Below are 140,263 nucleotides of genomic sequence, written 5' to 3'. Positions count from 1 at the left end.
CTGGCGTGTTAAACAGAGAAGCTGGTGGGGGCAGACCAGAAAAGGGGAATCAGCAGTAATAGGCCACAGTCACATAGAAGTGTGTAGAAGATAGAACCTCCATCTCCAACTCAGGTGAGATTAGTCAAACTTTCTTCATTTTCCAACATAGTTTAAAATCCCTTTTAAGTCTATTGCCACCGAGTGGTGAAAATTTAACCTTGGTCACTCTGTGGGGGGCCTCCGTCACTTTCCCTCGGACCGCTTTAATTCTTGGGGGCTTATGGACAGCCAAGAGGGGGGTGGCGTAAGAGGGGGGGCAGGGACATTTGCCACTGACGTTGCTGGACCTGAAGGCCCTGCTGGTTGGTGCAGACAGCCACAATCCCACGGCTGCCCTTGCGGCCTGAGGTTCCTCTGCTCCATTCATACGGGTCTGGGGAGGCTTGGGCGTCTGAGAACAGGAAGAGTTCTGGTTCCTGAAAACCCCATGCTCCAAAGGATGCCGGGCCCTCTCTGACATGGACTATCAGTGGTCTGGAACTAGGCCATCTGACAGCTCTGGTCCTCTGTTTCTCCTGTACTTATTAGTTAATAAGTACTTGTGGGGTGGGTAGGTGGAGAAAAAGATGGGAAGGCAGACTGCCCAAGGACAGCAAAGGGTGTTGGAGCTTAATGCTGGCCGGGACCTTGAGCCCCACACAAGGCATGGGCCTGGCTCTCTGGGCCCTCTGGGCCCTCTGGGCCCTCTGGGTGTGGTTTGGGAGGTCACGTCCCTGCCACACTGTGCTTAGCCAGACACCAGGGGTGAGGGTGGGCACTGGAGCCCCTCATCTCCTGCTTGGTGTCCTTCAGTTCCCAGGGCACCGGCCACTCTTGGGAGCAGGGAGGGGGTGCCCTGGCCCCTGTATGGGGCATTGGGGACCCCGAGGCCTCTCAGCAGGCATTCTAGAGGCTAGCGGCAGCCAGCCCTGCTGCTTTGAGACTCGAAAGAGGTGGGATTTATGTCTCTGGCTGGGGAGGACGGCTCATTTTTCACGGTGCCTCATGACTTTCCAGACTATATTTTCAGCCTTGGTTTGACGTCAGTCTCTCGCTCTGTCCCCGGGGATCTGCTTTGTACATTTCCAGGCCGACCAAGCCGGAGCCTCCCCATGCCCCTAGGGCCTCTCGTGGGTCCCTCCTGCCGCCTCGGTAGTGCTCCATGGCAACAGCTAGCGTGCATGTGTGTGCGTGCGTGCGTGCGTGCGTGCCGGGCTCCCGGGGAGGCCGGTGGATGCGGGGAGAGGGGTAGAGGGGGTCTGCCGGAGAGATGGCTAGGCGAGCTGGTCGAGCTGCGCTGGGAGGTCCTGTGTGGTGTGTAAGTGTGTGTGTTGCAGGGGGAGGAGTGGAGAGCCGGAGACCAGGAGGAGCGAGCCAGGCTGGCTGAGGCGGCACGTTTGTCCCTAAGCGGCTTATCTGCAGACATCCCTGCTTCTCTGTAACAGGCTAGGTCCCAAGGCCTGAAAGGAGGGGAGGGAAGATGAGGAAATGGGGGGGGGGGGGAGGAGGAAGATGAGGAGGACGCCAGGGGGAGGGGGCGGTGGCAGAGGCAGGAGAACGGACTACCGGCACAATGACAGATCACATGTGCACAGCACATGCTTTCCCATTTCTTTACCTGAGTCCTCCGCAGCTGTGCCGTGGGGATTGTTCTCTGTGTACAGGGGGAGAAAACCCATTTTGCAGAGAGACTGCTCTTGGTTCATGGTGCCCAAAACTCAGCCCAGCTCCGCCCTCTGCTTTGATTTCAGTTTGAGGGGGCATGACTGCGCTCCGAGCTGAGCTCGTAGACCCGCCAGAACCTGCTTCAAACAGTGGCCCCTAGACACAGACCACAACTTGTATTTGGGGGTGTCTCCCTTTACATCCCCTTAGAAAATTTTTTTAATGTTTATTTACTTTTGAAGGAGAGAGAGCGAGCACAAGTGGGGGGAAGGGAAGAGAGAGAAGGAGACACAGAATCTGAAGCAGGCTCCAGGCTCTGAGCTGTCAGCACAGAGCCTGACATGGGGCTCGAACCCACCAACCGTGAGATCACGACCCGAGGCAAAGTCGGACGCTTGACCGACTGAGCCACCCGGGCGCCCCATTTTCATCCCATTTTTGAACCTAGGCTAAGGCCCTGTCTGTGGCAGGCACCCCAGATACAGTTAACAGACTCCAGTTCCAGTTTGTGCCCTCACACCTACAGGCTGTGTGACTCCAGGATAGTCACTAAACCTCTCTGGGCCTTGATTGCCTCATTGCTTTGTACCTGATAAGTTTAGCATGTCCTAGACTGAAACACATCTTCCCTCCCACAGCCTGCACCTGGGGCCCAACCACCCCCGCCCCCCCCTGCTGCTCATCATCCCAAATGTTTTCTCTGGCTAATGTCACCCTCAGCCATCCCAAACCAGAGCCCTCCACGTCCAGTCAGCCACCATGCCCTCCTCATTAGGCCTCCTAAACACTTTGAGGACCCCTGACACCCTGCCTAGTGTTCGGTAGATTCTGAAGAAGTGCTAGTTTTTTGCTTATGAGCTCCTCCTTCTGCTCTGAAAAACATCGAGGGGTCTGAAAACACGAGTGCCGCTGTGATACATTGCGGTTCCCAAGCTCCCTCTCCTTTCCCTGCCGGTCACAGTGTCCCAACTCCCACCCAGGAGCTGTCACCCAGTTCCCACTGCATGGCCTGGGTTCAGGCTCTCCTGGCTCCCACGGGTGGCGGTACATTGCATCAGTTAAGAATGTGGGCTTTTGGGGGCTCCAACCCCAGCTCTGCCACCAGCTGTGTGACCTGGGCAAGTTTAACTAACGTCTCTGTGCTGTAGTCTCCTCGCCTGTCAAATGGGAACGATGCTAGATACTACACCTTGTGAGAATTAAATGCTTCCATACACACAAAATACTTAGAACAGTGCCAGCAAGGAATAAGTGTTGAACAAAACTTTTGTGATTATTGCCTGGAATATAATAGCCTCCGAAATGGTCTCCCTGCTTCAGGTTTTGTCCCCTCTAGTGCATTCTCCACTCAGTGGCCAAAGAGTGTTCTCTGTCACTCCCATGCAAGGTTGCCAAATAAAATACAGGATGCCCAGTTCAAATTTAAATAGATGTCTGGTATTTTTATTTGCTAAATCTGGCAATTCTACTCCCATGCTTAAACATTTCTCCTGGCTCTCCACTACCTTTAAAATAAAACCTAAATTTTTAGCATGACATTTAGTGTGACTCAGTCCCCTGCTCCCTCCGTTTAATCGGTCACCACCCTCAGCCCCCTCCTATGCTCCCGTCGTCTCCGACTGCCTTCTTGGAATCCTGGAAAATGCAGCTTAGCATTTTGGAGCTTGGAAGAACCATTGGCCACATTTTTAGAGGAGAAGATTGGGGCTCAGATAGGTTGAAGACTTGACCAAAGCCACACAGCAGTTAGTGAAGCCCACACACTTCCCAGGCCAGTGTTCTTGCCAGAACCTCAAACTTTAGCTCTGAAACACTGAGCTCAAATGTTTGGAGCGACAAACATACTAGATTTAAAATTCCTGACCTCCATGATCTCACGGTTCGTGAGTTCGAGCCCCACATCAGGCTCTGTACTGACAGTGAAGAGGCTGCTTGGCATTTTCTCTCCCTCTCTGCCTGTCTCTCTCTCTCTCTCTCTCTCTCTCTCTGTCTCAAAAAATAAACAGACATTAAAAAAAAAGAATGGCTTCCTTTAAAAAGATCAAAATAAGAAAGTAAAAATCCTGACCTTGGAGAACCAGCTGTGTGCTCTCTTAGGTTTAGGGGGTGAGGGAAAGCTGGACCTGCTGGCCCAGAGAAGTTCTCGGGGGACTGTAGGATGACCTGGAAGTGTTCTGGGCTCAGGTAAGGAGCCCCTTGGGGTGTGGAGACAGTGCTTCCGGGGCGGGGGAAGCAAGTCCCTGTTTGCAGCTCTGTACTTGGGGTTTGGCCCAGAATGGTCTTATTTTCCCAACTCCAGGTAGCTGACAGGGAGGGCATGTCAGCATCCCGGACAGAGTAATCATGGCCAGCCCAGCAGCCTTGGGGTGACCTCAGGGGCTAGCCCAGCGTGGAGGCCATCATGATGGCAGTAGGGACACTTCCCCTGGCACCCGGGGGGGCAGGTGCCACCACTCTGCAGTGACTCCGGCACCAGCCTCGACATGGACCAGCTTCCCGGCCAGATCCCCGGGAGGCTCTGGCTCCGTGACAGCCACGCGATGAAAATATCTCCGCTCAGTGCTGAGAACTCGGTCTCGATAATTGACTTGTATAATGTCCAAAGACTGTGCATATAACCAGCCCAAGTGATGCATCATCTTTAGCAAAAAGATTTATCATGGAATCTGCAGCAGCTTCCCATTTGTCTGGAACAGAAATGAGAGCGACTCTCCCTGCCAGGAGTCATCCTTTGTCTTCAAAGCAAATTCCTCCATGGTTGGAGGCTTCTTGGGCCCAGGCTGAGGCCTGTGGCCAACTTCCTGGCCAAGGTCCCAGGGCCCTGGTGTCTCCATCCCAAGAGTCTAAGCCACAGGCATCAGAGTGCAAATAAGAAAGTGGAGCACTGGGTTTAGGAGCCCTGCATTCTAGAACTGGCTCTGCCATCAACTGGCTTCGTACCTGGGCAAGTCACTTAGTATCCAGGCTTTTACTTCTCCGTCTGCAATATGGAATTTGTGATTCCTGCTTGAACTGTCTCACAGCAGAGATGGAAGAGGAATCACCGATCCCCTACCTTGCAGAGAGGCTCCATGGAATCACGGTTCAGAGCCCAGGCTTTGAGGTCAGATGGATCTGGGTCACATCCCAGCTCTGCTGCTTGGTTATGTCACGCCGGGCAAGTTTCTCACCCTCTTTAGGCTGTGGTTTTGTACAATGGAGGTGCTAAGAGTATCTTCTTTGTGGTTGCGGTGGTGCCAGGAGGAAAAAGAAAAGGTGCACAGGAGCCCGGAGAACGGTGCGGTGCAGGCTTATGCCCTCGAGTCCCATGCTCCACGCTCTTGAGGCAAACCCGGCCTCCCGGGAAGGCAGGGCGCGTGAGTGGTAACACTCCCTGTTGGGAGCAGGCCCACCGCTACATGTCACATCATCTCACAACTCTAGGTGAGGAAACACACGCAGAGGTCAAGGCCTTACGCAGGGTCCCTCAACTTGTCCGTGACAAAAGTGAGCTTTGCGCCCATTTCTAGCTGCCTCCAGGATCTGTGTGTTTTTCTGCCACACCACGATGGCTTATATTATAGTTGGAGAGTGTGAAGATGGTCAGTGAAGAGTATAATTAGCAGCAAGGCCGCAGAAGCTTTGGAACCAGGCCGACTTGAGTTTACCTTCCGTCTTTGCCACCTCGTAGCTGTGTGACCATGGCCAGGTCACTTACCCTCTCTGTCTCAGTATGGTAGGTTCCTAGCCGCAGTAAGTGGTGTTCTACACGATACCTCTTGTGACTGCTGAGGGACAATACGGTGGGACTGTGGCCAGTGGTGGTGCTGGCAACCCCCCTCCCCTGCCCCAAGGAAGCATCTGGTCTGCTGGAGGTGACCAGGCAAGCCAGCAGGGAGGCATGACGTTGAAATGGGGCTTTGAAGGACTGAGAGGCTTCTGATGAGTGGAGCCAAATGAGAGGCCGTTCTAGGAAAAAGGGTTGGTGCCTAGGAAGGTTTTAGAAGACTCAGGAGAATCCTAGGGTGAGAGAGCATGGCACCGGGAACCCATGAGGAAATGCTCCCTCCCCCCCCCGCCCCCCCAGTGCACCCGGCGACTGCCTTTTACAACCACTTTCCGCGTGCCGGGCACTGTGTATCCTTCATCTCTAGTTTCCACAACTGTTCTTCAAAGTAGGGGTCACTAACCCCTTTCACAGATAAGGAGCTGAGGCCCAGAGAGTCTGAACAAGCCCCCACGAAGGCGCACGAGTGAGTGACATGGCCAGGAAGGGCTCCCACTTGGGTCTGTGTGCAGAGCGTCCTCCATCTGCACCACCCAGCACTGAGTGAGCGTGTGCCTCCGTTCGGCGCCCCTGCTGTGCACCAGGGGAGGGTTTATAGATACAGGCTGGGTATGACCGTGACCGGAGTCCCTGGACTCCAGCAGCTGGGGGGCCCGGTGAAGGAAACACGCACAGTGTGGGTGTTCGGCGGGTTGGGAAGCCCAGAGGAAACGTGGCTTGTACTCAGGCAGCGTGGCCTCCTCATCAGAGTCCCTGCTCCTAGCATCTGAGGCTGGGGACAGGCTGCTGTGGTCAGCCCACTCTCAGGCTAGCTAACAGTCCGTGGCGGGGGGGGGGGGGCAGGTGGGTCGTGTGGGTGAAGAATAAGGGAGAGCCAGCTGGCCAGAAGCCATTTGGCCGCTCCCAGCCCCCATCCAGCACGGTGGATTTCAACCTCTTTGGGGCCTGCTGGACATCTGTCCCAAGGCCACGTGTTGACAGAGCCCACGGCTGATGTCTGCTTTCCTTCTCTGTCTCCTTCAGCAATATTTCAATGCAAGAATTTGTCTTTTCTGAGTCCATTTCCTCCGAGCCCCTCCACCGTTGGCTGGTAAGCCCATGTGACTGAGTCATGTGAATCAGCTCTGTGGTCGCCAGTGTCCTATCCCAAGACCTGGCCGGCATTTCCCCCTCGGCCCATCTCAGACAGAGCACTGTCTCTGACCCAGCCTCTGAGAAAGATCCTCCCATCTCCTCCCATCCACCTGCCAGGCTATGTCCCCATCTCCTCCTGGAAGCCTTCCCTAATGTCTGTGGCCCACCCTGCTTCTGACCTGAGGATGTCTCCGAATACAGCTGTTAACAAGATTCTCTTCTGTCCCAAGACCTGGCCAGCATTTCCCCTTCGGCCCATCTCAGGCAGAGCACTGTCTCTGACCCAGCCTCTGAGAAAGATTCTCCCATCTCCTCCCATCCACCTGCCAGGCTACGTCCTCCTCCCCACCTCCTCCTGGAAGCCTTCCCTAATTTCTGTGGCCCACCCTGCTTCTGACCCGAGAATGTCTCCGAATACAGCTGTTAACAAGATTCTCTTCTGTTTGCTTATCCATGTGTTCCTCAGCGTGGTCGCTCTGCAGGCGCAACGAGGGTTCCTTTCCTGCCTCTTTATCTCATCCCCAGCACTGAGCAAGGAGGGGCTCGGGACATGGTGATGTCTGAGGGATTCAGCCGGATAGGGGCAGATCTGGGACAGTCTCATCAAAAAAAGATTTCCATAGATTACTGAGGGTGACATCTGGCTTTGTTCAACGCTACAGGACTTTTCATGATTTATTAGCCATTCTCTCTATGTTTAGGAGCCAGGGGCCTGGGTCTTGGCACCGATTAAATGAGCTCTGTTTTCAGAGCTCTGTTTCAGACCTATGACTCTAGCCAGGTGGAGAACCTGGGAGCAAAGATACCTAAAGTCCCACTCACCAGAGTCACACTTGTATTTCTCACCGCAGCTTCCTCCCCGCCCAGAGCTGAGCACTGCTTAAATGGAGATGAGCCTGTTAATGACACACACCCTGTTCTTGCCCCAGTTTGGCAACTGACTTGCTGCCTGACCTTGGACCCCACCTTTCTGGGCCCGGTTTTCTTCCTCTGACAACAAGGGTAGTGGCCGAGAGGGCTGTTCAGGTGACTGCAGGCTCTGAACCTTTGCTTCTCAGACTCAAAGGCAAGGATGTCAATGGCTTCTCGAATATAAATGTTTCTTCCCTGACAGCCAGCCTGGGAGATCAATAATTCTGTCAGAGCATCCTTGCAGGAAGGCTAGAGCCTAGAGGCAAGACCGGACACTTTATTCGTGGCTCATCCCCATTCTCCAGCCCCCTTCACCACCCTGCCCCCAATCCAGGATGCGGCAACCTGCCATGAATGAAGAGTGGCTGGTCACATGGCCTGGTAACCATGGTGACGGATCCCCCGCAGCCGGTAGGCATCAAAGTCACATGAGAACCCCGGAAAACTGGCTGGGGTATTTATAGAAGCAGGCTGGTGCTTTTATGGAAATGGATCTATATTTGACTCTGGTACTAAAAGCTGCATGCTGGCCCCGGGGCCAGGCGGGTTTGCACCTGATTCTCCTTCCCCAAGCCTGTGGGGCACACGCCCCCCTCCTATGTCTCCTGCCACGTTCCCCTCCTCATCCCACTCCTAGAGGCTGCTGCTCCTATTCCAGCAGACACCCCCCCCCCAACCCCTTTCTGTGCACAAACAGTGCTTCCTTCTGGGCTGGGAGTTTGGGGTCCCAGGATGCAGGCATGTAGGCAATTTGGGATATCTTCCTTCACCATCCCCCCACCCCTTAAATATCAGAAGGTACTGTGACTCCTCCAAGTCTTTACCGCTTCTTTCTTCCTCAAAGTTTGGAGGTAGCTGATAAAAGGGAGGCAATACACTTCCAAGGACAAGACTTCAAAGGTTCAGCCACCTGGCCCTCCATGGGTGTTATAGCCATGTTCCAGAAAAGCAAAGTTCCCTTATGCTAATGGTAACTATTGTTTATTGCGCACTCCCTGGACGTATGTTATCTCATTTAATCCTCATACGCCCTATGATACACATAACTGCTCTTATCCCCATCTTCCGGACGAGGAGCTCCTAGTCAGACTGAAAACCTGGATGTGATCCGCAGTCCGTGCTCTCTTACTGTGTCCTGCTGCAGAGAGCAGCCATGTCCCCCTGAATGACAGGGACAGGAGCGAAAGTGGGGGGCCAGGAGACAGCAGTGGAAGGAGCAAGGAGAAACGCATTTTTGTTATTTTAATGAACAGATAATATATGCACATAGTCAAAGAAAAATTAAACCAAAGTAAGTCCAATACCAAGTTTCCCTTCCAAGGTCCTCCAGCCCCCAGGCCCCCCTCCATAGAGGAAGTGCCCGTGGCCATTTTCGGGTATCCTCTTTCTAGAGATCGCCTTTGCGTATAGAAGCAGATATAGATATACCAAATATTCGTGGTACAGATACAAGGCCTAAAATTCAAAAGGTATGTGGAAAATAACTCTTTCCTTCTTGCTTGCCCACAGCCATACAGTTCCTCGCCCTAGAGGCAAGCACCATCATCAGTTTCTTATGTCTCATTCCAGAAATATTTTATGCCCCGACAAGTACGTGAGACATACACAAATGGTCCCGCCCTCTCCACACTATTCTGCATCTTTTTTCATTTAACGATACATTTTGAAGATATTTCCAAATCAGAACATACAGAGCAGATTTGTTCGTTTTAATGGCTGCAAAGAATTTCAGTGCGTGGAGGTACCATAAATTATTTAAACAGTTTCTTGTTGAGAGACATCTAAATTGCTTTCTTTTCTTTCTTTCTTTTTTTTTTTTACAAACACGGCTGCAAGGACTATTTTTCAACAAATGTCTTTAAACAAACACATGTTCAGAATGAGTATGTGCCTTCAGAATTTTCATAAATGTGGTTTAATGGGCAATGGGTATGTGCCTTTGTCGTTTTGATAAATATGGTCTCGTTATCCTCTGCAGAGATTGTATAATTGAAGTCTTCTCCAGTTAGCAACTAGTGTGTTATCAGCCTTTTAAAGAAAATTTATTTACCAACATAATAGGTAAAAGATCATATCCCATTATTTTTCAGTTTGCCATTTCTTCTAATATGAATGAAATGGAACATCTCTTTATACGTGTAAAAGCCATTTGTATTTTATTTTCCATAAACTTTCTATTCATAGCCCTCTCACTCATTTCTTAAAAAGTTTATTTATTTTGAGAATGAGCAGGGGAGGGGCAGAGAGAGGAGGACAGAGGATCTGAAGCGGGCTCTGTGCCAACAGCAGAGAGCCTGATGTGGGGCTCGAACTCACGAACCGCAAGATCATGACCTGAGCTGAAGTCGGAGCCACTCTAACTGAGCCACTCAGGCGCCCTCTCACTCATTTTTAGGAACTCTATATATTAGAGAAATATCTCCCCCACTTTTAAAACAGTCACTTAATAGATATCTCTAAACACCTACTATATGGCAGGACTGTTCTAAGTGCTGGGGATATAGTGTTAATCTAGTTGGGGAGCAGACAACAAGCAAATGAAGAAGAAAGTGAGTCAAATGCCAGATGGTGATAAGTGATTTGGGGAACAATAAAGGAGGGAGAGGTAAAAGGACATCAGTGAAGACCTTAGAAAGGTCTTCCCCTCCCAATATTAGAATAACTTTTCCATGTCTTCTTTTCGTATTTTTATAATTTCATTTTCATTTCCATTTTAATTTCATTTCATTTCCTTTTCAAAGGAAAAACTTCTGATTTTGATTATCCTTTCTACTGTATGTTTACTTTCCTATTTCATTAATTTCTACATTGTCTTTATCGTTTTCTTCCTTCTGTTCCCTTTGAGTCTATTTTCCTAAGTTCTTGAGATGTTTGCTTGGCTCATTGATTTGTAATCTCTCTTCTAATATATCTATTTAAGTCCACAAATATCCCTCTAAGTACTGTTTTGGATGCATTCCTATGGCTTTTAATTTTTTTTAACATTTATTATCCCCGATACGAGTACAATTTGGTGTAAGGAGTAAGGAAGGCATTCACATTTACTTCTTTTCTGGTGGCTAAACCAATACCATTTATTTAAAAAATCCATCTTTCCCCTAGTCACTTGAAATATAATCTTTATCATAATCTAAATGACTAACTAAGTCCGAGTTTATTTCTGGACTCTGTGTTCTGCCTCATGTATTTCTCATACTAGGACCGCATGAATTTAAACTTACAACTTTATAATATGCTTCCTCACCTCATGGGCTACACCACACCTATTGTGCTCTCTTTTCATAATTCCCCTGGCTATTTTGTATTCCTTTGCTGCTGCTTAAATATTTTTTGTTTGTTTATTTGTGTTGTTTGTTTATCTGTTTGTTTTGCAGGGTGGCGGATCTCTCAGTAGCATTTGGGAGCTGCTCTCTCTATGCGGATTTTCTATACCTTTTTTCAAGTTTATTCCTAAGTACTTTTCTTTTCTTACTATTGTAAAGGAAGCGTTTCTTTTATCTTCTCACTGGCTGTGGGGTACCTGAATGTTCTAGATAATTTGCATGTTAATTTTTCATCCAATCATATTACCGAATTATACTGTTGTTTAACTTTTTCTCTTGTGAATTGTTTTTTGAAACGAAACTTTTAGCTTTTAAGGGGATAATGCACATTAATTTTAAAGTTCTCAGGGTAAGTGGCTATTTAATGATTCAGTGAATTAATAAGTGTAAGATGCTTACAGTAGTGCCTTATGAGCTACTGCTAATAGCAACAGCGATAATACTGCCTTGATTTATCTTTTTAATCCTCACAAGGACCTCATGAGATTAGAGAACTGAATATTATTTCCATTTTCCAGATAATATGAAGTTTAGGGCACCTCGGTGGCTCAGTTGGTTGAGGGTCCGACTTCGGCTCAGGTCATGAACTCGCAGTTCCTGAGTTCCAGCCCTGCATCGGGCTCTGTGCTGATGGCTCAGAGCCTGGAGCCTGTTTCAGATTCTGTGTATCTCTCTCTCTGCCCTTCCCCCACTAGCTCTCTGTCTTTCTCTTTCAAGAATAAATAAACATTAAAAAAAAAAGGATATGAAGTTCAAAGATATTAAGTGATTGTCAAAAGTTGGCTGGCAAGGCTGGATCAGAACCTGGGTTTATCTATGTCCATCAAGCTGTCTCAGAAAAGGAGAGCTAGGCGAGTCCTTGTGTAAAGTGAAGAGTCCCTTGAACTCACACACACTCATCCCAAAGGTCTGCTTTGATTTGTGCTCTGTATGCTCCTGCAGGGGTGTGTTCAGTTGGGGCACCTTATCCTGTTCCATAAGGACTCTGCAGAGTCAGATTCTCTGGGACAATTTTCCAGGCCACTGAGTTCCAAAAAGCAGAAGATCAGAGTTGCCTTGGGGCTGGGCAGTGGGGCTCGGCTTGAATTTGTGGGGTGCTTCCTATTCCTGTGAAGAGCTGTCCATTCCTCTCCTCCATTGCCGTGCTTGACTATCTCACATCGATTGGGAGATGAGGAACCAAGGGGTTCAAGGGCTTGCCTGAGTCACAGTGGAGGATGGGGAGGTGATGGGTGCAGGAAAGAAGTGGTCCCTTCCATGGTCCTCCAGGGCAGCTGATCTCTCACTGCCTCTCTCTTTCCTCACATTCCTCTCCAGTTCTGCCCCACCTCCATCGAATTGCTAACCACTGGGGTTCTCTCAGACCCTGAAGTGAGGCTTCCACTTTACAGACTGGGGAGTTGAGGTCAGGAATGAAGAGACTCTTAAAAAAAAAAGGTTTATTCATTTGTTTGTTTTGAGAGAGAGAGGGAGAACACAAACGGGGAAATCAAGAGTCAGATGCTTAATGGACTGAACCACCCAGGTGCCCCATGAAGAGACTCTTGAAGCTGCTATGAGTTAGAACTGGGAATCAAAATTGGGGTCTCCTCTCAGGGGGTAGGGATGCTTCTGAAGGGCTCTGGTGTTGTCACATCCCATTGAAGTGTTGCTGGGAAGCAACATGTGACTGTCACATGTGACATCATGTGACTGTCATGCTCTAAAACTTTCCATGGCTCCCTCTTACATTTCAATCTAAGTAGAGGTTTCCAGCCTAACACGTTAGGCTTCCACATTAGAGAATCCCACTCACCTTCTGGCTTTACCTCTCATTTGTCCCCGAAGCCACAGCCTCTGAATGACCTGGCTGGACCCAGACCTACGCCTTGGGGTTGGACATACGGTGAATTCACAAGCTCCTCCATGCTTGCCCTCTATTTCTTTACAGGGGTCCTCAAGCTCCAGAGGGGAAGCTAGATGGACTTGTGACATCCACCCCTTTGTTGGAAAACGAGAATTCCATTCGTGAAGCTCAAGCTTAAGTTAGCAGCCATTTCACATTGTTGCTTCATATTTACAGCTTGAACTCTACTAAAACTCCAGTTATTTTTCACATAAACTCTGATGGAACCAGGAATGATGGATTTGGAGGAACAGGAAACAAACATGTAAAAGGTGATGAACTCATCTGTGTTGTGTCTTCAAAGATCCTTACTTGGATTACTATATGTATTATATACACGTACATACATGCTACGCGCACGCCAGAGAATCTTGCTCTTTCTTCCGGGCCACATAATGCTCAGAGCAGAAACTGAACTGAACACAAACGCCCGGGTGCTAACAAAGTTCTTTGTCACTGTTTTAGGAAAACTTACTTTCTCTTAATGGGAATGAAGTCCGTCGTTGTCTTCTCACCGCTGGGGCTGCCTTGGGGCTTTTATTAGGCCCTGGCCAAGGCCGGGGAAATTGTTTAGCTCTTCAACATCTTCCATGCTGTCTGTCTTTGGCTGATGGTGTAAACCCTGCCTCTGAAGTGGGCCATGAGCCCCCCGTGCTTTCCCGAACTAGTATTTAGTTGGATTTGCAAAGAGACTCGCCGCACACAGACGGGAGCAGGTGGACCCGGAGCCGTAGGAAGGGCTGCTGCGCCCACGGCTGCACCAGATGGGCCGGGTGAGGGGGTGGCTGCCTGCTGTGTACTGACCCCGGGAAGTCCTGTCCCGCTCAGGTTCCCACCGCTCCCCCCTCGACACCCGGCTCGAGTTTGGACAGGTGACTTTTCGACAGCTGGGATTGCTGGCAGGCCTTCCTCCCTGGGCTCAGTCCTGTTCCATCTACACAGGACCCCAGGGCACAGGGCTCTGGCCTGAAGCACCTGCTCCCATGCTTCTGGCCCAGCTCTTTTTTTTTTTTTTAATTTTTTTATGTTTATTCATTTTTGAAAGAGAGAGAGAGACAGAGCACAAGCAGGGGTGGGGCGGAGAGAGAGGGGGACATAGAATCCGAAGTAGGCTCTAGGCTCTGGGCTGTCGGCACAGAGCCTGATGCGGGGCTCGAACTCACGAACGGTGAGATCATGACCTGAGCCAAAGTCGGATGCTCAACCGACTGAGACACCCAGGCGCCCCATGGCCCAGCTCTTTACTATGTCACTGTCATCATCACAGTTGTCATTGTCATCATTATCATAGCAGCCATTTACGTGTGTTGAGTCCTCGCTCTGTGCCAGGCCGCTGTTATACATACGTTCCTTTGAATGCTCAGCATCCTGTGAGGAGGGCACTCTCCTTATCCCCATCTCACAGATGAGAACACTAGGTCCCGAGAGGTCACAAGGTGAGACCATGAGTCCTGGCACTGGCCTGCTGGCTCGCTGTGCTCCTGCACCGCTCTGCTCCCGCGTCCCTGCGTCCCTGCGTCTGAAAGCTGACACTCACTTTCTCACTCACTTGCTAACTCAAGACGCCGCGTATGTGTGTCGTTCCTCCTGCTCGCTCCATCTAATTGGTGAGCTGATGAAGCCCGTGGGGTCTCCGTGGCAAAGCAGACTACGGTGTGTCAGGGATGGCAGCCACTGGCCAGGAAAAGGAAGGAAGCAGAAGTGCCACGAATCAGGGCAGCCCTGGAGGAAATCGGAGCTCCTGTTCCAGGGTCCAGCTTCCATTTCCCCCGGCTGGTTAAGCTGGCATTTGCCTCTTCATTCGGGTGAAACTCCACCTCCCACGGGGATTGGCTTGATCCTCAGAAGTCATAACAGGATAACCATCTTCAAGGAACTGCGATAGGCCTCTCATTTATTCTAAAGACACACAGGGGTGCCTGGGTGGCTCAGTCAGTTAAGCATCCGACTTCAGCTCGGGTCATGATCTCTCAGTTTATGAATTTGAGCCCCATGTCCGGCTCTGTGCTGACAGCTCAGAGCCTGGAGCCTGCTTCGGATTCTGTGTCTCCCTCTCTCTCTGCCCCTCCCCTGCTCATGCTCTCTGTGTGTGTGTGTGTGTGTGTGTGTGTGTGTGTGTGTGTGTGAAAAATAAATAAACATTAAAAAAAATAAAGACACACTTACACAGTAATGGTGGCACCTGGGGACTTTTATATCAGCTGTATTTTAGATTCTGAACCCTAATTGGGTGAACCCCAATTGCTCCTCTCCTTTGCTGATCTAACTCAGTTAATCTGGGAGGATGGGGTTCTGATGATGGCTGTGGAAGGAGGCCCATCTACTGCCTCTAAGTCAGGGGTGAGGGAGTTCTCCAAGGTGTGAAAGTAGCACATGGTCACTGACCATCCTGCGACTTCCCTACTTATCCAATAAATACATGGCTGTTCTGGTTATTTATTGCTGTGTAACAAAGCACCCTAAAATGTAGCGGCTTGGAGCAATAATTATTTTTCTCTATCTCGTAGTTTCTGTGGGTCAGGCACCTGGGAAGGACTCTGTGGGACAGTTTGTCTCTGCCCCATGCAACATCTGCTGGGGGCTTGAGTGGGCTGGGAGGGATTGCTTCCAAGATGATCCACTCACGTGGCTGGTGCCTGCTGTAGTTCAGGAACTCAGCCAGGGCTGGGGGTCGGTGGCCTCCTCCCCACATGGGCCTCTCTGTGGGCTGCTTGGGCTTTCTCACAGAATGGTAAGTTCTAAGAGCAGGCATCCCAAGAGAGAATGGAAGCTACCATTTCCTTATGGCCTGGGTCGAGATACACATGACTTCCTTCTCTTGTTCAGGCATCACAGATCGGATTCCGAGGGAGGAGATACAGGTATCACTTCTTGAAAAGAGCATTCAAAGAATGCTGGGACCATTTTTAAAAACATCCACCCTGGAAAAAACTCTAATAACTGCGCCGTTCAGAACAAAAGAGAGATCATAGTTTAGCATCTGTGTGTGTTTAAGATATTCAGAAACACAAACAATTGAAGTGAATTACAATTTGGGCTGTTTCTCTGTGTCCTGGAAAAGGCCACAGCCAACACTTCCTCCTACGTCTTACTACTTTACGATCCTGGGGGTAGTGTTCCTTGGATTCATGTAGTGAGAAATAAAAATTAAGGGCATTACTTCAGTGTCTTTCTTTTCAGGAAGACGCGCTTGGGTGGAAGAGGAAAATCTGGGGAGGGGAGCTTCGCCAGGAAAAGTATCTCCTTTTCTGTGCAGGACCAGTATTGAGAAGAGTGGGTTAGGTCTTGTGTTGGTCCCTGCCAGATTTGACAGGAATGCCCAGCCTGTAAGCTTTGACTGGGCACTTACTGTGTGTAAGTCCGGTGTGCGAGGGGGTGGTGGGGGAAGTGAGGCATGGAGAGTTGAAAAGGAAGAGGTCCCTGCCTTTTATGTAGCCACACTCCAATTTGAGAGGCCAGCATAGATACGTGAAGGGAAAACTACATTATATGGCCCTAAATGTCAAGATTGAGAGGGAGGATGGACCTCACCATTTGACTTGGACACCAAGGCTGAGTTTGTCTGTGAGTAAGCCGGGGATACTAATAGTCTCACCTGGTAATATAATACTAGGTACTTGAAATATCTTACTATAGGCCTGGCAAGGAAGAATCTGTTTTCTAGATGTTCAGAAGGGAGACAGTCACTGAGCGCTGGAGGGGTCAGGAAGACTTCCTGGTGGAAGCCTTCCTTCCCCTCTCCATGTTGTGGCCTTCAGTCAGGGACACCTTCCAGGCTTCATCTTCTTGCACTGCAAGGCAGATGTTGACAGTGTGGACTGCCTTTTCCTTCTGGAAACGCTTTCTTCTGTGACACACACAGTCCTCTCACCTCTTGAGTCTTCCTCTCTGTCTTCTCTCCTGACCATTCCTGCTCTTCCTGCCCCACGGAAGCAGGCCCGGCACCCCAAGTTCTGCTCTCCCGACTGTCTTCTACACACTTCTTCTGGGGGGGGGGGGCATCCTTCCCCTCTGCTTAGCACCCTCTTCTGCTCATGATTTCCAGGTCTGTGTCTCCAGCTCTCTCTCTCTCTCGGACTTTACACCCATATTTCTAGCCACACTTTATTCTTTCAGCCAATCTTTATGGACAGTCCGTTCTGTGGTAAAGACGGACGTGGTCTCTCCCCTCGTGGAGCTCACCCATCATCCAGGGAGACCATTCCCCGGCATCCAGTCACACCATTGAGCAGCTAATTACAAATCATGACAGGGCTACAAAGGAGAAGAAATGTCCACCTGGGAGGTTGACTGAATTCTTCATGGTCAGGAGAGCCATGAAGAATTAGGGTTTGAGGTGAATTGGGTGGGCGAGCAGGGAGCGAAGGAAGAGGAGGAGGGACTGAGAGGCTCTCTGGCAGAGAGGGCATATGGCTGAAGTCCAAGTTCGGAAGGAGTGGGTGCGCATAGGAGGGCCAAGAGAAGGTCAGAGCAGGCAGTGGGTTGCAGGGAAGGCCATGGGGGAGGGTGTGAAACAAGGCTAGGGCTGAGGAAGGGCCTGAAAGAATGTGTTGAAGGTGTGGGCCAAACGCTGCAAGCTTGAGAAGGTTGTGATCATATCTGGACTTCTAAAAGATCACGGTGGTGCTGCTGTTGTACGGAGAAAGGCAGCAAGACTGCAGTCGGAATCAGGAGTTGACGGTGAGGGTCCAGGCGAGTGATTATTCTGGTGTGGATAAGCATGATGGCAGCAGAATGAAAGAGAAGTGGCCAGATTCTAGAGGTACTTAGGAGATGAAATCTCCAGGATTTAATGACAGATTTCACGAAACAGTGATAAAGAGGTCTCAAGGGTGATTGTTGGGTTTCTGGCTGGCTCAACTATTCACGGAGCCAGGGAGCACTGGAGGAGGAGCGAGAAGCAAATTATGGAATGTTTACAGGGTAGAACTTCAAATGTTGAATTTATTTCTTGCAATCTGTGCTGGAAGTGACTCCAAGGGGGTCAAGTAGAAAGATAGAGTAGGAGGTTGCGTATATGGAGCTCAGAAGGGTGTCCGGAAAGGAGATGTAAAGGTGGGAGCCAGTGGTCTGGGAGATGGTCTCAGAGAGACGTACAGAGGGTGAAAAGGCTAGAGCTCTGGGAGGTCCAGCATTTAAAGGTCAGCAGGGAAAACCAAGCGGTGACCAGAAGGGTAAGAGGAAAACCAGGGAGTGTGGCACCTGTGAAGAGGGTTCTAGAAAGAAGTCTTGAGAGGGCAACCAAGACACATATCACAGAGAGGTCAGGGAGATGAGGACTGGAGACTGCTCCGTGGATTTAGTGACATAGAGGTCACTTGTGACCCTAGCGAGAGAGAGCCCCCTAGGCAGCATGATGAACAGAGGTGGGTTGAGGAGCGAGTGGGGAGTGAAGGAATGGAAGCAGGGTGTGTGGAAGAAAATGAGAAGGTGAGGATGAGAGCTTTAGTGACTTTGTGAAAGGAAGATGCCTGCTAAGAAGGATCCAGTAGAAAGGAAATGATTGATAAGACAGGAGAGAAGGAATAACTCACAGTGATTGAGGTTCTCAAGGAGGCTGGGGCCAGGGGACCCAGTGGACTGGGGACTGATCGCAGGGAACAGGAGGGACTCTCCCCTGCTATGTCAGAAAGGAGGAGGAGAGAGCAGGTGCAAATGTAGGTGCAGATGGGGGCAGGTCTACTTATCCTCAGTGGAAAACCCAGAGGGCTTCCAACTGGCTGGGGGTGGGGGGGGGGGCAGCAGGGTGGGTGTTTAGGAGAGCGGAGAAGGTGGGAGTGGCGTCCATCAGACCTGAGAAGTAAGTTGACCGGAGAATCATAGGAAGCTTGTTGTACTGCATGAGAGCCCATTTGAGGTTGGTAACCATGAAAGCAGAGGGACACTCATGTGCCCTATGGTGTTTTTCTCTAGAGAACTTTGCATAGAGAAACCAAGTATTGCGTTTATTCAAGGTTGGGGTTTTACTGGGTAAATGTGATACAAGGGCAGAGGAGCAAGGACATCTCCTGGTTATTGTCTTGATATCCCGCAGACACTTTATTTTCATATATCCCAAATCCATGATCTCGTTACCTTCTTCCTACTGCTCCCCAGATCTGTCCCTCTTTTGAGATCCCCATCCTGGTTAATAATAATACAATTATCTAATAATACCACTAATAGCAATCATTTATAAAGCACACGTATCAGATATAATACCAGATATTTTTAAAAATCCTCTCACCTGGTCAGCATAACAACCTTATGGGATATGTATTATTCATTTTACAGATGTGGAAACTGAGGCTCAGAGACATTATGTCACTTGCTCAAGGTCTCTAGTAAACGGCAATCAGAATGAAAGAAAACAGGTCTATAAGGCTCCAAAGTCCTACCCTTTCCCATGAGCACACCACCGGCGAGCTCCCCTACCCTAAAACCACCCATCTCTGACCCCGTCCTTTTCTCACATCCCCCACCAGGTCAGCCATCACATTCTGTTTGTTCACCTCTGGCATGGCTCCTGTATCATTTGCTACTTCCTGCCATGCCCCTTCACCCCACTCCATGTTGCTGGATGGGTCCACCTCAATGTAAGCTCCATGAGGATAAGGATCATTATCTGTCCTGTTTTCTGTGGCGTCCTCAGGGCCTAGAACAGTGCCAGGTAAACACTATCTAACACTCAGTAGCTGTTGAGTGAAAAGATAGATGCCCATTGGGAGATAAATCTCCATGGGTGTCTCACATTTCTGCAAGTCTTGTGGGCAGAGGCACTGATGGCTTTTTGTTCCAGACTATCTTTTTGAGGATATTTGCATAGTGAAGAGCTTTGGAAGACAGTCTCCCTCAGTGGAGGACAGGTTTGTTTGCTGTCTAAGATAATAGTATCTCTCTCCAGGGCAAAGGTTGGCAAATTTGCGTGCAGTCCATTATAAAGGATTGGGGTTCCTAAACTTAGAATTCTTCAGTATGTGCAGGAGCACCCAGAATCAGCCCCACATCCTTCCCATGGGACTTGGGGATCAAGGGAAACTGATTTGAAAGTGCAGCTCGCACTGCCTGCTGCGCTATGGGTGATAAAATCCTTTGTCTCTGGCCCGGGAGTCTCATGTCTTCTGCCAGCATCCATGAAACCATGGCAGGCTCCCTCCTTACTCTGCAAGGGTAAAATCTCAGAGTCTTCACAGTTCATGGCACGGTGCTAATGCCTGTCAATAGGGCAACTGAGAAACAGCCCCCACCTCCGCCACCCCCTCCCAAACACTGCCTCTAATGCTAAGATCCCCTAGAGCAGAGAGAATTCATCCCAGACTCCCCACACAGCCCTCCAAGGCCCAGGAGGATAGCTCCCACCTCCCTAACCTCACCCCTGTTGCTCCACCCCTCCAGCTCAAGCAGTCACCGCCTGCACACTTCTCCACTCTCTGCTAGCTTTGCTCTTGTCGTGCTCTCCCGTCCACAAGAGCCAACCTTCTCCCCTTGCATCTGTTGAAGTCCTATCCACCCTCTGAGGCCAGGATCCCAGCTCACATCCTTAAGGCCTGCCCAGAACCCAGTCAGAATTTTCCTCTCCCTTCATAGCCCCCCACTTTCCCCATCTTGTAGAGTTCCTCAGTCCTTTGGGCTGGTATTGTGGCTATCAAGGTAAACCCCACTCTGCCGGTTCCAGAGGCGCGGCCCGCAGTTCCGCGATCTTCTCAACCCCTGCTGCCCACAGCATACAGTAGGAGCTCAACAGGGGAGTACTGTAGTGAAGTTGAACTGCACAGGGAATGGTCTTGCAGGATGGTAGGATGGAAGGACGGTGGCGTGGAAAAGGAATTGCAAGTAGGGGAAGAGTGAGCAAAGGCACAGGGGTGCGTGGAGGTGGCTACAGCAGGGGAGTAAGCACTTTGGGTGAAGCCGAATTCATGAAGGAGGGCCAAAGAGCTGCACCTGATAGGGTGACAAAATGGGGCCCAGGATTCCAGAGACCCTTGGTCATTGGGGCCCCATTCTTCTGATAATGGAAGCCCCCGTGATGAAGCCCCAGGGTCTGGGTGTCCTGGGGAGGGGCCTCAAGAGGCCGCTCCTGGGTTAGCCCCTCTCCCTCTCCCTGCCCACCCCCTCCGCCTGCGTCGTCGGCCATCAGAGCCTCGCTTGCGGCCCCAGAGCCTCGCACTGACGCGGGCCCGAGCGTGAGTCAAGCCTGCGTCACGGCGCCCCGCCGCCAGGGTGGCCTTTCGGAAAGCGAGGGAACAGTGCGCGCTGCGCTCCGCCCAGCTCCGTTCCGCTCCGCAGAGCCGGCGCGGCCGGGGCGCGGGGAGGGCGACACTCGGCGCTGGCGCCTGCAGCCCCCACGCGCTCCCTCCGCCACGGAACCTGGGTCCCAGGGCTGCTCCCCAGAGAGGCTCGAGCGCGCCGCGGGCGGGATCTGAGTCGGAACCGGCGGCGAGGGAGGGAGCGAGGAGAGAGCAGAGTCGCGTGCGCGGACGCGCGGCTCCGGGTCCCCTCCCAACCCCGGCCGGTGCCCGCCGCCGCCAGACTCGGGCTGCCCGCGGGAGGGGCTGTGAGCCGGCGACCCGTCGGGGACCGCAGCTGCTCGGCCGGAGTGCAGGGGGTCGAGTCCGCGCGACGGCTCACGCGGGACAGGTGAGTCTCGGGCCGCGCCCTGCCTGGCTGTACCCGGCCAGCCACCGCAACTTTAGCTGTTCTGGCCCCGCCCCAGCCTGGAAGGCCTAAGGACAGAGGTGCGAGGCGGCGCTGCCCGGTGCCCGCCCGGCCCTGCGCGGGCCCCGGGCTCCTCCCGCCGCTCCAGCCGCCGTTGCCTGGCGACGAAGCTCCGGGGCCCGCGCTCCTCGGGCGCATCGGGGGTGCCCAGCTCCGCGCTCATGGGTTCACCAACGGGCTCCAGCTTCCAGGGCTCAGGAGGGCCCAAGAACTCCGGAGGTAATCCGGCAGAGGTGCAGAGGCAAGCGCCCGCGGAGGACCGGGCGGGAGGCCCGGCCGGTTTGGCCGCCCGGAGCTGCGCGCCCAGAGCGCAGTTCCCGCGGGGAGGCTCTTGCGCGGCCGGAGACCCCAGCCTCAGCCGCTGGGCTTCAGGCCCATGACCTTGACAGTAACATTGGCAGGAGTAGCGGAGCGCTCACGCCCGAGATGAATATTTAATTCCGAGTCCGGGAGCTGGACCTCGCTGAATTCGGAGCTAGCGGGGAACCCATCTTCCCTCGAGGGAAGCGCATCTGGGAAGCGAATGGCTGAGATGGGGGACCTGCGCGGGGTGCAGGTCTGGAGAGGGCGCCGTCTCGGGAGAGGCCTCAGCCACATTTATACCTGTGCAACCAACGTCCTCCCAAGCTATGCTCACGGTAGTCCGGGGAGGGCCGCTCCCCCAGGGGCGCGGCTGCCGTGGAAGGAAGACTGGTGTTATCTTTTTAAAGGCCAGACAGCCCTTCGGAAATCCTGAGGCCAGTCACTTGAGGGGGCCCAGTGGCTGTCAAGTGGCGTTAAAAAAAAATGTTTTTGTTTTGTTTTTATTTATTTTTTAAAATTTCATTCCTCTTTCCTTCTTTGAGAAATTTGTAACGGATCCTTCAGATTAGGGAATTTCTAACCAGAAATACCTTTGGGGCAATTCAGCTGTGAAAGGGAGGCAGGTGGATCGGGCTGGGAAGACAGGGTCGTGGTATAGAGAAGGAAGATTTTTCTGAGGGCACTGCCCTTGTTAACAGGAACTTCCAGGAACTGAGAAAATCCTGTAACGGCTCAAAAAAAAAAAAAATATCAACCAAAACTTTAGTTCGAGCCTAACTGTAAGGCTGTCCTGTACATACTGATTGATGTCTGGAGAACAAGGTCAGAGTGTGTTGAGGTTCATGGTGAAGAATTGCTGTATTTCATGCTGTGCTTACATTACCCCATGGTCCAGCCAGGTGGACCCATCACCCAGGCAGGAGGAAGGGCTTCGAGGTCACACCCGATTGTCCTTGGCTGTGGCCCATCCGTTGGGACTGTCAGAGGTCTCAGCTCCCGTGCTGGCTTTTTCTCCAACCAAGCAGCTGTGGCTAAGTAGGTGGTGAGTCTCAGCAAATCCCTGCAGCTCAGCCTGGAGAGTGACTCAGTGCAGGAGGCAAATCGTGCCCACCAGCTCTGATTGGAGTGAGTTCGTTTGGCCTGAGTCACACAGAGTTGTGTGTCAGCTGTTTGTGAGCTGAATGGAGTTCTTTACCAGGGCTTGTAAGCAGCGATGGCCAGGGCTCCCAGAGTTTGGGGGCCACTGACTAGAGGTAGGCAGGTCCTCAGAGTGAGCCAAGCAAAACTCAGGCACTGGGCAGGTGTCCTAGAGCTCTGACCCCACAGGGAAGGCACACAGAGCCAGGTTGGGGTTGGGGGATTGGAGCAGTGGCCCAGGGGGAGGCTGTGTGCTTGTGGTCGGAAGTGGGCCCAGGGCTCTGCCAGGTGCCAGGGCGGGGTGACCTTGGGCAAGTCACTTTACATCCGGGGCCTTGGTTTCCTCGGTCATAGAAGAGGGATGCCTGTGGTGCCTTTTCCTCAAGCTTATTTTGAGCCCAGTGCTGGACACGTGGCAGATGCTCTAAAATGTTAATTCCCCACCTCTTTCTTTATGGGCCTTAACCAGAGGTGGTTCTTTCTCTCCCTGCCCTTGTGCCTTGGTGTGAGAGGGGGTGTGGAGACAAGTGAAAGTGTCAGGGCTTCACATGTGCTTGCGAAGGACCCCTAATTCAGCTTCACGTTGACCTCTTCCCAACCTTCAGGTCTCCCCAGGACACGCTGAGTAAGAGCAGGGTCGTGGACCATGAAAGACTCTTAAATACAGAGAACAAACTGAGGGTTGATGGCGGGGGGTGTGGGGAGAGGGGAAAATGGGAGATGGGCATCGAGGAGGGCGCTTGTTGGGATGGGCACTGGGTGTTGTATGTGAGCGAAGAATCGGAAGAATCACCCAGAATCTACTCCTGAAACCAAGAGCACACTGTATACGATGTATGTTAGCTAACTTGACAATAAATTATATCTAAAAAAAAAAAGAAGAGTTATGAAGGGTGGGGTGGAGGTGGTGGACAGAGCTGTGCTGGGTCTGATGGGTGCCCTCAGCTGTCTCTGCAACAGCTCCAGGGCAAGACTCCAGCACAGGCCCTGACTCCTTAGAATTGTCCATGACCATGGCCTGGTCTCAAGTTGTGGCACTTGCCCGGTGGACTTTGGGGGCCCCTGCCATACGGCCAGATCTTGCCATCCTCCTCCCTCTTGTCCTATCCATCATGGAGTTGGAAGCTGCATGACAACCATCCTGGGGAGGTGAGGCTGGCCTTTCCTGGAGAGGAAAGGAGTGTGTCGCTTGCCTTCCCTGAGGGATCCTGGCCCCTTGCTGTCTCTTTCTGTAAGATGTCTAGGCTTGGTGCTGAGCTAAGATGTGTGTGCCTCAAGAGTGAAAGGCAATAATGGTGCAGCCAGAGAGGCCGTGCTGACCTAGGGGAGTCCAGTCTACTACTGGCAGTGTGTGTGTGTGTGTGTGTGTGTGTGTGTGTGTGTGTGTGTGTGGTACATGCACCCTGGATTGATGCTCTCCCCACTGGACCTGGAAACAAATTTCAAAGATGATCGAGACAGAGATGAGAGGGTTCTTGAGAAGCAGGCTCCTACTGCCGGTGTGTCCCCCCTTCTCTCGAGCTCCTTTCCGATCTAAGTTTGCTGCGGCAGGACAATTCATCATGAATCCCTTTAAGGCTGTTAAGATAAGCAGCCACATAGTTTAAAGGGAAGGTGGATTTGGGCTTTTTTTCCTGGAAGCAGATCTGAGTTATCACTCACTCCTAGGCTGGGCTGCAAGAAGTTCTCACAGCCAAACATCTGGAGCACCAGGCAGGGAAAAGACTCTGTCACTCAGCCCCTACAAAGCCCTTGTGCATCACCCTCCCCCACCTAGCGTCCCAGACTGTGTTAGTGTGGGTCTGCGGATCTGTGTTAGTGTGCTACCCTAGAATCAGGCGGGTCAGTGACCTGTGGGGAAGCGCCTACTTTGTGTGCTTTTAGGAGGGGCCGGTGCAGTTCTGGATTCCAGGAGCTCATGCCATGCTTGGCAAACAGTGAGAATATCCAGGTTTTTACTGAGGCTTCTGTGTTGCACTAAGTGCTTTATTCGTATACCACCTCGTTTAATCTTTGCTACAATCCCAGGAGATGGATATTGCTCCCTGCAGTTTACGGATGTGGGACTTGAGGTTCAGAGAGGTTAAATCATTTGCTGAAGGTCACACCAGCAGTGAGTGGCAGTCTGAGAATTTGAACTCAGGTCTGGCAGATTCTTAACCACTTCACAGTAAGTTCTTAATAAATGTTTGCAGACCGCCTAGGCATTTATACCCAAATGAGGCTGTCTAAACCTGTGGGTCTAGTTATTTAAGCTAGTGCCCTGAGGAAGGGAGAAATGGGCCTCCACCAATGGGAATTTGGTGGAGAATGAACATACCTAAACTTCCAAGGTTTGGGAAATATGGTCTGTGGTGCCAGGGGAGCTAGGATCCAGCGGGAGATCCTAGGCTCCATCATGCTGCTTTACTGTCCTATCTTGTCTTGTCCCATCCCCACCCCTACCCCGACTCTACCACTCCTGACCTCATTCCTTAAAGTTTGTCCAAGTCAAGGGTTGGTGCTGGAAGCAGTGAGGGAAGAGTCAGAGCACAGTGGATGTCGCCCTGAGGATTTCCGCATCTGCAGAATCAAGGACGGTCAGTCGCTGGTGGGAGCTCTGGTGTGTCAGATTTCTCTGCTGGAGAGTGTGTGCCAGGGACTGGCAGCAGTTTCTGGTGAGGCCCCAGACTCCAGAGCAAAACTGCGAACACTCCAAGGTTATGCATGGCAGCCGCTGGCTGGCGTGGACTGCTCGGAAGGACGCCGCTTGCTTCCTCATCTTGTCCCGTGGAGAGCCCACTCTCCTCACCCTTGGGGTTCTGCCACTGGAGTCTGGGGCTGTGCTGGGAAACTTGGCATCAGATTCTTCCTGCTTCTTCATCTATTTATTCTCTGAGAAACCACCATCCCTGGCAGGACAGGCCCGTATTGTCCTAGCCTGCGTGGTATGTCCAAACGACCCTTGATCTTGGTGGGGAAGTTCTTGTAAGTGAGGGTGGATAACTGGAATGTAAGCATTGATGTTCCCCCACCCCCAGAGGACACAAAGGGTTTTCCCAGAAGCCCTGGCTCCACAGGCAGCCATTTTGTGGAGACAGAGTCCTTTGAAAAGTCCCCCCCTCCCCCACCCCCATGAGTTATTATTCAAGTTAAAACACTGTTCAACTATGGATACATCCAGTTGTTAAAAGAAATAGATATTCACCGTGCACAGAAAATTTACAGGTGAGCACATCAGCTCAGGTGCAAGATGGATTGCTGTACCCTATTGTTCTCATGTTCATGACCAGGTACATTTTGTTGGAGCATAATTCTGGGTCAGGGGAGTCCTGGGCAGCCTGAGTGTCTAACTTGGGAGTTGAGACTTAAAGCCCTATTTGCTCTGGGACCTCTTGTGGAGTGAGGGTGGGGCAGGCACGAACGGGAGGAAATAACGCCCCAGCTCCTGGGCCTTGGGGTCATCTCATCAGCTGCATTTGTGCCCCTGAGCTGCCTCTGTGCCTTCCAAGGCTACTCACAGTTCATTTGAAGATAACAAGTTGCCTCTCCCTGTACTCTGTCATTTCTAATTACTGGTTTAATGAGAATTTCCACTGGATTCTGTGCACCACTAATTTGCCACCTATTCTTTCACTTACAAATAGAATTCATTGGTCCACACCCCCAGATTCCTGCTGGTTGCATTTTCTCTTTAATTATAAGACTCCTGGGCTCCTGTGGTTTTAAATCCCACTCCAGGTCAGGAGTGCTGTTTGATAAAGCTACCTTTCAAGGGAAGCGAACAGTCACCTGCTGGAGCGGCTCCATCAGGTGCTGCCAGGTGAGTATCCAGTGGGGATGCGGACCTCCTCTTCCCTGGGGGGGTTGGAAGGGAAGGAGAGCAGGTGCAACCCAGCGCCGGCTTCCTGAATGGCCTGGTGGGCGCTGTCCACGGTCCTGGCACACCACCGAGACGACCTGCCTGCTAGTAATTTGGGGACTCCTCTAGAGCAGCTGGAAGGAACCTCCTTGACCAGTCCCCCAACTTGCATTGTGACATTGGCTTTGGGAAAGGACCTGGCCAAATGAAGAAGCTCCTAACCTCAGGGAGAAATGGTGGTAGATGGACTCACCTCACTGTTGACTTGCTGAATGAGATTCGGGTATATCACTTTGCACCGTGTCATGGTACATTGGAAAACTTCCTAACCAGTGCCGCAGATGGGTAGTGTGGGGCCCAGAAATAACGATGCCTCTATTCCTTGGAGTTGCCTGGAATGGCCTAGGGTGCCGGGACCACTTACCCCAGTGTGCCATATCAGTGTTCTCTTCTCCATGTGTCATGATGTACAAAAGATTGGAAAGCACTAGAATATCAGAAAGAAAATGGGCTACAGAGCTCAGGGGCCCACAGTTTGAATCTCCACTCTTTCACTTCATGGCAGGATAATTTTGTACCTGATAGTTTTCTTCCCTCAGCCTGGGTTTCTTTGTAAAATGAGAATTACATTTTTATCCCAAGTTGTTGGGGGTATAAATAACATATGTAAGCATAGCAGGTTTTCAAAAATACTTGCTCCCTTCACTGCGATCGGCTGTCCTGTGACCTGTTCCTAGTAGGGGCACTTTTCTGCCCACCTCTCCACAAAGCTACACTGAGGGTTGATGAGGAAAGAGCCACAAACCCTTCTCATTCCCAGGAAAGAGACATCATGTTAGGACTGTAATTAAGGGTTTCTGATCACTATTCCTTCAAGTGCCCTTCAGCAGTCTGGTGGGTAACACAGGTAATTGGACACCCTTGGTTCCCTCTGTCTCTCTTTCTGAGGCAAGACAAAGTAGTGGCTTTAAGAAAATCCAGGTCCAGGGCGCCTAGCTGGCTCAGTCCATTGAGCGTCCGACTTCAGCTCAGGTCATGGTCTCGAAGTTCGTGAGTTCAAGCCCCGCATCAGGCTCTGTGCTAACAAATAGCTCAGAGCCTGGAGCCTGCTTCAGATTCTGTATCTCTTTCTCTCTCTCTCCGCCTCCCCCGTACATGCTCTGCCTATCTCTGTCTCTCAAAAATAAATAAATGCTAAAAAAAATTTTTTAATAAAAAAAGTTTTTTTAATTAAAAAAAAAAAACAGAAAAAGGGGCGCCTGGGTGGCGCAGTCGGTTAAGCGTCCAACTTCAGCTCAGGTCACCATCTCGCAGTCCGTGAGTTCGAGCCCCGTGTCAGGCTCTGGGCTGATGGCTCAGAGCCTGGAGCCTGCTTCCGATTCTGTGTCTCCTTCTCTCTCTGCCCCTCCCCCCTTCATGCTCTGTCTCTCTCTGTCTCAAAAATAAATAAACATTAAAAAAAAAAAAAACAAAAACAGAAAAGAAAATCCAGGTCAGAGAATTTGGACAGATACTGTGAGGACCCATCTGTTACCACCATGGGCCTCTCATGAATGAGGAAAGTAGGTAGTGAGGCTTCCGCTCCTTGCTCCTGGAATTTTATTTTAACACGTGATTTTAAAAAAACTTTTGTCTTTTTCCAAATTGGGACAGTCCCATAGGTTGTCTACCTGTCGGGGACCTGGCATGCTCTCCAGCACTCTGGGGCTCTATGTTTCCCTCTGTCTCTAAAACCTAAACCTCACCCACCGCCCCGGGCTCAGGTCACCATCCCCTCTTACCTACCCTCCCTGTGTCTTCACTTGTCCTTCAGTCATCTTTTTAAAAACAGTTGAGTCACATCACTCTCCTGCTTGAAAACTTGAAACGGCTCCCTATTAGCCTTGAAAGGAAACCCAGTCCTTTCCATGCTCTGCAAGCCCTGCCTACTCTGGAGTCTAGCTATCCTCCTGAAGGCACTTCCCATTCTTCCCTTGCTTAGGATGCCCTAGGCCCAGGTCCTTCTTTCTAGCCCTCCTACTCACCAAACCGGCTGCCTCAGGGCCTTTGCACTTCCTGTTCGCTCTGCCCTGAATGCTTTCTCAGGATATTCACATGGCCCATTCTCACCCTCCATCAGGTCTTTATCAGAGTGTGCCCTCCTAGTCCCTCTACATATTGTAGCACCCCTGTCTCACTCCGTCCCCTCACATTCAATATTACATATTTATGTGATATGTTTATATATACTGGAGATATATGTCTATACATATGGCACTAATTATATATTTGTCTGTTTTTAAATTTATTTATCTATCCTGGGAGAGACAGAGAGAGTGTGAGTGGGGAAGAGGCAGAGAGAGACAGAGAGAGAGAGACAGAGAGAGAGACTGACTTTCAAGCAGGCTCCATGTCGCCAGCGCAGAGCCCAACACAGGTCTCGAACCCACGAAACCATGAGATCATGACCTGAGCCAAAACCAGGAGTTGGATGCTTAACCAACTGAGCCACTCAGGTGCCCCATATCTGTCTGATTTTTGTCACTTTACCCTAGAATATAAATCCCACAGGGGATGGGCACTGCTTGCTCTGTTCTCTGCTGTGCTAGAACAGGGTCTGACACATAGTTAGTGTTCAATAAATATTGGTTGAAGGAAGTAAAGGAAGCAGGAAATCAGTTGGAGCACCAGCACCCCCTCCAGCCCCCCGCGTCCTCGGGCACCCACATGCTTGTCGTACTCTGGTGCCAGGGCACCGCAGGACAGTGGGCAGCTGTGCCCCTAGGCTTGGCCACACCCACTTTCCCCATGTGCTCACGTGAAGGGGCAGCTGGTGTCAGCTCACGGTATGCCGCCTGCATCATCTCATCTTGTCCTCATGACCAAGAGGCCCTCACCTTTGGGGACTTCTCCATCTTTTCAGGTCCAGAAGCCAAGACCCTGAGATTCTGTGTTCTTTCCTGAAGACTCACAGCTAGTAAGTGGCAGCAGGACTCAAACCAGACCTCCCTGCCTCCAAAACCCATCTTTCTGTGATAGTGTTGTGGTTTAGAGTCAGATCCCAGAGTCAGACTGTGCTGGTGTGGACCCGGGGCCTCCAGTTTTTGACTTGTGCCTGTGGACCTGTCGCTTTGCTTCACCAGTTCCAAGATGCATTTTTTTTTTTTTTTTTTTTTTTTTTGCACACCATCACATCTTCAATTCAGGACACAATGTACAGTCAGTGGCATCTCAAAATGGCTGTTGATCAGGTGGCAGTGGTGACCTGGTTGGGTGAAAACCTTCCATTGAGCCTCTCCGGTAAGTTCAAGAAAGCACCAGCATCGCAGGGCCAGTGGTTCAATGAAATCAGCAACCAATCCCGCTGAGCCTCTCCTTCTTCATCTGTAAGATAGCAGTAAGTGTGGTGCCAAACTCATACGGTTATGGGCAGGGTTTAAGGAGATAATGACCGCTCCACACAGTGGCTGCTACAGAGCCAGCCCTCAAGAAGGATCCCTGTGTTGTTGTTTGTTGTTGCTGCTGCTGCTGCTGCTGCTGTTAATGATGACACCCCCCCCCCCCCACTGCCTTCAGAAGTTCCCTTAGCACCTAAGTTCTGGCACAAGGTTAATGCATCTGTGGGGTGGTCATGGCACTGCTCTTGCTTCCACAGCGACTAGGCATGCCTTTCCCCCTCCCATGAAATGGTAAAACTGAACCAAAAGATTTTGTTTGCACTGGCCCCACCCACGTATTCCAGTGCCAGTTCCTCCCCCTCTGGACCATCTGCCCCTTTTCCTGCTTCCCTTCCTCCTTGACTAAGAAAACAAAATACCAACTGCAGAGAGCACGCTCGGCAAATGTAACAGGAAGGTGAGACGGGCCACAGAAGGTTCTACTGGCTCCTCTGCCTGAGCTGCTGTTTGCAATGGTCCCACCAGCCTCGTGGAACACTCCGTGCCGAGACGGTGCCCATCCGGTGTGTACCTCTCTAAGGTGAAGGCAGACCCTGTCTACAAAGTGGAGAGAGTGAGGCACAAATAGTGGATCCTTTAGAAGAGGCAGAAAGTCAGCGAATGACGGCCAGACTTCTTAGCTTACCTTTGCTTTACACTGCCACGTGGGGCGTCTTTGGGACATCGTGTGTTTTGGGGATGGGAATATTGCACCAGAAAATAGGAAAGTTTTGAAGCTGGGGAATTATGTCAGGTTCTGGAAAATTGGGGGAATTCAGAATGCACCTGTCATTCATGCACTCATTCACTTCCTTCATATCACATTCACTGAGCACGTACAATAGTAATACATGAGGATTTGGTCTACAACAAATCTGTGAAATGGAGTCAGAAATTCCTGTTCTGTTTATTTGACTTCCCAAGAATCTTTTCTTTCTCTTGCTATCCATGTGGTAACCAGATGCAGTTGGTAGGTAAGCACTGTTCCCTATTGTACAGATGATTACAGAACAGAAAGCTGGATTCCGAGTCCCAGGGTCCTCCCCACATGGGCTTCTGGGCTGCACTTCATTCATACCCCCCCACCCACGCCCCCCCCCCCGCCCCCCGCTCCCATAGCTGGGGCACGCAGGCATCTAGTAGGTTTAAATGTGACTCAGTCAAGTGTGTTAGCTTTTTGCCCTTGCTGCTGTTTCAAAGGTGAAGGCAGTGGTTAGGATTTCAACATAGGAAGCAGGTTGCTCTTAGAGGGTGGGGTGGCAGGAGCCCTGGAACATCTGCAGGCGTCCTATTCCGCCCTGTGTGTGCCAGGCACCGGCTGGGCTGGGGGCAGTTGCGGGTGGACGCAAAGCTGGATATGCTTTGGTTCCTGCCTTCAGGGAGCTCCCTGTTTAGAGGATGCATCGGGGGTGTGCACAAGGAGTTATACTAGAAAGCCAAATAGTCAAAACGTGGAAGAGTATTACAAGTTGCGTGCCGAGAGGGGAAAGAAAGGAGCATTACTTTTCACTTACAGCATCACAGAACGTGCCACAGAGGCAAGGTGGATCTTGAGCTGCACCTTCAAGGTCATTCAGTGAAAGTATAGCTAACCCCTCTGAGCCTTTGGTTCTTCATCTGTAAAATGGGAATAAGTGTGGTTCCCTTCAAGGGAAGCTTCAGGAGGCAGACACTGGGGAGGGTTTTCTGCACAGGGGCCCGGCAGAGAAGTGGCAGCTGAGGCTGGGGAATGGAGAAGTGGCAAATGTCTCTGGCAAGGGCCGTGGGCTCTCTCCCGTGGAAGTGGGGCGACGTGGTATTTCAGGAAGCTATCTTTGAAGGCCTGGAGGACAGTGAGCCTGCTGCAGGCATCGAACTGAGAGAAGGGCTGAACCAGAGCACAGGGGGTGGGAGAGAGGACGGGCTCAAACATACTGACGGGGCTCTGTGCCCTCGGCATGGAGGGGGAGGGAAGGAGGGGTCCAAATGGTGCTGGCCAAGAAAAACCAGGAGAGCAGCCATCACCAAGGCCTGTCAGGAGCAGTTTGCCCCAGGTGACTGCCAGGAGGTTTCAATAAAACAATTAAAAATAATTTGTAGGACAATTTGTATCTCTGATAACAGTCGACCTGCTTTAGGCTCAGTTGAAGCCCAGAGGCTCCGAGGTAATTAGGAGAATTGTTTGGGCCACCACGGCTTGTCACATGGAAATCAGGAAGCTGTCTAGTTGTGTGAGAGTCAGAGAGACCCCGACCTTGCTTCCTTCTTACCTCTGATCAGCCTAGAGTTAGTTGGACCCTGGCTTTATGGCTGGGGCCACTGGGTGTCCTCCCACTGCTCCCCGCTCCTGGGGGCTCTTCCCAGCTCTCTGTTGTAGAGGTTTGCATTTAAGAATGTGCAGTACTGTCCCCAGAGCCGCGAGATCCAACAGTGGCAAAATACGGCGCTCCCCGTGGGGCTGAGGGAAGCAGGGCCCTGGGGTGGGGGGGGTCTGTCGTCATCTCTGCCGCCTGCTTTCCCAAAGATGGTGGCCTCACCACCCAGTTCCCCCGGGGGGGTCTGGCTTGGAAAAGAAGTGATTCCCTGGGGTTCGTCCCCGGAGTTACTGGTACAACCCTCCTGAACGAGAGAGACTGTGACCCCAAGAGGCGGGTGCTCAGGGGGCTGACTGGACACCGTGTTCCAGAAAGCCCCCACCTGGGGATGCTTGGAGCGGAGGGGCGGGGCCTGGCCACAGTCACAGGGTGAGCACCCTCCCCTCACCCCTGAGGTGATGGCCGAGTGCCAAGCTTTGAAACTTGTGGTGGAGCCGTCAGCCCTCCGGCAGGGGATATTTTTACCTGTCTGCCTCCTAGTCGCACAATTTTTTTTTTCTTTTTAAGGAGCTTCACTCCCTGGGTGCTGCTTTTCTCACGCGAGCTTCTGAGCTGCAGGCTGCATCGGTTGCTAAGTGACAGGTCTGGCCCCAAGGGCTCTCTCAACTCTCGAGCCCCCCCTGCATTGTGCTTTGAGTAATTGAGGCGGCCCTTCAGTGCCTCAGAGCTCCATCATCTGACGAGCTGCTCCTGGAATCAGCTTCACAGCCCACCCCAGCTCCCGAGCAGGGGCAAAATTGGAGTAAGGCTGGCTGGCTGTCACAGCGTCCCCACGACACCCCAGCGAGCTCTCAACTGGCAGAGGTGGTAAGACACACAGGCCGAAGGGCCAGTGTCAGCTGCTCTGGGCGGGTCACGCCTTCCTCGCACCCCTGTGCAGGAGGGATGCCCCCTGGATACAGACAGGCTGCGAAGGGCCTCGGAGATCATGAAGACCAACCCATTTTACACACGGGGAAACTGAGGCCTAGAGAGGTCAGGGCAATGGTGTCAGCTTGCATGGTTGGTTGGTGGGTGGTCGGGACCAGCACCTGGCCGGCCTCCTGGTACCTGGATCACGGCTGGCTCCAAGCCCCGTAAAGTCAGGGGTAGAGAGGAATCCGCCCCTCCTGGATCCTTCTCTGACCCTGGTGCTCGTCCCAGGTAATGCCTCAGGGTTGTTGGCTGGGTACACGCTGGGTTCCCACGCCCTGGTCTGCAAGCTGACCTTTCACCAGCCCAGGGCCTCCAAGGGAACTGGGGGTTGCGGGAAAGGATGATCCACACCACTGGTGCTGTGTCCTCTTTAAACCATGGAGGCAGCAGAGGTGCGAGGAGACTTGGGACTGCCAGCCATGTGATGTGAGTCAGGTGCTGTCCTGCCCTGGGGCGCAGCTGCCTCACCCGCTTCCCGGGCTGGCTGTGAATCCAGTGAGATGACAAGGAGAGGCAACATTTATGAGCACTTGCTGGGCTCCTGCGTGGTTCTGAGACCTGTGCGACCTGTTCTGTCCACAACGTTGTGAGGTGGGAAATGCTGTCCTCCTTTGATGGCTGAGGAGATGCAGCTCTGTGGCCTTAAGAAACCTGCGAGGCCAGGCAGCGGGTAAGCAGGGAGCTGGGATTCGAACCCGTGCAGCCTGGCTTCTGAGCAGTGTCACCACCCCATCCCGTGCCAGGAGACGGAGTGCAAAATGTTTGCAAGTGGTTTCAAACCATAACACATATGAGCTACAGCGCGACTAATAATATTGCTAGACTTTACTGCGAGGCCATGTTTTTTTATTAGTAATAATGTTGCTGATCTTTAGACCCAAGACCAGGCCTTTACCTGCTTCTCTTTGACACCAGGTGAGGTGGGTGGGCTGGGCTTTGTGGGGTGCTGTCCCAGCAGCCTCAGGGTGGTGCCAGCTCTTGGTGACAAAAACCGGCATTTCTGAGGTGGTGGTGTTGGAAAACGCTTCTCTCCATCTCCACCCCACTTCTGCCACAAACCGACTCTGGCTTTTGGCATTTATGTGACCAAACATAAATGGAGGGGGGGTTACATATTTTTAAATGAAAAACAAAAAACAAAAAAGCAAACAATGCAAGGCTTCCCAGGAGCAGGGTCCTTCCTGGTGCCAGGCCCTGTGCTGAGCACTTTGGATGTGTCTGCTCATTGAGTCCCCAGGGCAGCCCTCCCTTGGAGGGGACAGCTGTCATTATGTAGACCCTTTGCACCCCCCCGAGAGGCCCGACGCCTGCATAATTAAAGCGAAGTGGCTGCCCACCTCTCTCAGAGCACCAGCCAGAGTCCTTACAGTTGGTTGTAGTGGTGGAGGACAGGGGCTTTGAAGACAGGCAGGCCAGGGGTTGAGCGTTTCCATTTATTCATTCACTCACTCACTCGACATCTGTTTCCTGAGTGCCTCTGCTTGAATGTCCCCTCCTCAGGGATGCCTTTCTGGACCATAAAATAACAGCCCTTCAGTTTGCAACACCCCCTCCCCCACCCCATGTTATTTGCCTTTATGTCACGTATCACCACTGGCCTTTATATGTTTGTTTCTTTCTTTAGTATCTGGCCCTTCCACAGGAAATATAAACTCCACGAGGGGAAACATTTTGCTTATTTTGTTCACTGCTCTATCCCTGAAACCTAGAACAGAGCCTGGCACAGAGAAGGCACTCGGTAAATGGATGACAAGTGAGTGAGGGAATGAACGAATGAATGAAAGAAATGGGAGATCTCAGACCCAGGTCCATCTGATTGCGAAGCCCCTGCCCTCACCACCACTGTCTTCGTCCTGTTTCCCACCTCCCTGCTGAGTGTGACCCAGTGGCTTTGGGCAATTGGCTTCCTCTCTGGGCCTCAGTGTCCTCATACATGGAATGGGAATATTGCTAGGGCCCCTCAAGCTTTAATATTCTAAGTGTCAGACACTTTTGTCACCTGAGCGTGTTCCTGGGCACAGAAGGTTCTAGTCATGATTGCAGCCCAGGCCAGTGCCTCCGCTTGTAAATTTGCACTTTTCGTCCTGCAAACCTGACGGCACAGGGGGCCTTCTGGCACGCATCTTGGGAAGAAGGAAGAAGCTCCCATCATGCCTGTGGTTTCTGTGATGCTGCTGTGGCTTTACCAGAATGTGCCGGTTTTGTCCTTGAGTCCTCCTCGTCTGAATGACGCTCTTCCCTCCTGCAGAACTTTCTCCTGTTGGTGACGAGAGCTGCCACTCTCTAGGCTATTTTTGGGAAAGCATGTTCTCCAGTTGGTCAGCGTCAGGATAAATTCTGCATGCTTGCGGGAATCCCCTTTGGTTTTCTCCAGTTGTGGGATGATGAGCAGTAAATCGTACTTAATGCATCGCGGACTGTTCTCATCAAATTCCACGGCAGGCAGAGTACCTGGAGACAGGCTCTGAGCTGGCACCCTGGTAACTGCAGTTTCCAGACGGACCCCAACCCTTCTCCCCAGTTCTAGTTTTTACTTTTTAATTTTTTTAAGTGTTTATTTATTTTTGAGAGAGAGACAGCAAGTCGAGAGGGGGTGGGGGACAGAGGATCTGAAGCAGGCTCCGTGCTGACAGCAGAGAGCCCGATGTGGACTCAGACTCCTAAACCATGAGATTATGACCTGAGCTGAAATCCAGAGTTGGACGCTTAACCCACTGAGCCACCCAGGTGCCCCCCACCCGCCCTCCTGTTCTAGTTTTTAATAACAACTCTTGTTTAAGGGGCACCTGGATAGCTCCGTGGGTTAAGTGTCTGACTCTGGATTTTGGCTCAGGTCATGATCTCACAGTTTGTGAGTTCAAGCCCTGCATCGGGCTCCATGCTGGCAGTGTGGAGGCTGCTTGGGATTCTTTCTCTCTCTGCCTCTCTCTCTCTCTCTCTCTCTCTCTCTTTCTCTCTCTCTCTCTCAAACTGCCATTGCCTGTGCTTAGGTTTTCTCCATTTGAGTGCCCTGGGGACAGGGATCTGCTGACTGGGGAAGGGGAAAGGGCTCATCCTGGCAGTCCAGACAAGAACAAAAGCCTCCCCATTGCATAACTCCTAGGGGCACCATTCCCTTAGGTCGTGTGGGCAGGAGGAGGAGGGCTGAAAGGTCCCCAGACACACACTCCCTCCAGGACACAGTGGAATGTTTGGCTGGCCCAATGTGAAGTGGAGTCCCAACAGAGAGCTGTGTTTCTTATAGGGAATTCTGAGCTCTTTTTGGCAGGCTGGTTCTGTCTCGGTCACTGCAAAGCCCAACACCTCGACCGTTCCTGGAGTGGAAGGGGGAGTCACCAAAGACTCACGGTTTCCCTTCAGGGAGTTGTCACCTGCTGCTGTGGTCCATGGCCTGGCCCAGGGAGGACTGGCTAACCACACAGACCAGCGTGAACAGTCCCCATCTGTCGGGTGTCCTAGCTTCACTACACGTGTAACAGGATCCGGCTGGCCAGGTTCCCTTGAAGTTTGGGGCTTTACTGGAGTCAGCCAGGAGGTCCGTGTCAAGCTTCTGCTGCACGGTGCCGTTGCCCGCGCTGTTCCAATGGTGCAGACCAGGACAGACTTCCAGAGGCGGCTCCTTCCCCTAGTAAAGTGATTACCGAGCCGGGTAATTTACATCCCTAGAAAGACACAGGGCAACTGCAGGCCGGGGTGTACGTGTGTTTAATTTTAAATCCTCCAACCTCCCCTTAACGAGGAGGTGCTTTGAAACACAGCAGCATGTTGATATCCTTCAAAGGGCTCATTTCCTTGGTGCTTTATTTCTTTAAGGGAAAGCCTGAGAGACGGATGGGGAATGGCAGGAGCAGGGGAGGGTTTGCCTCCCCCGCTCGCATCGTGCAGACATTATCTGCTGTAAAACTGTCACCGGAGGATGGAGAACTGGCTCTTGGCTGCAGTGGCCCTCAGATAATGTCAGTGCTGAGCGATGACCCAGCATTTGTTGGCACTAAGCAAACACCTCTAGGGCTTTAGTGCCAGAATCCTTAGCAGAACCTGGTCAGCGCTCCTGCCTGGGGAATGAAGGTCCGGATGTGGGGCTGGTGTTCAGGGTCCCCATGGTGAGAGCTCTAACCTTTTGGGTTTTTTTGTTTTGTTTATGTTTTATTGTTTTCTTGTTTGTTTTCTGTTTTTGTTTTGCAAGCATTAATGTCCCTTTTAATCACTAAGGGTTCTGTAAAAATACAGAGAATGGTTTGGTAGGTCTGGGGTGGGCCTGGCATTCTGCATTTCTTTTCTTTTCTTTTTTTTTTTTTAAGTTTTCTTTTATTCATTTTTGAGAGAGAGAGAGAGCACACAAGGGAGAGGCAGCGAAGGAGGGTGAGAGAGAGAATCCCAAGCAGGTTCCACACCATCAGCACAGAGTCCAGCGCGGGGCTAGAACCCACGAACCATGAGGTCACAACCCGGGCAGAAACCCAGAGTCGGACGCTTAATTAGCTGAGCCACCCGGGTGCCCTCTGCATTTCTAACAAGCTCCCTGTGATTCTGCTGGCCCATGCGCTGTATTTTGAACAGAAAGACCCCAGAGAAGGCAGACACTGGTTTCCCAGGGTCCCACCAGATGGTTCGGTACATAGCTAGAGCTCAGGAGGGCTAGGACTTGGCCACAAACCTGCACCACCTGGGAGGAGAGGGCTGTGGGGGCCTCCGAAGGGCCTTGAACACTTCAGGATATGCGGTTACGAAACGGGGCAGTGGCATCATGGATGCCCCTTTATTTGGGTTTGGTGGGTGGGTTGGCCCCTCCTACCCCATTAGGTTTACCTTTCAGGCATGCTCAGGCAGGGCCTGTGAGAAAACGGAGTCTGCAGACTTTGAGCCCCTCGGTGGGTACCCCCTGACAGGGAGAAAGACAAACACAACATTCCAGGCCACTCACAGCCCAGCCTCCGAGTATGTGCCCAGAGTGATGGCGGATCTGGGTCCGCTCGGGCTCCCCACCTCTCTGGGGTGGTCAGCTGATCCTCCCCTGCTCACCTGGTCTCACAGGTCCCTGGATGAGAAGGAGCTGACAGCAGCTGAGCCCCACCTTCTCTGAGTGCCGGGGAGCGGGGCTGCGTGGCCCAGGCGTCACCAATGCCTAAGAACAGCAAGGTGACCCAGCGTGAGCACAGCAGTGAGCATGTCACGGAGTCGGTGGCCGACCTGCTGGCCCTCGAGGAGCCCGTGGACTACAAGCAGAGCATCCTGAATGTGGCAGGTGAGGCTGGCGGCAAGCAGAAGGCGGCAGAGGAGGAGCTGGACATGGAGGACCGGCCGGCCTGGAACAGCAAGCTGCAGTACATCCTGGCCCAGATCGGCTTCTCCGTGGGCCTGGGCAACATCTGGAGGTTCCCCTACCTGTGCCAGAAAAATGGAGGCGGTAAGAGGCAGCCCTGCCTACCCCAGGGGGGCCTTGCAAATGGGCCGGGCTGAGGGGTGGAAAGGGACGCCCCTTTGCTGATGCAGAATTGGAGCCCTCATAGGGTGGGGCTCGGGAGTCCAGGGGAAGGCTCCCCAGAAATAGCTAATGGTTAATAGCTACCAAGAGGCTGTCAGGCATGATGATGATAAGAACGTGGGCTCTGGCCCGGGACTGCCTGGGCACAAACCCCAGTGCAGCCAGCCGGCATTGCAGCCCTGTGCAAGTTGCTTGATCTCTCTGTGCCTCTCTGTCATCATCTGTAAAATGGGAATAATAGTAGATCCTGCCTTACAGCACAGTTGGGAAGATTCGGTGAGCCTTATGTGTGGAATGCTTAACACCGTTATCTGACGCATGGTAAAGAGCAACTGTTGGCCATGATACTTAAAGGCTTAGCAGGTGCCAGGCACTGCTTAGCACTTACTGGATATTAGGCCAAAATGCATGAAACTGCTGATATTTAAGTGTCTGGGACCAACCAAAGCACCAATTTCATACAGTTCAGCCATCGAATCCCCCTACTCCCTGTGTGAGGAAGGAGTTACTATCCTCATGGTAGAGACTGCAAAATTGAGGCACAGAGAGGTTAGGTATCTCGCTCAAGGTCACACAGCTAGTGATAAAGTAAAGATTCTAACCAGAACAGCTTGGCCCCCAGAGTCTGAGCATACCTGCTGCCTCCCAGGTAGGAGGGGGCCTCGCACTGCCCCCCAAGTTTTACTCCGCCTACAGGATCTTGCCCTTGGAATCAAACCCCTTCTACTAACCACTTCTAGCCACCCGGGTGGGTAGCAGCCCCTGGGCCCTTATCCTCTGGCCCATCTGAGGCAGGCTGGAATGTTTCAAAGGTAATTTGTTTTGAAACCAGGGGAAAACTAACAGAAAATAAACACAGAAAAACCTAGCAGGCTGAAAACAAGGACATTTACAAGCTCAGACATCTGGTCCTGGGAAAGTGATTGGAGCCAGCAGAGAGCCCTTGTGCCTCCTAGTCCCTGTGGCCTGGGACTGCCACACTCCAGCCTGATGGGTGGCCACAGCTTTGTAGGCATTCTCACCTGACTCCTTTTCTCTCTGCTCTGTGGGACTCTGGCCATGTAGCCTCTCCCAGAGATGCAGCCCCATTCAGGGATGCTCCCTCCTCTGCAGAACACTCTCTCGTCCAGAGGCCGAGCCTGGCTGGAGACTTCCCTTCTTTCCAATTTCTGTTGAAGGGTGGGAAGTGAGCATGCCCCCTCGAGTCGGTGTAACTGAGGCCAGAGGCTTTTATCTTGCCACTATGGCACCATTTATTCACTGTATGCTCTCCATGCTTTGAAAGGTCTTCCCCCCACCTCTAATAAATCAATAAATAGCTACGAATTAGAGCTTTTCGCCTATATGGTGTGGCCAGACTCAGGTCACTGAGTTGATATAACTCTCAGGATTTTGAGCTCCCCATGACTCATTCCTGCCCCATCCTTCCTCGCTCTCTGATTCCTAGAGTCCCTTTCTATCTCTGCCTTTGACTCCAGTATTCTACGGGGTTTATGATAAGTCATCTTAAATATTTTTTGGAAGGAGATAAATTATCATGTTTCACATACAGGAAAGAGACAACTATTCGGTCCAAGAGTGGAAGCTCTGTGGTTCCGAGCCGTGAAGGATCCAGTCCAACTTTGCTTAAATCTGGGTGGGAACTCTGGAACTCTGCTTAGCGCAACTAGATGCTGACCGTTTCTTTATTCTGTGTCCTCTTAGTTTGCTTTTTTTTTTTCCCTGTTTATCTTTATGAAAAGAGGCAAATGTTCATCAAGTGCTTACTAAGGGGTAAGGAAGTCACTGAATCCTTGAAACAGCCCTGTGCCATAGGGGTAGAGTTGAAGCATGTGAAATGACCATTTTTATAAGTCAAAAATGGTCAGAGATCAGCAGTTTCATGTGGTTCTACCTAATGTCATTATCCTTTTTTAGGCAGAGGACAAAACAGTGGTGTAGAGAGATCAAGTAATTGGTCCAGAGTCACACAGCTAGTAAGTGGCAGAGCCAGGATTCAAGCCCAGGGGGTCTGGCCCACCCCCAGATCTCAGCCCCTACTTAGTATGCATCTCAACAGGCTGAGACCAAGGTGGTGCTTCAAAGCCCAGAAATAACCTCAGGGTGTGCCGGAAGCAAGACCTAGAATATAGACCAGGACAGAGACTGGAGAGATCCAGGAGGCCTCAGAGATCACACAATCTACCTTCCTAGAGCCATGTTCTGTGAAACTTCTAACACCGTGCACAGCACTCCTGGCTGTTCAGGCTGACGACCTGAAGCTCCCGAACGTCCCTGAAACGTCAAAGGAGATCAATCTAGTTGTGCCTCCAGGTTGTATTTTCTAAGGTGGTAGAGGGTGCGTTTCCAAATGATCTCAGCAAAGGTTGATAAGAAAAGTACCTCTGCCTAACCAGCAATTCTCACCCAGCCCCCAGCCCCCGAGCGCTGCGCGTGGCTAGGCCGTGGCGTGGTCAGGAGAATTGCAGCCAAGTCAGTGCCCTGGGCCTGGCGCAGGCGACCGGCCCGAGGGACAGGTGGCGGGTTTCCAGGGACCGGTCTCTGCTGTGGGGCCGCTCTTTGGACAGCACGGATGTGGAGGCTTTCCCTGGTTCTTTGGGGCAGAGGAGAGAAGCATCCCCAGAGGATGCCAGCCTGCTCTTCTGATACCCTGAAACCCATCTTTCTGCACATCTTGCGCCACCCAAGGGTATGTGGGTGAAATACGAAACTAGGGAGGCTGTGTCCCTGTGCTTTTCTGCATGTCACTTCTCTCCTCTCTCATTTCCCCGAACCCCGGACCAGGAGACAGAACCGCGAGTCCTTCGGGCCCACCCTCTTTTCAGGCTGCTTGCTAGCGACACGTGGAATTTACGTGTACGTGTGACTGTATGCATGTGGATGTTTAATGAATCAGATGCTGTTGTGTAAGGTTTGGTGGGTAAGTCCTCCCCTGGAGGACTTTCCTGATGAGTTCTGTCTGACCCCTCCCTCAGCATGCGTGTGCTCGTTTGGCTCTGTGTGACTGGTCCGTGTGTGTGTGTGTGTGTGTGTGTGTGTGTGTGTACGCGTGCTGACATTGCTCGTGTGAACCTGAGGGTCTTGCCTTCCAGACTGTGAGCTCTCCTGGGATAGTGGCTGTGCCTTCTTTCACCCAAGTACCCACCCCCCGCACCCCGCACATGCCAAGTGCATGGTAGGCCTACAGTCAACAGCTGACTGTTGCCGAGCGCTGGGTCTTGTGCCCAAGAGACGCCTGATCCCCCCGGGTTCTTTGGCAGATCGCACACATACGGATGTCATGTTATGGGGGCCAGAGCCATGTGGCTGGGGGTCTTCTGGATGCTCCAAGCCGGCAAGGCTTGGTCTGGGGGTGCTGGGTGGCCCTCATGGCACTGGTGACGGGGGCTGTGTGACAGCATTGCTAACAGGACTGGGTTGCTGGCACATCTCTCAGCAGGGATCGCTCATCTGTGTCCAGACATGATTTTAATTCTCCTGCTAACTGCCCTGTCACTTGGAATTGAGATTGTGTCTGCAGTGAGGCCAGGGACAGTGAGTTTAATTTCTCATCTGGAATCTTTATCAAGATCCATCCTGTCTATCCATTATGATCCTCTCGGCTGTGCTTTTCTGAACTGCTAATTTCTCCCTCGTTCCTCCCAATTAGCTGTAGATTAATGGTGATGCTGGTCAGACCCTCTCTCCCTGGAGAGCTTCCAAAAGCTCCGCTTCCCTGGAGCTACCCGGTCTGCTGTGTCAGCATCTGCTTCAGATGCGGGGAGGGCTGTGCCCCAGGGCTGTGCCTCTGGGGGACGAGGAAGCAGGGTCCACTCCATCTGGGGCTGCTTCTCTGTGGGCAGGAGGGGGTGTGAACAGGTGTCCACAGAGTACGTCGGGAGGGGAGAGTGTGTCTATTTGTGATTTGACGTGTGGATTCCTGAGAGTGCGGCATCTGTCTGTCTGTCTGTCCATCTCTGAATCCAACCTTGTGAGCGAGAGGCATGGACCTACATCTAGATCCCCCCTTAGCATTTCAGGGCAGAGGAGTCAAGGGGGAGAAGGAGGGCCTGGGCGGCCAGTGGGTGGTGGGCCACACGTATGAGCCAGACCATTCCTGGAGGAGCACGGGACCGCTGGCACTTTGGGGGTGATCAGAGATGTGGGCAGGTCTGCAGGACATGGCTGTCCTCCTTTACCCTGGTGCTGTGCTCCAGACACCCCATGACGCTCCTCTCTCCTCCCCAGGTGCCTACCTGGTGCCCTACCTCGTGCTACTGATCATCATCGGGATCCCACTCTTCTTCCTGGAGCTGGCTGTGGGCCAGAGGATCCGCCGTGGCAGCATTGGTGTGTGGCACTACGTGTGCCCCCGCTTGGGGGGCATCGGCTTCTCCAGCTGCATAGTGAGTCGGAGGCAGACACTGGGCACTTAACCGGCAGGCAGAGGGGCTGCTCTGGGGTACGGGGTTTGTAGACCAGAGTCTTGGGCCAGGGCGAGGGCAGGAGGGAGACCCTCAGCATGAGAATTGTTTCCAGCCGGTGTCTCAGGGCCACACAGTGCCTAAATTACTGCCCGAGGCAGGATATAATATTGGGAATTGTTGCCAAGGAGGAGAGGCTGGGACATCGTCTCGAGGGGGTGCCTGGGACATCTCAGCCGAAGTTCTCCGTGGACACGTGGACCAGTCCCAGATGCCTATGCTTCCCAGCCCATCAGCTCCCCGTGAGAGAGGCCCTTCCTCTCTCCTTGACTGAGGAGTATTTCAGTTGGGCAGATGTGTGGCAGGAAAAGGCAGTCCTGAGGCGTGGGGGTTCCTTGTCACTTTGCTGTGCACATGAGCAGCGTTGGAGAAGGTCTCAGATGACAGCCTGTGGCCGACCCGGCTTTGGAACAGCGGGAGCCGGGGACACCCCACGGGCCTGGATGGGGAACTCCGTGAGGCTCATTTACGGGCCTGGAGGTGAGGTTCTGCTTAGCTCTCGAGGTGAGGAAACTGAGCTTCCCTTATGGGCAGAACCCATGGGTGCACATGTTCACACCTGCCTCTGGAAGGGACTGAGCATTCCGTTAGGCCTGGTAGCATGGCCAGCCCAAACCTGTCTCAGGCAGAGACTGGGGGAGGGTCTGTGTGGCTCCCACAGTCATGGCGGGCATCACCTCTGCCCAGGGAGACACGGCCAAGTACAGCATACCCTGCCGGGGCTGGCCGTGTGTACGCACGTGAGTGTGAATAGGTCTCCCCTTGGCCTGAAAGCACCCAAGTGAAAGAAGTGGGGGTCCCTCTCCCTCGATATTGCAGTTAAGGTGTGCCGTCCGAGCGTCTGCTCCTGCACGCCAGGGCTCGTGACATTGATGCGGTAAAGGGCCCTCGGCGCTCACGCCGATCAGCATTACCGAGCAGGCCGCTGGAGGCGGAAGGGGCCTCTCGGCATCCAGAGCGGATACGGCAAACCCCCGTGCGTGAAAGCATTGCTTTCTGAGAAACCACTCGGACCCTCGGTCAGAATCCGTGTACTCCTATCTCAAATGCAATTCTGCCAAGGGTAGCGATCATGTTTCCGAGACATGGAAAGTGACATCTTTCTGGAGGCGGGCTGCTGACAGTACCGAAGAGTGGGGTCCTGAGACGAGGGAGGACTTAGCAAACCAGGAAGAAGCATCCACGAAAGCTCAAGGAACACTGCAGTCTGGGGCCATTGTCTGTAGAGGCAAAAGGCGAGCAGGCCTCCAGGGTCCCGGAGGGCAGCTCTGGGATTGTAATCCTGAGTCATCAGGAAATGATGGGGAAGTGCTTTAAGCATTTTTAGAAGAATTTCAAACTGGAAAGGATTACCATTTTAAGAATTCATTGCTTAAAGGAGAGATCTTTAATATCTGAAACATTCTTTTGTGGATTCCCTGAATACCAGATGAAGGGAGGATTAGGAAGAGGCCCTCAGTGCCTGCGTCTCATCCCTCCTCCCCCTCCTCCTCCTCCTCTTCCTCCTCCTCTTCCTCCAAGACTGTGAGCAGTGTTGTGTGAAGTCAGCCGGAGCCTGGGCCTAGGATGGGGAGTGGGGGTGGGGTGGAGTTGCCTGCAGCCTTCATGACCCCTCCCCCAACCATGGACCATTGTCCCCAGGTCTGCCTGTTTGTTGGGCTATATTATAATGTGATCATCGGCTGGAGCATTTTCTACTTCTTCAAGTCCTTCCAGTACCCGCTGCCCTGGAGCGAATGTCCTGTCACCAGGAATGGGACTGTGGCAGGCAAGTATAGGACCCCCTGAGTATGACCAACTGGGTTCCCCAGCCAGCCTATCTCAGGAAGGGGTGGAAGGAGCCTAAGAGGCTTAGGCAGAGATTTGAGATTTCATTGACTTGCTGTGTCGCCTTGAATAAGACACCTACCTGACCCACATTTCCTGTTCTGATGGTCCTTGCCAGCCTATCCCATAGAGTTCTTATGGGGACTGAATGAAATGAGTGTAGAGAAAACTCTAGAAATTGTGACTTGTGTTTAGTTGTTACAATCCTGTGTAACTCTAACACCATCCTGTCTGGAAACAGCCTTAATTTGCATGCCAGTCCTATAAAAGGCCAAATGATGTATCCCACCACACAGAGGGGTAAACTGAGGTCCAGAAGCAACTTTCCTGTGGTTGCACTACTGATTTAACCAAGGATCTTGGATGAGAATCCAGATGTCTGGCTCCTAGCTCAGAACCTTTCCCAGGGAACTTGAGGCCAGTTCTGCCTAACCCTTGCTGTCCTCCACCGATGGAGGCGGGCAAGGAGTGGCATGTGTGAGAATGCAGCCAGATCAGTGTGTCCCAAAGCCTCCTGGGCCCCATCTGGAGCCCCATCTGGAGGCTTCAGGGTCTGCCAGATCCTGGCTAGCCCAGAACGAGCACAGTCCCTCCCTGCTCCCACACTCAGCCGGCCCCTCGCCCACTGCTGCCCTAGTTGGGGGTCAGGCAGAGGAGGGGGACCCAGAGCCCCGACTGAGGCACTGTGGCCTTTGCTGCTGTTTCAGTGGTGGAGGCAGAGTGTGAAAAGAGCTCAGCCACCACCTACTTCTGGTACCGAGAGGCCTTGGACATCTCCAACTCCATCTCGGAGAGCGGAGGCCTCAACTGGAAGATGACCCTGTGCCTCCTGGTGGCCTGGAGCATCGTGGGCATGGCCGTGGTCAAGGGCATCCAGTCCTCTGGGAAGGTGAGTCAGGAAGGGACTCGGGGGGGGGTGGGGTAGAAGAGCATGGAAGGCAGCGGTCTGAGGACACTGGGATATGCTATGCAGGGTCTTTTGGGTGGGCTTGGCCTCTGAGTGGCTCAGGATGATGACACAACCCCCCCCCCCATGGAGGCGATGGGAGTGTCACTGCTGGATTATTGCCCACCAAGAGGGGGTCGGAGTGGGCTTGTGGAAAATCGTTACTTTGAACGCTAGCCGCCTCTGTGCTCAGATAACTCAGGCCTGCTCTGCAGACTTGAAAGGGAAAAAAAGCTGGGAGCGCTGACCCAGGGACATTCGTCTACATCCTAACCCTTTAGGTTCCCAAGCAAAAGCCCTAGAAGCATCTGCTCTGAGCACTTTTTGGTAAAACTCAGCAGCTCGCCCTGTGGAAACGAAAGGGCTCTTTGAGCAGGTGCGTGCTGTGAGTACAGGCACCTTGGGGCCTCGAGGACGGCTCTCCGTGGCTCTCTCGGGGTGCAGTCCAGCCAACCCCATACACCTTCTCCCAGGAGCTCAGACCCCTTTCAAGTAAGGGCCCTTTCTTCTTTGGCATGTACGGTATTCATGGACTGTCGGGGCCGCAAAGGACATTAGGGACCCCGTGGCCTAATCCACTCCTTCTACAGATGAGTGAACTGAGGCCCAGAGCGGGGAAGGCTCCTCACCTGAGATCAGGCAGCCAGTGCATCCCAGGGCTGGAACTAGAGCCTTGGCCATCTGTCTGAAGCTCCAGGTGTTATAATGGACTCAATGAGTAAGGAAGTTGAGCCTTGGAAAGGTAGAGTGTTCTCCACCTCTTCCCTCTCCAAAGGCCACAAAAGTAGCTGAGACTTTGTGGCACTTATCAGGCACTGCCACATGTCTGACTGCTTTGGGTCCACAACACCCTTATGAGTTAGGAAGCATTACACCCATTTTATAGATGAGGAAATGGAGGCACACAGAGGTTAAGTGAATCGCTCGAGGTCACATGGTTGACAATGGTAGAGCCAGGATCAGGACTCAGGTGGTCTGGCTCTGGACACACCCGCTCTTTACCTTCAACACCATCCTGCCCAAACGACCCTCTTGATTTGTTTTAGTGCAGCAAACATTCCGTGAGCATTTCCTTTGTGTGAGGCTCTCTGCCAGGCACGTGGGGAATCTAGAAGTGTGCAAAAAATGCACATGCTAGAAAACAGCACACAATTTATAGTCATAAGAGGCAGGACCTTTTCTGATTTTTTGCTTGGGAGCCATGTCTGTAACCTCCTGGAAGGCTTCTGTCAAAGGAGTTCCAAGGACATGGGAGATCCTTAGGGGGTCCCCTGGAGTCAAGGATAGAAAAGCAGGCAGGAGACATGAAAACAGGAGGAGGGGAGAGGAGACGGTTCCTCACCCTCGTGGTGGCCCTTGGGGGTGGGGAGGCCACAGACCCAGCCCTACCAGCTCTTGAAAGGAGGAAACTGGCCCCAGGCACAGCCGCTCCGACTCCAGCTTGTCTGTGCTCCTGCCTTGGCTCGAGGCCAGATGTGGGGTGGGTTTGGCCCTGTGCCCAGGGGTCCCAGGGCTGCACTTTCTTCTGCCATCAGAGGAGGGCTCCTGTGCCCCAGCTGTGAGCAGGGAGGGGGGTGCCAGCTGCGGGAGGCATTCTGCCCCACAGCGGGTCCCTGTCTTCTCTGCAGGTGATGTATTTCAGCTCCCTGTTCCCCTATGTGGTGCTGGCCTGCTTCCTGGTCCGGGGGCTGCTGCTGCGAGGGGCCGTCGATGGCATCCTACACATGTTCACCCCCAAGGTAAGGGTCTGGGAGACACTGACCACGCCACTGAGCCCTGCCAGCTTCGTGCAGTTTAGCACTCACTGAGGACCTGTTACGTGTCAAGCATAGTCACGGGCCCCAGTTCCAACAAGAGGGACATCACGCCAATTTGGGTGAAATCAGGAGAAGCTTCAGGGAACGGATGACCCGGAAGCAGATCCGATTTCAGCGAGTGGCAGTAGGACATTGCAGTGAAGGGAACCACATGAGCAATTGAGGGAAAGCACTGGGCATGCTTGAGGCAAAGGTGGGACGTCAGGTGGGACTGGGGCAGGGGGCAGGGAGCAGTGGCAGGCTCCGACAGTGCACCTGTGACAGCAGGAGCCAAGAAGATGCCTAAGAAAAGAGATCTCCCCCCCCCCCCCCCCGGGAATCACAGCTTGTACCCAAATCAGGGGAACGGTGTCACTGTTTAACTCAAGATAATGGGCCGTGTGGGTAGCGATTTTATCCTGACCAAATCCATCCGTATCTTCTCTCCTTTAATCCTCCCCATAGCCCAGTGAGGGACCACTGTGCACATGTCACAGGACACTAGCAGGGCAGTAGACATCCCGAATGTGTACACACGGGTTTCTTAATGGTGGTCTTTGCCCACCATGTGGCCTTGCCTCTCTGTTCCCCTTCAGACCACTGGCCACAGCTGGCAGAGCCAGTCCCCTGAGGAATAAGGGGATTTCAAATGCAGATTGGGATGTCCTTCAAGGTGCCCAAGCAATGTACGTTAGTAACTCCAGCTGGCAAGGCTGGGGAGGTCCACCTCCAAATGCCAGCTGATCAGTGAGCACCCAGCTGGTTGGTGAGACTCCAGTCTGTAGGCATGGGTCAGAACTCCACCGTGTTGAGCCCCTAACACTGCCATGGCACACACGTGCTCACACACACCAGGGCTCACACAGACAGTTCATACAGATGACACTGGGAGAAGAACCCAGATCTGGTGGGGATTGAGATCCCCATTCCCTCCCAGCTCTGCCCTGCAGCTGGGAACAGCCCCTGATGTTTGGAGGGTGGCAATGGGCAGGATACACACCGCTCTATATTCATCAGAGAGGGACTAAATTGGCCCCCAGCATTCTTAGCGGTAACATCTGAGGTTTCTATATGAACATCCACAGAGGTCCTCTTTAGGAAGAGCTTAGCAAACCTCCTGAGGCAAGAGTGTGCCTCCCGAGCCGCGTGGCTGGCATAAGGTTGTTGTGAACATGGGATGTCTGACAAAGAAGAAAATAATGTGAATCTGGTTTCTTTGGGAGGGAAACGGCCATGAGAAGAAAGCCAACAGTTTCTATGAATTACTTCAACTGTATTTTAGAATGATGATCTGTCCAACGTTTTCACTTGAATCTTTTAGTTATACTTTATTGAACCTTATGAGGAAAACTGTATACTCTGGAGATGTTCATAAATGGGGAGATTCATACAGGTCTCCGGATGGGCCCCTTGGTGGGATCCATGTTGAGAGAGCCCAGTATGGAACAGATTCATGAGATTGGTTTCTGGTCCCAGCATACACAGTACTGCTCTCCGTTTGATTCAGATGCTTTTTAAAACATCCTTTTTATTTATTTTGAGAGAGATAGAGAGAGCAAGTGGGGGAGGGGCAGAGAGAGAGGGAGACAGGATCCCAGGCAGGCCCTGGGCTGATGGGGGGCTCGAACTCACGAACTGCGAGATCATGAGTTGAGCCAAAATCAACAGTCGGATGCTTAACCAACTGAGCCACTGAGGCGCCCCTAAAACACCTTTTTAACTATGAAATATCTCAGGCATGTAACCACACATATATAATAATATAGTAAACATTTTTAAGAGATCAAAATTATAGAGGCCATAAAAAATGCCTGTATAGCCTGACCTGATCCCATTTCTCTCCTCCCCTAAAGAAAACCACTATCTGGAACTCAAGCTTCATCCCCCTAGTACATTGTTTAAAACTCATAATACATACTCGTGTGTGCATAAACAACGTATAGCATTTGTGCGTACTTTTTACGTAAGTGGCATCGTATTTTATGCAACTTCCTGTGACTTGCCTCAGCTTTTATTTTTGTCCCATATTGTTATTTGAGGTTTATTTATAGTGCTGTTTGTAGTTCTGGTGTCTCCATCTTCCCTGGTGGACAGTATTCCACCATAGCACGGAACTTTATTTATTCATTCTCTAGTTGATGATCACTTCTGTTGTTTCCAGCTTTCACTATTGCTAGTAACACTACAGTAAACATTATCACACAGGTCTTCATGTGCACAGTTTTTTTCTAGGGTGTCTAGAAAAAATTCAGGAGTAAAATTGCCATCCCAAAGGATATGCATACCTTCAGTTTTACTAGATGGTGGCCAAATTGCTCTCCAAAGTGGTGGCAACAGGGCACCTGGGTGGCTCAAGTCAGTTAAGCATCCACTTTCAGCTCAGGTCATGGTTTCACAGTTCATGGGTTCGAGCCCCGTATTGGGCTCTGTGCTGACAGCTCAGAGCCTAGAGCCTGCTTCAGATTCTGTGTCTCGCTCTCCCTCTCCCTCTCCCTCTCCCTCTCCCTCTCCCTCTCCCTCTCCCTCTCTCTCTCCCTCTCTCTCTGTCCTTCTCCTGCTCATGCTCTCTCTCCCTGCCTCTCAAAAATGAATAAACGTTATAAAAACAGCAGCAAAGTGGTGGCAACGGTCGACACTCCCACCAGTTGTAGACAAGAGTCTTTGCTGCTCCACGTTTGTTAGACTTCAATTTTTGCCAATCAGATGGATGCGAGATGGTTGATGTGTACTTTGCATAACAGAGGACATTCCTCTCCAAAACCTTTTCCTGGATGTTCAGGAAATGGCGTGATGTCATGTTAGCATGTATATGGGCAAGAGCCTCCATGAAGTGCAGTTTAAAGTAACCTGGAGGAGCCAGGTTACCAAGACCCAGCAGGTGTGGTGCCTGGCCCATCTAGCTTTTGTGACTTTCAGTCTGGATAGAGCCTGCGAGTTCATCTTGAGGTCTTGCTCACTGAGCAGTTCTTTGGGGCAGCTCCTGCTCTTGACCTTGGATGGATGTGTTGAATGGGGTAGGGGAGACCTAAGGGCCTCAAAGGCCAAACTCTTCCATCAAGGATCCCCTTCACAGCCTGTGCTGGTAAGGCCAGCAATGACGGCTGGGTGAGGGTGGACAGTTGTTCGACTGTCCATATGTGGCAGACTACTGTTGCAGAGCTGTGACTGTTCCAGGACAGGATCGGTGAGATGGGGAACCCTGAAACCATTTCAAGTCCTTGACCTAGAGCAGTGCTATAGAATGCTGGGGTCCTTGCACACAGCTTCCCAGGCTGTGCGCTGCTCCATTTAGACCGACCACCATGTGAATGACATCTCCAGGGGTCATGCCATTTGGTAGCCATGGTAGAGTCCAAGAAGAGTTTTGGCCAGGGCATCTCAGAATCCACTCGAAAAGAGCACAGACTGTCTGTGAATATGCTGAAAGTCCTCTTCTGTAGTCTTCCAATACCAGAAAGGATCCAAGCCATAGGATCTGGACTTTCAGTCCATGCCCCCAAGCAGTCACTGGACGTATGGCAAATGCAGCGTGGCCAGGATACCGTGACGACCCTCTAGCATTTTTGATGGGACAGTAATTCATGTTGACGGCTAGTTAACTTCTTGGATTCCTTGGGCAACATCTCTCCTGATTACTTTCTTAGCATTCAGTGAAAAACCCAAGTCAGCATGGCGTGCCACACAATTCACCATGTGACTTGCTCAACACAAAGTGGTAGATTGTGGTAGACTTACCACCAAAACTTTTGGAAAATGTTTCTCAAAATCATAACTATTCGTGTCCTTTGACCCAGCAATTCCACTTCCAGTTATTTGCCCTGCAGATCTATTCCCTCAAAACAAAAATGACCTGTGAACCATATTGGCCATGGTAGTACATATTTTAGTGGCCAAAGGTGGAAAACAATCCAAATGACTGTCATTAATTTATCCCTTCAGTCCTCAAAGGTTCACTGAGTGCCTGTTAGGTTCTGGACTCTGTGGTGGGTCCTGGGATCCAGTGGTGAACCAAGCAGACGAACTTCCTAGCCCTCATGGGAATAATAAGATAATAGAAGATTAAGGACTTGCTGGGTGGTGTTGCTAAGGAGAAAAATAAAGCAGAGAGAGGAGGAGTAGGGACACCGGGGAGAGGGGTTGCTTCAGGTAGTGTTCAAGGAAGGCCTCCCTGAGAAAGTGGTCTTTGAGTGAAGAGGGGAGGTGGGAAGCAGGTTGTGTGGATATCTGAACGTAGCTCATTCCATTCCGGAGAGAACAATAAATGAAAAGGCCTCGAGGTTTGGAAGTGTTTGGCATCCAATTCAAGGAGGCTAAATGAGTCCGGAATGGGAGGGGAGAGAAGTAGGACATGCGGCGAAGGGGGCAGTGGGGAGCCAGAGCACGAGTGTGTTATGAGCCAAGTAGGCCTTTGGCGTCTACTCTTGGTGAAACGGGAGCCACTGGAGGTGCCGAGCGAAGTAGCAACGTGATCTGACTTCCATCTTCGAAAGACCCCTCTGGCTGCTGTAGACAATCTGAGGGAGCAAGGGTGGAACAGAACGACCTGCCAGAAGGCTCCATCCAGGTAAATCCATCCAAGTTCTAGAATTCCTCCAGGTGAGAGGAGACTGTGATTTCAGCCCAGGTGATGGCAATAGGAGTGATGAGAAGTGGTCAGATTCAGGACATATTCGGGAAGTAGGGTCACACGATTTGTTGTGGAATTGGATGTGAGTGCTGAGAGAGGGACAGTGGTCAATTTGGGGATGACTCCACGGTCTTTTGCCTGAGCGACTAGAAGCACAGAGTTGAATTCATGGAGATGAGGGCAGACGGTGAGGAGAGCAGACTTGGTGGGGAACATCAAGACTACTGTTTTGGACACAGCAGGTCTAAAATGTCTAGTAGATACCAAGCGGAGATACTGGGTAAGCAGTCGGACAGCTGAGTCTGCAGGCCAAGTGGAGATATAAACTTGGGAATCAGAGACTTTAAAGCAGTGGACTAGTGACGGTCACCTGGAGAGTGAACACTGAGAAGAGGACTGAGCAGTGAGCACCAGGGCCCAGCATTTAGAGGTTGGGGGAAGGGTAGCCAATGTGGGAGGACAAAGAGGAGGAGGAGGAGGGGAGGGAGACATGGATACATCAATCCCAGAGGCAAAGCAGAGAAACGTCTTTAAGGAGGGAATGATCTGCCATGTCCAAAGTTGCTGAGGTCAGGCAGGCAGTGAGGACTGGGAAATGAGCAGTGCACCTGGCATCAGGCGGGTCCCTGGAGAGAAAGAGAGCACGCGCGTGTGCGGACACACACACACACACACACACACACACGAGCCAGCAGGGGAGGGGCAGAGAGAGAGGGAGAGAGAGTCCCAAGCAGGGTCCTCGCTGTCCACACAGAGCCCGATGCAGGGCTCAATCTCACAAACTGTGAGATCATGACCTGAGCCGAAACCAAGAGTTGGACGCTCGACCGACTGAGCCACCCAGGTGCAAACCCAGGCGTTTTACTATAAAAAAAAAAAAGCAGAGAAATGAGAAATGGGTGGAAACTGGAGATATCCATGGGATCGAGGGTGTTATTTCAGAACTCGGTACTGTGATGACAGAACTCCATCATACGCCGCTGGTGGGAATGTGGAATGGAGCAGCTGCTTTGGCAAACAGCCTGGCAGCATCTCCAAAGGTTAGACAGAGTTAGCGTATGAGCCAGCAACTCCACTCCCAGGCGTGTTTCCAAGAGAACTAAAAACATGTTCATACAAAAACTTGTACACAAATGTTCATCGCAGCATCCTTCACAAGAGCCAAAAGGTAGAAACAGCTCAGATGTCTGTCAACTGACGAATAGAAGAATCGAGAGTCGTGTGTTTGTACGAGGGTGACTTCTTAGGCCATAAAGGGGAATGAAGTACTAACAGGTGCCACGACATTGCACGAACCTCTTTGGTCTTTGGTCTTTGGTCACCAAAGACCACATGTTGTGTGATTCCATTTACGTGAAATGGCCAGAATAGGCAAATCTGTAGAGACAGAAAGCAGATTAGTGGTTCCTTAGGGCTGGGTTTGTGAGGAGGCTGGGGGGAAAAGGGGAGTGACCATTAATGAGGATGGGCTTTCTTTTCGGGGTGATGAAGAAGTTCGAAAATTGTGGCAATGGGGGCACAACTCTGTGATGTGCTAAATACCATTAAAGTTTATGCTTTTAAAATGTTTATTTTTGAGAGAGAGAGAGTGGGCGTGTGGGAGGGGCAGAGAGAGAGTGGGCGTGTGGGAGGGGCAGAGAGAGAGAGACAGAGGGTCTGAAGTGGGCTCTGTGCTGACAGCAGAGAGGCCCATGCGGGGCTCGAACTCAAGACTCATGAACCGCGAGATCATGGCCTGAGTGGAAGTCATACACTTAACCCGCTGAGCCGCCCTAGGTGTCCCAAATGGTACACTTAAAAAAAAAACCACAAAAAACTAAGAGTGGGAAATCAATGCTTTCGGGTGGAGGGGAACCAGAGTCCTTGAGTGAGCAGGGAGGGGGCGCTCAGTGCCCACGTGGAGGAGTTGGTCTCATCGGGGAGGAACAGGAGGCAAGGGCCAGCCGGTGGGCACAGGGGCTGGCAGCTGAGAAGCTGTGGTGAGGAGCTCCTCATTGTGAGAGCTCTCTCTTCCCATCGTGTCATTTTCTTCTGTGAAGGAGGAAGCAAGGGCCTCAGTTGAGAGTCCGAATGGCGGAGCGTGGTGGATGCCTAAGGAGGAGCGAGTGTGAGGTGACCGTGCAGGAGACAGGGAGTGTGGGCGGCACGGAGGACAGGCTGGCGGTCAGGGGGCACACGAGTGTGCAGTGAAGCCAGCCAGCATGGCGTGGCTAACACTTCTCCAGTCCCAAGCTGGACAGTTCCCCCTAGTTTAACACCTCTGAAAGCACGCTATTTCCCACAGTTGGAGGGATACTGAGAACAATCATGTGTTTTACAGTGGATGATGCTTACGTGTGCCAGGCACCGTTACGTGCACCTGACATACAGTCACTCATTGAAGCTCATAATAACCCTCAGGGCAGGTGTTATTTTAGCCAGTTTGCAGGGGGCGGGGGAGGTACTGATGCACAGAGAGGTTAAATAACTCATCGAAGGTCCCAAGGTGCGCCCTGCGTGATTTCTCCAGCTATGCTTAGCGGCTTGGGGGCAGGCCCAGAGTCGGTGGAAGGTTGGTTGGACTTCACCAGGGTCAGGAGGTGATAACAAGGGATGACCATGGGGAGAGGCAGCAGGGGAGTTAAGAGGGTAGCAAGGGAGCAACCAAATGATGGACCATCAACCAAGCCAATGAAGAAGGGAAGCTGTGCTACAAACAGGATGGGGGTGGTGAAGGGCAGATAGTCCCAGGACGGGTGAAGAATTTTTGGAGTCAAGATACCAGAAGGGGTGAGCTGGGAAGACGGTGCTCTGGGGTTCAGGGTCCTTGACTTTGAGGTCCTAGGTGGCGCACCGCTCTTAGATATGACAGGGGCTATGGCACAATCCTAGGAGTGGGGTGAAGGACGATCTCAGTGGAAGGGAGATGCTGAAGGGACCCAGAAATATGATAGCTGTAGAGCGGACAGAGACAGTGTACTTGGAATAGCGACAACGACCTGGAGGAACAGGCAGCCCGCTGTCCGCCTCCAGGCCCGATGGCAGCCTGGGCGCGTAAGAGGACAGCCTCTACTCGAGAGGGCTGCAGGGGAGGCCTCCGGATCGGGCCCACCCTCGACCGATCAGACTCCAGCCAACAGACTGAAAATCAGGATCCCCAGGTGTGGTATCCAGGTAGTAGGAGCTCTTGAAAGCTCCCAGTGATTCTGATGTGTGGCCAGGCTGGAGAACCACCAAGTGGGAGCAAGAAGGCATGGGGGAGGGGGCATCCAGGGAAGGCTTGTGGAGATGGGGGAGTGGGGGTGACAGACTGTGAGTTCCAGGGGCCGGTGGCAGGGTGCAGGCAGTTAGGGAGGGGCAGGGCGTGAGTCAGAGCAGGGGACAGACCCAGCCATCCTGAGACGAAGTCCGGATGAAGGACAACCCAGGAGTCGTGGGAACCTTGCAGCAGCCGAGGTAAACGGGGCCCTGGGACCGAGGGACCAGGCCCAGTGGTCCCTTAGGCACACTGTGGGAACGAGGCTGAGAGTGGTCAGGGGCTGAGGGGGGCAGCTTGCCAGAAGCCCCAGAACTCTGTGGGTTCCTAACTCAGCACGACGAGGAAGTGTCAGACTGGGGGCAGGAATACACACACACGCAGATATATATGTTGGGGTGTGTGCGTGTGTGTGTGTTACTGATATACACATAAAATATCACTGGAAGGGCACGCAAGAATAGGAACTGAGTGTCTGGATACGGGGTGGGGTAAAGGAGCCCTTACAGTGCCCTTTTGTGCCTTTTGAGTTTTAAACCATGTGTCATCAGTTGAGATGAGAGCACACGGTTTTCCGGGACAGGGGCCCGGCACAGCCTCAGCTACGTGCAGCTTTGGGCATCTGCCTCTCGCTTCACCGCGTCTGGGGTCTAGACACATGAGCAGTCTTCACCCGTGAGCCAGACTGGCCCAGGGTCAAGGGTACATGTTAACCCTTAGAGAAGTGGGGTCCTGGGAGGCACTGAGGGCCCAGGGGCAGAGATCAGTGGTAGAGCTCCTTGACCTCCACAAGCAGAGGAGGGCTTCTGGGCAGGATGACCAGGGCAAGCCAGCCTTGGGCGGGCTCCGGAGCCAGACAGTCTGGTTCAGATCCCAGCTCGTCACTCAGTGGTCGGAGGGCAAGATCCCTGTGGGAACTCACTCCGTTTACTCGGCTGCGAGATGGGGCAAACCACGGGGGCTTCCCGACAACCTTGTCGGGAGAGCACAGGGGACCTGCTTCCGGTGCGCGGAGAGCGCATGGTAAGCCTTAGCGATTATTATTCTCTCCCTCGTGAAGGTGACACTGTTCTTGGGCGCTGGGAACCCGGCGCTCCAGTGCCATCTGGTGTCTCGCGGCCCCAGCTGGCTGTTGCACCGGCAGGTGCCCGGCAGGGCTGAGGAGCAAAGGTGTGTGTGCTCCAGTCACGCACCAGGTCAGGCCAGGCGCTCAGGGGCTGCTTGTGGATTCCAAAAGCATCTTTGTTTCGCTGAGTCAAATGCGTGAAACACCTCGCTCTCTGCATGAGGAAGTGACTCAGCCCTCGTGCCAAGGAAATGGCAGGAAGCTCTTGCCGTGTTTTAGGGCAGGCACCCCAAGGACGGCGCGAGCCTTGTCTTTTCATAGGGAGAGCCCATTCCCCACCTCTCCTTTTGCGGTCACATCCTGATGTTTGGCATGGACATCGGGCTTCCTGAGGTCTGGCCGCGGGTTCACCCTCTGTAGACCCCATGATCGGGGCCTTGTTGGAATTATGCACCAGCACCCCAGGAATCCTGATAGAGCCCCTTTAAATTCAAGGAACACCAGGCTTTCCTGTTGTTCTGAACAGTCCTGAAGGTGCCTGCCTCACTTTACCCACAGGTGAACATTGGGCATCTGGTCATCTCCATCAGCAAGAGAGCCCCTCCAAGCTGCAGGCTGGAGGGGTGCCCAGGGGCTGCTCACACAGGGCACGTGTGTCCTCAAAGGTCAAGCTTTGGCACAGACTGTTTCCTGGGGCCTCATTAATATCAGATTTGGAGCCACCAATTTTCTTCAAGATAATCTAGGGATGGGGAATGGGGCAAGAGGAGGTGAGACTGGCCATATGTTGGTAAATTGTTGAAACTGAGTGATGGGTACCTGGGGGCTCGTTATATTTTCCTCTCCACCTTTTGTACCTTTTGCAATCAATGTGCCATCATTTTTAAAAATTAGAAAAGAACAGCAAATAGATACAGTCTTAAAAACATAAACAAAATTCTTGTTCCCATCCCAGATCGTTGCATATAAGACTTGCCTACCCTGTCCTTGGAGAGTCTGTCCCCCAAGTTACAGGGTCAGCTCTGATGGTGCAGTTTGGGATTATGGTGGTCTCCCTAGGGTGTGGCTGCCTCCATTTATGGAACTTGGCCCTGAAAGTGGCTGGGCCTAGGAATTTACCCATTTTGAGGCTTAGAGAGTGATGAAAATCCTGACAATGACATATGTTTGGACCTCACAGATGGTCCAGACCCTTTTGTAAAAATTTTGGTAATAACTGATGTAGATGAAAACTGAAAGAATCACCAGAAGAGGAGGAGGAGGAGGAGGAGGAGGAGGAGGGAGGAGGGAGAGAAGGAAGAAGGAGGGTGGGGATGGGGGAGGGGGAGAAAAAAAGCAAGCGAGAAGAAAAGGAAAGGAAGCCAGCATTAAAATAGCCATGTTTGAGAAAGTAGAGGTTTAAAGCCCTAAGGATCTTCTTGTCCTAGAAGCCTGATCCTAGCACAGAAAGGCGGGTACAATTTCACTGCGCCTGGTGTGGTCCCTCCCACGCAGTTCACCTTGAGGAAGCAGCCTTGTCCGTCTCTCTCTCTCTCTCTCTCTCACTCCCAACGCTTTCCTTCTCTCCTGTGTGTCAGACACTGCTTACACAGTGGACAGGAGATGGGCTCCACCCCTAAGAAACACAGAGTGTTGAACAGAAGGCAGACATATAAACCTGGAATGCAGGTATTGAGTGGAGTTGCAAGAGCCCGAGGGCTGTGACTAGCTCTGCCAGAGGCATCAGGAAAAGCTTCAAGGAGGAGGTGATATTTATGCTGGCCTTTAAGAAAGAAGTAGGAGTTTCACCCGTATGTGAGTAAGAGGAGCGGAATTCCAGGCAGAGGGAACAGCCTGGGCAAAGGCCAGAGGTATGAGACTGCGGGGCTTTGGAAGAGTTAGTTTGCTGCATTCGGAGATAGGAGCAAAGAGTGGAAAAAGATTTTTCAGCACACAGTGGGGAACCGTCAAAGATTTTTCAGCCTGCAAGGGGGACGGCCAGGGCGGTGTCCATCTCAACCTACCCTCTGTCACAAAATCTGGTGCTTCTTCCTGGTGGGAACTCACCAGACCGCCCAGAGCCCGGCCATTTTGGGAAGTGCCCAGTTTCCAGCTGATTGGTAGAACTGTCATGAATGATCATTGGTGAGCATCAGTGAATGCCAGCATACCTCCCAGGCATAAGTAATCCCCCCACCCATTTCTAGAACCTCCTGGGAGAATCTTTTAAAAACCCACCCAGGAGAGGGGAGGTACAAAGGTCCTTGCCCGTCGGGACAACGATTATTTTGTTCTCCTGTTTAAAATAATCTTCAAATTTCCACGCAGGCCTCTGTCTCCTTACTCACAATGCCAAAATCCAAATAGCCCTGAAAAACAAAAGTTGTTTTTTCTTTCTCCCGGAACTCAGTTGGCGGCAAAATGACCTGAACAGATGTGAGGCTATTTATAGTCATTATTGATTCACTTGGTGTGAATTTTCATATTCTGCTACAGAAATACCAATGTGTTTGATTACAGGGTGCTGCCCCAGACCCCGCTGGGGGATTATGTAATTGTGTGGCATATGCACCATATTACCTTTCTAAAATAAAGTTAGGAAGAAGAGCCCGAGTTCCAAAACCAGTCTGGCCTTGGGGCTTTTAGGTAAGGAAACGTGGGCCTGTCCTACTTTTCGTAAAGACGACATTGCAAACACAGTGGACCCTCGACAATGTGGGATAACCCTGCTCCATTTCTCTGTGCTCCACTGTGACCGATTTAAACCTCTTCCGCCTGTCTGAACGTGCCGGCTTCACCCCTAACAGGTGAGTCAGCCTTCTGCGTTACGGGGTGAACAGAGCCACCAAGACAGAAACCCCCTCAGAGACAGACGCGGAACATACAAACCCACCCTGCAGCTGCCCTATCCTGTTCTCTTGTCCTGCTCCCTCCGTGAGCAGCTCCAGGGTTCCCTGTGGAAGACAGACCCCCTCCCCTCTAGATCCCCTGCCCTCCATCGGCCTTTACATATCAAGTCACTGCATTAAAGACAAACACATGGGACGCCTGGGTGGCTCAGTCAGTTGAGTGTCCAACTTCGGCTCAGGTCATGATCTCACGGTTCGTGAGTTCGAGCCCCGCGTCGGGCTCTGTGCTGACAGCTCAGAGCCTGGAGCCTGCTTCGGATTCTGTGTCTCCCTCTCTCTCTGCCCCTCCTCCACTCGCTGTCTGTCTCTCTCTCTCTCTCAAAAATTAAAATTAAAATTAAAAAAGCAAAAACAAGATACCAAATAAAAAAGCCACACTTCCTTGATGGCCTGAACCTGCCACGTTTCTCCTGCCGTTCCAGGGCTAGCTTCTCCAAGGAGTAGATTATCTGCTTTGCCTTCGTTTCTTCCCCTCTGCTTCTCACTTTTCCTGGCATCTACGTGACTCTGGCCACATCGCTTCCCGAACAGCTCCGACGGAGCCCACCCATGACCTGCTCACCGTAGCATATTTCTCTCGGTAGCCTGGGTCCCCCTCCAGCCAGGCTTGTGTCCTGTGACCTCCGGAGCCAGCCCTCTCTTGCGCTTCCTCCCGTCTGGGCTGCTGCACCTCCCTCTCTGCTGCATTGAACTTGGAGATGTTGTCCCGGCCCCTGGCTTGCCTCTTCTCCCCACCCCGGTGAGCCCTTCAGTTCCTTCCCGCACAACTGCACCTCACGAGTTACATCTCTGGCTCAGCCTCTCTTCTCTGGGCTCCAGGCTCACTTGTCTGCCCGCCCACTTGACATCTCCTCTCGCCTCTCGTAAAGACACATTAAACTCAGCATTTCTACAGCTGACGTCTCGATCGGCACCGTTCCAACCCCGTCAAGACCTGCCCCTTCTCCTCGGTGTCCATCTCCACCCCCTCAGGCACGCAGGCCAGAAGCATGGCTGTCACCTTGGCATCTGACTCTCCAGCATCCCCCCACCTCCAGTCCAGAGCGAAGGTCGACTTGGTTTTTCCTGCTGAAATCTCTCCACCCTGACCCTAGGCAAGGCCATCATTACCCTGCCTGGACCCCAGAGGTGCTTCCTAACAGGGCTGCCTCATTGGCTCTGGTTTCTGTTAGAAATGCACATCTGATCACTTTTTTCCCCCCTGGATTAAGTGCATTCTTGGGAGCCCGGTAAGACCTTTGATCTGACTCCTCTGCCCCCCAGCCTCACCTGTACCTCTCACACCTCATCCTTGCTGCTTCAGGCAGCCTGGCCTCTTTCTGTTCACACGCCCTCCTCTGTCCTGCCTTGCCTCGGGGCCTCAGCGGACGCTGTTCCCTCTGTCCGAATGCTCTTCCTTGCCCTCTTAACTTCGCTTTCTACCTCTCAGATGTCAGTTCGAGGATCCCTTCCTCAGGGGAAGCTGTCCCTGGCCTCCTGACTGGCTCAACCCCCCGCCTCCCCCCGACCAAGTATTGGGTCCTGGCCTTCACAGCCCTTGTCACCTTTGCAACTTAACATCTGTTTGTGGGGTCATTTGACAATTAGAATATCAGCTCCACAGGAGCTGGGACCTTGCCTGCTCTTACTCTCTGTGGGTCCCCACACTTAGCCCCCGGCCTGACCCCCAGTAGGTGTCCCGTGTTTGATGGATGAGTGGCTGCGTGTCATATTCACAGGGAGGCCACAACACGTTACTATTGAGTGTGCAGAGACAGGGAGGGGATGGGGAAGGTGTCCCCTTCTCATGGAAGTAGGGTACTGTTAGCTCCTTAAAGCCTGGGTTCTGGGTTTTCTTGGTGGACCAAAGATGACTTTATTTTGTGCAAGGTGAGGGGAACTTAATCGCCCCCAGAACACACATACTCGCCGGCCAGGCCTCCCTTTGTGCACTGACCCTGAAGACTCTACCACCGTCGTCCTCCTCTTCCTCCCCAGCCTGGGGCGAGGCTGGGGTGAGCCTGGGGGTGCCTCTCCCAGCCCTCCAAGCTTGCCAGCATCTTCTCAGCCAGTGGGGTGACTCCAGGCGCTCAACTGTGCCTAGGGAGCTGCTGAGGTGGCAGGCAGATGGGCCTCCATCCTGGGCGTTAGGGCTGTAAGATAGCACTGGGCGGAGCCTCAAGTCCAAGGCCTCAGTACGCACACGGGGAGTGGACTTGGCCACAGGCACACAGCGAGGGGCGATCAGGACAGGACCAGTTCGGGCTTGTGCCTGTAGGGATAGCAAACTCTCTAGAACCTCCTTGCCTCCTCGGTCACTTGGGTTGACCTCAGCAGCACAGGCGCAGGAGGATATGGTCTGGGGGGGTGCTAGGAGGGTGTCAGGGGCCAGCATCAGAGCATCTGTACTCGAGTAACTCCGAGCGAGTAATTTTCACCTTGGGGTGTCTGTTCACTCTTTCAAAATGTGAACAGTAATTCCTTCCCTCCACCAAAAACAAAAAAAAACAAAAAAAAAACCCCAAAAACCTGTCCTGACCAAGTCAGAGGCACTTTGTCAGGATTAACTTGCTATTTATGTGCCAGGCATTACTTGTTGCTGCACATCTGATCCTCACAACTGCCGTGGGAGGGATACTCTATTATTGCTCCCATTGTTCAGATGAGAAAACTGAGGCTCATAAAACAGGCACTGTCATTTTTCTAACCCTTCTAAGCTATTTAAGGATGGGCGTCAGATTTAGGCCTGGGTCCATCTAACTCTACAGCCCCGTGCTGGGTCCAAGCCACGGTCCCTGTCTTGAGGGGCAAACAGTAAAAGGAAAATGGCTACGAAAAGCACTTTGGGAATTGCCCCATACCCTCTACAGGCTGTTGTGGTGCAGGGTTCCATTAGGTCTGAAGGCAGGTGGAAGGTCAGGAAGGGGGTTTCCCCTCTCTAGGAAGTGTCTGGGTTCTGTGCTTCAAGTTGGTTGGGTGGGAGGGGGGAAGGGTCTTTCTGTGACCCAGAACGTGTAGAAGTGCGAGAATGAACATGGGGCCCTTATTTTTTTCCTGGGAAAAGAAGATCAGGTGGGCAGGAGGGAGGAGCTGGTGTCCTTTTTCATGGTTTGAAGTGGAGAAGGTATCGGGGAAACACTCGTGTTCTCAGTTCTCTAGTGCTGTTGTGCAGGTTGTACACTGCACAACTCTAAGAGGCACCATTCACACTATAGTCCAAATGAATGGCCCTCCCTCGAGCTGTGCACCACACATCATACCTAATGGCCCTGAAGATATTCCTCAGTATAATAGCCCCATGGTAAGCAAAGGTGGCAGTTCAAATGAACTGAGAAGTTACTGAGTAAGCACACAGCATTTATTTTATCTCACTTAAGCCTCACAACAATCCTCTGAAGTTAATGCTCTTGTTATCTGTGTTATACACGTGGGGGTCTCAGGTTCAGAGGGGTCAGGGGAAAACCCAAGGTCACCCAACCACAGCTTTCCCACCATGCCATGCGGCCTCTGAACTCCAGTGAGGGTAAGGAAGGGGCCGAGGTGGGAGCGCCACTGTGCGTGAATAAAACCATCATCTGTGTGTCTCTCGTCCTCCCCCGACAGCTGGACAAGATGCTGGACCCCCAGGTGTGGCGGGAGGCAGCCACACAGGTCTTCTTCGCCCTGGGGCTAGGCTTCGGGGGTGTCATCGCCTTCTCCAGCTACAACAAGCAAGATAACAACTGTCACTTCGATGCTGCACTGGTGTCCTTCATTAACTTCTTCACCTCGGTGCTGGCCACCCTCGTGGTGTTTGCCGTGCTGGGCTTCAAGGCCAACATCATGAACGAGAAGTGTGTGGTCGAGTAGGTGGCATCTTGGCTGCTGTCCCTTCTTCTCCCTGTCCACCTTACCCAGGCGGGGCAGGCGGGCTACGGAGGCAGAGTCCCCATCTGCCCCGGGCTGATGGCTGGACATCAGAGGAGCTCTCTCCGGCCCCGGCCCCGGATCCCAGGGATGGGTTCAGAGATGTCTCTGTCGATGGCCCATGTGGGCTCCTTCCTGGGTGTCTGGGAGGGGCCTCAGGGACCGTGCCCACTCCTGCCTCTTTACCTGGCCCTCCCCTTTTTGTGCTGCAGGAATGCCGAGAAAATCCTGGGGTACCTCCACACCAATGTCCTGAGCCGGGACCTCATCCCTCCACACGTCAACTTCTCGCACCTGACTGCCAAGGACTACACGGAGATGTACAAAGTCATCATGGCCGTGAAGGAGGACCACTTCTCAGCTCTGGGCCTCGACCCCTGCCTCCTGGAGGACGAGCTGGACAAGGTGTGAGGCAGGCTGCCCTTCCTGGGGTGGGCAGGAAGGCATACGTGGGAGTGTGGGACCCAGAGACAGGCCAGGGGTGGCTGGAGCCTGGATGCAGGCCTCAGAAGGCCGCCAGGGACTCATTTGCTTGCTTGATAAACCAGGACCCATGATGCGTCCAGGGAGGGAGAGAGGAAAGGTTTCAGCCAAACCTTTGGCACGAGGCACACACACACGTTCCAGAGATCACAGGAATCGTGCGGAATGACTTTCAGATGTGTTGCACAGGCTTCCTGCACGTGGGTCACGGTCATACATAATGCACTTGCCACAAGGCTTTGTACACGGCTCACAGAAAAGAAGCACTTCCATTACTGAGTGCGCTCTGCTGTCTGTCCCCTCTGGCCCTCACGACAGTGCTGTGAGTTGAGTATTAATATGGCCCCCTATTTTGCGGCTATGTAGCCTGTAAATTGGGAGCTTGCTCAAGGTCTCACGGCTAGTAAGGGGAGCCAGGGTTCGAGTCCCCATGCTCTGAGTCACCCCTTGATGCTTCGGTTCCCTCCCCCGGCTGTCCCCACTCACTGCAGCTCCCACTGCCGCAATGACCCTTAGTCCCTGGGACAGAGCAGGTGACTACCGCTCCCTCCTTAATGCTCAGGCCCAAGTTTGGTCACCTTGCTTCTATTCCCACTTGCACAGCTGGAAACTTTCAAAGGGACTGTTCTGTTAGTAGGGGTAACAGGATAGAGACATGCCCACAGGGTCTTGGGACCCAGCTGGTGCCAAGATTTCCATGGGGCAGAGCCAGCTCCCTTCAGCCCAGGCCAACTCTGCCCTCTTTATGAAGCTAGGGAAGATGAGCTTTCCCTGTCCTGATGCCTGAGCTCGATGTGAAGTCCTCTGCATGCTGCTGGCACTATACTAACGCTAAGGGAGCCGTGTCCTGTACCCTCTGCCTCTTCCCATGTGATCGAGAGCAAACGATCCAGTCTGGTTTCTGCCCCCAGGTGACTGGCAGCACAAAGGGCGCCTCCCTTCCGTGAGATCCTGCCCCATTTTCCTGGGCATGGCCCAGTCCTCTGAATAAAACTAGGATTGGAGCCAGTTTTTCTTCCTTATATGATCCGTCGTCGATAACATCCAAGTGACAAGAATTACACACTCACGCAGTTGGGGGAGGTGTTTCCCCACAATCACGGGTCTCTACGGGACAGCGTAGAAGTGATTTCCGTGGGCGGTGTGTGGTCACTTGCCCCGTGAGCAGGGGCCCAGGCATGGGTGCAGTGGCTCTCCACCTTGGCTACCCATTGGAGTCCCCCGGGGACTTAATAAAACCCACATACCCCAGCTTTTAGCGCCAGACCAATCAAATGATCATTTCCGGGGGGGGGGGGGCGGGGGGAGTACTCAGACATTGGTGTTTTAAAGTCTCCGGTGTAGTTACATTAGGCACTGGAGGCTGGGCCCACTACCTTAAAGTCTGGAGCTCAGAACGGGATGCTCCCAAAGTTGTGGCTGGAGCCATCAGGGAAGACTTCTTAGAGGAGGAGGGTCTCAGGCTGGGCTAAATATGAGCATCTTCATCTAGATCACCTGGGATCCCTAGACAGCTCATAGCTCCCAGATCCCACAGGTGAACTTCTTGAAACGGTACCTTGCTCCCTGGGGGAGGGGGGGATGCTGTTGCTCACTCAAGTTTGAGACCCGCTGGCCAAAGACGAGATTTAGGTGGGGGCAGGGATTTCTGTGAAGGAGGGAATCATTATTCTTAAAGCTGCAGGGGCAGAGATGAGGAAGCAAGGGGCTCCCAGGAGTGGTGTGGGCTTCGCTGAGCCCTCGCCCTCCACCCCGTCCTCAGTCCGTGCAGGGCACAGGGCTGGCCTTCATCGCCTTCACTGAGGCCATGACGCACTTCCCGGCCTCCCCGTTCTGGTCTGTCATGTTCTTCCTGATGCTCATCAACCTGGGTCTGGGCAGCATGATTGGGACCATGGCCGGCATCACCACGCCCATCATCGACACCTTCAAGGTGCCCAAGGAGATGTTCACAGGTAACTCTTCCCGGCAGCGCCCCCGGCCCCGGCCCTGTGGGCTGCCCTCAGGGGCGACCATTGTGCCTCTCTGACTTTATAAAGACTCCATACTGAGAAGGCTCCCTGCTGCCCCCCCGGGATGCAGTTGGAGCCTGGCTTACCACCCAGAGGAGAGCACTCAAGAGCCAGGAGAGGGCTGTTGGGGAATCTGTGCCAAACCCGAGCTGGGGGATGGGCTCTTTCTTGGGTCACGTGGCCCTCTCTCTGAGGGCCTGCTGAACCCCCCTGGGGGGGTGCCCTCCCTCCACGTTGGCCTTGCGCCCTGCTCCATCTCTGCTACTCCCAGCCCTGGGCCGCTCCTCTCCTGGTAGAGTGGGAGCTCAGAAGCTCAGCATCTAGAACCCTCCCTTGAAGGCCTTCAGGGAGGAGGGGTGGGAAGGGAGGGGCCTGGGTGCCCCCCAAGACCCCTGGGCCCCGCCCACCCTGCACCTGTGCCCCCAAACCGGCCTCCCGGCTCTCTGTAGTGGGCTGCTGTGTCTTTGCATTCTTCGTGGGGCTATTGTTCGTCCAGCGCTCCGGAAACTACTTTGTCACCATGTTTGACGACTACTCTGCCACCCTGCCGCTCACCGTCATCGTCATCCTTGAGAACATTGCTGTGGCCTGGATCTATGGAACCAAGAAGTAAGGGGGGGGGGGGGGAGACATGGAGAAGGCGTGGGACAGGAGGAGGGGTCTGTCCTATTATGACCTCCTGGAGAGTGCCGTGTCCCCAGGGCTGCTTCTGAGTGGGCTAGGAGATCACAGAGTCAGAATGTCAACGCTCAAAGTGCCCTTAGAGATCTGGGACTCAGAGGGAGGACGTGACTCCCCAAGGCCACTTGGCTGGTAAGAGGCAGAGACAGGCTGAGGGTGTGAGTCTCCTGGGTTCAGGTCCTGGCATCACTCTAAGCTGCCTTAAATTACTGTAGCCCCTTACCTGAGTACCAGCTCTTCAGACTTCTGTTAAGCTTGTTAAGCACTTAGCGGCTGTACAAGTTCTCTCTGTACACTCAGAGAGAACTGTAGGACTTCAGCAGCCCGACTCAGTGTTGGGGTGAGCAATCTGGGGGTGCGAGATGAAGTGCGGTTGGGGACCTGTCTGGGGGGTGAGGTAAGGGAATTCAGCAGTAAGGAAGCAGTGGGGCTCGTGGCCCGAGCCCACAGCAGAGCCACATCCACCGTCAGCCCCCCGGCCTCATTCCTCATTTAACAAATCTGTGGGCCTGGGGAGCCCCAGGACCGGGCCCCTCCCACTCTGTCCACAAGGCCAGAGCCTCCGCTCATGTCTGGACCTGGTCTTGGAATCAGGCTCTGTCACGGTCCTGCTACAGCCATCTTCTTCCTACAAGAGCGCAGGCAGGGACGCGGGGTAAGACAGGAACAGCCCTGGGAACCGGGGCTGGAAGAGGCTGCTCCTGCAGAAGAGGCTTCTGCAGTCAGGTGAAGCCCCAGAATATTATTCTCAAGTGGATAAGATAAAATATGTAAGATAGAGGAAATAAATGAAGATGAAAACTAGGAAAGTGCTGTTGAAAATCGGATACAGTGACGCACAGGTACCTTATTTTTACTGCATGAAGTTACACGACCTAGCTATGGCAATCATCGTGAGATAGCGGTGGACATAAATGGCGTTTGTAGGCGGCTTCGATTGTAACGTGATGGGAAGGTGTCTGTGATGTAATGAATTGGTGACAAAGTCTCAGGTACTGCCAATACCACTGTGGTGGCTTGCATTTACGACAGTAAGAAATGCAAGATTGCACTTAGATGTTATTGAAGTAGAAATGATGTTTTTTTCATGACATTCATGTACACAGCCTGCCGGCTATTGTAATTCTACCCACAGACCCAGGCGTTAGAACCCCCCAAGTCAGGGCCCCTGGACGCTAGAGAAGCGCCCTTCACCTCTCTTCCAGCAGGGGGCGTGTGGAGCCAGACCAGTGTGAGTGGGGTGGGGTGCAAGGCGCACACAGAAGTCCTGCGGCGCCTGTCCAGCTGCCCAGGCATGTCCCGTGAACAGCAGCAAATCCCTGGATGGGGTGAGCTGTTAGGTATTCAGGGGAGGTTAGCAGAGGGCACCAGAGCCTGCGAAGAGGCCAGCTGGGCCACCGAATAATAAACTGGGAGCACTGAATGTGAAGAATGGAAGAGCCTGGGAGGGAGGGACTGGTCAGTGAAGGCTTCCTGGAGGAAGCAGTTGTGGGGGGTACGCAGGCGCGGTGGGGGTGTCGAAGCTGGGCTCTCTGTGCACCTGGCAGGTTCATGCAGGAGCTGACAGAGATGCTGGGCTTCCGGCCCTATCGCTTCTATTTCTACATGTGGAAGTTCGTGTCTCCACTGTGTATGGCTGTGCTCACCACGGCGAGCATCATCCAGCTGGGGGTCACGCCCCCCGGGTACAGCGCCTGGATCAAGGAGGAGGTGAGGGGGGACCTGAAACCCCAGGGTCACTGGCATCTCCCCAGGCAATAGAGATAAACCCTTCTAGGGGAGCTGCTGTATGCCAGGCCCCTCCAGGGCCTTTGCACAGCTGATCTGTAATCTTTACAATGGCCCAGAGAGAGAGGTGGCATTACCCCTAGAGCACAAAGGGGGAGACTGAGGGTCAGAAAGTTTGGTGCACCTGTCCTGTCTTCCTAACCCGTGTTCTCTGTCCATGTCTGTAGAGCAGAATTACCCATCCATTTTCCAGATGTAGAAACCGAGACCCAGGGGAGACCCAGGGCCCTTAACCAAGGCGACCAGCTAACTCGAGTAGCCACCCCGATGCCCTCCATCTCTGCTGGCGCCTGGCCAGGATGGCACGTGGGGATGGGAGAGGGCAGGAGGAGTCAGGCCTGGAGGTCCCGGGAGGGTGAGGTGGTCACAGCGTCGGACAGCAGCCCTCGCCCCCGTCCACCCCTAGGCTGCGGAGCGCTACCTGTACTTCCCTAACTGGGCCATGGCGCTCCTGATCACCCTCATCGTCGTGGCGACCTTGCCCATCCCCGTGGTGTTCATCCTCCGGCACTTCCACCTGCTCTCTGATGGCTCCAACACCCTCTCCGTGTCCTACAAGAAGGGCCGCATGATGAAGGACATCTCCAACCTGGAGGAGAACGATGAGACCCGCTTCATCCTCAGCAAGGTGCCCAGCGAGGCGCCCTCCCCCATGCCCACTCACCGCTCCTACCTGGGGCCCGGCAGCACGTCACCCCTGGAGACCAGCGGCAACCCCAATGGACGCTATGGGAGCAGCTACCTCCTGGCCAGCACCCCCGAGTCGGAGCTGTGACCACCACCCCACCCTGCCCTGCCCACCTCTCCCCCCACACCCAACCAGCCTGCTCGTCCCGGCCTGGCCTCGCTTCCTAGGCCAGGCCCTCTGCCCACGGAGAGGGGGGGTGCCCTCCCTCATCCCCCACCCCAGTCCCGGCCAGCTCCTCCCTAGACCTGAGCAGGGGCCGGGAGAAACTCTGTCCCCAGTGCAGGCTCCCAGCCCATCTCACCTCCTGAGACCCGCTCACCAAATCGCAGCTGATTAACGAGAACAATCCAGAAGTCCGGATTCCCAGCACAGTGGAGACTGCAAGTGGCCACTGTAGGGGTCACTCTCCCTACCCGCTCCCTGTAACCTGGCACCTGTCGTTCTTAGGTCCTGGGCATCCCTCCGTGCCGCCAGGTGGTGGTGAGAGGCTCGGCGTCGGGTAGGACAGGGTGTGGGGCAGCCCAGAGGCTGATGAATTCAAGGTTGGGGATGGGACGATTGTGTCAGGACTCAGGGCTCAGACTTGGGACGGAATCTTGTGGAAGTCCCCACATTCTGTTTTGGGAGGCAGATAGCGCTCTCTGGCTTGAGTGCAAGCCTCCGCAGCGGAAGGGGGCTGGGCACGGGGGCCCTTGGCCTGCAGCACAATTCAGATGGTTTAGAGCACAATTGCGAAGCACACTCCCTCTCTCACCCGGGGGCCCAACTTTCTCACTAGCGGCAGCTTCTCCCCTGGAATGGGGGTCCCTGGAGTTCAGGGGCTCGTACCCAGCAAACCTCATCCCTAGGGAAAGACGGATAACTTCACTGCCCCTTTGGGCTGCCACTCACTCTCCTTGTTCGAGCACAGCCAGCGCCGTGTGCATGTCATGTGTGAATATCTCGGGAACCTTCCCCAAGCCGCCCGGCCCGTGACAGGGAGGGCACGGGCAGTGCTGTGGGCACCGGGGTTGCCCAGGAGAAGGGCCGGGTCTCTGTCCTGGGGCCCAGCCCCCGCCGCATCCCCACCCACCCCTACCTGAGGCCTCCCCCAGAAGAGGGCTGCCCTCGGAGTGCAGGCTGGGAGGACTGGAGTCCGGCTGGAGAATAATGTCTGCAGAGCGCTGGATGGGCTCGCGGAAGGATGGTCGCATTGATGCACGGGCGTGGATGGATGGAAGGCAGGCAGCCTGGCGGGGATGGCGGAACTCCAATTGTGAGAGCTGAGGTACACGGGGTAGCAGCGGGCCACAGTGCTAGGCCCGGGCACCTTCACGCAACGTCCCCGAGTCACTCCCGTGTTCTCAGCGCTGGGAGGGACAGGCCACGCCCAGGGTTCCCTCCTTCATCCCCTAGCCCCGTGGTCCCCCCCACCAACTCGCCAGGGGGCCCCTCCCCCCGCATCTGCTCCCATTTCCAGCCCTCTGGCCACACCTGTCCTTTCTCAGTGTGAGGAGGGGAAGGAGACCCACATGTCCCCGAAGACATGAGCTTTTGGGGCACAGCATCCCGCCTCAGGCACCTCACCAACACCTCCTACCTGGCCCCATGCCTAATCCCAGCAGACTTAGCAACAGGAAAAGCAAGGCCCCAGGAGAGACACTATACTATATATACTCTTCTATATATTCTATTTCTATTGTATATTCAATCTGTACATGTGGGTGTAAATGCTGTTAAATGACAAACCCAATATTATACTGTGGCTGGTGGACTATTTTCATCCTCAGTGCTGTACAGATCTATTTTCATTGTATATTTGATATATTTTTAATTTTGTAGCGTGTGGCTGGGCCAGGCCCCAGCCTGCCAGCCTGCACCAGGGCGGTTGAGCGGGGCCGTCTGCTTGGTTCTTACCGGCCGGGTAGTGCTTGTAGCCTTTGGCTGCAGGCCGGGCCCCGTCCCGGCTGTGGCTCTGCTGTGTTAGACATAAGGCCTGGAGCTTGGTGCGTGCGTGCGTGTGCGTGCGTGTGTGTGTGTGTGTGTGGTGCGTGCACCTACCTGGGTGTGGGTGCGTGTAGGTGATTCGTGCCGGCCCGTGTTCACCACGTCCCTGCAGACCACACTGGCCCTCTCCCTGCCTCCCCCCTCAGCTCTGTCAGGCAAGGCCTCGGGGCAGGGTGCTGTGGGGAAAGGCAGGTGTTTCTTGCTGGTGGCCCATTACCTTCCTACCCCTGGGCTTGCCAGAAACAGGGAAGGAGGGGCTTTGGGTGGGGGGGACAGCCCCCAAATTTATTTTCTAGCCAACTTCTTGCTGTTCCCTCTGGAGTCACAAGCTTTGCATCCTGAGGAAAAGTGCTGGGTTTCTTAAGATGGGGAGACCCCAGGAGAGCCTCTCCCAGCGCCTCTGTCCCGTGTTCATCCTTGAGACAGTCCTGAGAGGGCTCAGAAAGGAACAGCTTCCCTTTCCCTGCGCTTTTGACACACACTCCTCACTCCTCAGGGGGGCTGGGAGCGGTTGGTCGAGACCAGAAGAGGTAAGGCATCTGACAAGGTGAGATCCAGCCCCAGATTCCCTGGAGGAGCGGGAGGGGCAGGCCCCCACATCCCTGTGTCGGGTCCACGTCCCTTACTGGCTTTGGTGCTGTCCATGCAGTGCCCACAGGAGACAGCGGACTCAGGGCAGGCAGGGCGGGGTGGGGGGGGGTGCCTGAAAGCGTCCCCCGGTCCCTGCTCCTGCCTGTCTTCCAGCCCCGGTCACCAGCTTCTTCCTCGGGGAGCCCTACTCCGCTGAGGCGATGCGAAGCCTGGGCTCCAGATGGGGGTGGACAGGTGGGGCATACTGGCGAGGGGTTGGCTTTTGCCCTCCAGCAATAAATCTGAGGGGACGTCTTTCCTAGTGCCAGGAGAAGCCTTCCTGAGTCAGCCTGCCATAGGTGGTGAGGCTGGGGGCCACAAGCTGCGTGGTGCCAGGCCCTCAGCAGGCCTGTAGTATTATAGGCAGGGGGCTCCCCTTCTGCCCTTCCTCACAGCTACACCCGCCTGTCCCCCCAGAGTACTCCCACGGTGGGAGAGAGCAGAGACATGAAGTCCGTGTGCCCCGTGACTGGCCAGGGCCCTGGGTCAAGACCGCTCAGCCCAGGGGAGGGGCCGAGGCATCGTCATCCCCCGACCCCCTCCTTCCTTTCTACTCCCCCCACCCATGGTGTACAATAAAGTGTCTGTTCTTACCAAACCCCTCTTGCCTTTCTGACCCGCCTCAGGCTCAGGGAGAGGGGATGGGGGAAGCCTTAGAGGCCAGCAGCAGCTCCGGGGGAGAAGCTTGGACAGGATGGGGCAGAGAGGGTTGCTGTGGGTTGTGGGTGCTGGCTGGCTGAGGAGTTTGGGGGAAGGCTGAGGAGGGATGCGTGTTTCTTTGCCTAAGCGTTGCCCTGGGTGTTGAACACACATGCTTCTAGGAGGCCTTATTGGGGTCCGAGTGCTCCACACGTCTAATCTCATGTGAACAGCACGCTCTAAATTCTGATCTTTTGCAAACTTTAGTGGACGGTAAAGGCCCCCCTACCGCACCCCACTCCAGTCTGAAATGCTGCTGCCTGATCTGCACACGCAGCCCAGGCCCCCAGCCACCCTCCATTTCCTTCTCCTTAGAAGTAAAAGGTGTCATTCCAGAAACAGCCACCAGATGGCAGGAAAACCTTTCTCTCCAGATCTTTGGTCCCCTACTCTCCTCTCCAACTCCAGCACTTCCGCCTTGTGGGTTGTTAGTGAACAATTATTAAGCGTCCACGGTGACAGGTTCTGTGCCAGCTATGGACACGCAAACATAGGTAAATCAACCCCTGCTGTCCTGAGTTTTCCAGAGGGAAACCACCCCCTATGTCCCCAGACTCTATATCACGCCATGTACCTCTTAATTGAGAAAGTCCCTGTGCTGAAAACGTCCCTCCTTGTAAATTCATTCAATCCTTTGGTTGAAGGTAGTGTTTTGGGTTGAAATGTCAATTTCCCTGCCAGGAGGCACACATAAACCCACTAAGAAGCAGTGAGTTTGAAGGAGTTGTGGAGGCAGACTTTCAAAGTCCAAGTTCAAATGTCAGCTGCCCCCCCCGCCCCCTGCCGGTTCCTAGGAGACCTAGAGCAAGTTATTTTATCTCTCTTATATCTCATGATTTTGGGGGGTAAGGAATTCAGGCAGGGCATGTCTGAGGGACCCTTCTGGTGGCAACGGAGGTCACTTAGTGGTGTTAAATTGGCAGAGGAGCTGGTCTGGAGGGTCCAAGGCAGCCTCACTCACATTCATCCGAGTGGCTGACACCTCAGTAAGAATGGCTGGAAGGCTGGGCTCAGCTGGTACTGTCACCAGAAGAGTGTCTACACCTGGCCTCTCCAGCATGGTTCATCTCCGGGTGGCCAGACTTCTTTTTCTTTTCTTTTTTTAAAATGTTTTTTATTTATTTTTGAGAGAGAGAGAGACAGAGCACAAGTTGGGGAGGGGCAGAGAGAGGGGGAAACACAGAATCCAAAGCAGACCCCAGGCTCTGATCTGTCAGCACAGAGCCTGACGTGGAGCTCAAACCCACGAGCTGCGAGATCACGACCTGAGCCAAAGTCAGCTGCTCAACCGACTGAGCCACCCAGGTGCCCCTATTTATTTATTTATTTATTTTTGAGAGAGAGATAGAGAGTGAGCGGGGGAGGGGCAGAGAGAGGGAGAGAGAGAGAATCCCAAGCAGGCTCTGCACTATCAGCAGGAGCCCGATGCAGGGCTCAAACTCACAAACTGTGAGATCATGACCTGAGCTGAAACCAAGAGTCGGATGCCTCACCAGCTGAACCACCCAGGTGCCCCGAGAACAGCTTCTTCTGAGTCACAGCTTTGTCACCGATCGTTTGACCTTGGGCAAGTCACAAACCTGTGAAACTTCATTTCCTAATCTGTAAAAGGAGGATGATGATCAAATCTCTTCCTTGCAGAGATTGCTGTGAGGAAAAACTGACCTGCTTCTGGAACCCCTACTAGAATACAGTACAGAACTATTTCCATACTGAAATATAATAGGTGCTCGTTAAATAGTAGCTCCCTTCCTTTTTGCAGCTGGAGTAGATCCATGGGCCCCCTTTCATTCCGAGGGCCCCATTACCCATGCAATGAGCCATTCTCGCAGAGCTATTCAGAAAAGACGGATTCAGCCTAAAACCCAAAGAAACTAAGAAAGGAGGGGAGAGAAGGCATTGTTTCCAAAGAAGGGAGTATCACAGATCCTGTACACTGCTCCCCCCCCCCCCAAAAAAAAAAAAAAAAAACAGCCTCAACAAGCCACAGAGGCTCAGCCAACCATAAGGGCTTGGGCCAGGGTTGAAGGATTCTACAAACCACAGGGATGTGGTGGTTCAAAAAAAAGCCCCCAAGTTCTTTAATGCTTCAAGTGGAGTCCATGCTCCTCCCCTGGAATCAGGGTGAGTAAACGTCTCCTTTGACCAACAGAGTATGGCAGAAGTGACACTAGATGGCTTGTGAGGCTAGCTCAGGAAAAGTCATGCCATGTCTAGGGATGCATTCTAGGGATGGTGGTCCTGGGGGATCCCAGCTGCCGTATAAGAAGCCTATCTGCCCTGAGACTGCCAGTGCTAGAGAAGCTGTGTGTTTGTAGGTGGTCCCATGCACAGTTTCAGCTCAATTCCCAGCTGACAGCCACTATCACCTGCCAGCCACATGAACATACCACAGCGAGCACTCAGTCGAGCTGAGCTGGACAGGTCTGAGGCTCCAGTGGACATTGGACTGCAGCTGCATGAGGGACCCTAAGCGAGAACGGTCCCACTGAGCCCTTCGGATCTGCCGGACCAGTAGTATCCGAAGCAAAATAGGATGTTCTTTGTATTTACAATGCTAATTTTGGGGAGTAATTTGCTTCAGAGTGATAGTAACCAGAACATGAACCCTACTGATTATGGGGCCCAAGCTCCTCATAGGACGATTGGAGAAACTCGAGCCCAGAGAGGGGAAGAGATCTACCCAGACTTCCCACAAACAGACAGGGGGAAAACCAGGGCCAAAGCCTAGACTCCCAATCTAGGTACTGCAAGTACTTACAAGGAAAGCTTCCCCCCTTGCCCACCCTCATCCCACCAACATTAATTCCCTGCCTCAAGCATGACCTGAGCGTCTGAGTCCTAGGGCTGTGCCAAGCGCTGAGAAAATACAAATAAGGGTCAGGCAGGGGCACCTGCCTCATGCAGGGTAGTCATCATGTGACTTGGAATGTCCTGCCACTGTCATACCCACTGGCTGGTTCCAGGCACACGGATGTGTTCTTCACCAACACTGTCTTATGTGGGAGGAAACCCAGGAAATGGGGAGAAGATGACGTCTGTCACTCAACAACAAACAAACCATTATTACGATTACTCCGTGCCAGCCACAGAGCCAGCTGCAGAGCAGAGAGACTCGGTGGAGATCCCCTCTGTGGCTCCCTGGGGCAGAGCTGGCTGGCTTCTGGGTCTCTCTGTTCTTCCCAAGACTGACCCAAATGGGGAAGGATCCCTGGGCTTCATGAGCATCCAAGAGGAGCCAGTGTTTGGTCTGCCTCTCCAGACGACTGCGTCGTCTTTCCCCAGGACACTGCTGGAGGGGGCTGGGCCCATCAGAACTAATTAACCACTCTAATGGAATGAACCAGTTTTGCTGGAATTTAGCCCAGGTGGGAGGAAACTGTACTTTTCTAGATGGAGAAATGCTGAGTGCCAAGGAGTCCTGCCAGGTGGGCCCTGATTTAGGGTGTGTGTGTGTGTGTGTGTGTGCGCACGCGTGTGCACTCGTGCGCTCTGTCTCTGGACACAGGCGGAGTGTCTATCCCAGCAACTTTGAGCAAAGAGAGCTCTGGGGGTCTACTGAGCTGGTCCTGGTACTGTGACTCCCATGAATACTGTTCTACGGGCAGAGGCCACGCAGGACCCCATATCATTCTGTACCCCTGGCCCAGCCACAGGCCCAGCTCAGTCTCCCAGAGCTCATTGCTGCTCCTTAGGCCAGAAATCTCTCAAGGAGAATGTACGTGTGAGGTAGCACTCAGGTCCCTGCCAGCCCTATGACTCGGGGTCCATGATTTATGAGGCTCTGAGTCTTGGCCAGGCCTGAGCTTGTGGCCTGCACCCTGTTGGCACTTTAAGAGCTGGGACATCAAAGTCCATCTTCTGAGTTCCCTAGGGCCCTAAACACACCTTCACTGGGATTATCACAGCCACCCAACCCTGCCTCCTGCCCCTGTGCGAAAGAACCATTAGAGCTGACCTCCACAGGGCCCCGAGGGCTGTCCTCTATGCTTGGCTCTCCCTGGATCCCACTTGGGAAGGCTCTCAGCATTTCATCTGGAGCCTGTTAGTCTCTGCAGGCTGCCTGCGGTGGGGGTGGGAGGCAGGGTTAAACGAACTGATAAGCAAACAAGAGACTTCCAGCCTCCTCTGGCTCTCTTCCCTAGTCCCTCCATGATAGCAAGGGAAAGGCTCTATCACCCTCCCCCCAGTGATGAGATGATGGCTGATAAGACAATTCAATTAATTGGGCTGGGGAGCAGAGCAGGCTGGGAAAGGATGCTGGCTCCTTGACCTAGGCCTCAGGGAGGAAGGGTCAGTCCCTGGCCAGAGCTGGAATGCCAAAAGGGGGTCATGTGAGTATCATTGGAGAGATCCTTGCTTGACAGCTGGGGGACTTGCTCCTAGGCCTGGAACCCTTCAACACAAGCGGAGTCCAAAGCAAGAAGACAGAGAGGGTATTGGATGGCTCCTGTCACCCCAAGGTGACTGAGCCCTACTCCAAGCCGCAGTAGGGAAAGGGGAAGGGCAAAGGGCTTTGATGTCAGGCTCTCCAGCTTTGGGTTGGCGGGGTCAGCCTCAGGTCTCAGAAACCGAGGGCCTTATTTGAGGGGCTATAGAAAGGCTTGCCAGCCCTCATCAGTGTCACCCTGGAAGCAGACATTGCCCTGTTTTCCTATGCTTTTTGCCACACCCTTTATTCCTGGTGAGGGAAGCCCACTGTGGCTGCCACTTTCGTGTGAACTAGCACCCAGATGGGTGCTCTTTTCTGACTGCTAGAAGAAACCACAGGGCCCAGGGAAGGAAGGGGTAGAAAAGGTGACACTAGAGGGAACTAGGCTTGTAGAATTAAGGAATTTCCAAGCTATTTCAATCTTGCTTCAGCCTGCCGGTTATAGAGGTCTTGGAGGAATGGGAAAAGGCAAGAGAATGCAGGGTCCCCAATGGGAAACTGGAATTGACCGGAAGCCCAGAATCTGTTGTCACCCCAAGCCTTTAAACCCCTTTTCTCCTCATCCCCACAGGCCAGAGGTGCAATCAGGAGCAGGGACTCCTAGTACCACCAGGGGGCAGCACCCACCCATCCAGAGTAGGCCGTCACAGGGCCGGCTGGGGAGGGGGCTCTCACCTATCCTGGGCTCTGTACTTTAGGGAAACAGCATGAGCTCATGCACACAGAACCAACGGAGACAAGCCAGCTGCAACGTACTGAATCCTCCAGAAAATTACAGAAAGGCTAGGTAACAGGTTAGCCCAGAGCTCTGGGATAAAACCTTCAGCAAAGTGGTGAGGACTGCTCTTGGGGGCCTCCAGCCTGAGGCTCAGTTCCCATATTCAGGAGCTGGTCAGCGCACTGAGTCAGGGACGCTACCGCCAGTGCACATTTACTCACTGCCTCTCCCAGGCTGGGCCCTCTGTCTTACCTGGCTCTTCCTGGGTTTCCCTACCCCCACACCAGCTTCTTGACCTCCCCTCCAGGCCTTTTATTTCCCTGGCAGCTTTCTCCCTCCACCCGTCTCCCCACATGCTTATTACCATCCACAAACATTGCAGAAGCCCCAAGAGGGCAGAGATTTGCTGGGATGAGGTTGGGGGCAGGGGCAGGTAGGGCTCTGTTTTATTCATTGATTTCCATTGCCTGAACAGCTTCTGGCACACAGTAGGTACTCAAGAAATATTTACTGGATAAACAAAGGACTCAGCTGTGGGATGCTAGGATATTCATTTGTTTTTCATTCCCCCCACCCCACTCCCACCAATTTCTCACTCTTTCTGGAATGACTGAGTTCAGCCAGCCTGAAAAATGCAAAGTGGGGGAGACCCCAAGGGAGTCTGCTAGGACACAACCAGATAGCACTTGAAAGCTATTCAACAGTCAATTCTTTAACATCCTTGCTATGGCTCTCCAGCTTCTGGACAGTCCCAGGTCTTCTCTTCCCAGTCACATTTGGGATATTTCTTCTTTGCTGCAGCAAACCCAAAGCCAGCCAAACTCTGAAATGCAGATATTAAGGACTGGACACAAAAGAGGTACCAGCAAATGTGTGTTTCTGGCTACAGTCCAGGATGGTACCCACCTCCTCTGCATATTAGTACGAATCATCAAAGACCACGGTCCCTTTGTTTTTCTGCCCTCATTAATGAGACTTTTGCTGACAATCCCTTGCATCTTCACTGAGCTTTTAACCTTTCTTTGGAGCACACCAGGACCTTGTCTTGTTTTCCCACCGTAGCCAGGTACTACCTGATCTGGAAGTTGGATGGTACACGGGTATCCGAAGCAGGTGTCAATCCCCTTGTATTTCTGCCTTAAAACCCTCCTTATATCATCCTGATGGACATGGAGGCAGCCTGAAGCTGTAAAAAAATGAGGATTAACTTAAAGATGTAGAAGAGGCTCTGGACTTAAAAACAAATAAAAACAAACGAATCTGGAAATTGCTCTTGGGATGAGGCCAGTAAGATCGGGCTGGTGCCTAATGTTTTGGGTATGGCAGCTTCTCAATCACTTAGCAAACAGGTTCTCCAGGCAGGCAGTGTGGGAGGTATCAAGATGAAAAAGCAGTGCAGGCTGGAAAGACCTCAGGGTCAGAGAGGGGAGAGGAGACAAATTGCAATGAGTGAAACAACACAGAACCAGGAAGGAGTCACACGGCAGGACGGCAGGCTGCGGCCACTTTCTATGTGCTTTCAGGGCAACAAGGAGCCATGGCTTTAACCTAATGATCTTTCAGGACCACCCACTCCACACCCACAATAGTGCCAGAACTCTGGTTTTCTTCCACCCAGACCAGGAGCCAATTCTGCGCAAGGCCGCCAGGTCCCCCATTCCACCGCAGGCAGGGTCTTTGTTGACTGTGATAGAGGCTGGTATCGAGATCACAGTCATCTTGGGCCTAGTTGGGCCTCACAGGCGCAAGATGGGGGCGGGGTGGTCAGGAAGCCCCAACACGGTGTCTGGGACAGGAGGGGGCAGCCTCCTCCACTCGACACTGTCTCTCCACCCCCTTTATTCCCCGTCCTCCAGTCCGCCGCAATGAAACCGCAACAAGGAGGGGGAGTTGACTAGAGCGGCCAGAAGGGGCGGGCGGAGGTTAGAGGTCAGGGGTCGCGAGCCCTTCGGTGTCCCAGGGGCTGCAGTGGGAGGAGCTGCGGGCTCGGGGAAGGCGGGGAGCCGGGCCTAAGGGGCGGAGGGGACGGTGGCGGACGCGCGCAGGGGCGGCGCGCTGGGCTGGGCGCTGGCGGTGAGGGGGTTACGCGCCTCGGCTCAGCTCGGCTCGGCTCAGCGGAGGAAGGCTGAGCCCCGCCGCCCGGGCCCTGCAGCGAGTCCGGTCGGCCCCGCGCCGCGCCCCGCCCACCCCGCCCAACGGAGGGCGCGCCCGGGCGAGGCGGGGCCGAGAAGAAAAGGCGCCACCAGAGAGTGGCATCCGCTACCAACGCCGGAGGGAGATCGAGAACCCCCTGGGCCCCAGCCCACCGGTGCCCAGGCTCCCCCGCCCTTAGGCCACCTTTCGCCCGCCTCCTGCCGCGAGCCAAGGCCGGCGCCCCGCCCGGAGATGGGCAGACGCGCGGATGGCGTGGCTCCCAGTGCCGCCAGATCGCTGGAGCCCGGCGCCGGGGCGCTGCGCTGAAGCTCTCGATCCGCGCTGCCTGGGAAGCCTGCAGGTGTCCTTGGCCGCTCGGCCGCCGGAGCCCAGAGCCCCGCGCCCCGGAGCGGCTCCGCCCCCCAGGCTCGGCGCTGCGCAGGACGCCCCGTCTGAGGCCCCCCCGCCCCAGCACGGCCCCCGCTGCGCAGCGCCAGCCCCGCGCCGCTCCTAGCCGCTGCCGAGCCGCGGACGCAGGACGGGAGGCTCGCTCCTGCGGGCGCGCTTGTTTTTCTGCGGCCGCCTCGCCCTGCGCAGCCCCCGCCCGCCTGAACGCCGCGCTCCGCTCAGCCCCGCCCGCCATCCGAGCCCTGAGCTGGATTTATGAATGGGGGGAAGAGGCCACATGCCGCCGCCGCCGCCTCGTGTTGACCGCAAGCAGCCCGGGCCCGCGGAGCTCCGCCGGCTGCCGTAAGAGCGTCGGCCCGGCCCCGGCAGCCGCTCCGAGGACTTGTTGCTGCTGCGCTGCCGCCGCCGCGGGGAAGCCGGCCGCTCCCGGGACTCGGGAGCCGGAGGGTGGCCCCTGTGAGTGTGTGAGTGTGAGCGCGCGCGCGCCCCAGACCTTCGCAGTGAGCCTGGACTGTGCGCTAACTCGCCTTTTGAGGGTGAAGGGGGGGCGTGTCCGGGGGCCCGAGCATCTGAGTGTCCAGTCCTAGCCGGGGAGCGTGAGGGCTTGTTCCTGCCTCCCCGGGCCCCTCGCTTGGGTCCTCAGCTCGCCTTTTCCCTCCTGCCTCCCTCGCCGGAGCTGCCTGCCCAAACCCCAACCACCTGTGCACCGGAGAAACCCAACTCCTCCTGCTCCGCGCCCCGGGGGGAGGCAGGGGCAGGGCCAAGCCGCAGAGGGGGCCGCCGCCGCCTCCTGCCTCCTCCTCGTCTCCTCCCCCTCCCCCGTCTGACGCTGCCTCCTTGGGAAGGGTGTTTGGAGGGCAGCGGCCGCCCCAAGCCGAAGCCCCGCAGCGCTTCTTATGATCAGCTCGGTGTGTGTCTCCTCCTACCGTGGGCGCAAGTCGGGGAACAAGCCTCCGTCCAAAACATGTCTGAAGGAGGAGATGGCCAAGGGCGAGGCGTCGGAGAAGATCATCATCAACGTGGGCGGCACGCGACATGAGACCTACCGCAGCACCCTGCGCACCCTACCGGGCACCCGCCTCGCCTGGCTGGCGGATCCCGACGGCGGGGGCCGGCCCGAGTCCGATGGCGGCGGTGCAGGCAGCAGCGGCAGCAACGGCGGCGGGAGCTGCGAGTTCTTCTTCGACCGGCACCCGGGCGTCTTTGCTTACGTGCTCAACTACTACCGCACCGGCAAGCTGCACTGCCCCGCCGACGTGTGTGGGCCGCTCTTCGAGGAGGAGCTCACTTTCTGGGGCATCGACGAGACCGACGTGGAGCCCTGCTGCTGGATGACCTACCGGCAGCACCGCGACGCCGAAGAGGCGCTCGATATCTTCGAGAGCCCGGACGGAGGCGGCGGTGGCGCAGGGACTGGCGATGAGGCCGGCGATGATGAGCGGGAGCTGGCCCTGCAGCGCCTGGGGCCCCATGAGGGAGGTGCAGGCCCCGGCGCGGGGTCGGGGGGCTGCCGCGGCTGGCAGCCCCGCATGTGGGCGCTCTTCGAAGATCCCTACTCCTCCCGGGCGGCCAGGGTGAGTGACAGGAGCCTGAGCCTCCTCTCGGGTGTGTAAGTACCCGTGGTGGTGGGGATGGGGGCCGGGAGGAGCGGACTGGGCCGAGACTGACTTACCTTTACCACTGCCTCCCTCCCAATTCCCTCTGTCTTCCATGGAACCCCAGGGGACTCATCCTCCCCCCCCCCCCCCCCACACATACCCTCTCTCCTGCACGCTTCATCAGGAGATTGCACGCACTTGACTTACTACTTGGACCTAATCCCAGCTGCCTGCTTTGCCGCATCCCCTTCAAGGGAGTGGGTTGCCCTTAGCTGAGCTCTTCCTCCCCCTTCTCTGCACAGGCTGCCTCTCTTCATTTACCCCCCACTCCTCCACAGGGCCAGCGGCCTGGAGAGCTGGAATTAGGCCTCCTGCCTGAGTCAGGGTTTGGGGGAAGAAAACTGGGTGTGCTAAGCGCCTACTCTGTGGCAGGCCCATGTGTTAGCTTCTTCCATGGGTGCCACCTCCTTTAAATGCTCTGGGCAGCCGGGTACGCTGTGAAGTATGAGTTCTGTAGAGGGACACCAGCTCCAGCCCAGGCAGGGCTGGGACCGGAATGCAGGCCTCTCATCCAGGTTTCTGGTGAGCCCTTTTTTCAGGGAGATAAGTCAAGATGTCTGCCCCTTGCCATGCCCCTAAGGCTTCCTGGTCACCTGGGATGTCTTGGCTTCAGTTAGACAGGAAGGGCCTAATGTTCTGGGTGATGCAGGCTCCCGCGGTCAGTGGCCAGCCACAGGCTGCCTGTGATGATCCCAAATTTGTTGCCACTTCTTTTCTTCCTGCTGCGGCACAGATTGGCTTCCCAGAAAGCCCTGGTTCGGGTTACTGCCTGAAATGGGTATGTGGGGGGAGAAGAGGGTGGCATAGATCTAGTCCTATCCCACCACCTCCTCCTCAAGTCAGTCCAGTTTCTCCCACCTCCCTAAGGTGAAAGGGGTTGGAGGGATGGGGATATACTTGGACAGCTTAAAAAAAAAAAACAACCATGAAGGATGGCTTCAGATTCTTTAGAGAGAGAGAGAGAGAGCCCCAGAGGCTGGTGCCTGGCTTCATGGCTGGCAGCCTAAAGCCTGGCTATTCCTCACCTCTGGCATCCCAAGTCATCCTATTAATGAGTCTCAGAGCCCTTGCCACCCTCCCTGGCCCCTCCTGTGCTAGGCCTCAACCAGGTCATGGAAGGGAAAGTTCCACTTCCCCACCCAGGGGAGGGCAGGAGGCTGGGAAGTGGGGCTGCAGGGCGGGCCAGGCTGGCGTTAATGCTAGACCAGGGCAGACACATCTCTGGCCTGGGAAGAACAGAGGTCTTGGTGGCCAAGGCATCCCAGGGCAGCCCCCGGAAGGCAGACCCCTTTGTCAGGACTGAGAGGGAAGTTGGGGCCAGGAGTTGCCTTTGTTTCTTCCCTACAGCCCTTAGATCAGCCCAGATGATGCCCTGGCCTGGGTCTGCTGTGAGTTCTGGGGGCTTCTCATGCAGTTCACTAACCCTGCCAGTGTCTGCTGTTGGCTGTGGGTACTAGGGGAGAGCAACAGGTACAGGCTAATCCAGGCTCTTTTTAAGTTGGGGCTAGGGGGAGGCAGTAGATTTGGCTTCCTAGAAATGGGGAAAGGGGACAAGGCAGGGAGGCAGAAATGAAATGATGTGGTTAGGGGAGCTAGGTCCTGTTCCTGGGGCCTCTGGGGAACTTTTCATCTCTGCTGCTTCTCTCTTGGATTCCAAGGGGCTGTGCCATCTATGAGTTTACCTTCTGCTCAACAAACCCCAGGGTCGGCCGGCCTGGGGGCTCGTTGAATAAATGCAGAGCCTAGTTGACCTCTTGAGTTTCTCCAGGAGCCCAAGATACTTGCCCGTTTGATGTGGAGTCACATCCGCCAGGGCATTCCAGCCGAGGCCAGGAGTTCGGGGCCGGGCAGGGTTAATTCTAATATTGAAGCAATGAAGAAACCACGATCCAGAGGTGTTCGATGCCGTCAAAGACACTTAAGGGCAGAGCAGGAACCTCCCTTAGATTCCAACTTTCTGGTTGGTAACACTGATGTGAACAGCTATGTGGAGCTTAATGGCACTCATGCCAAAAGTAGACTTGCTTCCTGCTAAGGAGCATGAGGCAGAAGCAAGCCTTCAATTCAGCTGTTCCTGGGACAGACAAGTGAGAATACATAATTGTTAAAAAATTGCTGATGGCTTTTGGTTTGAGTATGCCATGCAGGTACTTACATTAATCTCTAGTCCTCCCGATAAACTTAACCGTGGAGATCTCTTCCCCATTCAGTAGATTGGGCCTGTGAGAGGGTAAACATCTTGCCTGAGATGACACAGCCAGATAGTGGCGTGCTGTGAGTCAAAGCCCCTGCTCCTCCGATTGCAACATGTTCTTTCCACTGAACGAGGCTGTTTTGGAGGTGAAGGGGTGGTTTGTTTCTTATTCTGGCCTGGAAGGTGTTCTGAGGTTCTGTACTTCCTGTGGATGACATCAGAAAACCCAGGGGCAGATGGGGACATCAGCAGGGACATTTACTCTGCCACCCCTCAAGGTCTAAGGGCCTGGGGCGTAGGCGATCTGGGGCTGTGCCCTCCTCACTCTGTTTACCCGCGGCCAATAACACTGCCCTTCCAGCAAGTATTGTCCACTGGGTCTGTGCATACCCTCCCTACTCGGGGCCTGCAGCATCAGCCGTGGGCGTGGGGTGCCCACTGAAGGCCAGTAGGGCAGAGGGGCAGGGCCCACCCCAGGCGTTGGTTTGCACCCAACTGGCCAGTTGAGTAGTGTGTTATGACAGGAGCAAAACAGATACAAACGGAAAGTGAACTCAACTGATTGTGGAGCCTGTTGCGTAGCTACTGGCCTGGCCCGCAGAGCTGTTCCCATTCAGGCAGGCTCTAGGTCGGTCAGGGTGCTCACCCCTGCTCCCCTCACAGTGGCCAGGCCTGTGGCAGCGCTTTGGTGGCTCTCTTTCTGTGGCCTGGTGTGGGAAAGCAGGCATGGGGCAGGCTGGTCCTGTCCCCACCTGCCCAGTGCCCACAGTCCCAGCCTCAGCCACAGCCAGGGTGGCTTGCCAGACTGAGGGGGACCAGCAGGGTTTTGGCAGCAAGGAGGTTGGTAGAATAAGGCCTTCCTTATTTGCTGAGGGCACATAGGAGGCCTGAGGAACGAGACCCTAGGACACTCCCCTCCCTTCACTCCCAACCTCTTGAGGACCCAGGGGTTAGACTGACTTCAGCTGTTATCAGTCCTGTTAAGAATGATAGTGTTTTGGAGCGCCTGGGTGGCTCAGTTGGTTAAGCGTGCAGCTCGATTTCGGCTCAGGTCATGATCTTACAGTTCGTGAGTTCAAGCCCCCATTGAGCTCCACACTGGCAGCACAAAGCCTGGTTGCCTCTCTCTCCCTCCCTGAAAATAAATAAAACTTAAAAACAATAAAAAAAAAAAAAAAAAAGGATGATAGTCGTTCTCCTTTGGCTAAATCAGTACCTGGATTCGTTTTCCCATAATGTTCCCCTTCCGAGTAGAGGATGTGGCCCAAGGATTCCTACTGTCCCGGGAAGGCAGCTGGAGCTGGGTTTTCACTGAGCACCCACTGCGTATCAGGTCACTTTTGCTTTGTTCTAGTATCTCGTCTGGCCTCTGTGAGGCAGGGATCATTAACCTCAGTCTACACTGAGGGAAACCGAGGCCCAGAGGGGCTTGCTCACACAGCTGGTGGTTGAACTAGGCTCCAAACCCAGATCTTGTGAACCCACGTCTGTGCTTGTGCCACAGCTTCAGCCGCCTCCTGTGCCTTCTTGCCTGGAAAAGGCCTCTGACTTTAGGGGGCCCCAGAGGGGGCCTTCTGCTCTCCTGCCATCCCTCCCTTCACTTCCTCCTCCAAACTAAAGCTCCCATCCCCTCACTCCCTAGAATTGCTCACATCTGAGCTTGCTCTCTGTTTTTTCTCACTGTGGGACTCATAGAACAAAAAGAAAGGGGACTTAGTTACGAGAGGTGACGAGGTGTCCCCTGGCCCGACAGAGGAGTGAAATGGAGGCCTTCTTGGAAGAAAATGCAGAGCTCTGTTCCTACTTATCCTTTCTGAAGGCCCCCCAGCTTCTCTGACATGGGCATTGACTGGGACTAGCTGGGTGGTGGGCAGGACCCCCTGGTCCCAAGCCGGCTGGGCTAGGGAGAGCCAAGAAGCCAAGCCTGGGTGGCTCGGTGCCCTGGCCTGTCCCCCAACCCTGTCCCGAGGCAGCCTCCCAGTCTCTTCCTGGGTCTGTTTTTTGTTTTTCTTTTTTGTTCTGAACAGACCAACATTTGCCTCTGAACATCTTGTCTCTGGATAATGAGGTGTTTCTGTTTGTCACCATTTGGGGTGGGGTGTAAAGTGGGGGAGGGGCTGAAATAAACTTGGGCTATTTTGGGGAGATGAGGGAAGAATGGGCAGGAACAGAGCCAGGCATTTGGGCCTTGGGAATGGGGAGCCCCCAGGCTCCTTGCCTCCACCCGTGGACATTGTCCTGCCCTCACTCTAAACCCAGTGTGCTGGGCACCAGGACGTTCAGGCCATCCTTGTTCCTGGGCACCCAGCCTACCACAGCCTCTGGCCCAGCTCCCTGCTAGGGTTTTTTGGTTTTTTCTCAGGCTGGGTGATGTTTACCCAGCCTCTGGCAGGGGGCCCCATCAGGCAGTGGCCTTGGCCCACCCTGGAAAGCCACAGAGTCTGAGAGCCCATGTGCCTGGAGGTATTCCTGGGCATTTCGGTCACCTCTAGCCCGAGTTAGTGGGGCTGGCCACATCTCCTCCTCGTGACAGGTTCCCCAGGACCTGGAGAGGAAGTAGGCAGTCCCCTTGGCTCCAGTCATTCAGAAAACATTTATTGGGTACTTATCACATGCTGGACACCAGGCTGGGCCCTGTAAATACAGAGACGAGACAGACATGGTCCCTGTTCCTGAAGGGAGCTAGGTCAGGTGGAGTCGGTGGCAGTTGAAGGAAATTGGGTGACAAGAAATAGTAATAACACAAGATGGATCATGAGAGGTGCCACAGTACTCTTAAAGAATAAAGCCCCACAGGAGGTGAGAGGAAAAAGCCATAAATCCCACCTCTGTGTGAAGTGAAGCGAGGTGGGGGGATGGTTGGCCGGCAGGGAAGCCTCAAGGAGGAAATAGAAGTTAAGCTGGATAGGCCCTGCAGGATAATGACTTAGCTCTCTTAAATAATTTTTAGAAGGAGGCAGGCTATAAATAAATATATAAATAAATACATAAATTTTCACCGTGAGTAGTGCTTTAACCATGCAGGGTTAGGGAAGGGGCGAATTTTCTGGCCAGGCGACCGGCCCCGGCAGAGATAGGACAGCACGGAACACAGATAGGCAACAGCCAGGAATTGCATTTGGCTGGGCACGTTCCTGGCCGGCGGTCTGGGCTGGACTGAATTCCTTCTGGGGCCGGACTCATCAGCTCCCGGCAGCCCAGAGGCCCTGAGAAGCCCCACGTGCTGGCTTGGCAGAAGGGGGGCATAGGTGGCAGCAGGCTGTGGCCCCTGGAACCAGGATAGGAGGTCCCAGGGCCAGGGTCTGCTCCCAGGGGAGCCCATGAAAGGAGAGGAACAGGGGTCGCTAGGCTGATACCTGCACTTTGAGGCCCTCACTCAGGAGCCTAGGGACAGCTCAGAGATGCTTTGCCTGACACGTTGTCTCTCTTTTCCTGCCTCTGAGCCCGCAGGGCTGCTCGCTCCTTTTACAGCGCTGCCTGGGCTCTAGGACCTCACTTCCCCGGAAGCCTCAGCGCCTCATCCCATCCCCACCGATCTTCTCTGCAAGTGTCTTTGGCTGTGTTCTCAGATTTCTCTTCTCCTACACTTCATCCTTAATATAGGTTTTGGGCATGAGTCTTCTTATGTTTATCGGTCCATCTGTCTCCTTGGCCCCTTCTCCTTGGGCCCCCCTCCCCTGCCCCCGCTGATTGTATTCAGTTCCCAATGACTGGTGTCTGTCACCTCCCCCCTACCCCCCCGACCCAGCCTGTGCCAGATTCTTGAGACACTCTAGGCTCTGTGCTGAGTTTTACAAATATCATTTCTTTTAATCCTCAAAACAGCCCTATAAAGTGGGTACTGTTCTCATCCCCCTCAACACATCAAGCACTCTGTAGCCTCAGGTCCTTTGCAGTGCCTGTTCCCTCTGCCTCTCCAGGTGTCCTGGATCTTCATATAACTCACTTCCTCACTCCTTCAGGTCTCTGCTTAGATGCGTCACCTTGGCATTGAGGTCTTGCCTAATCACCCTATTTGAAATAGGTCCCTCGGGTCACCTGGGTGGCTTAGTCAGTTAAGCGTCCAACTCTTGATCTCGGCTCAGGTCATGATCTCATGGTTCGTGGGTTCGAGCCCTGCATAGGGCTCTGCGCTGACAGTACGGAGCCTGCTTGGGATTCTCTCGCGCTCTCTGCCCCTCCCCGACTTGCGCATGCACGTGCTCTTTCTCTCTCTCAAAACAAATTGAAAAAAATAGTTTAAAAAGAAAATGAAATAGTTCCCTCCTCCTCATACTCTACCTCCTTTCCTCTTTATTTTTCTTCCTGACACTTATACCATCTGGCATACTATGTATTTGCTTATTTGTTGATGGTTTCCTTCTCCTAGAATGTAAGGCCTAAGGGGCAGGGGTGTTCGTTTTGTTTCCTGCTGTTCCCCAGCGCCCAGAACAGTGTCTGGCACATAGTAGGCCATTTTATGGGCAAAGATCTCCATTTTATGGGCAAAGACCCTAAGGCTTAGAGAGGTTAAGAAATTTGCCTAAGGTCTCTCAGGCAGTGAGTAGCAGAGACCAGCTTGTACCCAGAAGCATGTGACTTTAGATTCCTACCATCGGCAGTTTTAGGATGAGCTTGGTGAAGGAGGCTGATAACAGGGCTGACTCACCAGCCAAAACACCTGGGTCTCCGGACAGGTGGGTCCCCCACAGGCTACAGCCAGCCTGTGTGTGGGGAGCCCATGGAGCAGGAAGCTGGAAGGAGCGGTGCTTTCCAGCACAGAGGCTCGGAACCTCCTGTCCAGGGTGGTGAGACCCTCCCGCATCCTTCCAGCGGGGAGGAGCGTAGCTGCTGGCCAAACCAGATCGCATAAGCAATTTTCCGCTTGGGCAGTTTTGACTTCCAGCAGAATCTATGTCCCGTGTCCTCAGGTAGCATGGAAAGAACTGACATCTTCCACCATGGGAACCGGGGCAAGTCCCTTCTCCCCAGGCCTCGGTTTCTTTGGTTGCAAAACCAGCAGAAAGGGAATTGAACTGGGTGAGCTCCTGGGGTCCCTTTGCTTCTAAAAAGCAAAGATTTTTGCGATGTTTCTGGCTCCAGGTCCAACTCAGCCTCTCAGAAGCTGCATGTAAGGGTCCTTGGAGACCATGCCCACACCCCTGGCTGGGAACTAGTGCTGACCCCATTTTGTAGTGAGAGACCCGTACAAAGTGCAGCATTTACCTAGTGAGTGGCTGGGCCAGGATGAGGGACCCAGGCAGTCTGACCCCAGGGCTCCTTAGCTCTTTGGCCTCAGTCTCTGCCCAGCAGGTACCATGGGAAGGAGGTACAAGTGTACCCCACTAGCTGTATGGGATGGCCCAGCAAGGGCCACTCAGAAGGCTCCAGCTCAAGGCCTTGATGTCTAAATTGGGTGCTGTTGCAGCCACTGCCTCCTTCCTTGGTCCTTTTTTGTCCCCGGAAGCCCCCAAAAAAGAGAGTGGGAGGAAAAAAAAAGCAGTGTCCCTGCTGCTGGAGGTGAAGGGCCTTGATTGCACTTGCTTAGGACCACTGCTTACAAAATAATTCAGTTCGGGAATAACCTAGGGAGAAAGGAATCATTGGGGCCCGACAGGGGAACCTGTAACCTCAGGACCCACCTGGGGCAACACGCCAGAGCCCAGGTGCCTGCATCTGTCCCAGCTCAACCTCAGGTGGTGTGCCTGTCTCCTTGGGGAAGGGGGGGGCTTTCTGGGGCCTGCCTTGCGCCTGCTGCTAGCCCTCGAGAGGTCACAGGGGAGACTGAGACCCCGTGAAGATGTCACCAAAGAGGAGTGGACTGTTTGGTTAGAGGACCAAGCGGAAAGAACTCTGAGCTGAGAGTCAGGGGACCTGGCCTCTGCCTGATCCTGAGCGAGTCATTTGCCCTTTCTCATGCCTGGGAAATGGGCACATGTGGCTACCCTTTATCAGCCCCATCTCCTGGGAGGGCCGAGGTGAGTGATACGAGAAAATAGTTGCAACAGCTCTAAGGAAAAACAGAAGTGAGTGGACACCGCAGGAATTCAGGGGGCTGTTCCCTAAGGCAGGAGGGGTGGTTTGTACTTACTGGGCGGCTGCAGAAGGAGCCCGGGCAGCAGTGAGGAAGGCACCAAGGCTGGCTCCTTGGCCCTGTGGGTAAGAGGGTGGCCGGCACACTGCCCTCCCTCCCTTTCTCCCCTCTCTGTGCCCTCTGCTCAGCCCCTTGGCAGCTCTTCCTGAACTTGTTTTTCCAAATCACTAATTAACTTCACGCTCGGTTCCCAGGTGGGCCAACTCTCCTGGCTAATTTTTCCTCAGAGAGAGCAGGCTCCTGCTTCCCATGCTTCCTGGCAGAGCTAGGGTATGCCGTCTCCACGCCTTACCCCACCCCTTTTGCTGCTGGGGATGGGAGCAGTGCCCGGAGTCGGTTCCCAGCATCACAGTGGCCACTCAACAGGTGCCACCACCAGCTCATCTCTGGATGGCCACGGAGAGCCCCCAGGCTGGAGCCGTTTGCCTAATACCCACATCGGTCTGTATTGCCTTGATAGCACCTTTCTCGGGGAAGAAAAATGAGATCAGGCGCACCTGGGTGGCTCAGTCGGTTAAGCACGTGACTCTTGATTTCGGCTCAGGTCATGATCTCATGGTTCGTGAGATCGAGTCCCACATCGGGCTCTGTGCTGATAGCGTGGAGCCTGCTTGGGGTCTCTCTCTTTCTCTTCAAATAAATAATAAACTTAAAAGAGAGAGAGAGATCAGAAAAGGAACTTGAAATTTACCTTCATAGGAGAGCCACAAACAGGAGAAGCTCCAGGCAGAGTTGTTCAAGTGGGGAAAGTGGTCTGCTACCTCCGTTCTCCTTCCTTGCTGCATTTAATCAACCTGTCCATGGTCAAGTGTAAATAAGATATGTTACTGTGCAGTGGGTGTCTGTCTTAAGTCCAAGGTACACAACTCTAAGGGTAAAATAGTAGTCATCAAGGAGTTGGCTAGGAACAGTATTGACAGTTCAGAGAGGACTTTCCTGGGTCTGTGAATTGATCGTGAAGGCAGTGCGGTGTGAAGAGAAGGTATGGCCTCCAAAGGTAAACAGATCTGAGTTCAAGTCTGGTTTCCAACCCTTCTAGGCTATGTGACCTTAGGCAAGCATTTAAACCTCTCTGATGCTTAGTTACTCCTCCTTAAAAGGAGACGATGAGACTTACCTCACAGGGTCACAGGGAGGACCGAAGGCAGTAACACGTACCAAGTGCCCAGCTGTGCCAGGACAAAACAGACAGCTAACGGATGTTCATTCCCAAAGTTCTCTCAGACTTGCTTCTGCTCCAGAGGCCCCGGAGGTGCTGCTGTTTCATTTTCCCAGCTCCCCTTGTATTCTCCATTGGTGTTTTGCAATACTAAGAACAAGGTGTGCCTTCTCCCCCTCCCTCATGCACGCTCTCAGGGAGGAAAGCATCCCTGAGGGGCACCATTAGCCATGGCCAGGTGGAAGTCAGTGTGTGGGAATTGCCAAGTGGCCACGGGGCCACAGTCCTTCCCCGTCCACCTATTTAAGCTCGGCCCTCTGCCCAGGGAGGAAGCTCATCCCCACGCACGGAGCAGGACAGGCAGCAGCAGGGGGCGGAGACCCCAGCAACAGGTGCCCCGACAGTGGTGAATGGCATTGCATGAATAACAGATGAGGGTTCCGTAATTGGTGCTATTACACATGCATTTCATCTCCATTCATAATGATTGGACACTTAAACCTAGCTGTTCCTCTGCCGGGTGCCACTGTCATCATTCTACCCGAGATCCGAGCCGTCTGGATCAGCCCCTGCCACACTCCGATCCCAGTGGGTGCAGTTTATTTTTGCTGGAGCTCAGTGTCCCAGGAAATGCCAGGTGTCGGGAAGGGGAGGGGTGGTTATTCTGGGCAGACCTCCCCTTGTCTTCTGTTATGGAACGTGCTACCTTCCTTCAGACACTTCTCACTGTCTGGGCATTTGGCTGGGACATTCTAAGCTGCAAGGTAGTAGAGAGGGGCTGGGACTTGGGACTTGAGGAGGTGGGGGGTCGTGGCTAGAGTTCTACGACTCAGCTGGCAGAAAGAGGCCCGGACTCATTCCCTCCAGGCCCTCTCTCCGGGCATATCCCTAACACAGTGGACCTCAAAACTTAGCGTGCATCAGAATTACCTGGAAGTTTTGTTAAAGCAGATAGCTGGGCCCTACCCACAGTATTTCTCATTCAGTAAGTTTACGGGGTCAAGAATTTGCATTTCTAACTAGTTCCCAAGTGCTGCTGCTCCTGCAGCTGGTCCGGGACCTCACTTTGAGGACCATTGCCCCTAAAGCCTAATTACTCCAAGTGTAGTCTGTGGACCAGCAGCCTCTCCTGAGAGTTTGTTAGAAATGCAGAATCACAGGCCCTACCCTGGCCCTGAATCAGAATCAGAATCAGATTTTAACAAGATTCCTAGATGATTTATATACCCATTACAGTTTGAGAAGCTTTAAGGCACGACCCTTCTACAGGGGTGCGGAGCTAGGCAGGAGGCGGGGCCAGAGTCAGCAGTGGGCGGAGCCAGAGCGTTAAGGGCGGGGCGGGGGGGGTGGGGCGCGTCGTAGCCAATAGTATAGTTTCCTGTCCAGTTGCCTCCAGCCAGAAGCAGCCTGTCTCTTCTGTGTGCCGTGACAAAGATTGGGAAGAATTACCTTAAAATACCCGAGCAGATGAATAAAGACCCTCTGAAGAGGGAGTTCCAGCCCACGACTACTTTCATCCCGCCTCTCACCATCTAACGTCCTTCCTTCCGGTGACCCATGCCCTCACTCTCCACAAACAGGACGGCGCCCGTCCATCCCTGACAACCGCCCCACTCTCCTCCTCGCCCGCAGGTGGTGGCCTTCGCCTCTCTCTTCTTCATCCTGGTCTCCATCACCACCTTCTGTCTGGAGACCCACGAGGCCTTCAACATTGACCGCAACGTGACAGAGATCCACCGAGTGGGGAACACGACCAGCGTGCACTTCCGGCGGGAGGTGGAGACAGAGCCCATCCTGACCTACATCGAGGGCGTGTGTGTGCTGTGGTTTACACTGGAGTTCCTGGTGCGCATCGTGTGCTGCCCTGACACGCTAGACTTCGTCAAGAACCTGCTCAACATCATCGACTTCGTGGCCATCCTGCCCTTCTACCTGGAGGTGGGGCTCAGCGGCCTGTCCTCCAAGGCAGCCCGAGACGTGCTGGGCTTCCTGCGCGTCGTGCGCTTCGTGCGCATCCTGCGCATCTTCAAGCTCACACGCCACTTCGTGGGGCTGCGCGTGCTGGGCCACACCCTGCGTGCCAGCACCAATGAGTTCCTCCTGCTCATCATCTTCCTGGCCCTGGGCGTGCTTATCTTCGCCACCATGATCTACTATGCCGAGCGCATTGGCGCCAGGCCTTCCGACCCACGGGGCAACGACCACACCGACTTCAAGAACATCCCCATTGGCTTCTGGTGGGCGGTGGTCACCATGACGACGCTGGGCTATGGGGACATGTACCCCAAGACGTGGTCGGGCATGCTGGTGGGGGCGCTGTGTGCACTGGCTGGCGTGCTCACCATTGCCATGCCCGTGCCGGTCATCGTCAACAACTTCGGCATGTACTACTCCCTGGCCATGGCCAAGCAGAAGCTGCCTAAAAAAAGAAAGAAGCATGTGCCCCGGCCACCCCAGCTTGAGTCACCCATTTACTGCAAGTCTGAGGAGACCTCGCCCCGGGACAGCACCTACAGTGATACCAGCCCCCCTGCCCCAGAAGAGGGTATGGTTGAGAGGAAACGGGCAGGTGAGATTGGGGGTTGGGAAGGAAAGCCACCACCCCTCCAGTGGTGGAGGGAGTCCCCAAATGAACCTCAGCCCTTGGGACTTGGGATTGTCCTTTATTGTCCTGGGCTGCCCTAAGTGTGTAAGATGTGTCTTTAAAAGCAGAAAGTGTCGAGGCCAAATCTCTCTCTCTTCTGGTTTTCCAATAGCTTTCTGAACATTAGGGTCTGTGGAGTGAGTTTACCACCCAGTTTAGGCTGCGGCGGGCGGTGCATGGGGCTGTGAATTCAAATACCATCTTGGCCATGGTGCTGTGTGACCTGAGGCCAGTCACTAACCGTCTCTGATCGTGGGTTCTTCACCTGTAAAATGGGAGTCATCTCCTACTCCCCAAGACTTTGAGGAGACCCAAATGAATAACAGATCTGAGAGTATTTGGAGAAGTGAAAACCACTCTACAAGCATCAGGCGCTGTCGTTGTTAGCTAGAGAGCAGGGCAGCTGTTCTGCCAAGGTGCATCAACAAGTGAATCATTTCTTTCCAAACGTTGGAGTCTGATGTCTCTTGGCCTAATAAATGTGATAACGTAACAGCAGTGGGAGGCTGCCTTCTGTTCAGCACAAGCTAGATTGAGTCCTCGGCTCAGGGTTTAACATGGGATGGGAGGGAACCGAGAGGGAGTAGCCCAGACAGTGTCGGGCAGGGGAAAAGGAAGGGTAGAAGAAATGGCTTCTGCACCCTGGAAGGGGAGGGCCTCCGGGTCTGGATCCTGTTCTTCAAGGATGGGAAAGGCCACCCCTGGAAAGTTTGCTTCCACCTGCGTCAAGAGAGGGGAAAGGAAATCGGCTTAACCCACAGAAACTTGGAGTTAGGCTGGAGAGCCTAAGTGTGGTGGGAGGGGCTCCGGAGGGAGGTCTGGGATTCCTCGCCTGGGCAGCCCTTGGACGCCAGGCCATCGGGAGGCTGGGGGTGGGCCAGGAGACAAAGGTAGCAGCTTGGGGCGCCTGGGTGGCGCAGTCGGTTAAGCCTCCGACTTCAGCCAGGTCACGATCTCGCGGTCCGTGAGTTCGAGCCCCGCGTCAGGCTCTGGGCTGATGGCTCAGAGCCTGGAGCCTGTTTCCGATTCTGTGTCTCCCTCTCTCTCTGCCCCTCCCCCGTTCATGCTCTGTCTCTCTCTGTCCCAAAAATAAATAAAAAAAAAAAAAAAAAAAAAAAAAAAAAAGGTAGCAGCTTTTGGCTAAGCTCTGGGGGCAAAGTGGGACTCACTCTCCAGAGGGGTGCCTGACTCATAACACTCACCTATGGCCTGTTGGGGGGTGGCCGTAGTACATGCTGGGGCTACTCACTCCCTGGGGTCATTTGGGGGCCTTGATGGAACAACCCCCCTCAGGCTCCCCTCTTCCCCACCAAAGTGGTGCCCCTTCCCCCATCCCTGGGTGGAAATCTCCCAGCCAGGGCCTCGGGGAATTTCAGCTGTACCCTTAGGCCCTTTCAGAGCTCAGAGGGAAACCTAATATCAAAATGCGCAAGTCCCTGCACCAGCTCCTGGATGCACACTTACCCGTGGCTGCTGTCAGCTGCACCTCAGCCTGACCCTAACTACTTGGCCGTGGTCAGGGCATTCCTGGCCCATGCTGAGGCCGCTGCCTTCAGAGCGAGCCAGCCAAGGGCCCACTGTGCTGCCTGACGGAGGCAGGGGCTTGGGGCAAAGAGCCTACAGCAGTGGGAGCTGAACTGGAGCCTCCTCTGTGCAGGGTCTTCCCCAGACAGGTGAGCCCCAAGCGGAGGGCTCCAAATCCTTTAGGTACTTGACTCTGCCTGAGGTGCCTGGTGAGCAAGATTAACCGCCTACAGGGGGTCCAGAGAGATGGCCGTGGAGGCCTGTTTATTGGTTTAACCCTGGCGGTGCCAGCCCTCATCCCAGCAAGCCGGGTGTTCTCTGAGGGAATGCAAACTCATCCAAGTGTCAGCCTGAGCCAGCCCCAAGGAGGAAGCCGAATCGGCCGCCTGCCTCAGGCTAATCTCCTGGGACAGCCTGCGGCAGACAGAATTCAGGAGCCCCGGCTTGGGGTATCTGTGGCTCCTTGTCCCGGGAACGACCCTAGGCCAAGGCTGAGAGGGAAGGAGGGCATTCCGCCCCCTGCCCCCAGGGCCAGGCCCACTCGCTGGCCCTCCCAGGGAGATGCCAGGCCCCCTCAGGTGAGGGAAGTGACACTCTAGGGCTGGGATTGGCGAGCCCCCAGGTGAGCCCATGAGGAAGGCCCAAGCAGCCCCTCACACAGCCTCCTTTCTGTCTGCTCCCTTTAGACTCCAAGCAGAACGGCGATGCCAATGCGGTGCTGTCCGATGAGGAGGGAGCTGGCCTCACCCAGCCCCTGGCCTCTGCCCCCACCCCTGAGGAGCGCCGGGCCCTGCGACGCTCTGGCCCCCGAGACAAAAACAAGAAGGCAGCCGCCTGCTTCCTGCTCAGCGCCGGGGACTATGCCTGTGCCGATGGTAGTGTCCGGAAAGGTATGGCTCCCCAGGCCGGGCAGGTGGAGAGCCCCCAGGGAGCTGAGTCTCCCCAGTGTCCCCTGCAAACCTTGAGGTCCCCTCCTCCCCTGAGGCCTTGGCCACCATCTCCTCTGCCTTGGATGTGCCCCCGCTTTTAAGATGAGTACCCTGATCTCCCACTCCCTGGACTAAAAAGGCCTCCGGCATCCCCCAGAGGTTCACAGAGCCCAGCACCCACGCCCCTCCCTGCCCCCCACCATGGCCACAGGGAAGAAAGACTAAGTGCTAGAGGCTAAGGGCAGGCCAAATCAGCGGCCCCTGCCTTTCCCCTCCATTTGATCACCACCTCTTCCTCTGGTTCCTGCCATGACCTTGAGGCCTGGCTCCACAGGGTCACTGCCAGACTTTCCCTAGACCTCCCTTAAACACAGCTAAGGTTTCCCAAGTAAGTCCCGAGAGATACCAAGAGCCTTCGGGAGTCAGGATAAGAATGAGCTGCTGGTGTGATGTCTTTGGAGAGCCTAGCACAGGCCTGACCTCCTCATCCTGCCCTGGGGGTCCAGGAGCCCTGGAGGGGCCAGCCCAGCTCTGCACGCCTCTTGAGGCAGAGCCAGCAGGTGACCAAGGGGAGGGGAAGGGGGTAGGGATGGGTAGGGACTCTGTGTCCCCTCTGAGGTGTGCTCTGAAGCATTTGTAGGGTTCAGGAGAGTAGCCCGTCCTCTCCTGTAAGGAAAGGCTGAAATTCATCGGCAGGCCCCTAGCTATGGCAGGAGCAGGGCAGAAGCTGGGCCGTGGACTTAGGGCTTCCTTACTTGCAAAAAGGGGGCCAGCAATGATGGAGGTTGGTTGAGGGCCAGTAGTGGCTGAGAACAGGAGTCTCAAGAGCAGGTGCTCCTGCCCGGTTCCTGATCACTTTTTTGTCATTCTTGCCCTGTCCCTGTGACTTAACCTGCCTAAATGCCCTACCTAGTTCCAGAACAAACCCTGACTCCTCCCGAAACAAAGCTTGTCCCTGGGTTCTCAGGCCACTTCTTAACCAGCCCTCTTTTAACCAAATGCACACACCCCCACCCCCACCACTTCTCACTGTCCCAAACTCCAGTCCAGGTCTGGGTTGAGTGAGTCGGGGCAGTGTCTGTGATGCCTCTGTCCCCCCAAGCATGTCTCCTGGCCTGCCCATCTCATGCAGCCTGCATGGGTACCTTCCCAGCCCCTGCCCCCACGGGATCCCCAGGGCATCCTGACCCTAATGAGGCGCTGAGAGGTGTGTGTCCAGCTGTGGTGGGCATATGTACTGTTGGGTGTCACCAGCAGGAGCTGCCATCTGGCAGCTGGAAGGAGATGGCCCAGAGGCCCCAGCTACGAGGCTGCAGGTCGAAGGTACTCAGACCATTTACACTCTCTCCTGCGTCTCTCTGGTCTCCCTGTCCTCTGCGTGTCCCAGTCCTTGGGCTCTGGATGTGCCTATCTCTCCTGCCCCCCATCACAAACACGCAGCGGCTTCTGCTGCATCCTGGTTCAGACCCAGAGACTTGCTGTGGCTGGAGCATGCTGAGTGATGGCCCGGAATGTGGGGCAGAGGGGACCCTGCCTCCCATGTAGGCCTCGGGCTGACTGCCCGACAGCCCTGTTTGCACTCCAGCACTGTGAGGGGCTTGGCGGAAGTAGCAGTGTGGAAGAGGCTGTGAGGGTACAAGTTAGGCGGGACCGTGAGGAGGTGGGGAGCGGGTCACACCCGGGGCAGGAGGGGCACGTGCCTGGGCTGGGGAGCATGTACCACACCGCCAGATCTCTCTGGAAGCTCGTGTGGCCCGGCTGCTCTATTTTCAAGATGCCTCCACACTGCTTCTTGGCAACAAGCGTGCAGCTCAGCCAATTAGAGTGACCTTCGAGAGGGAACAGGTGGGTTGCTGGGAAACAGGCCCTGCTAAGCGAGCGTGGCAGTTAGCATCGCCAAACTCCCAGCAAGCACTCAGCAACTTTCCCCATGCCAGACCGTGCCTCCCTTCTCTGCACTGGGGCTACGTGTGGGACCTGGCGTAGGGGGCCCAGGGCTCCTTCAGCCACGGGCAGAGACTCCCTTGTGAGCCTATAGCTGTCCAAGTGTCAGAGTGTGAACTCCCTGGGGGGGGGGGGAGGGGGGCGGGGAAGGTGACCGGTGCTGATCAGGGCTTCCGAAGATGGTGTAGAAAGGTGCTGGAGGCTGGGGGGGTGTATGTGTAGCTGGAAGGGAACTTACTTGGGGACAATGACAGGGCAGAGATCAGCTGTGCGGCCCTGGCATCTGTCCTCTGGAGCCCAGGTGACCTGGAAGCCCAAGAACGTCAGGGAGCCTTTCCCAGGCGGGCCAGACCCCTCAACCAGCCCAGGGCTGACTGCCCCGCGGGGTCCCCTGGAGCATGGATCCCACGGAGCTGCTCAGATGAGGAACCAGGCCCCTCTGACCCATGTGCCTTTTCTTCACCAAGGCTGCGCAAAGTCCCGGAGTCTAAACAACATAGCTGGAGCAGCTGGAACCAGTCTGGGGCTGTCTCCACTGGCATCAAGATACAGCTCACCCTACCCTCCAAGAAAGCTCCCGCTCTCCCACCCCTTCCACCCTCTCACCAGCCCTCCACCTGGACACCTGGCCCCTTAGCGGCACCCTCGGCTCTCCCCACCCCCGGGCACACACGCTCACATGCCCTCCAGCCCTCATACCTCCTGGGGCCTGAGGGAGCCGGGCGAGATGCAGGAGAATCCAGGCCCCTGAGCCTCTCCTCCACAGCACCCAGCTCCCCAGAATGTTCAGCTCTGGAGCCTGAGAACAAGGGGGAGATTACGCCCAGGGCTTGCACCTCCCCAGTCCCCATCCTGAGCCGGACGTGCCAGCCCCCCACCCAGGACCTGTGCCTCTGGGCCTTGCCTGCCCTCAGGGCCCCATCGTAATCACAGCAAATGCATTTTCATTCCTCGTGGCCTTCAGTCAGCAACCAGCCTGCCACTGAATATCTCTGTCTGTCTGTCTGTCCATCCCACACCCAGACCAGCAAGAATAAGGCTGTCTCATGGGGCGTCTCTGCTGGTGTGCAGGGAGCTAGGCCCGCGAGAGGAACAGTGCCGCCCTGGGAGAGGAGGCCTGATGTTCCCCAGCCCTGGCCTGGCACGCAGGTGGGGGTCCCTAGGGCCCCACAATTGGCTGCCTAGGCATGGGAATGCCCTCCTCTCCGGAGTGACACCCGGCGGCAGAGCCCCGCACCCCATCTGCGCCCCAGCAGTGGTGCCTCTCCCGCGCTGCTTTCTCTGCTTCCACGACAGTTTCTCTTCCCTCCTTCTCCGCTCCCCCAAACTCCCAGCCCTGCCTCTGAGTCACCTGCCGCTCCCACCCAGCCTCTGCGCTCTGTATTGCTGCCAGAACCGGAGACTCATCTAATTTCTATAATTAAGTGTATTCATTTACCTAACGAGCCCAGGAGCACAACAGGTTTGTGAGTCATTGAGTGAGCAGGGGTGCCCCCTGGGCAGGGGCAGCTGAGGGGAAGCGTGGGGACAGAAGCCATCCTGCCCCTCGCACGTGGCCACTCCCGGGCCAGGCAGGGCCGGTTGCAGGCGGCCCCTCCCCAGCAGCTTCCCAGGGAGGCTCTCTGGGCCCCCCTCAGCTTCAGGAACGCAGAAGGCCTCGGCCAAGCCATTTCCTGTTTCACCTGATGGGAATTAGACCTGACAGTGGAGCCGTGCGCCTGGCAATTTTTAGAGTCAGATTATGCAACTTTGTAGAGGGAATGACTAAGGTCCGTATCTGCTCCTTCCAGGGTGGGCAAAGATAGGAATGGAAGGACAGAATTCAGGGACTCGGCAGGAGGCTGGGGGATTGGGAGGCTACCCCGGAAGGTGCACTGGGCAGAAAGGTCAGACCATTTCATGAGGTTGGCTGTTGTGAAAAACCTGTGCCAGGAGCACCCCCATTTCAGTGCCGTCTGTCTTCAGCCTTGGGCAGACACACGAATGTCCCTTCCGGAAAAGTGTGTTCACGATGGGTCCTGGCATACCCCAGCCCTGCTGTGGCCTGTGGGGCCTGTCTCCTGCTTGTTCTCAGAATGAAATGTCCCGCTAAGAGATGAGAAAATACAGCGGCATCCATGTGGCCTGGACAGGCCCCTTTCAGTGACCGGGGCTGGGAAGCCCCGTGGAGCAGGATGGAGACATTAAGCACCGTCTCGTCACTGAATCTGAGAGCCCAGCTGCTTTTCCTTCGTGAGGACGGATTCAGTCCCGGCCCCACAGGGCTCCTTGCATGGGGCTCCTGAGTCTGATGGGGATGTGATGAGCTAGGTGTCCAGTTTAGCCTGGACGCCACAGCTATTTTCTCCTCTGACTTGCCTTTCTGGTTCGGGGAACTGAGTTGGCTATTTCTGTGGCAGCCCTCAAGTTGTCAGGAGCCCAAGTTTCCACGGTACCCACCTCCTCCTTCCCTCTCCTCCCTCCCACAGGGATGGGCATGCTCATGGCACCCCTCCGGTGGGCACAGATGTCCCTGGGCGACATGATGCAGGAGTGCCAAGCTGGAGCCCCTGGTGCCTTGGGAGATGGACTCCCACCTGTCCCCCCTGGTTCTCTGGCTTCCGTGGGGGAAACAGAGGACCTAGCTAACAGGACGGCTGAGTAGGCTGCTACCTCTCAGGACCTCTGGACCTCCCAGGGCCCTGGGAAGGGGCAAAGTGAGTCCTGGAGTTTGCAGAGACCCACTGTACACGGGGCCCTGCCTAGGAACGCAGCTGCCTACGTGGGCCTCAGCCTGTCCAGACCTTGGGCCTCCTTCCTCAGGGGAAGGCTCTCCCTTCCACCTGTAATCTGAGAGCACAGTTGGCTTCACGTTGGGTGTAGACTTGGACCTGTACCCATTACTTTGTCTTCTAGAAGCCTTTCCCTCACAGCTGCGGCCCACCCCCTCCCCCACAGAGCAGGGAAGCAGCCGGGATAGGAGTTGTTCACCTTACGAGTTTGCACCAGGCCTGCTGACAAACTTAGAGGCATTTGTCAGCCCCCAGGGCTTCTGGGAAGAGCTGCGAGCTGGAACCAGAGGTGGAAGGTGTCTGTTCAGTGTAGGCCGGGAGTCAGAGGGGAGACTGAGTACCAGCCCGAGGGCTGGGGCTCCAGGAGTCACCCCCTTGGGCCCAGACTACCCTGTCACAGAGCTTCCTGGGAGAGGAGGGCCTCCCCTGCCCTGGTCAGAGACTATCACCCCCAAACCCCTACCCCCACAGCAGCCTCCTTGCCCGCCCTGCCTGTGCCCCCGCTGGGAGGGTAGGGGAAGGGAAGGCCCAGGCCACTGACATTCCAGGCTGAGGCTGAGCTGCCGAGAAGGGCTCACTGAGAAGGGTTGGGTTTCTCAATAAGATGCTCCTTTCTGGCCTTCTCTTCTGAGACAGACACGTGCATCCTCCCTGACCCTCCCCTTCGGCATCCACCCTCCAACTGCTAGAACTCTGTTCCTGCCAGATTGAGGAACTGTGGCCGGGCACGACAGGGCAGCACACTCAGGCACCTTCTTCACCAGCCACCCCTGTCCCTCCGCCCCAGGGACAATGGAGTGGCCCCAGGTGGTAGGTGGCAGGTCGAGCTATGCGGGGGTGGGCCGCCCAGGTTGGACTCCAGGCCACACCAGGAACGTCCCCCACTCCCTCCGTGCCAGCATGTAGGACTGTGATCCCTCCGCCCACTGCACTGGGGTTCTGAAGACCTGAGGGCTTGTGATTCCTGGAGCTCGTTACGTGAGCAGGTATGGAGATAAGCTGTAACATGGCCTACGAGTCACCTTGGCCTAGTGCTGGGTAGGCAGAGGGGTGATGAAGGGGCTCACCCCATTCGCTGACCCATCCTTGCTCTTCCTGGCCTCTTAGCCCGGGGTCCCCATGCCTTCCAGCTCTGCTCCTGGCCTAGTCCTTAGCCCACAGGCTGTGGGTCAGCAGCTGGCTTCCTTCTAACATCTCATTCTTTGTTTCTCCCTTTCTTTTGCTGAACTCCTTGCCCCCCCAGACGGCAATGTTGAGCTGAAAGCGTGCGTCCCAGTGTCTCACACCTGTGCTCTTTAAACACAGAGACCTGCCAAGACGCCCTCTCGCCCAGCTATGCCCAGGCTGAAGTCCTCACCCTCTCTTAAGCGGCACCAACATGAGAGAGGCAGGCAGACAGACAGAAAGCCAGAGGCTTAGGGAAACTCTGGAACCCTGGCAAGAATCTTTCGCTGGGAAAGACTCAGAGACCCTTGTTTGCACAGGACTGACGGAAAACCTCCCATGTGACCCTCCAGGCCCAGAGCCATCTGGGTCTGATGTTCTGTTGTACACCGAAGAAATATATATGCACATATAGTATCTATATTCGTACGTACTATACTCGTGTGTGGTGCACGTGCTACTGGTGGTCTGTCTTCTCTGTTAGGCTGTGTCTCCCCAGGCCCAGGCCCCGCCCCCCGGCCCCCCTCTTCTTCACTGACTCCTTGTTTCTGCTGAACACGTGTGTGGAATGTCCCAAGAAAGAGCGTCTGGGCTCTGCCAGTCCCAAGGGGGCGGGGGGCGGGCAGGCCAGACTTGGCCCCTCGGGGTTGTTTCCTTCCCCTGTGGCCGGCGGCCTGTGGGGAAGGCACGGTTGCCCCCCGGGGTCACTGCTCCACTGGCCCCACCCCACCCCAGATTGGGGTTCTACCTCCCACCCCACGCCCCAGTTTTGGGGGACTTCCAGGGGACTTCCTCTGCAGCTTCTTCCACTCCTCCTCCACCTTACCTGTGTCCTGGACCGAGGGGGCGTTTTGTCTTTTTTTATTTTGGGGTTTTTGTTCTGTCTCCTCCGTCCATTTGTTTTCAAAGATGCTGCTGGGCAGACGGGCAGGGAAGGGGTCTGTCTGCCCCTCTGGCTCAGGGGTCTGAGAAGGGGAAGCCTCGGGCAAGCGGAGACCAGTTGCAATACTGTACTTCCTGGCCGGTGGCCAGAGGACGCGTGCAATAGCAGAGGCCAGGTGACCCCTTCAACCTTGGCCTCTGCCCCTCCCGCGGCCCTCTCACCGCAGTCCCACCTGCCCTGCCCCTCCCTGGCGTTGGTCAGTCCTTTTGTAAAGCTGTCCCCTCGTGTGTGTGTGTGTGTGTGTGTGTGTGTGTGTGTGTGTGTGTGTCTGAGGCATGCCTAGGCTGGGCCCTGCCGCCTTGTCTGCGCGCCTTCCACTGTCGTGCTGTGCTCGAGCCCCAATAAAGACATCTGGAGCGTCCTGCTGCTCCCGCCTCGAGTGACTGCGTCCGCCTCTCCTTTCTGGCTCTGTGTCTGTGGGGACCTCCCCGGGCTTCCACCCCAACACCTGAGACATGCAACACACTCCGATCCTAGCCCTGTCCCTGCCCGGAATCACCAATGCCTGCCAACCCCTGCGTTTAGAGCTAGGCATGAATGCCCAGAGAAGGACAGGCTTGCCCGGGGTCGTGAAAGAGGGCTGACCCGGGACCCTCGGCTCCCAGGCAGCGTTCTGGTCTCCACCGCTGCCACCTGACCCCCTCTGTGACGCGGAAGAGATGTGTTTGGAAGGCGTACCCCTGTATTCCTGCTTGCTTGTGCAGGCCACCCCCCCCCCCCCCGCCACCTTCCCTGGAATTGCACCAGTGCTATGTGGGCCAAGGCCCTGGGGATGCCAGAGTCATTGCGAAGACTGGATGGCTGACGAACTGAGGCCGGCAAGGGACAGGTGGCACATCCGGGACCACTTAGCGATGGGGAATAAATGAATCCTGGGTAAGCGATGGGGACACGTGCCCCTCTCTGTTGTTTCCCCGCTCAGTCACATGGAGGCACACGCAGGGCTGGCTCCCAGCTCTGCTGCCTTGTGGGCTCGTTCAAAATGGCCCCGCACCTTCATGCTCAGCTGCCACCGTCTTGAAATGATGGAAGAAGGGGCCCTGCGTGTTCATTTTTGCACCGGGCTCTGTAAATCATGCAGCCAGCTCTGGGCACATGTTTGTTTGCCTCACCCTCTTACTCTAGGCATAAACTAGAGTCGTAGGGCCTCGGTTCAAAGTCTAGAGTCGTAGGGCCTCAGTTCAAAGCCACTTACTAGCTGGGTGACTTGGGAACAGCTCAGCCAACCTCAGTTTTCCATTCTGTAGAAAGAGGATCACAACAGCCCAGTTTGGGTTTCAAAGACCGCGCGTGTAAGGACCGGGCCCAGTGCCCTCGGTGTGCCTATGACGTAGAGAAGATGCCCACAGCAAGTGTTCGTTCCCTCCTCACCCCTTTCCAGAGCTCTTAGGCTTTTCCCCACAGACTTCTGAGTTCGCCGTGTTCAGTCACGCCAAGAAAGGACAAGCGCATAACAGGGGGCAGGGGGTGAGGAAGGCAGAGGGGATGGAAGAAGTGAGGGGAAGCCTGCTCTTGAGGCACAAGAGAAAATCGGGCTTGGAGCCTGAGCCGGCCGAGGCAAAGCAATGGCAGGCTGCCAGTTGTCAATTAAAGATAAGATCTTGTCCGGCCGCGGAGGGCAAGCAGGGCCTGTGCCCCTGCCCCCCCCTTTCCAGGCCGGAGAAAGCCATTTGCAGCCAGGCTGGCCTCAGAGAAGCTTGGCCAGGCCATAATGGGATGGGATGTACTTCTGGCTCCATAACGACATTACGCATCGGGGCCCACGTCCAAGATGGCTGGGGGTTTTTGTTTTGTTTTGTTTTTCGTAGATGAGTGTGGAACCGTTTCACGGTCAGGGGCCAAGAACCAGCAAACAGCCCCGGGGCACCAGAGGCCAGGGTGGCCCTCAGGGGACCCAAGGAGATGCAGGGTCCCCGGTGACACGCTGGTGCAGACTTCTGGAGGGGAGAGGGGCGGAGAGTTCAGCGAGAACAGACTACCCGTCCGCTTCACCTCACAGGAACAGCGGGCAGGGCTGTCGGGAAAGGAAGGCCGTGGCTTCCTCAAAAAAGCAGGGGCTGGGGCGCCTGGGTGGCTCAGTCGGTTAAGCGGCCGACTTCGGCTCAGGTCATGATCTCGCGGTCCGTGAGTTCGAGCCCCGCGTCGGGCTCTGTGCTGACAGCTCAGAGCCTGGAGCCTGTTTCGGATTCTGTGTCTCCCTCTCTCTGACCCTCCCCCGTTCATGCTCTGTCTCTCTCTGTCTCAAAAATAAATAAACGTTAAAAAAAAAATTAAAAAAAAAAAAAAAAAGCAGGGGCTGAGCCCAAACGAGGGGGCTGGTTCAAAGAACAGGACACCGGTGTCCAAGACCAACTTTGGGAGTCAGACACACTCACACTCAGCTTGGAGTCCTGGCCCCATGACTTCCTAGTTGTGGGACCTGGGGCAAGTCACTTAACCTACTTAACCCGTGTGAATCTTTATTTCCTCATCCGTTGAATGGGAGTATTGATGGCACCTACCTCATGGAGCTGTTGGGAGAACCCAGTGAGCAGTGCCTGTAAAACCCTGGGCACATGATCATTGCTTACAAATATTGCGGGGGAGGAGGAGCGTCGTGGAGCAACTTCCCCCCCAGTAACCCACCCCAGTTTGGTTTCTGGCCTCACCTTTCAGATAAGTGCTATGAATTAGCGTCATTTCGGTAAAGCCCTCATCTTCTTGTGAAGCAGGCAGAGAGAGTGGGGGGTCATAATGCCAAACAGCTAACATTTATTGAGTGCCGGGCGATACATCTAATGCTCTTAAAAACTCATTTCGAGGGGCGCCTGGGTGGCGCAGTCGGTTAAGCGTCCGACTTCAGCCAGGTCACGATCTCACGGTCCGTGAGTTCGAGCCCCGCGTCAGGCTCTGGGCTGATGGCTCGGAGCCTGGAGCCTGTTTCCGATTCTGTGTCTCCCTCTCTCTCTGCCCCTCCCCCGTTCATGCTCTGTCTCTCTCTGTCCCAAAAATAAATAAAAAACGTTGAAAAAAAAAAATTAAAAAAAAAAAAAAAAAAAAAAAAAAAAAAAACTCATTTCAAGACCGGTGTCATCATTATTCTTGTTTCACAGAGAAAACTGCAGGACAGCCATGTTGGGTCACCCAGCCAAAAAGGGGCCAAGCTGGGATTTGAACCCAACTAGTCTGACTCCAAGAGTCCAATGCTTTCCTGCCTTGTAAATGGAATGGGACTTCTAAGTCATCAGCCCGAGGGCAGGGATTTGTGCTTTTAATGGTTTTCATTTCATTCACAATTGGAATTGAGGAAGTGGGTGCCCTGGTAGTGCCTGACCCCACCCCCCACAGAAAAGGGGCTGTTGTTAATTAGCATAACCCCCAACTCATGGAATTCTTGATTCTTTCCTCTGCAACCCACTGAGTTTTATTGTCTGAAGGGAGTGACTGGGATGGGGACGGGTCTGGAGACCAAGTTATAGCAGGAGCAGCTCAGCCTGCAGAAGAAAAGGGACCCCCATCTTCAGTATTTGAAGGCATCTGAGGGGAAGTGGGTTTAGCTTATCTTCTGATCCCAGAGAGCAGACCTGGGACCAGTAGGTGGAAATGTTAGGAGGACAGATCGGGGTCAAATAAAGAAGAACCTGGCTTTTTGTTTTCCTGCTATTACAAATTCCCCACATGGTGTTGAAAGCATCCCATACCAAATCAACAGGGAAGGAAGGCCCTGTCATCCTTCCTCAGTCCTACGCTCCTCCCTGGAGGCCACACTATTAACATCTAGCGTTGGGTCCTTCTAGGCCTTTGGTAAAAGACCTTTCTGACAGAACTGCCGAATAGGAATGACCGCCTTGTGGGTACGAGGTTCCTGTCCCTGGAAATGTCTGGAGAGACATTGGGTGGTCACGTGCCAGGGTTTGTGGGAAGAACTTCCACTCGGCATGGAAGGTTGAATTAGAAGACCTCTTCCGGTTCTCACACGTTCTGACTGACAGGGGGCCACGCAGCTACTCAGCGGTGGAGGCTGGTCTGGAGCCCGGGTCTTCCTAACAGGACCCAGATAAGCTCTTTTCCTGGCATGATTTTCCTCAAAGTCCTTCGCTCTGGAGGGGAACTCCCTGCTAGACTCCCTGTCTGCCTCTTTCCAGCCAATCCTGGGTGTATGCCAGGGCTGAGACTGGCATCTGTGGTGCATCTGGTTCAATGACTCGGTTGATACCCTTGCTTGGGTTGATACCCTGCGATGTGTGGCCAGTACCCGCCCCTACAGCCTCCCGGGCCCTGACAGCGTTATCACCGTGAGCACCTGCCCTCATTGCCCGGCTCCAGGCTTTTGTGGGATCAACATGACAGGTGGCACGTGAGCTGGCCCAGTCACCTGGGGCTGTGGTCACCACGCCTCAGCCCCGGATAGCATGGGTTGCTCTAGGGGCCACAAGGGCTGCCAGGGACGCTTGGAGCTGCTTTCCCCCCCGGGGAACCTCACCTGGGCCTGACCATAGCATCACGGGCTGAGGAGAGGGAGCCAGGAGAGCTGTGGCTCCAGGTCAGAGGGGTCAGAGGCCTTCTACTCTTGGTGCTGGAAGCTTCTCCGTTTCTCACAGGGCTGAGGGGCCAGCCTGCACCCCCACCCCCAGTCACCATATTTACCTGTCTTTAGGGCTATTCCATAAGAGTCTCCCAGAACGGCCAGGCTCTGCTTTTGCTAAGCTAGGCTCCCTGCTTCGTAAATCAGCAATTGCCGGTGTGGGGACTAGGGTTGGCCTGAGGAGGTCCCTTCCTTTCTCTCTCTACACCCACTTTGCTAGGTGATCTCACCCACTCCTATAGTCATAAACGCCTTCCAGAAGCTGGTGACAGCCATGTTTGTAGGTCCAGCCCCAGAACTCTCCTCTCAACTTCATTCATTTGTTCATTCATTCATTCATCCATTCATCCAACAAACATATATTAAACTCTATTCCAGGCACTGCTTTCCATGTTGCATGTACATCAGTGACCAGAGAGTACGACCCCCTCCCCTCCCCGCTCTCCACACCCACTCACCCTGCCTGCTCAGCCCCTCAAAAGCACCCCCACGCTCCCCTGACATTGGACTCTGATTTCACGGTTCTCCCTCCCTGTCCTCCTCTCCCCGTCCATGTGCTACCACCATCCACACTGAGGCTGAGCAAAAACCAGGGTGTCATCGTCAACCCCTCCCTCTCATACCTTAACTCACTCACTCACTCACTCACGTTAAATCTTTATCAAATGCCCGTACTGCATCCTGGGGAACCAACAGTGACCCAGTCGGCGGGACCCCTGCCCTCATGGAGCTGACATTCTAATGGGGGGGCTAGGCCAAAAGACCGGTAGACTAAAGACACACATAATAACCTCTCCCACCCTCATTCCAGCCCACTTCAATGCTGTCATTCCTAGTTCTGAAATACACCTCGCAAGCCTTCCATCTCTCACCCCTTCCTCGCTGGGCCCCAGCTGCCTGTCTACACCCCAGTGTCCTCCCAGCAGCCAGACAGGCCTTCCGAAAATGGACACTAGATCACGTTAACCCATCTTCAACCCACAGTGGCTGGATTCCCACTGCACTTTGAGTAAAATCTAAACTCTGTCAAGGTAAAGGGGGGCCCTCACGGCCCTGTGCCTCCTCAGACCCCTCCCTACCTCTGTCCGTGCCCCCCCACACCCCTCTTCCCTCAGCCCCCGAACCTTTGTTACACACAGCGTCTCTTCCACCTTTAATGGAACACTGTGCCCACCTCACCTGACCCCTTTGCCTCACCCCTCTGGTGTGGCTTTAAATGTCACTTCCCTGGTGGCCCCCCCCAGTGCCCCGTGTTGTTTTCTATCACTGCAGCGGGCTCATTTTCTTCGGGGTGCTTAGCATGCTTTGTAACCACGTATTTGCCCCTTGCCTGCCTCCCTGTAAGTACCTGGGGCCCCGCACAGTGCTAGGGGCTCAGTAAATAGTTTATGAATGAATGAATGGGCAGACATGGCCGTGCCATAAGCAGCCGCTGAACTGCATCCTATGTTTTTCCTCCAAGCTGTCTCCAGCTGGCTTCTGCACCTCACTTCTAGGGCATTCCTGGGAGTCCTTGGGGAGTATCGTGAAAGCTCTTCTCTTTACATTATGCATTTCCTGCCTGAGAAACTGTCAGAATAATGAGGACTGAGAGAGAGGGAGGCAGAGAGGGGAGTTCTCCTAGCTCTTCCTGCTCTTCCTTCCAGAACTTCGGAACTTCAGGAACTTGTCAAACCCCCTCCCCAACCGGTGAGCCACCTGAGGGAGCTCATTCACCCTGTCTCCCCTCAGGGCTGAGCCCTGTGGGGTAAGTGCTCTGGGGAAAAGGCAGATGGGAAGAGGCAAAAGACAAAGCTGGCAGGGAGAGAGGTTGGGGCGTGGGAAAGAGGGACAGAAAACAAGTTGCCTGGCCCAGCATGGCCCTCAAGCCAGTCCCCCTCACCCATATGCACTCTTTCTGGAACTCTGAGCCTCCTGGTCCAGCTCAGGCCTCTGGGTGGGACAGTGGGGCTCCTCCGGGTCATCCTGAGCCCTCAGCTGACAGAGCCTGGGGCCACTGGGGTGTCACTACCCCTGAGGGGACCTCTGTAGGGACCAAAGCCTGGGATTCCTTAACCATGGGCAACTCTGTTCTTTATCTCCCTAGAGACCCACTCACCACCTCCCCCCACGGTTTCTCACCTTTAGGCCCCAGGTCCAAGGACAGTCACTTAAAATTCAATATCCATGATCAAATGTTCAAATCAAACAAACAAGGGAGGGGAGCCCAGGTGGCTCAGTCGGTTAAGTGTCTGACTCCTGACTTGGGCTCCGGTCATGATCTCATGGTTTGTGAGTTCAAGTCCCAAGTCAGGCTCTGCACACAGTGTGGAGTCTGCTTGGGATTCTCTCTCTCTGCGCCTCCCCACTCATATTCTCTCTCTCTCTGTCTCTCAAGAATAAATAAACTAAAAAAAAAAAAAAGGAGGGGGGCAACAAACAAAAACAGACTTTTCCCCATACCCTCAGTGTCCCGCCTGGCCCAGGCCCAGGCAGCTGGCCCTCGGGAAGACCAGGGGTGATCCCAGGAGGCCCAGAGCCCCCAGAGGAGCGGCTCCTGGCCCGGCTGTTGCCATGGTGGCCCTCCCTGGGGTGGCGGCTGCCAAGTTGCTATGGAGAACAGAGTTTTGCCACGGCTTCCACTACCGGCACCGAGAAGCTCCCCCAGGACCCTCCCCCTTCCCAAGCCAATACATGGTCAGCCTGGTGGCCAGCTTGTGCTGTCGTCTCAGTGGACCAGGGGGGCACTATAGGAATAGGAGTCAGAACCAGTTTCCTTCCCAGCACCCCAGCTGCGTCTAGCCTCATGCCTCAGGACTGCCTCCTCCCCCTGAGGGAACGATACTGTTTGTACTCCTGGCAGATCCATTAGGGACCTCATTTCTCTCAGGACCTTCCTCCCCCCCCAGGTGGCAACCAGCTCCCAGACAGCCTGGTGGGGGGGGGGGGGTGGGATGGTGAGGGTAGGGGGTGTGTGAGAAGGCTCCAATGGCAGCACTCTCCCTCTGGACATAGCGTGCTGCACTGTGACCAGCTGCATTTCCCTGGACAGAACTGGAAAATTGGTTTCTAGAACCCTCCATGTCTCTTCTTGAGTTTGTGTCTATCCTCACTAAATATGCTACACCCTTACTGCACCTCAAACACCCGCACATTTCCCAGGTCCTTCTAGTCTCTCCACCCTCTCTTCATGTTCTAATATATGCAGAGAAAAGTATCTTGTGCCAGTCATCCACACGGTAGTATAAATCAGGGCCCATGTATATTTCATTTCCCAGGACATAGGATTACTAGAACTCCTCTCAGCTTATGGAGTAAGAGCCCTGTTCTCTGTTATCGGAAGTCCTCACACCAGAGAACTCTAGGGAGGGTAGATATTTTGTTTGTTTGTTTTGACCAGAGGAGAGAGAAAGCAGGAGCTCCTTGTGTGAGTCAAGGTAGAGGCCAGAGTTCTACAAGGAATTTGGGCTTTGCTTTGATTACTAAAAGAAAATGGAGCACGAAAGGGAAATCAGAAGTGATATGTGATAGGAGTTGCCTGTCTCGAAGACCCTCTCTCTCCTTTTGGACCCCCTTCCATATTCCAGTATTGAGTCCCCTGCCTGGCAAACACATACATCCCTCAAGGGACTTATACGTCCCTCAAGTCCCGCTCATCTGTCACCTCCGGTGAGAATCTTCCCTGGACTCTTCCTTTATACCCTCACGGTACCTGGTACGCCCCTCTAGTGTAGGACTTAGCACAGGGATAGCCTGTTGCTTATTTACTTGTTTATGGGGACTTACTATTTACTCACTTATTAAGGCTTTTATCTCCAGCTCCTGCTCGGTGCTCAGGAGCTCAATGATGAATGAATGAATGGAGGAATGAATGAGTAGACAGGGAATGAGCTAGCCGCTCACTCCTGACTTCTGCCATTCACACTTGTCATTCTAGCCCATGTCTGGTCTCAGAATCTGTCCAGAACAGTTCCCTGGGATGCTGGGCCCCTCCCTCTACCACCCACCACTGTGTGCCAGCCCAGCCTGCCCCCACTGCCCGCAGTGCCCCCATCCACAGCCCCCCACTCCCCTCAGCTTCCCAGGCTCTGGCCAGCCAGTGGGCCTTTCTCTCCTGGTGCTAATGGCTTCAGACCGTCCCTGGAGTCTACGTGGACCAGCCAAGGGCTCATGTCCCAGGTTCTTCCCTTCTCCATATTCCACGTTCTCAGTCTTCATCAGTGTTCTTTTATGAGCCTCCTGCCCTCTCCAACTCTCTGAGCACCAATGTGGGCAAAATCCCCGCTGCCCGAGTGGGCCATAGAGAGAGAAGCTGGAGAGGGTTGTTTCCATAGGAGCCTGGCCCAGTCCCATGACATTGCTTGGCCTCAGTTTCCACGTCTGTGAAATGGGAATTCAACCTCCCCTGCCCTCATCCACAGGAGGTATGAAGGTTAAATGAGGAAGTGGGTAGACGGGTCTTCTGGAACCCCTGGAGCACTACCTGAGGTGAAAGGTTATCATTCCTCTGACCTTCCCTCAGAGGCTGGGGTGTTCCTACAGAAGAGGAGAGCTGGTGCTTCTGGAAATAGTAATAGCTCACATTGAGCACCTGACAGGCCAAGCATTGTGCTAAGCCTTCTGTGCGGATTCATCTTCAGAACAAACCTAGGAGGTAAGAGCTCTTTTAATCACTTCCATGTGACAGATAAGGAACCAAGGCACGGAGATCAGCCCGACAGCAATCTCACAGACAGATTTCACATCCCGATTTTGACCTGAACCCATTCAGCCTGACTCTGCCCCACCCCCATGCCCCTGACCGCTGGCTCTACAGGCTGCAGCTGGCCCCGTGGCACTGGCCCCTCTCCTGTCATCGATTAACTGCCCACACCCAGAATTTTAGCTGCCACTGGCTTTGCTGCTTGTGCCTTTTTTTTTTTTTTTTTTTTTTTTTTTGCCAGGAGGAGCGAAGAGAGGTGAAATAGGTGAAACAGCTAGCCAGGCTCAGGCAGGCAAATGGTGCTCTGTGCACGTCCGCCGTGTTGTAGAGACACAATCAGGGGAGTAGGGCTTGGCAGGCGTGACTTCCACAACAGAAAGCACTAGAAACCCTTTGCCCGAAATCCTTGCTAGGGCCATTCACTAGGGAGATGACAGGACGGAGGCAGTGTCCAAGCATGATGCAGGGCCTCGGGGCATGGATGCTCTCGAGGTGACCGGCTGGCGAGGCCATTTCCCTCCTGGTGGCCGTGAAGCACCTGTGTGATACCTGTGTACTTGACCGTGAGAAGCCAGAGAGAAGCCCGCCAAGCTGCCTGCTGCCAGGGCTACCACCTGCACCCCACCTTGTAGTCCTTCTCTCTCCCAGGGCTTGTCTACACACACCCGCGAGCTCTGGGGCATAGGAGCCGAAGAGTGGGGACGTGGGAGAAAGCACTAGAGGAGAGACAGAGAGCAGGGATCCTGGAGGGGGGTGGGGGAGAGAGGCAGGGAGGACGGGTGGGAGACGGAGGAGTCGGAAGGGAAGTGGGGCGGGAGGAGTGAGAAAATGCGGGAAGAGGAGGACGGTTAAGGGAGGAGGGAGAAGGAGGAGGGACCAATCCCGACCGTGGAACCTAAAATGAACTCAACAGGCTGGAAATAGAACAGCTGGGCAAACCCAAAACACTGTTTGGGTGTCTGCTGAGCAAGCACGTGAATGAACAGAACTGGGGGAGCAGTTCAAGGAAGAAATAGATCATTTCATCTCAGAGGTAGGTCCGAACAGGAGGCGTTTATTCCAGCCCGCCCAGATTACTCGGGATTCTTCTTCTGGGGGTGTTTTCTTTACGTAAGCATTATTTTTAACAGGCTGCCTTGGCGGCTGGGTTAGCCTGACGCCACCCCACCCTTGCTTGGCGGATGGAAGGTTTGGGTTACTCTGAGGGTTTTTATTGTCATTGTGGACACTTCTGGCTTCAGGGGAAGAAATCTTTTTTTTTTTAATCTTTTTTTATGTTTATTACTTACTTTTGAGAGAGAGACAGAGTGTGAGCGGGGGACGAGCAGAGAGAGAGGGAGACACAGAATCCAAAGCAGCTCCAGGCTCTGAGCTGTCAGCACAGAGCCCGATGCGGGGCTCCAACTCCTGAACCGTGAGAACATGACCTAGGCTGAAGTTGGATGCTCAACCAACTAAGCCATCCAGGGGAGAAATCTTAATCCGCTTGCCAAATGGAGGTTTAGAACTCTGAGTTGTGTTCCTGAATCCATTTGTAGAACAAAACCCAGTTCTGGAATGGGCCAGGACTGGCCTGGGGGACCCTGCCCCCCTCAGCACCCCCAGGGCTCCATGATGCCTTCTGGTGACCTCACTTGATGCCAACACACTTCACCCTGGGAGGTGCCCCGTGCACCTGACGCTCAGTCCAGGGACCCCTTCCCTGGCCGTCAGTGACCACCTCTCTGCTCCCGCCCTGCCCCCGTAGCACTGTTTCTGTCTTCCTCCACCCTTCCAAACCCTGGCTCTCTTTCCCACCTAGGCTCCTATGCAGACTTCCTGGGTCTCAAAGACCATTTCCGGACTCTCAGGGTGCGTGAGCCCCCCAAAGTTGCAGCCAACGTTGTTTGTATGTTATATTCTACAGGCAGGGTTCGAATCTTTCATCAGACTTGCTGTGCCCACTTCCCGCCAATGTGAAGAACAATTAGTCTGGAAGTTAGAGGCTGGGCCAGCACAGACTGAAAACAGGTGGAGCCAGGTGGCCCCTGGTGGCTCCTTTTAGCTAGCCGTCACTCTGGGGTTTTTGCTCCATCACAGATCTCTCTAGAGTTAGATCAGCTTTCCTTGGGACTGACCGTGGACAGGAACTGGAGAACCGGAGCTCTAGCCTTGCATCTACCGCTGGCTGTGCTATCTTTGACAACTTGCCTGCTGAGCTACAGCGCTTATAAAATTGGGGATAATACTGCCCATCTTAGCACGTTCCCCCAAGGCTCGATTAAGATCCTGCATTCTTACTGCTTTAGCCCGGTACCTGACATTTCATTCGTAAAGCTTAACTTCCTTCCTCTCCCCCTTCTTTCCTGGATGAACACTAAGGAACCTTCCCAAATTGAGCAGGTAGACTCTACTAGAGGATTGTTGGGGAGACCTAAACCGGAGAGAAAGAGCCCAGGCCATTCTGCAGCCTTTCCAGGAGGTGCAGGGGCAGGAGGGTTAGCTCTGGTGGAGGACGGAAGAGAGGAGGTCTTCGTCAGCAGAAGGTCTCAACCGTGGCAGGAAGGCAACCGCACCCATGTCAGATATTCGGAACACAGCCAGCTGGCGGATGGGCCACTTAGAGACACATCAGTTGTAAGGAAGCTGACCGAAGACCCCTTGGCGCCTACCCTCACTGCACACACCACCAAGACAGACGCTGATTACCAAGCCATCCCGAAATCTCTCCTTCCCTACGCTACCTCTCACCTTCCTTGGGGCCAAGGCTCTTGGCCCAAAGTGGCTTGTTCTGTGCACTTCAGATAGAACTAGAAGTAACACAGGTTAGCTTCCTCTTCTCTGACATTGATGAGCTGGGGGACCAAGGAGGGTGAGAAAATTCAGGAGTTTTTCCTGGTTCTTGGCACCATTTGTGCCCGTCCCAGCTTTCCGTGCCCTTGTCTGACCCTCCTCTTGCCAGAGTGAGAGACCAGCATCTTCGAGAATGCCCATGACGTACTCTGAGCTTCTCAGATGTAAAGGGCAAGAGAAATCAAAGGCAGCCCTTATCTCTATCCAGATGATGGGGATAAACACAGCCCAAACCTGTGTCTTGGCCTGCCTCGCTTGGCCAGTGGCTGAGTGAATGCCAAGCTGAGATTTCTCTTACTTTGTACTCACCTGGCCCCAAAGGCTGCCAGGGTATTGGCTACCAAGTCACTAATCCATAAAAGCCACCTGCAGCCCCTCCACAGGTCCCAGAAGGAATCTTTAGTCTGTTCTGACCTCAGAGGCCACCTTGCCCGCTTGGCCAGTGCCTTCTTCACTCCGGATTTGGGCATCACATCTGTAATTTGATGCCTAGGAAATATTTTTAGCTACCAACCTTGACGCAGACTTCATCCCCATTCACCACTGGGATAACGAGAGGGGAAGGAATTGGAAAATTCCACCAGCCACACGGCTAACAGCTGTTTGAAGGGTCTTCCTAATAGACAAGTCTGACCATGTCCTTCCCTTTCTGAAAACCCTTCCATGGCTCCCTGTTGGGTAGAGGTGAGATGCCCAAGACCCTTGACTGTCTGGCCCATCAACCCTCATTTCCTGTCCCTCCCTCCCCACACATTCAAGGAGGAGTGTTCTTTGAACTTCTGCACTGTCCTGCTTTAGCAGGTTGCTCAAAGCAGCCCCCATTTGCTCTACCTTGTGAAAAGTACTCATCTCTTGGGAAGTCTTTCCTTATCCACCCATCCCACCAGCAGAATTTTCTCCCCACACAGCCCCTGATACACCTTTACAAGAGCATTTGTTTGCACTCCGTATTTACCTGAATGCCTTGCACAAAACTTTTTTTTTTAAGTTTATTTATGTATTTTCAGAGAGAGCATGATCTGGGGAAGGGCAAAGAAAGAGGGAGAGAGAGAGAATCCCAAGCAGGCTCCACGCTGACGGCACAGGCCCCACCTGCGGCTCGATCTCTCGAAACGCAAGATCGTGACCCGAGCCGAAATCAAGAGTCCCACGCTTAACTGACTGAGCCACCCACACACCCCTACACAAACTGTGTTAAGAGTCATAGTTTGGACTCACCTTCCCTGTACTTCTGCAAATTGGGCCAAGGAACCTATGTAGATGTTAGGATATTAACTATATTAGGGAAAATTTAAATTATCCAAAATTTAGATAAGGTCAAAAGGATGACTGTATACTCTTGCCCTGTCATAGTGAAGCTTTGTTTAACAGACCTACACAAAGCTTATTTAATTCTCTAGAACTGTGCTATCAACATAGAGCTTTTGAGCACTTAACATGTTAAGTGCTAATGCCACATGTTAAAATGACAGTATTTTGGACCTGTTGGGTTAAATAAAGTATATTATTAATTAATTTTTTTTTATTTTAGAGAGAGAGAGCGAGCGCATGTGAGCAAGGGAGAGGATCAGAAGGAGAGAGACAGAGAGAGAGAGGGAGAATCTTAAGTAGGCTTCACGCTCAGCACAGAGCCCCACACGGGGCTCAATCCCACAACCTTGAGATCCTGACCTGAGCTGAAATCAAGAGTCAGATGCTCAACTGACCAAGCCACCCAGGCGCCCCAATAAAATGTATTATTAACATTGATTTCACCTGTTCGTTTTTACTTTTTAACGTGACTACTAAAAAAATTTGAGTCACACACATGGTTCCCAGTGTATATTTATTGGATGGCACGCTCTAGAAGACCATTTCACCGTCCGGTAGAGAGTCAAATGATTTCTGGCTGGTAGGAGAGATAACCCCAGTTTAATTGCTCTGCAGGACACTTACCAGATTTGTCTCAACTTACAAAGAAATTTATTTTGATGTGTCTTCCCTTTGAATTTTTTTTTAACATCTATTTATTTTTGAAAGACAGACAGAACGTGAGCGGGACGGGGCGGAGAGAGAGGGAGACACAGAATCCGAAGCAGCTCCAGGCTCTGAGCTGTCAGCACAGAGCCCGACGCAGGGCTCGAACTCACAGACTTTGAGATCATAACCTGGGCCGAAGTCGGACACTCAGCCGACTGAGCCATCCAGGTGCACCGGTGTGTCTTCCTTTTAAATCCAGTTCCTTAAAGGCTCTTTGAACCAGCGTATTTTATTGGTTACCTCGTTAATGGATGAGTTAAATAAAATCTTTGACACGTTTATTCTGTATCTGTAGGAGACTTATACTTTCAACTTTTTAGAAATTACACTTAGACCTCTATCTCCTGTCCAGCTTAAGAGCATAGCTTGAATTATTAACATGCCTGGTAGTAAGTAGGGGCTTGATAGGTGTTTGTTGAATGAGTTAAAACACTTCCTTGGACTTGAGACCTCATGTTTGAACTGCCAAACACCCTCTGCAGTGGGATCCCTATCTGCCATATGCCTGAGGCTAGTGGGGGGATGTAGGAAATATGAGAGCTTCTTTTCAGGACCCTAAACTATTTGGGGGGGTCCCCATAAAGATTCCCCAACTCTTGGGCCATGTGATCCCCAGAGAATGCTAGCAGAAGCAAATCCTGGCCCTCCTGCACCCCCAACCCCCAACTCCCCCCCCCCACCCCCCGGGGGTGCAAGAAGCAGGATACCCAGATAGGTTTCCCTTCCTTTCTGCCCATGACCTGGGCTCTTACCAACCTCAGCACTGTGGCGATCCCACCAGACAACCCTGACTGTTCCTCCAGGTCTGGACACAGAGGCATTTTTGTGTTGAAGGTCAGTAAGCAGGGCTAGCCTCAGGAGCCAGGTCTTCTGGGGGCCCTAGAAAACTCTGGGTCCTGAGTCCAGAGAGACAATTGCAAAACTATATAGTTTCCCCTTTCCCCTCCTTGCCATCTCCACAGTGGGGGATGGCCGGCTGGCCATAAGGGGAGAAGTTCCTTGTGAATTCCTTGAGGGCAGAAGCTTGTCATTCGTATGCCTGGCAACTGCTGAGCACTTTTCCCAGCTCACGGTGGACACTCGGTGAACGTTCGTCCGCCTCTCCTCCCTCTGCCTGACTCCAGTCTACAGCCAGCTTCCTTCCAAACAGCCTGATGTATAGACTCTTTGGCCTCGACAGAACATTGATTAATCAATCGCCCTCTCTGGGAGTCTGGGCAGGATCCGTTGATAATGAGGCATCAAGCTCAGGGGTGGTGACCTTTTAGAAGTGTCACACCAAACTTGCGGTTGTCCACGTCCCTTATGAAGAAGAGAGAAGTCTGTAGAGGCTCCGCTGCCAGAGAAGGAGAGTAAAAGCAACATTTTTTATTGTGATAGAATATACATAACAAAATTTTCTATTTTTAACTGTAGAGTTTGATGGCATTAAGTACATCCACATTGTTGGCGCCCCTGGGTGGCTCAGTCGGCCAAGCACCTGACTCTTGATTTCAGCTCAGGTCATGATTCCAGGGTGGTGGGATTGAGCCCCGAGTTGGCTCTGTGCTGAGCATAGAGCCTACTTGGGACTGTCTCTTTCCCTCTGTCCCTCTGCCCTTCCCCCCACCAAAGTACATTCACATTATTGTACAACTGTCACCACCGTCCATCTCCAGAACTTTCCCATCACCCCAAAATGAAACTCGGCCCACTAAACACCAACTCCCCATTCTTCTCTCCTCCCCAGCCCCTGGGAGCCACCATTCTGCTGTCTGGCTCTATGAATGTAACTACTCTAGGTGCCTCATATAAGTGGAATCATGCAGTATTTGTCCCTTTGTGATTGGCTAAGCCTAATGTCCAGTGTGTGTGTGTGTGTGTGTGTGTGTGTGTGTATCACATTTTGTTTATCCATTCATCCAACCTGGGTTGCTTCCGGTTTGGGGCTATTGTGAATAACGGGTGTACAAACATTTCTTTGAGAGTCTCCTTTCATTTCCTCTGAACACACCCGGAAGTAGAATTGCTGGATCATATTAACGCTTGTTTAATTTTCTGAGGTCAAAACCACATTACTGAGCACCTGTGCAGTTCCAGCTCTGAGCTAAGCCCTTTCTATTTGCCATCCCATTTAATCCATACAACAACCCTTTGGGGTGAAGAAGATAGTCTCCGGTTTATACCAAGTGAAGATTCCAGAAACCAAATGACTTGCTCCAAGTTAGAGACAGCGATGGGCAGTCAGGTTTTGAACCCAGGTTGACTTGATGCCAATGCCACACGTTTCCCAGGCAGCAGGCAACGAAAACAAATACGGTTGTCAAAAGGAAGGGCCACACTTTTTTTTTTTTTTTAATGTTTATTTATTTTTGAAGGAGAGAGAGAGACAGAGTGTGAGTGGGGGAGGGGCAGAGAGAGAGGGAGACACAGAATCTGAAGCAGGCTCCAGGCTCTGAGCTGTCAGCACAGAGCCCGACGCGGGGCTCGAACTCACAAACTGCGAGATCATGACCTGAGCCGAAGTCAGACGCTTAATCAACTGAGCCACCCAGGCGCCCCGGAAGGGCCACACTTTAACGCTGTCGGTGGCTAACACTTTCTTTAATTAACAACCAACACCTTAGCAGGAATCCGGCAGAAGGATCCCCCTTGCTCAGATCAGATGAAACACTGTCTTCCAGATGTTTCCCAGACCACACTCCTTTTTTCCCGGCCTCCTCCCCCTCCTCCTAGCTTCCCTGGCCTTCCTTCCATCAACTAGACCCCCTGCACTTTGTGTTCCTGGCTGACAGACAAATTCCCTCCAGGCCGCAAACTCCCCAGGCCACAGCTCACATGGTCCCTGTGTATAGCCTGAACCTACCAGTGTCCCGCGCTCTGTAACAGTTTGAATCAATGAATCAATGAGTGACTCACTCAATCAATGACGGTAGGGAGGACAGGCACGAAGAAAGAGAACACCAGAATTATCCACTTCTCCGCTTCTACTTCACTATTTGTGTAAGACCAGGCTGTGAGTTGCTCAGAATAATCTGTGTGCCATATTTGGCACCACTGCGCAAGCCTGAGCCATTTTGGGGTTGGAAACTCCCAGGGAAAGAGATGGAATTATCCTCTTGGAGAAATATGCCCGCGTGGCTGGCCCAAGGAAGGGGAGGAGGAGTTTTCAGTGTTGGGAGAGATTTCATGTCCTGAGGAAAACCAGATCCTCGGGGGATGAGACCTTTAGCACAATTCTTCCTTCCTTCCTTCCTTCCTTCCTTCCTTCCTTCCTTCCTTCCTGTAACCAGCCCAGTGATCAGGGCCACACTTGCTCTGAGCCAGGCACCCAGCTCAGCACCTGAGGGAAGAGAGGAAAGTCAGACCTGCTCCTGCAGTGCTGTGTGCTCAGACACAGCCATTGGGACAGGAGAGGCCGGCGGCCTCTCTGGGAGGCTCAACCAAGCCCACGGGCAGGACGTCGGTGGCTGTTCCTTCCCGAAGCCAAGTATCTGCATTGCTGGGAGGCACTGGCCTCACCTGGAGGCTTGGCTAACTCTCCGGCCTTTGGGTGCCGTGCAGGAGGCATGGAGGGCAGGGGAGGCAGTAACAGGTGACAGAGAAAACACTGGGTGTCCAGGGCGGCAGCCGCTCCCACCAGAGGGTCTTAGGGAGTGCCAGCAAGGCAGGGAACTCTTGGCCAGAGTCCCTGTGGGACCTCCATGTTAGGCGCCGTGAGGTCCTTCCCCACCACTGCACGCTAGCCCTGCCTGGCTTAGGGGCTGTCTAGTGAGAGGACTTTAAGCTCCACAGGCCGCGAACATGAAAATATGTAGCAGAAAGAGGGACAGGACTTGAACTGGATTGGAAGGCAAGGGTTTGGGATTATTTACCCAAGAGGGAAGGAAGCATGTAAGCGACTTGGGCATTCATGACTGTCTGTAAGGTGTTAGGATGACAACATTAACCCAAACGGCCTGCACGTGGAACCTAGAGACAGGCAGGGCAGGACACTGTCCCGTCGTGCAGGCAGAGAAAACAAGGAGATTTAACGCTAGCGTTTCTGTCCTGGATCCACGGTTCTTGCTCACACCAGGCTGCCTCTCCTGACTGCATAGGCCCAAGGGAGGTCCCACATCAGGGGGACTTAGAGACCAAGCCCGTGACCATGAGCTGTCTGGGTGCTCCGGGTAGCGGTCTAAGGACTGGACACAGGAAGGAGCACCCAGGAGGCACCCCACAGGAAGGGATGGGCGGTTCCGAGTCACCTGGGGCCTGTGCAGCCTGCCGTACCCCACCCCCACTCTTCAGCCAGGCACCCAGGGCCCAGTGACCCTGGCAGCTTGAGCTCACTTACCTTTCCAGGCCTCAGCAGGGGTGTCTGGGGGAATTCGGAGGCTTCCTCCAGGGAGAAGATGTCCAGGCTCTGTGACTCAGTGTGCCTGCAAGAAAAGAAATTCACTAAAATGATTTCTTTTTCCTTCCAACAAAGAAAAGAGGTTTACAGCTCACGCTCGGCTGCCAGAGGAGAGCCCTCTCTGAATTCCTTCCCTGCCTCTGCTATAAAGCCGTTAAGTTGATCATTTGGGTCCAGGGTATGAAAGCCTTCCCTGCAGGGCTGTGGTTACTGGCCTGGTTAACTCACTGGCTCAAGCCTGGGAGAGGCATGGAGAGAGGCTTTGCTCCCCACCGGGCTCCCCCTCACATGGAACACTCATGTGGGTGGGTGGCTCGGCTCAAACCCTTCCCCTCTGCTCAAACAACTTCCCGACTCCCCACCTCCCTCGAGTGGTTCTGGCACATTCCGCCATTCCCTGGGCGTTTACCCTATGCCAAATAGTTTACGTACATCAGCTCCTTCAATCCTACCCCCATCCTTTGAGGAGGTATAATCCCTACTCTAAAGATGAGAAATCTGAGACTCAGAGAAGTTCACTTGTTTGGGTCAGGCAGCTAGTGAGCCGTAAATTCAGGCTGGGATCTAATATAATCCTCACGCTAGCTATTGCACATAAGTATTGCTAGCAACTCTTCATAGGCGAAGAATCTGAGAGGCCCAAGACGGGGACGCCTGGGTGGCTCAGTCGGTTGAGCATCCGACTTCGGCTCAGGTCACGATCTCCTGATTCGTGAGTTCGAGCCCTACGTCAGGCCCACTGCTATCAGTGCGGGCCCGCTTCAGATCCTCTGTCTCCCCCTCTCTCTCTGCCCCTCCCCCACTCGTGCTCTCTCAAAAATAAATAAACATTTATAAATAAATAAACAAACAAACAAAGCTTGTCCAAGACAAACGACTGCTAAGTGACACGCCTAAAAGTGGAGCCCAAAGCCCGACCTGTGTTCACAAGCGTATCTCCCCACTGGGAGGGTTGTCTCTGTCGTGTCACTCAGAGCTGGGCCTCCGTACCTTCGCTCACTATGTGTCCCCCACCCTCAGCGCCCTTCTCCCCCACCACCCTCTCAGCCACCTCTCTGAAGCCAGCTCTGAATACCTTCGCGGGCCATCTATGCAGTCCGACTCAAAATGGGCTTCCTTCACCAGGCCTCCCGGATGCTTGGGACCCTGCCCTACTTACTCCCCTTTTCTCTCCTCCCCAATCTCCTATTACACTTAACGGCCCAGAAGAGCACTGACTACGCCCTTGGCCTGTTTCACACGTGTCACATGTCCACCCTGCTCCTGCCTCCTCTTGCCTTGCCTAAAAAACAACAACCATCAAGGAGGTCACACTGCTTGTGGCCCTGAGGCTCACGGCCCTGAGGCCCTGAGGCATCAGCTCCAGATTATGCAAACTTCCTCAGGGTGGAGGCTACCATTTCTGTGTTTGCCATATCATCCAGCTCAGTGCCAACCACAAAGTAGGTGTTGAATAAATTCACACATCCTCACGTTATTGTTCAAAGCATCTGAATATCCCTTAGTTGGATGAATCTTCCTAAAAACCTGGTGAGGTGGGTTACAGATTCGGAGGGGTTCGCCACAGCTAAGGTGGCTGTCTGGTCGCTGGAAGACCAGGACTAGGACCCAGATTTTTGATCCTGGGTACAGGGCGCTTTCCTCAACCAGGCCATGGACATAGGCTCCGCAGTGCCATGGAATGGTATCCCTGATCAGCTAATTTTGTCCACTGTTTCTTCCCCCACAGAGCTGTGGGAAGGGCTCTGCTGGGACTCTGTTTCTGGAAGGTGTCTTTAGATGGGCTCTGAAGGCAGCTTGAGTCAGAGGGTAGAGGTGGTCGGAAGCACCCGAGGTGCAGCCCTGAATGAGACCAGCACCTGGCAAAGAGGTCCTGGTCCAAGAGAGGACTGTCCCGGTGCCCCCCCCCCCCCGCCCCCGCAAAGGGTTCGTGCAGCGTCTAAGGTCTGTGGAGTCCCTGCTCCACCCCAAGGCCCTGCAGAAAGCCACCAGTAGGGACAGGTGGTCAGTTACAGAGCAATCCCCAGGTAGCCACAGGATCCTTTCTCCAGCAGGAAAGGAAAGGAAAACCATCAGAGAGCTGCTACTCCCTCGGGCGAAGGAGGAAATGATCCGGGCAGAAGGAGTCAGGGTGTTGTTTTGCCCACAGAATTGCAGGAGGGAACCAAAAGCAAAGATGCCCCCGTCGGGCAGATCTGGAGCTGCTTTGCCAAAAAAAGAGAATTAGGCTGCATGGAATCATTCTCATTCTCCACCAGATGGCCCAACGGATTTGGGATGCGTCCAGGAGCCCAGCCCCTTTTCTTTGCTCCAGGCCAAACAGCCGGCCACGGGATCTGAGGCCCTGAGGCTCAAGAAGTCAGTCAGGGTCGTGGTGGCACCCTCATGTGACCTGGTGCATCATCTGTGGGATCTTCCTGTGCCTGCACGGCGCCTGCCGCGTAACCCCGTCTCTCCATCTTGTGGCCCATGTGCCTTATGGTGGAGGCCGGGGTTCGAGCGGGGACTGGGGCCGGAGCCGTGTGGCACCTGCTTTTTCAGAGCAGCCCTGGCACGCACCGATTGCTCTAAACTCTGCACAGCTTCCGGCTCTGGGAAATGCAGGAGTAATTGAATGACATGTGCAGTGATTACAGGAAGAAGGAGGTGGGGGGTGGGGAGGACCGTCTGCAAATCCTGCCAAGGACACTAGGAAGTAATTCAACCTGTCGCTTTGTCCTGAGCTGCCTTAACAGGTGTCCGTGGAGTGGTCACTATCTATCCTGAATGCAGTACCTCACAGCCCGAGCACCCCCTCTGCAGTGCTGGCCAGAGCGCGTGGGAGGCCCCCGGAGAGGGAGGCTGCCCCGGGCGGGACGGGCCCCGGCCGCAGGGGCAATGCCACTCAGCTCCATGCCATTGCAGTTGGCCCCGTGTTAGCTTGCCACCTACTCCGTGCCGCGAAACCCTGCCCAGGTTACGAGTCCAAATAATCTTTGAGCCGAGAGGCTCATGGCAGAGCAGAGACAACATCCAGGAATACACGTAGTAGGCTTGCACTTTCAGGGATAATCCCCATTTCAAACATCCCCTAAACTGGTGAGAGCAGCGAACATGTGCGCTCTTTCTCTTTTTTTTAAGTTGATGTATTTTCGAGAGAGAGCACAAGTGGGGGAGGGGCAGAGAGAGAGAGGGAGAGGGAAAGAATCCCAAGAAGCCCCACACTGTCGGTGCAGAGCCTGACACCAGGCTCGATCTCACAAACCGTGAGATCAAGACCTGAGCCGAAGTCAAGAGTCAGACGCTTAACCGAGCCTCCCAGATGCCCCACGTGGGCCCTCTCTTCTTCACGCCTGTAATCCCAGCGCCCCGCACGGACTCTGGGATGGAGTAGAGGCTTAATCCGCGGTTGTCAAATGAGCCAATGGCCAAATGCCGGGATCGTGGGTTGCACTGACAAGTTCACTGGCGCTCTGCAGGGAGTTAGTGCTGTCTGCTGGCTGTCCCCCCGGAACGCCTCAGTTTCCTCTCCGGAGACCCTGCTCACTTGTCTCTCTTCTTTCCAGCAGACCCCTCCAGACCTGTGCTCTGCAATTTTGCTTTCAGTGCCCCGTTCCGTGGCCCCCAGTCCCAAGTTGCCTGAGGTAACTGATATTAGCAGGTCAGAGCACAGATGCACTTTAAGATGCTTAGCCTGGGTGGAGAGCCCCAGACAGAACCAGATGTATTTTTAGCTCCTTAGGTATCTGGAAAGGTATTGAGACGCAGCCGTGGTTACAGACACAGGACAAATCAGTATTCTGCTACTGGCCTCCCCACACCAGCAGTTTCCATTTAGTGTCTCAAAAGCAAGGGTTGCTATGGAGATTGAGTGTCAGGGCAACTGAATTTCCTGTTGGGAAACAGCAGCACAGGTAGAGCTCTGGGCCAATGGGAACCAAGGAGCTCCTTGGATGGCGGGAGCTCCTCTCCTGATGGCAAATGATGGCGGGAGTCCTGGCATCCTCAGAAGGAGGTCAGCGGGGAGATGGGGGATGCTGTCTCTGGAACTTCATTCACAGAGGGATTGATTCTATTTCTTCTTCCTCACATCTGGCATAGGACTGGTTTGGTTCTCTCTCTGTTCCTTCGCCCAGGGACTTTGGCCATCTAAGAAGCAGTCTGGAAGCTGCTTTGGGGGGGGGGGGGGCGGGGTAGTGGCAGGGTCATCCTGAGTAGAGGTCAGTCCTGGCAAATACCTAGAACCCGAGCTCTGTAAGGGGCAGGGGGAAGCCAAGTCAACCCAGTCCTGGAGGCATTTGAGTTTCAGGGATCTACTCTTGGGATGGCATTGTGCAGGCTTAGCTCATTTTATCCTTGCTATCATCTGGGGAGGCAACCAGACAGGTGACATGGTCCCCAACCTTCCTCATTCATTCAATAAACATTTCCTGCATGCCTGATAAGCGAGGTGACTGAGATTTTTTTTTTAATCCAGGACTCCAAGAGGCTAAATGACCCACCTACTGCTACAAAATTAGCAAGATACAAAACCAAAAGAGTACCCAGGTCTGTTCAGTCCACAGATTCAGAGGGATAACAGCCGAAGAAGCTCTCAGAGGGGGCATTTACCTTGACCTCATGCCTCACAGAAAATAAACTGAGACCCAGAGAGGGCCCGGACTTGGTCACTCAGGGAGCTGGTGACAAAACAGGAATGGGATTCTTCAGCCCATGCTTCTTCTCATCACCCAGAGGTCTTTCCAGAGAACTGTGCGGCCCCAGACTTTTACTGGACACTCACTCTGTGTCAGGTACTAAACAAGCTACGAATTACTTTTGTTGTTGTTAACAGAGACCTGACCCTGGTGACTTAAGCAGAGGAAGTCATTCTCTCTCATAAAAGAAGTCCAGAGGCAGGTATTACAGGGCTGTTTGACAGATGGACAAAGTCATCAGGGATGCAGGTCCCTGCTACTTTTCTGCATCACTGCCTTCAACACAGAGGTTTGATTCTAAACACCCAAGATGGCTGCTGGAGTTCGAGCCATCACATCCACATTCCAGGCACGAAAAGGAGGAAGAAACTGGAACAAAAGGGCATGTGTGCCTGCCCTGTCTGCCCCCCTGTCTCCTTTAGGAATCTTCCCGAAAGCCCATCTAAGTTCCACTTATAGCCCATTAGCACTTGCTAGTTGCAAGAAAGGTTAAGAAATGTCATCTTTTACCTGGGCGCATGTTACCCTAAATAAAATTGGGGTTATGGTAGGAATGAAGAGCGGGAACATGATACTTCTAAATTTTCTGCAGTTTGTGTGTGTGTGTGTGTGTGTGTGTGTGTGTGTATACTTCTATCATCTATCTATCTATCTATCTATTTGAAAATGAGGGGGATAAAAGGGGCCCCTGGGTGGTTCAGTCAGTTAAGTGTCCGACTTCGTCTCAGGTCATGATCTCACGGTTTGTGAGTTTGAGCCCCGTATCCGGCTCTGTGCTGACAGCTCAGAGCCCAGAGCCCACTTTGGATTCTGTGTCTCCCTTTCTCTCTGCTCCTCCCCTGCTCACTCTCTGTCTCTCTCTCTCCTTCAAAAATAATAAACATTCAAAAACAATTAAAAAAAAACAATTAAAAAAGAAGAAAATGAGGGGAAAAAAACACAAAAAACTACTCGTCCGTCCTCCTAATCATCCACATACGTGATTATTAGCTCTGCTCAGTGTCAAGTATGTTATGCTACTGTCATGAGGACAGCACAAAAATTCTTAATGCAGGGTTTGCAGGGTTTGAACAAACTTAGTATCGATTCAATTCAGTTTGAGCAAAATCTACAGACCTTGTGGATATCCCCCTTGGAAGAGGCTTGGAGCAGAAGTGGCAAATTCACCAAGGAGCTGTAGAAAGTCACAGCTTCATTGCAGAGCCAGCTCCCCAGCCCTGGGCCTCCCCCGCTGCCAGCCCCCAGCTCATCTTGTCTGGGAACGCCTCCCACACAGTCTCCTGGACGCTGAAATCGAGCGCCCTCTGGGGCTGCTGGGCTGCTGGGCTGTGTGCCCCCCTGGAGTCAGGGTGAACGGCAGAGGGGGGTGCTGTGGCTTCACCAGGGAGCCTCAGCCTTTGCACAGCTTCTCACAGATGGCACCAGTTATTTATGAATTGGAGCTGTCCTCAAGTACCCGCAAGGTAGGTCAAGGACATGGAGAGCCCCATGGTAAACTAAAGCCTGGGACCAGGCATCCTGACTCCTGCCACCCATACTCGAAGAGTGGACCGCAGGGCAGCACGGGGGCATGGTGGGGCACCCAGGGAACCTGTTACAATCAGTGTGGTTCTTCCTGACAATATTTCTAAGTCATACATTGCCCAAGGCATGATGAAAGGTTTTTGAGAAGTGGGGAGTGAAAAAGCAAGGGTCAGTCTATTCAATATGAAATCAGGTGGTTCACTCACGACCACCCAGACGCTCCCGGTGCACTTAGAATCCATTCTCCGCTTAATCTTTACTAACTGAACACCACTTTGATGTGGGAGCAATGATGTGTTCAGTTGAAATACCTGGCCTTTCTGGCTCACTTGCAAATGCCTACAGGGCTGGACAATAACATAGAGGTAAACGTCTCTGGGAAGACTGGCCCTCCCTTAATAAAAGGCAGAGTCCCCAGAGGAAAAGACTACATTTTGGCCTCACCCCTCCCCTTCTTCCTGCCTGGGGTGAGACAGAGATGCTTGGGAATGAAGGGGGCCATCCCACGACCCTGAAAAGAAAAGCCCCAGACTAGGATAGCAGAGCAGGAAGCTAGAAGGATCTGAGTCCTTCATGACTCTCCTGACAACACCCCTCCCCTGCTTCCTGACTTCTTGTTATATGGCAAAACTCAAAGCCCCATGTGGGTGAGCCAGCGTGGGTTTCTGTTAAGGGAAAGCCAAATGCAATCCTAACTGATGCCTAAAGATTGCCAGAGGGCTATGCCTTCTTGAGTGTGATCCCGGGCTCACCAACCCATATGTAGATCCTGTCCTGGTTCTGTCCCCAGGCTCACTTCCTCAGAGCTTAGAACCAGGCCAGCTTGGAGCAGACCACCCTGTGTATCGGGGAAGGAAACTGGCTGGATTCTCCCAGCAGAATTGCCAGCAGGCCTGGGCTTGCGTCTTGATTGTTCATCTTTATACATCCCTCTGGGGGAAAGTGAAGAATTAAGTCCCATGGACTGTTTTTACTCCTCCCAAGAGAGAACATGACATCCAGGAAAATGCTTCTTGGCTGAGAAGTCCCTGAGAATTAAGAACTTGATCCTCCCGAACTCAGGAATAGAATCTTCTCACTTCCCATTTCAAACCATTGAGGCCATAGGACTGCTCCCCACAGTCCTGGGGATCTATGGGGATCTACAGGGGAGATGGCCCCATAGATCTCAATCCTTTGAGAACCATAAGATCTTAAGGCTTTGTAAGGAGGAAATGATGACTGTACCATCTGTCAGATTTTTCTCGATTCAACCAAAATCTTATTGCGTGCTTGCTATGTGTCTATATAATCTTCACAAAATGAACAAATGGCTTTAAAAGATTCTTGCAAAGAGACTTGGATTAGAGATACTATCAATAATGCAAACGTAAGAAACAATAAAAAAAATAATCTGGGATGACCTTTCTCCTCCTGAATAAGCTCTTTATTAGCTGGCAAAAGCAATGACAGTCTAATTGGACCTAAAACAAACTTGATGGGGCGCCTGAGTGGCTCAGTTGGTTAAGCGCCTGACTCTTGATTTCGGCTCAGGTCATGATCTCATGGTTGTGAGTTCAAGCCTATGTCAGGGGGACTGTTTGGGATTCTCTCTCCCTCTCTCTCTGCCCCTCTCCCACTCTCTCTCTCTCTCTCTCACTCTCTCACTCTCTCTCTTAAATCAATAAAAACTTTTTAAAAAAGAAATTGACAAAAAAAACCCACAACGTTTTCAAGATAATTCCCTGAAATGTGGTTGACATTTATTATTGTTAATGAAGGTTATTGCCCTAAGAGTTTTTGCCTTGAGATATTAGCTCTTGATTGTAGAAAGCTTCCGAATTAGTAAGACATTTAAAAATTAAGCATCCAGACAATGAATGCAAACTTCCTCAATTATTTCATTGATGCTTAAAGTTATTAACAATACTTACCCCAGTATTTAACAAAATCTCATTAAATGTGATGATAAGTGTATACAGGAGTCTTTTGGTGTTTCTTAGTAATTGCAAAACACAAAAAGCCGCATGCCCTTAGGGAAATGCTTGCTTCTTTACCATGAAAAATGGCTGAAATACTCGAAAAACACCATGGCAACAACATGAAATCTTTTGTCAGCAGACCTTATTGAAAGATGCATAGAAAACATTGCTGAAAATTTTAAGAAATGAACATGGAAACAGAGTATGTCTGATAGGAAGTTTGCTTTGTATACGACTGAACACAGAAAGCCTTCTAAGATCTCAATTAATGGGATTTGTTACTTCGTTTACGTCCTGGAAAGAATTATTTTTGAATCACCAAGAGAAACATGAGTAAATGACTTTCTCAGAAAAAAAAATCGTTTATGGGAAAACGATTGACCAATATGAAAAGGGGAGCCTGGAGTGAGGGTACGAAGGAGAGACACCCTTGCTACTCATTCACTTGGCAGCCAGGAAGCAAAAGCCAGATGTGCACGAACGCTGAGCGCTGTCATTCACGTCATTACTTTTATAAAAAATAAGGTCTTTAAAGTATGGGGTCTTTACCCTACTTTGTAATGGGGTCTCGAGTCACCAGGAAGATCTTCCATTTCACACGGGGGTTCCTTGGTTTTCTCATGGCAAGTACTTAAAAGAGCCACCAAACGTAACCATAAATCACACGGTTTTCTTATAAAGACAAATGTTCAATTTTTGTTGCTCTTTTCTGTGATGAATGACAAATGGCTGTCAGATTTTTTTAATACGCACTCTTGATCTGTCCCTTCAAGATAAAGGTGATGCTCTATCATTGCCTAAAAAATAAACTCATGCCAGGAAAAGAGCGCTTGAATACAGGTGTTTGGATGTTGCCATTGTTACACAATTTTATCCAATGACCTGCTTATAATACCTTTCAATCTCTCCTACCTGAACACTGAGAATAGAATCAGCAACAGAATTTTCTAACTTGTTTTAAAATCTTTCACTAAAAAAATTTTTTTTTAATGTTTATGTAGTTTTGAGAGAGAGAGAGATAGAGCAAGAGCAGGGGAGGGGCAGAGAGAGAGGGAGACCGAGGATCTGAAGCAGCCTCCAGGCTCTGAGCCGTCAGCACAGAGCCCGACACGGGTCTCGAACTCCCCGACCGCGAGATCATGACCTGAGCTGAAGTTGGACGCTTAACCGACTGAGCCACCCAGGCGCCCCTAAAATCTTTTAAATGAGAAGTCTCCATAGATTTGACTACCCTTTATTAAAATTATAAAAGTAGAATAATTGTATAATATATTATAAATAGTTATAAAAATGATTGTGTGCTTAAAAGAACAGACGTCAGGTGTTACAACAATCATGTGGTGCTTATCAGACACCATCTCACGCTGAGAGGTGTCTCATGGCAAGGGAGCGCACGTCGTCTTCTGACCCAGCGGGAGAAAGCTCCTTGACTTTCTCAGTCTCTTTTCCCTGCCTCTCCTCTCTCTCTGGGCCTCCCCGGCCCACCTTGCCCCAAGGCATAGCATTGCTCTGCAGGTGTTCTACAGGTTTGTGAAGGGGAAGGTAAAGTTCAGGCCAGCGGGGGATTTCCCAAACCTTGCATCAAAACCTTGCATTTTGACACCTGTTGCCTTAACCTCCTCCGGCCTCCTTATCCGGTCACGGGATAAACTCTCGGTTGTAGGCAACACAGAGAAATGCCGTGCTTCTGCCTCTCCTGGTCTCCATCAACCCCACCAAACCCCCTTTTCTCCGTTCTCCCGGAGCCTTCCTCCTGCCTACTCAGTGAGGTCTCAGTGTGCATTTTCTGCTTGGACCTCTTCCTCCCTGGCCTCTGTGGTCCTGTCTGGGCTGTCCTTCCTCTGGGAGCTTTCCTACAGATAGCACTTACGTGCCCAGCCGCCACTATCAGCACACAGCATGCTGACAATGTCCTGTCTCTCCTGCTGGACTGTCAAACCTGCGACCACCAGACTGTGGGCCTCCGGGTAGGCCCAGTGCCGAGAACAGAGCCTTGTAAACAACGGACGTGCGGTATGCAGGCCTCGTGACTTACCGTACAACACCGCTGTTGTATACAGCAGATGCTCATTGGTGACAGCGCGACACCTGGGGTCCACGTGGGGAACTGTCCGCAACTGCCACATGCACATTTTTCTCTGGCGGGAGGAGTGGCCATGCACCGTGACCCTGGAATCACTGCCTGCCTGGCAGCAGAGGGGACCGTGGGCTGAGGAGATATGCGGGCGCTCACCCCATGCTGGGGACAGCTGGCCACCTCGAGCCCGGGGACCTGAGGGCCGGATGCTGGCTCATCCCTCGGGCAAAAGCTATGGTAATAACTGCTCTTCTGGATCAAAATACATTTAGTGACGCCTGGGAGAATTGAGTGTATGAGGCACACTTTAAAAATACATGAGAATTTAAGGGCCTTCCCCCCCCCCCCCACACACACCTGCTGGGGGAATATGTCCTCACGTCTGAGCTAATATTAGGGCTGTTTATTTTCTAGGGCTGACATTTCCTGGGCCATCTACAATTGCTGTTGGAGACGGAGTGACTGATACTTACTTTGGCACCCTCGGTCCTGAAAGGATTACCAAAGCTAAGTAGGAGCATGTCTGGGCAACATAGACATACAGACGCCCAGAAATATGTGGGCCATTCCAAGCAGGGCCATCATCTGACCCAGTCGTTCTGGAATCCAAAGTGGCCCTTACATAAAAGAGTCCAGTTAGAGGGGGTCATCTCACATGGGAACTGATGGGCCAAAAACCCGGTTTTACACACAGAATACGAAAAAGTGTTTCCAATGGGGCGACTGCTTTGGGAAACAAATGAAGGCCTGTAAGGCAACAGTCTCCCTTCCTGAAATGAAGCTCAACTCTTCCAAGCTTTGAGTGAGGAGGGGGTGGCAGGGGTGGGGGGGGACGGAGGGGGGGGGGGCCTCTTTGTTTGAGAAGTCCTACTTCGTTCGCAAGCATCTCTTTGCCTCTGTTCTATGCCTCCCCTTTGAGTACCAGGCTCCCCCACTCTCCCTGCTGAGATGAGTTGGGGAAAGGTCTCTTTCTCATGTTGCCCTTAGTACAAGTGAGGCAGATTGGAATTCTAAGAAGGACTTGACATTAAAAAAATAAGAGAAAGAAAAACAAAGCACGAAAACAGTTGTGATATCAGAGCATAATTTATTGATGCTATACTAGAACTTTTTTTTAATTTTTTAAAAAGTTTATTTATTTCATTATTAAAAAAAATTTTTTTAGTGTTTTTATTTATTTTTGAGACAGAGAGACACAGAGCATGAACAGGGGAGGGGCAGAGAGAGAGGGGGACACAGAATCTGAAGCAGGCTCCAGGCTCCGAGCTGTCAGCACAGAGCCCGATGCGGGGCTCAAACTCGTCAACTGCAAGATAGTGACCTGAGCTGAAGTTGGATGCTCAACCAACTGAGTCACTCAGGTGCCCCGAAAGTTTATTTAAGAGAGAGAGAGAGAGCGAACACCAGCAGGGGAGGGACAGAGAGAAGGAGAGACAGAATCCCAAGCAGGCTCCATGCTGTCAGCACAGAGCCTGATGGCGCGGCTCAAACTCACAAACTGTGAGATCGTGACCTGAGTCAAGATCAAGACACTTAACCAAGTGCGCCACCCAGGCACCCCTCGAACTACTTTTATCCTGTCCCTTCCCCCACACTCTTTAAAAATCTCTCTTTTATAGTGTTTAGGGTCTTCCTACGCTGGAAACCTTGGAAAACAGGTTCCCAAGTGGCCGATGAGTAAACGTAGATCGCTCAGGCTTCCTGGGTCTAGGTCCGCAGAAACAAACAAATTCCCCCAAACCACACCTTTGGACAGCCCCTAGCCATCAGACCCTGAGGCTGCTGGGAAAGGACTGTAGCCAGAGCCCAGAGGGGCTGTTAGAGAGGGCTGCCCATGAAAATCACCCTGGCCCCTCTCCCCAGTCAGCACTAGGCATGATCCCTGCACACTGTTCAAGGCTGCTTGAGTTCCTTGGATTACAACAATACTTAAAGTCAAAATGTTACCCCTCACCCGCTTGGAGAGAGAGCTCAAGCAGACACCATCTTTGGCTTAGCACCAGGGAGACTCTTCTGGGCCCCAAAGAACTGCGGGCCAGGAGAGGGCCCTGGGAGGTGGGCAGGATGGGTTAGGTGCTGTCCAGAACTAGGCCCTCTCCTCCTGACTACGGAGAGATATGGGGTTAGCGTATTAGTTAGGGCACAGTGGGGACTGGTGCCTGAGCCACACGAGGACAGAAGGAGCACCACTGAGCACCTACTGGATGCGGGCACTCTGACGCTTAAGTACGATTCACTCGCACCCCCCACCCCCACCCCCCGCCACTCGGCAGCCCTGTGGAATAGGGGCAGAAGGAAGGAGCAACACAGTGAGTAAGGGGGGTCGGTCAGGGATGCAAATCCAGCCTTGGTGTCCTCAGGATTCACTGCTGCGGGGGTGGGAGGAGGCTCTCCGCGGGGCTGAACTGAAGTGAACAGACCCTGAAAGTCGGCAGGCACAGGGCTGGACACCAGAGGGCTGAGTGAGGAGGGTACAGGCTAACGTGCGGAAGAACCAGGTCTCGCAAAGGAATCCAGCCTCAGAAGGCGTGTGGACTCCTTGGAGATCCTCAGCAAACGCGATCAGCCATTGCTGCTAACCTTAACTGAGTCTTCACTATCGGCCAGGCTTGCACACGGGACAACTCCTTTGTCTCCCCGGCAGCCCCGGGAGGTGGGTACTATGACTGTCCCCATTTTGCAGATGAGGCAGTGGAGAGTCGAACAGGCAAAACAACTTGCCTTAGGGCAGGAGTCCCTAAGTGGCAGGGCTGGGATTTGAACCCTTGAAGTCCAACCCCATTCAGTCCCCGCTCTTAGCTCCCTGACTGCCACAGCTGTTGTCCCAATTCCTGGCCTTTCCTGGAATTTCTTGCCCTGATGTCCTTAGCATCTCTACCCCAAAGGGCCTCAATACCAGGAGATCTCTGAAATCATGGGTTCCCTAGCCCCCCCCCCGCCGAGAACCCCGGGCCTTGAGGCACCGTTGTCACGGGAATGTGTTCTCCTTTTTGAGGTCCCCTTGCCATCTCCTGGCTAGCTCCCCCGGGGCACTGGACTTTCTCTCTTTGGTGCGCTGGGCCAGCTGAGCAAGCAGCGGCTGCTGCCTGCTGAAGGGCCTGCAGGACAACGGATGCGGCAGCCGCACGGGTCTCTGGAGCTCCCACTTAGCAAGCAGCCTGCAAACCTCTGCAGGCGTTGGCTTTGGGGAGGGCTGTTGTTCATCACTTGTTTGGGCGGTGCACAGCGGGCTTTGCTGGGGAGAGGGGCACTGGCTTGCTGGGGGCTGAGGGGTTGGGGACGCGTGGGGCTGCCGCTCGACCCCACATCAGGCCTTCAGGCTGCGTCCAGGCCAACATCCCTGCTCCATTCCGGTGCAGAACAATGTCGTGTTTGCTTGTTTGCTATTTATACTGCAGTTGCTGTCTGGGGGTTTTCTCTGAAGCAGACTGGTAAGCTCCCAGGCCCGTAAGTACATTTCCGGCTCGGTGCTGTGTGCACACGTGGGTTCAGCCAGTAGGAGGCCTGTCCTTACTCCCCCACGGCCTGCGTGTCCTTCCTGAATCTCTACCTTCCAGACACCTCCACTGCCCCTCCCCTCACACACGCCCGCACAGAAGCGCACTCCTAAATATACTTAGAATCTGGCTCCTGCTCCTTCGCTGGCCAGTGCAAATCCCTCTCTTAGGGTTAGGCTGTACCCTTAGCCATGGCCTTATTTTCTCCCTTTAGCAGAATGTGGCCCTCCACGTTCAGTCGCCATCTTTAACCCTCATTGCCGCACTTCCCCCAGGTCAGGGCCACCTTCTGAGGAAGCCAGTGCCCCCCTAGGCCTTCCTGTAGCCTAGTATGGAAACCACACGGTATTTTGTTTTTCCAGTTTTATTGAGGTGTAAATTACACAGGTCAAAATATACCTTTTAGTGCACACTTCAGTGAGTTTTGACAAATCCGTAGGGTCATGTAAGCACCACCACAATGAGGACACAGAACACTTCCGTCACCCCAAAATGTACTTTCGCACACTTCTGTAGTCAACCCCTGCCACCCAGCCCCAGCCTTTCGCCACCATCAGTCTGGATGGGTTTAATTCCTCCCCTGTCGTTTTGCCTTTTCCAGACTGTCACATAAATGGAATCTGGAGCCTGGTCTCCTTCCCTCAGCATATTCTCTTTTTTCTTTTCTTTTTTTAAGCTCAGCACAAACCTATTAGGCTTCATCCATGGTGTTGCACTTTATCACGAATCTCTTCTTTCTTAATGCTAGGTAGCATTCCCAAGTAAGGATGGACCATAGCTTGTTTATCCATCCACCAGTTGAAGGACAATTTGGGTTCTTTCCAGTTTTAGGCAACTATGAATAAAGTTGCTATAAACATTTGTGTAGAGGTTTGATGTGGACATACGTTTTCATCTCTCAGGTGAATACCTAGGACTGGGATTTCTGAACGGCAAGGTACGTATATATTTAACTTCCCAGAAACTGCCACACTGTTCTCCAAAGTGGTTGGATTCTTTTGCATTTCTACCAGCAATGTACAAGAGATCCAGTGGCCCCATGCCCTCATTGGAATTAGGTATCACAGGTTTCCCTCAGCCCTCTCTCCTCCCCTTCCACAGGAGGGGCCACGTAGTAGTCTAATGTTCCATTTCTGTTTCTTTCCCTCATGTGGCATCCTAGAAGGCAGGGAATGGGGTCTGTTTGTTTCTATTTTGCCTACACAGAATACATCAGGGGAGGAGCTCACTAAGTCTTTACCACCTACCCGAGTGAGTGAATGAATGAATGAATGAATGCTTTCCAGGTTGTTAGGCAGTTCCTAGAGGACAGAGCTACTCACGCCCCACCCATCTCACCTGGAAAAATCCTGTGATTCAAAAAACAAAAACAGAGGCGCCTGGGTGGCTCAGTCAGCTAAGCGTCTGACTCTCGATTTCAGCTCAGGTCATGATCTCACGGTTCACCGGTTCAAGCCCCGCATCAGGCTCAGCGCTGACAGCACGGAGCCTGCTTGGGATTCTGTCTCTTCCTCTCTCTGCCCCTCCCCTGCCTGTGTTCTCCCTCCCCCCCCCCCCCCGGTCTCAAAATAAATAAGTAAACTTAAAAAAAATAAAAACAAAAACCTGTGATTCGACCAACTCCCCTGCAGACGTGGGGCAGTGCCCACTCTTCTCACGCCTCTTGGTGCTGCCCTCAGAGCCTCTCTCTGATCCCCTTCTCTTAGGGCGCTGCCTACTCTATTATCTTCACTCCCTTCCTCACAGTGATGGTTGTCCCTTCCCCACAGTGATGGTTGCGGCCCGTGGCTCCCCAGGGGCAAGCTACTGGGGAGATGTAAAGCCGGCAGGATTAAGAGGGATCTGCAACAAAGGATAGTTGTTTCTATCTGTAACATTCAAACCGAAGCCAAGGAGTTGGGTGAGGGGATATTGACACCGAGGGTGGACTGAGAGAGAGGCAGCCCAACGGCCTGGTGGCCCTGGATCCCCGTGCTCCCTGAGAGTCTTGTGAGTTGTCCGTGCGGTGCGCTGGGCTTCTTTAGTGGGATAACCGCTCAAGGGAGGGGGTGAACACAAAAGGGAAGGGGAGCAAAGGAACCCAGAGAAAGAGCTCTGGAGGAGGAAGACGAGCAGAGGCACTATGTGATGGGAGACACACGGCTGCCGGACGGCAGCGGGTGCCTGCCGGAGCAGGCCTGGGGCCTCTGATGCAGCCCGACAAGCGGAGGGCAGCCACCACCGACCTGATGGCAGGAGGCCCGACCCAGCCTGGTGGCCACACTGCCTCCCACATCCCCTGCAGACCTGGCTCTGTTGTGGCCTCAACTCACAGTTACACGTTCTGGAACAACGAAGGGGTCTATTAATGTGGAAGATCAGCCCTTCAGGAGATTTACACACTGGGGTGCTGAATGGAACTCTCCTAAAGGATCTTTTCAGGAGAGCTTGGGAGCTAGTGGAGGGATGCTGAGGACTATAGTCATGGGGGGGGGGGGGGGGCGGTAGAGATAGGCAGAAAAACAAATTGATGACTGGCCCTCCAGAGTCTAAGGTATTCTGTTCCCCTTATACAGGCTGACAAGGGCCAGAGGTGACCCTTTTCCACCTGAGAGCTGGAAAAATTTTGCAAAGAGAAGAGAGAAATGAAACCCTCAGAGATGGGGTGGCGGTGGGTTCAGCTTGTATTCCTGCCGAGGGGAGGCTGGCTGAGTGCCGGTGTGTGCCCTGGCAAAGGCTGGGCAAGAGATGGTCAAGGAGAAAAGAACCATAGAGATAGATCATCTACTCCAAATTCTCCCTTCCTACAGGTGAGCTAGCTGAGGCCCAGGGCGAGGAGGGAAGGGACTTGCCAATGGTCACACAGTTAAAGTAGAAGAGACCAAACTGGAGCCCGGTCTCTGGGCTCTTTCAAGAGCAGTTTTGAATCCAGAATCCTGGCAACTCATCAGGAAACTCTAGTCTAGAAAGCTCTTAAAGAGCAAAAAGCTAAAAATGAATCCGGATCGTTTTGGACTAGTATATTTCTAGCCAAAGCAGCTACACTGGTATTGTTTCCGGCTCCACGGATTTCAGCCGGAGAGTGTGGTGAAAATGGACACCTGTCTCCTTCTTTAGAAAAACCGTTCCAACAAAAAGTGGGCTAGCTGCTCCTGGAAACAGTCAGGCCCAGTTTTGCCAGGAAACACACAGCCACGTGGCGCTGTTTCCAGTTTAGGGTATGGCAGAAGGGGGTGGGCTATGGAGTGGGGGAAGAGGCTGTCCCGCCACATGCTTCTGGAATCTTCCCTGTTGCTGACAGCTGTACAGTGACTCAGGGAGGCAGCCAGTGGCGGAGGAGGAAGCTCTGCTTACATATAAACGGCTCACAGTGACCTGAAGCTTACACCACATAATCACTCATAATTACCCTACATTCCCCTGACTTATGAACATCAGGACCAGGACAGATCTCCGCTTCCTGACACAATTTTCCCTAAAGTTCTGGACCTTTGATGACCTCCATAGTAACCAGACATAGTAATTTTGCTGTGGGGTACCTGGATATATCTCTCTCTGTCTCTGTCTCTCTCATCTGTCCTAGTCTATCAACTCTACTGGAGGGACAGGCCCCGGCTGCCACATTTGTTCCCTGAGAGCCCCAGCTACAGCTGATTGGATCAAAATCAGACCCTGTCTCAGTGTTGAGCAATCTATCGGCTAGTCAGTAACCAATCAGATTCCCCCGTTCAAATCAGAGTTTTAAACAAGGGCTACAGAACCACAGTTCAACGGTTATGGAGAGTTGGGGACTTTACCCAGGAACCAAAGCTGTGAATGAGCGAAGGTTATGGGGAGGCGGAGACGCTTTCTGAGTAAGCTGGAGAGACTAAAATAGCACACCCATGTAAATGGATGAGATGCCATCGAGGCTTCAGAGAAAGAGAATCCGAAAGAGTGTCTGCCTGGAGTCCTAGAGTTCAAACTTCCTAGATTCAATTTCCAAGAGACTGGGCTATACTTTGTGTCTACGAGCTGCCCTGTAACCTTACGATAATTACATCCTTTGTTTTGAGCTGCATGAGTGCTTTTCTTCCTTTGCATCCAGCAAATCCATCTTAAAATGCCTTTATCTTTATGTAATCTGATTTCATGTATTATAAAAATGATCACTCCCAACTCTCCAAGGGATGGCCCTGGAGTTGGTGATGGTGTCTATCTAAGTCTCCCCGTGGAGATTTAGAACGAGAGACCATTAAGAAGCTGAGTGCAGAGAGGAAGGAGGAATGCTTTACTTCTGTGACTGCACAGAAAGTCTCCCGGAGAAAATGAACCCAGGAGCTGGAAGGGGGCATCTAGTTAGAGAAGTGTCTTTCATGGACTTGGCCTGGCCCCTAGAGATGAAGTGCTCCATGTTTCCTCAACCAGTTCCTTAATTCTTTCCAGAAACATTCATTGTGCACAAATGTGAGCCTGACCCTCAGCTTGGGGCCGAGGAAGCAGGGAAATAAGACACAGTTTCTTCTCACAGTTTAGTGAGGGAAACAAACACGTTAGTACTTTGTTGGTTGGTACGACAACTAAGCCTTTATTATGGTTTGTCTTCTGTGCGAGTTATTTATCTCGGTCAGTTTCTTCTGTGAGGGGAGGTGCCCAGAAAGAACAGAAACTCTGGAACATCACCTCTTTTCCCCCCACAGAGACTCGTGATGAGCCTGGCACTCGAGAAGTGACTGGAGAATTAATTGGCCAGAGGGTCCGGGCTGTGGATTTGAACTGTGTCGTTCTTCTTTGTCCACTGATGGCCAACATGACCATGACCAGTAAATCTGGGGGAAATATGTGCTCATG

The 140,263-nt window shown here is 53.5% G+C and overlaps 2 protein-coding genes across 7 annotated transcripts; both read left to right on the top strand.

Annotated features, from left to right (window-relative positions):
* Positions 1-20,888: 20,888 nt before the first annotated feature.
* Positions 20,889-72,450, top strand: SLC6A17 (solute carrier family 6 member 17). 2 transcript variants are annotated; one of them, XM_060623871.3, is made up of 13 exons: positions 20,889-21,322; positions 38,401-38,773; positions 43,079-43,236; positions 44,956-45,082; positions 45,849-46,030; positions 47,716-47,826; positions 63,282-63,523; positions 63,797-63,989; positions 65,830-66,022; positions 66,529-66,688; positions 68,308-68,470; positions 68,955-69,853; positions 69,903-72,450. In XM_060623871.3, exons 2-12 carry the CDS (start codon positions 38,488-38,490, stop codon positions 69,321-69,323), a joined length of 2,184 nt encoding a protein of 727 aa, XP_060479854.2. In that variant the 5' UTR covers positions 20,889-21,322; positions 38,401-38,487; the 3' UTR covers positions 69,324-69,853; positions 69,903-72,450. The 2 variants fall into 2 exon arrangements, with proteins under 2 accessions (XP_060479854.2, XP_060479855.2); XM_060623872.3 differs by lacking the exon at positions 20,889-21,322 and adding an exon at positions 37,285-37,469.
* An 8,688-nt stretch (positions 72,451-81,138) lies between these two features.
* On the top strand, positions 81,139-126,957 carry KCNC4 (potassium voltage-gated channel subfamily C member 4). 5 transcript variants are annotated; one of them, XR_013557447.2, is made up of 5 exons: positions 81,139-81,816; positions 92,959-93,895; positions 96,181-96,384; positions 112,311-112,442; positions 126,176-126,238. XR_013557447.2 is itself a non-coding variant. In XM_078451582.2 (4 exons), the coding sequence occupies exons 1-4, from the start codon at positions 81,139-81,141 to the stop codon at positions 126,193-126,195; spliced, it is 1,839 nt and encodes a 612-aa protein (XP_078307708.1). In that variant the 3' UTR covers positions 126,196-126,957. The 5 variants fall into 5 exon arrangements, 4 of the variants coding, with proteins under 4 accessions (XP_078307708.1, XP_078307706.1, XP_078307707.1 ...); XM_078451582.2 differs by lacking the exon at positions 112,311-112,442 and having other exon boundaries at positions 126,176-126,957; XM_078451580.2 differs by lacking the exons at positions 112,311-112,442; positions 126,176-126,238 and adding an exon at positions 102,444-103,622.
* Positions 126,958-140,263: the final 13,306 nt, after the last annotated feature.

Source organism: Panthera onca, chromosome C1 (assembly GCF_046562875.1).
Source record: "Panthera onca isolate mPanOnc1 chromosome C1, mPanOnc1 haplotype 2, whole genome shotgun sequence".
Classification (NCBI taxonomy): Eukaryota; Metazoa; Chordata; class Mammalia; order Carnivora; family Felidae; genus Panthera; species Panthera onca.
This window is presented reverse-complemented; position numbering and strand designations above follow the sequence as displayed.

What these genes read in the sequence shown, in the direction of transcription:
- SLC6A17 (XM_060623871.3), top strand. Translation starts at nt 38,488, where the DNA reads ATGCCTAAGAACAGCAAGGTGACCCAGCGTGAGCACAGCAGTGAGCAT. An exon ending in GCATCCAGTCCTCTGGGAAG is followed by an intron (nt 46,031 to 47,715) that starts GTGAGTCAGGAA and finishes TCTTCTCTGCAG; the next exon opens with GTGATGTATTTCAGCTCCCT. An exon ending in TGGAGGACGAGCTGGACAAG is followed by an intron (nt 63,990 to 65,829) that starts GTGTGAGGCAGG and finishes CCCCGTCCTCAG; the next exon opens with TCCGTGCAGGGCACAGGGCT.
- KCNC4 (XM_078451579.2), top strand. Translation starts at nt 81,139, where the DNA reads ATGATCAGCTCGGTGTGTGTCTCCTCCTACCGTGGGCGCAAGTCGGGG. An exon ending in ACTCCTCCCGGGCGGCCAGG is followed by an intron (nt 81,817 to 92,958) that starts GTGAGTGACAGG and finishes CCTCGCCCGCAG; the next exon opens with GTGGTGGCCTTCGCCTCTCT. An exon ending in GGTTGAGAGGAAACGGGCAG is followed by an intron (nt 93,896 to 96,180) that starts GTGAGATTGGGG and finishes TGCTCCCTTTAG; the next exon opens with ACTCCAAGCAGAACGGCGAT.